At 41.5% G+C, this 144,179-nt stretch overlaps 1 protein-coding gene across 3 annotated transcripts; it reads right to left on the bottom strand.

The window, feature by feature from the left end:
* Nucleotides 1-22,569: 22,569 nt before the first annotated feature.
* On the bottom strand, nt 22,570-132,353 carry LOC119655077. Of its 3 annotated transcripts, none has more exons than XM_038060776.1 (3): nt 132,138-132,329; nt 117,191-117,296; nt 22,570-22,612 (listed from the first exon to the last, which is right to left on the bottom strand). In XM_038060776.1, the coding sequence occupies exons 1-3, from the start codon at nt 132,311-132,313 to the stop codon at nt 22,607-22,609; spliced, it is 288 nt and encodes a 95-aa protein (XP_037916704.1). In that variant the 5' UTR covers nt 132,314-132,329; the 3' UTR covers nt 22,570-22,606. The 3 variants fall into 3 exon arrangements, with proteins under 3 accessions (XP_037916704.1, XP_037916703.1, XP_037916702.1); XM_038060775.1 differs by lacking the exons at nt 22,570-22,612; nt 117,191-117,296 and adding an exon at nt 110,435-110,677 and having other exon boundaries at nt 132,138-132,254; nt 132,320-132,353; XM_038060774.1 differs by lacking the exons at nt 22,570-22,612; nt 117,191-117,296 and adding an exon at nt 110,435-110,677.
* Between the last annotated feature and the right edge of the window lie 11,826 nt (nt 132,354-144,179).

The raw sequence follows: 144,179 nt of genomic DNA, 5'->3' as shown, positions 1-144,179 counted from the left end.
CTCCAATATGCCCATTCTGTCGGAAATCAGATTTCCCTCTTTGTCTCGGCAGGATGAACAACGAGGTGTGTAAGGCTTCATCCTGCTGACTTGTTGGTAAAACTTCCGCATCGCGTGCGGTTGCTTTCTGTACTTTTCGAGTTTACAAACTCGTTCGTTCTCCCAGGTTTCCTTTTTCCGTCTATGAAGTCGCTTCTTCTCTCACCGGAGTTCGTTATAAACCGCCCGCATACCCGCGTCTTTTGAGAATGCAACATTATTTGGTATACAGCATTTTTCCGATCCGTTGCTAGCTTACATTCTTCGCCGAACTGCTGAATCAAGTCTAAGTGATGGCACGTGGTCAATTTGGTTGCAGATGGTCCCGCCTGGAGAGGCCCACGTTTGTTTGTGGACCGCTTTCCGCGCAAAACCAGATACTTCCAATAACCGTTTCGTGTCACATTGCTAATTGAATAATCTGCATTTCGTTATCATTTATATTTTGATGTAAACTATGGGAGCCTATGTATCGCCTGAATAAGGGTTCCGTCCTTACTTGACGTTTAAAATTCCAAGCATGATTTTGATATCATATTTGGGACAGGCTTCGAAGGTTTGTTCTACTGCCTCGTAGAAAGTGTTCTTTATCGTCCACGTATCAATGGTTCTGGTTGGTTCTGAGTATTGGCCGATTGTAAAAGATATCGTACGTCGTCTTGCGGTAATAAACACCAAGATGTTGCTTTGGACTAGTGGCGTAGCCTGCTTTGATCACAAACGAGGATATTCGCGATCGATCTGGGGTTGCACCGAGTGTGGAAAATGGTTAGAGAGACGTGTTCGGTAGGATGGTCACATAATTTGCGCTAACGAAAATTCACTTCCCAAAATTGATCTGAACATCTTAGTCGATGGTAAGCGACCAAAAGACCGGCTGAAACAAAGATGGCTTGATACGCTGGATGGGGTTTTAAAAGTCTCGCTACTGCATGTAGATTAGGCGTTTGACAGAACAAAGTGGGGCAACCAACCCTGCTTGTGAACCAGACAAAGGCTAAAGAAAAACGAGAACGAGAATCACTGCGAACGAAACAGGTCGCACGATTTGGATATAAATTGTGTAAAATATATAAGTAAACTTATTTGACTTTTAGCCAATTATCGTGGTAGGAAATTGCTAGCTAGATTTTTTTATTTTATAGTACCTATGGAACTCGAAAATCCGAAGCTAACAAACATAAAGATTGATAGCTCGAAATTCTAATTTGGTAGAGTACTAGTAAATCAGGATAAATCATAGTGAAAAGGTTCAAATGGGAATTCGATTGCATCATTTCTTTGTCGACACTAAAATTTGGTTATTAAAGCAGGAAGTCATGGCAAGATACAAAGACATCGAGAACGGAAATGATGCAAACCATGTAATCAACTTCTGCCTTCCTCGTTTTTCAGGACGACGTATCTCGTCCTAATCAGAACTTCCTCCTACTACAAACGAGCGCATTTGGTCATTATGTGCGATAGTTACGTTAACATGATACTCCTCTTGGCAACATTCTGTCCTGAGTGAAACATAATCTTATTGCAAAAACTTTTCATGACTCACAAGGGATGGCAGCGATGCACTACCCTCGATATTATTGCAACCATCTAATCACAAAGAATGTGGACAGCCTGATTGGATATACCAATGAAATTAGTATAGAAAAAGTTTTATATGACGCTCTGAGATAAGGACACTTCCGAGGAGATAATTGGCAATGACAACCACATATGCTGCATCAATTTGGAGGGTTCGGCAGTTCGGATGCTTAATTCAACCCCAATTTTGCTGAAGGATCATCTGGAAGAGATGTTGAAGTTGTTTTATTGCTTTTCAAAGTAGCTGCAGATTTCTCCAAGAATAAGGTTGGTATCCTAGAGTTCTATTCTTTCTAGATTCCAATTTTTCCTTATGGAAAATATATTCTGATGGAATAAGAAAGATATTCTTTCCGGATAGCAATGCGTTGGTAATGTAAGTATTGAGATTTGCGATATTTAATTTTTTTAATAGTTGCGAGAGATGCGTAAGATGATGATAGATGCATCTGTTCTGACGGCTATTTACTGAAAAACAGGTTAAAATCTGATTTTTTGATAATTTGCATGACTGAATAGTGCATTAAAGTGGTGCAATTAACATTTTGAACAAAGCAGAGTTTCGGAATTCGATTTCTTCCTGGTAATTTTTTTCTAGTAGAACAAGCAAAGGCCTAATGCTGTCATATTCTACGGATTTTTGCTAGTCATCTGAGTAAGTAGTTTTTCCCTGTCCCCCTAATTATGGTAGTAAAGAATTCCAGAAACGATACATAAAACACAACAGCATAGCAATCTAAGTTTTTCTTTTGATGAGGCAAAGGTGCTGTCGCCTTAAGCACCCGTTTTCAGCGTTATCTTGTGATTCCAAATAGTGCCACTGCGGGCGGTGAAAGGTAACTCTTGGGGATGCTGGCTTTTGGTATATCCAGAATCTCGCTTTGGACAGAAAGACTGGTTGAGGGACTGGTTCTCCTTGCATCTCGATGACATAGCGCTTGGCGTGCATGCACCTTTAGATATTATGCGAACTTGTACATGGCGGAGTTAACGGGGGTTTGATTGAGGGCACTGTTTTGAAGACATGTGTGCACGTCTCGATGCGTGGATGGAAGAAATGTCTTGAAGTTGTGTTGTTTGTCGTCGGGACCAAAAGCCTGAAAGTGTTACCAAAGAAAAGTTGTGATGGTGATGCCTTCTGTGCCAGCCCCTGATGAGCCCATTTACCTTCGGATAGTACAGTGTCGTTAATATTATCGTCAATCGTATTCCCTGCTAGAAACATCTTTTTCCCTGCCATAGTTATTGCGCTTAAAGAATTTCTGGCTTGGATCATCCTTATCCATACGGATTAAGAGACTTGCCTACGCAGCCTATTGAGCTGGGTTTTAACCACAATTAACCAGTCGTGCTATCGCACGTAAATATCTCGGCTGTATAGGTTATGGAACCATTTTTCATCTTTATGAAGAGGGGTAAAAAGTTCCTCCTTCTCCCGTACGCGGTTAAGATTTGGCGATTTTTCTTGCTAAGAACCCAACTCTCCGAAAAATACATGACGACTGTCAAGATCATTGTTTGTGATTTGGGCAGCATCACGGATTACTTTTCCTGAGCCAAGTTGAAGAGGATGCACGGTAAAGCATACCCAAGTCTTAGAGGTTCTGCTGCTTTGATCTGGTTGGTTGGGATACCGCCTGAAGTGAAGTATGAAGCCTCTTTCGTATGGATCGATGATGTTCTGGGCATATGGTACTATCCAGCCCAGCGAGATAGCGGAAAATATCTCATAGAGTGTACTTTGCAATGTGATATCTTTACAATTGCAGCACTGCGTGATTCCTCCTTTTTAAGGTTTTGTGTAAACACAAAACCTTATTAAAATCGGTTTACTGTCTGTCTGTCCGTCTGTCTGTCTGTCTGTCTGTCTGTCTGTCTGCCTGTCCGTCACACGCAAGCGATTGACATCAAATTTGGTGGAAAGCTGGGAACTGTGAACGCTAACGCATACAGTGAGTTACATCCTTTAATGATGAATTGATGAATTTCAGGGGGGTCCCCATACATGCAAAAGGGGGGTGTAAATTTTTTTTTCATCAAATATAGTCATGTGGGGTATCAAATTAAAGGTCTTGGTTAGTACTTTTCGAAGACGGTCTTAGTTTTGACATTTGTTGAAAAGGTGGGGAAGGCGGGGGGTTGAAAGTGACCATTCCTTTACGGAGGCTATTCTCAGAAACTACCAAACCGAAAAATCTGAAAAAAATCAAGAGGCTGCCACTATATGGTGCCTGGGCTCCGAAATACCTTCCACACTGATATCTGCACAAATAAAGTTAATAATAGTATATTCCTACAATTTTTTGTAATTGGTTAGAAACCCCCCTTAAGTTCATACTAGAACTACGAAATTTCGGAACAATATAGGATACAACATAGAGCATGATCTTACCAAGTTTGGTGGAAACCGCACTATTACTAACAAATTTGACGTCGGATACCAGTCGACTCAGGTGTGAATGAGTACCTGAGTCAAATCGGGGTAATAATCTCGGGCGAGCACAATGCTGACAACATTGCCTCCTACAGGGTACCCTAATCCTGTAGTGTACCGTTAAGGTCTTGAATGAAGTGCTCTAACATACTTCAAGGCCCTGATTCAATATGGATTGTTGCGCTAACGATTATTGTTATTATAATATATGCATATATATTACGTGCTAGGTGCTAATGGGACCAATATCCACTCAAATTATTATATAAAAGAAATACACAAAACCTCTCATACCTGATGCATCCAACTCGGGTTTCCAGATTTATTTATAAATTCACACACACGAAACTTTTCTGGCTTGGGTGAAAAAAATGCCTAAAACAAAACTTGATGTTAGCTTTTTGTTCGAAATTCATTTTTCGTTCGTTTTTTTGTAGGGAGGTGAAGTGCATGTACGCACAAATAGCCGGACGCCTGTCTCCGACAGAGTACCGGCTAAAATACGCCCCTGGAGCATCTAGGACTCTAACACGGAACCGTTACACACATTACCTCAAGCCAGGCCAATTCAGTATAGGTGGATCCAGGGAGCCCTAGCTTCCTTGGCATCTCTCCTATCCATCTGCTTCTTTTTCACCTTAAGAATGCCTGGAGTGTAACGCGCCACTAGGCTCCAGATGTCCTCGTTCTGCAACATGGCCTCAATTATGATATTTGGGGATGCAAGACACCCTTCCGCTTACGCTTCCACCTTTTGTAGCAGAGAAAGGTGTGTCAGGGAGCATCCACCACATTATCATCATCAACGGCGCAACAACCGGTATCCAGTCTAGGCCTGCCTTAATAAGGAACTCCAGACATCCCGGTTTTGCGCCGAGGTCCACCGATTCCATATCCCTAAAAGCTGTCTGGCGTCCTGACCTACGCCATCGTTCCATCTTAGGCAGGGTCGGCTCGTCTTCTTTTTCTACCATAGATATTGCCCTTATAGACTTTCCGGGTGGGAGCATCCTCATCCATACGGATTAAGTGACCTCGCTCACCGTAACCTATTGAGCCGGATTTTATCCACGGTTGCGGTGTCGTTAATATATTTCATCGTTATGTAGGCCACGGAATCGTCCATCCTTATATAGGGGTCAAAAATTCTTCGGAGGATTCTTCTCTCGAACGCGACCAAGAGTTAGCAATTCTTCTTACTAAGAACCCAAATCTCCGAGGAATACATGAGGACTGGCAAGATCATTGTCTTGTACAGTAAGAGCTTTGACCCTATGGTGAGACGTTTCGAGCGGAACAGTTTTTGTAAGCTGAAATAGGCTCTGTTGGTTGACAACCGAATTTCCTCATCGTAACTGTTATCGGTTGTGATTTTCGACCCTAGATAGGAGAAATTATCTACGGTCTCAAAGTTGTATTCTCCTTATTCTCTCTGTTTGACCAGTACGGTTTGATATTGTTGTTTGGTTGGTTTTCGATGCTGACGATGCTTCGATGCTGTTGCCACCATATACTTTGTCTTGTCTTCAATGATATGCAGCCGAATATCTAGCCCCAAAGGCCGCCTGCTCGATCTGGATGAAGGCAGTTTGTACGTCTCGGGTCGTTCTTCCCATTCTGTCGATATCGTCAGCATAGGCCAGTTGTTGGGTGGATTTAAACAGGATCGTACCTCTCGCATTTACCTCAGCATCACGGCATGCGGCTATCCGGCCTAGCAAGATAACAGAGAATATCTTATAGATGGTACTCAGCAACGTGGTACCTCTATAATTGCTGCACTATGTGATATCTCCCTTTTTATGTATGAGACAGATAATGCCTCGTTGGCAATCGTCAGGCATTGATTCGCTGTTCCATACCTTAAGCACAAGTTGATGAACCATTTGGTGTAACTGGTCGCCTCCATATTTAACTAATTCGGCTATAATTCCATCGGCTCCTGGCGACTTATGATTTTTAAGCCGATGAATTGCACAGACTGTTTCTCCTAAACTTGGTGGTGGCAGTATTTGTCCGTCGTCTTCAGTTGGTGTACAGGTAGCGAACGTTCCATGAAAAAATGCGCAAATCGGTAATCCTTTGTCGTTGCCGTGTTCGTCGTTGTAAGATCCATCCTGTTCGAGGCTCCTTTCGTGGCGTCGTTAGTCCTACCCAACCCTCAACCTAGAGGACCAGTTGGTACGTTTGGTCCCGTTTTTAGGCGAGGGACACTCGCCTTCATCCTTCTCGACTGCAGTTTTTCATAAAGAAAGAACTCCCAGCGATGACCACCTGGAGGTGGAGATAGGGTTTGGTAGCAGAGCTGTTGGAGTTGGTTCGGCAGGTGTTTCCCTGGTTTTATGTTCCATCGTGGGTACCAATCCACGTTTCGCCCTGGGACCTATACTACCCTTTGACCACCTTCACATCCTTGCTGTAAATGAAGTCGGGCAACCGTGGTTTCCCGGTTGTGCAGGTAAGTTTGAAAATGCCCTGTCCGCTGAGCAGCAAGGTTAGTAATTGTAAACCTCAAAATGCTTTCGATTGAACCACGGCCTCATGTTTTTTAGATGCGGCACCCATCTACCTAACGATTCTCTTTCCTATGGTTATTGCCACGCGCTGAGAGTACGGGCCACATCACAAGCGACATCTTTCTGATTTATCTCACCTTTCCTAAGGTATATAAGCCTCATCCCAGCAGCATGGAGAGCCATCGGAATAACTCCCCCTATCACCATTACCGCTGCCTCCGAGACGGTACGATAGGTGGACGCAACTCGCAGAAACAATCGTCTTTGAACTAGCGTTAGGCGCTTACGGTATATTTCCTTACTGAGGGAGTCAGCATATATTTTGGAACTTTAAAGGAGGACTGACTAACCCGGGCTCACCAGGAAATGACGCCTGCTGGATAAGGGACCAGATACTATTCATCAGACATCTCAAGTCAATAAGGGTCAATCTCTAAGGTGTCCTAGATGTGCGCTTAATTTCGCGCTGACCTTCCCGTGTCTCGCAGAATAGGGCACGTTCCTTTAAATAGTCCCTTAGTATCCGCAGTAGGTAGCCTGGACAATGGAAACGATTTCTCAGTACCTTATATGACACCACCTCGCAAATTTGAAAGCGTTTCTTACTTCAAGAGTTTGGGAGCACCAAGCTTCAGGGAAAGCTGTTTCTTTCCAACTCTTTATCCTGTCAAAAGATAGTGTGGGTGTAAATAGAGGCTTTGAAAAGTCTCTTTTCCGCTTGGGATCCTATTGTGGGTGTGTGTATGGTTTTCGCAGTTCTGACATTTGATTTCAACTTCTTTCATGTGTCCTAACCCAGGCAGAAGCGTTCCCATTGCACATTTGCTCTAGGCTATGTAAAAAGTCAATTAGTTGTAAGATAACCATATACCAAAAAATTATTAAAAAGAATAAAGGTGATGACTAGATCCTAAAAGTGGTACTCCACCAATATGAGGAATTTAGTATGGGAACGTCTTAAATATTCGCGCACTTTTAGGTTAAGATGGCAGTCAGCACCGCAAATATTGATTAATAACTATTTGATTGAACCAGTTCCAGAAGAATTGGTCTTAAGTTAGGAAGTGGTTGATTTCAAAAGAACCCTTGCTTAAGAATCAATCTTCAGAGATCAGCTTTTTCATATCTGATAAAAATTGATTTTCTGAACTATATATGATAAAGTAAACTACAACTCTGTTGATGTAAATGTTACTTTGTTTCTCAGAAGAGGTGTTTCCACTATTATGACCAAGTAAATTCAAGGCTTTCTGTAAATTAAAAATTGCATGTTGACATGATAACACACGCTAACATTACTTCCCGTAATAAAGCAATTAGGATTCCCCCAACGTCATTTATAGCTTTAATCAAATCTAAGCAGAAATCATATCCCTAATAGTCCTTCCTTTAAATTAGTAATATTCTCATTGATTCAGTTCCTACCAGATCACGTTCTACCCACAAAAGGTGTCGCAATCTTTGAACCGGAACAAAAGGTACGATCTATCGTATCCTGATTTCAAATTGGAAATTGGCCTTTTACGTAACCCTCCACTTAGATTACATAACCTGATTTCTTCACGCTACAGTAACGAGTGGTGTTGAGTTCCTTTGTAATCACTATTTCGCGATTCGATACATATCCTGCCTTTTATAGCAAACCGTACATTCAAACGTATTTTATTTCACCTCGTCAAAGGACGAAGGCTATTATTAGTGTTTTGACTTCCTGCTCATTTCATTTGATATATCGACATCGGGGTGAGACTTTACACTTTCCATTTCCAGAAAAATAGTCCACAGACTTTCAATGGGGTTCACGTTGAGTTGAATGGTAAGTAATTACAGGGACGGGATACTTAAGTTATGATAGAAGGGGTTGCATGCCTTGGTTTGGAAAAGAAAAGAGGAATTTACAACTTCCGCTGGATTAGCAGCTACCAATTCGTTCGCAAGCGGCGATGATTAGGCATATCCCCGTAGAATGCTGTGTTTTTTTTTAATTTTTGCACCGAAATGCTAGGAGGTTCCTAAACTGGAGGAGGTGGGGTGTTTTAATTGCCATAAAACAGCATGTCCCTGTTGTCCCTATCATCTTGTTAGGCACCCCACCCTATCAATGCTGGCAATTCACCTACGAACTGCCTTCCATTCATTGTTTTCTGTGGTTATTTTAAACTTTCTTGTCTAGCTTCTCTAGTAGAAAAATTTTTTGATACACTGGTGGATGATCTTTCAACTGAATGTCGATCTCGATCCGCAGACACTCGAAAACTAGGGGATCGGGATGTGATTGACATCTTCTTGGGAATTTCACCACGTGTCTGGCCATCACAGCATCGATGCGTGGCGTATGGGAGGAATCATAGAGTACTTTGATATTTACTTCTTACCATCGTCCTTTTTAAATATGCCAGTATAGTAGCGAAGAATTTGTCATTCTTTGAGGCGTAGCATCTCCATATGTCTAGGGGAGATATTAGTCCAGGAGACGAATCCGAAAGTGATTAAAGGTCTAATTAACTGTTTATAGCAGAAAATTTTGACCTTTCGTGGAGTAGGTTTATTAAATCAAAGGATGGGTTATATAGATTTGAAGGGGCCGTTTACACGGTTTAATGCGTTATTAACGTGAGAGATATTGGATAAGTTGAAGTGATGGTGATGCCTAGATAGACGACTTGTTGAACAGTAGGAGTGGGAATTGGAATGATATTGAGAGACAGCAGAATACATTTTCACAGTCAACCTCATTCTATTCCCGCGAAAGAAGATTGTTTGACACTTTTGAGGGTGGAAGGCTAGTTTCCACTTGGTAAAGTGTCGGTAAAGCTCGTCCAAATATGAATTCAGGCGAGCTTGCCCGCAGACTATGACTTTCGTAGACGTGTAAATTATGAAGTAATTGACATATTGTAGGATCTTGACAGGATCGTGATAAGAAGCGGGTTTGCGAATGTCTCTTGTGAAGAACGAGGAGAGGGTTGCGAAAAATACAGAACCTTATGGGATTTCAGTAGGACTGGTCTAGGATGAACAGAATTACTGCTGAACTTTGGCTTTGGGCTGCCGACCACCTAGGAAGCTAAAGAATAGCTTACAGAGATGAGGATGGAAATTACGGTTGTTGCTGGGCTTTTAGACTACTCCGTATTGCCATCGCGGAGCCGAAACTTTCTATATATCCTGGAGGCAGACCATTGTGGGTGCTTTGCTGTTAATTCCGAGCAAGATCTTGGTTTTGAGAATTAAGAGGGCTTATTCAACCGAATGGCCAGTTCGGTTGGCGAACTGGAAATCTGGGATAGTATTGTTCTTATTACGGTGCTCATCGATTATTAATTTGATGGTATCCTCGAAGATTTTAGTGGAAGTTGAAAGGATGGAGATTGGCCTGTAGCCACCAGGGAGAACGAATTTTCATTTTCGAATGATTTGAGCACACTTCTAGTGCGCGGGAAAGTGGGCGTTCAGCAAGCAGCGGTTAATCAAAGAAGCCAGGGAGGGATCGATGGTTACAGAGCATTTTTTGATTTTTATTCTGCCGCGTGGACATTGCGACCGTTTCGGGTTTAACGAAGTTAATTGGTGTGATAAAGCTAGTGAGTCTGAGCGCGAAAAGTGAATGCTGGAATAGACCAGATTCGTTGCTTGTTAAGTTGTTTAAGAGAACTTCGGTTTCGAAGCAGTGAAGTATGAAATTGTGGGCTTTGAGGAAGTGGTTTGCAAGGCCGTTTGCTTTATCAGGAGAGGAAATGTTTTGTCGCAGGATGTCATTGCAACTGGCAGCTTTACCAAGTCGTGGGAAGATCTTTTGGAGTTTCCCGTAAGTATTTGGATTGAGTTCAATATTGGACAGACATTCTGGAGGTGGTTGGTATACAGGGTAAGGATCCTATCACGGAAAGAAAAACCGAGATCGGAGATCTCGTTCTTCAGAAAGGAATACTGCGGAGAATACATCTTGAAGGATGTCCTCCGGGGGGGGGGGGGGCGGGGACATCCTTCAAGATGTATTCTCTGTAGTTAAGTGTGCGGCTGTCATAAGTTCGTCGCATACTTCCTGAATAGCCTCAGTGTACTGACAAACCATGCTATCAATGATATCATTTGAGACTCGGTTGTTTTGAGGAAGTTGGATTTGGGACAGCTTGTATCTAAGGAATTCTTTAATGAGTCGCCAGTTGGCGTTATAGTCGCTGAGCGCATAGCTCTCCCATTTTAGCCCGACACTCCCCAGGCTAAAATGGAAGTTGCTACGTGCAGCAGTATGTGATGTCAGCCAGCGGTGAAACTGACGAACATTGTTGCTTATATAGGAGTCAAAGAGGAAGTACGCCTGGGGTTTAAGTCACCTCTCAATGCTAGAGACACGATTTTCCGGTTGAGCAAGGTTGGTTCTCCCAGAAGGATTTGATGGTGGAGAGATCATTCGGATGAAATGACTATAAAAGACAATGAACGGCATCTTAGGGTAATGGAGGCGAAGATGTTACGTTGGACCAGTGGCGTGACACGTTTTGATCACATCCGAAATGAGGATATCCGCGATCGTTATGGGGTTGCATCGATCGTGGAAAAGTTGCGAGAGAGGCGTCTTCATACTACGCGATTCATGCTAAAGAGAATTCATTTGCCAAGATTGGCCTGAACAGCGAAGTCAATGGTAAGCGACCAAAAGGCCGGCCGAAAGAAGGCTTGATACGCTGCATGCTGATTTAAAAGCCTCGCGATTACATCCAGATCAGGCATTCGATAGAGCCAAATGGCGCAACCGATCACGATGAGCTGACCCCGCTTGTGAATGGGGCAAAGGATTAAGAAAAAGAAGAAGATCATTCGGTTAAAAGAGCTGGTTGGGACAGTATAGGGATACGATGTATACAAAGCTGGACGTGGTTTCTATTGAAGTGATAGTTACCTCGAATGGGCGTTCTAGGGCAGAAGCGTGGCTAGGAATTTGAGAGCGACTAGCACTGCGGTGCTTCCGACAGGTTGTGTGATTGATTAGCTAGGATGGTGTTTGTCTGTCCAGAAAAGATTAAAATTGAGAAAAGATAGTTTATAACTTTAGTGCAGACTGATTTCACACACTACTACTAACTACTATTTGTGGATTGGTTCACCGAGGAACAGTTCGAGCTCGTCTCTATGGGTTTGGCTGGCTACAGAATTGATTTTCAATGCTATGATTTTAATATCCATGTTTAGATATCAGAAGTTTGATCATTGTGTTGAACATCACCATGAACAGCTGCAATACCTCCGTGAACTGACGGAGGTCTGGAGTAACTTGGTTTGGTGGCGCTTATGGAGGTAGGGGAATTGCGAAGCACATCAGGAAATGAGATGGGCAAGTGATAGATGACGTCCAGATGACGCGATATTTGTCCGGTAGTTGGCGGAGTGGTCACTTGCCCCGTAGTTCACGCACTTGGGTCTTTCATCCGTCATCGTGGGACACTCAGCTGGCCTGTGTGCGGTGTCAGATGTGGCGCAGCGATATTGGGGCGCAGAATGGGTGACTCGCTGGCAATGTTGCAATGCAATATTCGTTCATGATCCGCTCAAGGCGAATGAAAGTGCAGTTTATCGCCTTAATTGTGGTGAAATTATTCATCTCGAACTCTATGTGTAAAGTGACTAGTCATAGGCTCATTCTACGGGCCTCTACCTTCGCTTTCGTTATGACGAAGGGTTTAACGGGATGGGGGGGGGGGGCACGATGGATATACCTTAGGCCTCCAGGTGCAGAATGATCTCCTGTGCGGAATAAATGTGATCTACGCCCGAATAACGAGAGATGTGGTTTTCTACTCGGGGAGATTGAGACATAAATCCTCTGGCGGTTCAACGATAACGATTGCAGGAATTTTGGTGGTCATCTGTTTCGTCCGAGGCGGCTACGGTGGTTATTGTTTCGGTTTAAATGACGCTGGAACCTGCTGTTTGTTGGCAGATTTGGTTGGAGCAGTGACATTGGGCATTTTTTTCTGTTAAGCTATTGTCGGGGCAGTTGGTCGGCTTGGAACTAGGTGAACACCATCACCTTCTTCAAGTCGACTTTCATACAACAAACACGAACGTCTTTAAAATTTAACATCCGCAGGGCGGACTTCCTTCCCATAAATAAGTTTTTTTCTTCAATTGATTGGACCGTAGCCCTCTTTAATTTATCTTTAAAGCAACTTGATGCTTGCCTTGTTTCCATAAGTTTCGAAAATACCAGATTTGTTTGGAAGGAATTTGTAGTGCCTTATCTGTGACATAACAGTCTTGACTAAAATTTCATCACACAGGCGGTGCTGTTGACCTAGCAAACTTCAAAGGCCTAGGTTCGACAACAATAATTAGGAACGCTCGTTCCAAACATCTGTCAAATATTTAAAGTTTTCTCGAGCGATACCAATTCAAGCCTTTCTCGTCTTATGTTCGTCTCTCATAATTCTGCATGTGAGTTTCTTAAAAATTATTTTTTATCTAGTCTTACATCAACCCTCTATTCTATCCCAATCAGTGTTGATATTAACGCCGGTTGTGATCCGGGTGTTTTTGTAATTTCATTTAACTACTTAAATTTGATCAAGAGAAGTTCATCTTGTCCTAGGGAAGTAGAAGGAAGCACGTTCAATCCCACTTCATAGAAAAGGCGCTGCTTTATTGGTCGAAAACTACCAGCCTATATCACTCTTTTGCTTTATGTCATGAATTCTAGAGAAATGAGCCACGTTTTGTCTTGAAGGAAAAGCATGGATTTTTAAACGAACATTTGACCGTAATTAATTGATTGGAGTTTACAAACAAATGCCTCATTGATAGGGAAAATGTGCATAAAATCTCCTCTCATTTTACTTTCATTTTGACTCGTTGACCACACCCAACTCCTCAACAAGTTTGGTTGGGCTCGTACTTAGGTGGTGGAGTAAGTAGGGCTTTTTCCAGTACTTGTTTCTCTATTCTTTTCGTCTCAATCTGCCTATTAGGTCTCCATTCTTGGTTCTTTCCTTTTTCTTCTTCATTAATGATCTTGACACGTTGTCTCGTTGTTGCGCACAGAATACATTGGCGCTTAATGTTAGCAAATACTATGCGTTAGTTTTCTCCCTGAAATCGGCTCCTTGATAGAATCCCAGCCTCTTTCAGATATTCCCTCTAATTAAGATCTTAGTGTAACATTCGAGAGCAAACGGCGGTTTATTCTTCACTGTGTTCCGAGCTGCCAGACTTCGTCCTTCGCTCATCTTGCCAGTTTCAGGATATTCATTTATCAGTCATTCTGTTTAACTCCTTTGTCTATAATATCCTCGATCATGCTTTGATAGTATGGTGACTTTATCATGACTCCAACCGTCATACAATTAAGTCGAAACAGAGCAAGTTTACTTGCTTGCTTTCGTTCTTCCCTATTGGTCTTATCTTGAAATTGGTAGAAAGGTTGGAGCTGTGAATACATGCGATGAATTGCATTGTTCTATGTTAAACTTAAGGGGGGTCCCCAGACACGTAAAAGAGGGATGAAACATTTTTTTCACCGAATGTAAAATGAATGTCAAATGAACTGTGTCAATTTGCAGTTTTTGTGGTAAATGTTAGTTTTGACTCCGGTTGCAAAGGAGAGAAGTGTAAGGTTGGAAAAAATCAGTGACTTTAAGAACCCGTCCCTTCCTAACTAAGCAAAAAACTCGAAAAAATATGGTGGTCCATGCGTATGGTATATAGTCTTCAAAAATATCTCCAATGCAATATCTGTTCAGATAAAGTCAATCATAGTAGATTATTACATTTTGTGCTGCGACCCCCATTAAATTTATCCTAGATTTGCAATAACATAGGTTTTGCAATGATACCAAAATCATACCAATCATACCAAGAATTTTGGTGCAAATCTTATCTTCATTAACAAAGTTATAGTAAGCCGCTCTCCCATCAAATTACTACTAGCTTCCGGTTTCCGATTTGTTTCGTGATGAGACTAGAATCCTAGTGTAAATTTCCAGATGGACTCCATTTTAATTGTTGCAATATTCCTGGATACACATGCTTTATTTGGTCTAGTAGTTCCGCAGCAACTGCATTTCGATTGGTTGGTAAAGATGGTCGCATTAGGTCTACCCTTAACATAATTGGTACACATAGAATTAGAGGAATTAGAGTTTATCGTAGTCGGAGATTTGAGAAAGATAGTTGGATTTAGAGAGGGAGAGAATTTCGAAACAAGGTAGTTTAAACAAATGAACAGTAACGCAGCAAAGGGGCGGAACTCAATAGACAATTTGAAAACTTTTCCACCGCAAACTGCAAAAGCATTCTCTGAGCAACATATAATAAAGACCAACCTAGTAAGGCACATTGACCCGTCTACTGATAAATTTAGGTCACTTTGAAACTATTTTAAGCAATTTAACTTTTTCATTCTTTTCTAATCAGAATATACTTGAAATGAGAACGATTTTATCTCCGCTGCATAGTAGAATACACATATGTGGAATAGTTGGAACAAACTTCCTTTCCTGGATTCCATAAAAATGTCCTGCATTTATGTATATATTTCTCGAGTCTGGTATTTCCTGTGAGTGAACTGTCCTGCTGCTCCGCATTCAAGTTATTTTTACAAGTGCAGGTATTTATGTTTGGACTTCTACAGGACATGTGATGTGGAAAAGCATCTGAAAATTGTTTCAAAGAATCTATCTGTTCATGTAAGAGGATACGTACTATATAACATATGTGTGTGTGTGCACTGGTTTTAGAATGTTTCCATGGTAAAGACTGGGGCACTGGTTAAGTTGATATTATTTCCTACTGCTATTTTTCTTTTTAATATACAACAATTTTATTATGGATACGACCTTCTCATGTCCTATGTCAATTAATTGGACAGCGTTTTTCTGTCAGAAAACATTTGTGTTTATATTGTGTGGCTGGCAGTATCCTAACGGAAAAACCCAGATGGGGTGCTTCTCACAGCAATTTCAGTGCATCAATGCCAAAAATATGATGCTTGATTCATCCAAAGGAAATACTCAGAGCATTTCGCTTTATGGTTAAAAAATAGAATAGCATCATGAGTACGTGGTCATGGACTGCAAGGATAAATATATCATTTGATTTGCTTACTTCTTCCAGTACACAAAGTAAGTCGGTAATTTTTGCAAATATACTTAGGCGGAACCATGTCTGCAACCCCGAAGTTCTCCAACTTACCATCTGGTATGAAATATTCTCCCAGGTGCCTGAACCTACTTTGCAGACGTGTCGGGCACTGTCGCAAAAAATGTATAGAGGGTTCATTCCTTTCCTCACAGAATTTACTGATCCGCAGTCCGCAGATATCCCTAGCTTTCCCATTTGATAATTTAGCCTACAGTGACCAATGCCCACTATGATTCGAAGGCTCGTCTTTGTGAGGTTTAAACAACCTTTCGAGTGCTTCAGTTCATATCCGCCTATGAGCACCCTGGACTGTTCTATTCTTGGTAAGTTCGCCCAGTTAAGTTTCCTCAGTAGTTGCCGCTGCTTTATTGCCTTCTAACTCAATGTCGTCTGGAACCTAGAGTATCCGGACCTTATTGAGCGAGCCGAGCGTGTTCAGAATGTTAAGGCATCCTCATATCAATTTGGAATTTACCTGTTAGGACCTAAGTGACTTAATAGCTGCTTGACTAGAATAGTGATGTTCCGCCCGCTACTTTTTTTTCGAGGTTGAAGGAGGCACATCATCTATCAATGGTCCCTAATTCACTATATTTCTGAACTACGGGGGCCCAAAAGTAAATATGTGTATATGTACTGAAAGATCGAACTGCCAATATGAAACTAGAATGGAAATGCTGTGATCTTGTCGGCTTTAGGATACCTGAGGGCACGGAAAGACAGTTTAGAGAAGTTAGAACTAACTAGTAGAGTACTGTGTTGTATCACTGCTGTGAGCTTACCACTTACAGCCTTAAATGTAAAAATGTAATGATAATGAAACTGAAATACAGTTCCTTTGGAAAATCTAGAGGCTTCAAGTAGAAAAGGCTTGTATTTCCCTATGAGAGGAATGATTAGTGCATGACAGTTCCGTGTATACATAGTAAAAAATTCGATTGTCTCTTCTTTTTAAAAAGCTATTTACACAAATAATCTGATCTGGAAAGCACTGTATTAATAATAGTCTCCCTCATACGCTTCGAACCAGACGCTCAATATTATTAACCTGAAAAAGCTAACCTACAACAGATAAAAACAAGAGCTGGGGAGAAGTCGATTTTTCATGAATCGGTTTTTAATATTTCATTCGAATGTTTATTGCATGGCTTAAAATGCGGTAAATTTGCGCGAAATTGCCAAGTTTGAACTGCTATAACTTTGACACTGATAGCCTGATTTTCAAGAAACTTGTTGTGCGTATGCGGGATACTGTCCTCTGTTCTGCAAGTAGGATGAAGTTAAGGGGGATGTTCAGTCAATTTCTAAAAGTTGGTAATATAGTAAGTTTATTTGAGCAGATTTCGGAATGGGACATATTTTGCACTGACCTAGATTTCATTAAAGCGCACCACCCTGATTTTTCCAGATTTTTGCGTTGGGTAGTTTTCGAAAATGACTCCTCTTGCACTTTAAGGGTGCGGATTTTGATACTTCACTTCCGCACTTCACAATTCGTGTCGATACTAATATCAGTTTCAGAAAGTACTGATCGAGACCTTTCATTTGATACCCCACATGGCCATATTTGGTGATAAAATGTGTACATCTCCCATTTGAATGGGGAGCCTCCTATCATTCAAAGTTTTGAATTTGCACAGAAAGGGCAACGACGATCTATTATAGCTTTGTTAGTGGTAGTCCGATTTCTACCAAATTTGTAGGATCATGCTCTATGTAATAACTTAGTATGCTAGCCCCAAGCCTAGGTAAAAGAGGAGGGTTTGAGGCAACGTACTCTGTACTATCCTCAGTAAAACAAAAATAAAATGCTGAGATCAGGAAAAGAGATAAATAGAGTATAGTTGGAGTTATTCCACTATGCTAAATCCTACCTGATCTCTTGCTGGCAGGTCCTGCGACAGGCCGTCCAAGGAAATGCATACAATGTCGTTACAAACATGATGATCGGATTGAGTCACAAGCCTCGAAGAAATGCTTGGGCGTCCACCTCAATCGACGCGGCAGAACGGGCTCCGGTCCTGTCGGGAAATGGGCACCGTTGATTGCCGTCCTGCGAATTAAGCCGCCGATAAAAGATGTCACTCACACGATCACCGACCATTACGAATGTGGAAAAATTGTGGAACCAAATGAAAGACACGATCCACAAAGCGGCCTCTCCAACCGCCGGGGTCACCAAGCCGACTAAGCGGTACATCAACCGGGATACTTGGCTTTGGAATGATGATGTTGAAATAAAGGTCCGTGAAAAGAAATGCCTGTACCACAAATTTCTCGACGATTAAACACTTGATAATTGGCAAATTTATAAGAATGCCAACCGGGAACCAAAGAAAGCGGTCGCTGTTACCCGAGCGAACCATTACAAAAATCTGTATGCTAAACTGGACACTCGGGATGGCGAGAGAGATCTGTATCGACTTGCTAAAAGCCGTAACGAACGTATACACAGGATATCGAACACTTCTGTTGCGTTAATGACAAGGACGGTACTTTACTTACCAACCGTCGAGCCGCAAACAATAGATGACGAGAATACTTCTAGCAGACTTCAACTGAAGGATTTGCTCATCCTCCACTTCCACAAACATTGCCGACATTTGAAGCAGCTCCATCTGTCAGCGCAACTGAAGTCGAGGAGGCAATAAAACAAATGAAATCGAGGAAAGCAACAGGACCTGACGACATTGCATCTGAACTTTAGAAAGCGAAGAGCAGGGCCCGAACACAGTGGCTCAGTGAATTCTTTAATCGGGTTATTTAGGAAGGAAGAACACCACCTGACTGGTAAGAAAGCACCACTGTTCCAATATGAAAAAGAAAGGGAGTCAGCAGAATGTTCAAATTACCGTCTGATCCGATTACTTTCCAATACCATGAAGATTTTTGAACGCATTCTTGACAACCGTATTCGCGAAATCGGTGAAATAGCCCTGAATCAAGTCGGATTTGTCAAGAACTGCGGAACTGCTGACACAATACGCGCTGCGCGGTTACTGATGGAGAAACACCGTGAGAAGCATCGCCCTCCTTACATTTCTGGATCTAGAGAAAGCGTTTGACCGTGTGCCACACGAACTCATCTGGTATGCTTTAAGGGGGCTTTACACGCAACGATAACTCGTAACAATTCATTGAACGATTTATCGCTCCAACAAATCGAAAGAGTAGAGCACTGTTTACACGCTACGCTAAATTGTAACGATTTCTTGTCAAATGTCACCCTACATCGACCCCCCAGTCTTTATAAAAGCTTTAACCATGGAGGAAGTAGTGTTGCTGTCGCTGTACATCGGTTGTTTGGTGAGAAAGGTGAAGAAGTCGCGAAAACCAAGAACACAGTGGAGCCGTCGTTACGATTCCCAGAAATTGATGCCGGCCGGCATCAACCATCCACTCCAACTCCAATCCCAATAAATCGCTACAATCTCCCGTTTACACACAACGATAAATTGTAACAATCTGATCGTTACGATAAATTGCTACAACGTATCGTTGCGTGTAAAGCCCCCTTTACGACAACACTCAGTGTCAGAAAAACTCATGCGCTGCGTTCAATTGCTCTACCATGATCCAAAAAGTAAAGTTCGAAGTATAGCGTTTGTTACGAAACCGTTCGGTGTCTCTGTTGGTGTTCATCAAGGAAACGTCCTCTCACCACTCCTCTTTGTTCTTAATATGGACACCGTTACACGGGATATCCAACGTCCAGCGCCCTACACACTGCTTTATGCAGATGGTGTTTTCCTAGCATCTGATAGCAAAAATGATCTCGAGCAACTTGTTAAAAATGGAATGATCGCCTCATGCAACACGGTCTCAGATTGAATCTAAACCAAACTGAATTTTTGACCACCGATCCCCATGAAACAGGCAAAACCACTGTCAGCGGCAGTTACCTGCCCAGAACTGAGTGATTTAAATACCTAGGATCAACGCTATCAGCCAATGGAGAACTGCGTTATGAAATTGCTTCATGCATTAACGCAACCTGATGAAGTGGCATTCCACAACTGGTGTTCCTTGTGATCGACGTATCAACAAACGTCTCAAATCTAAAATTTGTCGCAATATTGTCTGTCTTGTTGTTCTCTGTGTTCTAAGTGTTAGCCGATTATAAAAGACAATGAACGGCGTCTTGCGGTAATGAAGACGAAGATGTTGCGTTGGACTAGTGGCGTAACGCGTTTTGATCACATCCGAAATGAGGATCTCCGCGATCGCTATGGTGTTGCACCGATCGTGGAACGGTTGCGAGAGAGGCGTCTTCGATGGTGTGGTCACGCAATTCGTGCTAACGAGAATCCACTTGCCAAGATTGGTCTGGATATCGAAGTCGATGGTAAACTACCAAAATGGTAATATGCTATTATTAACTTTATTTGAACGGCTATCGGTATGAAGGGCATTTCGGAGCCTAGGAACCATATAGTGGCAGGTTCTTGGTTTTTTTTTCAAATTTTTCAAAGTTTCTAAGAATGGGTCCGCGAAAGAAATGCTCATTTTCGATATGTATGTGATGAAAAAAAATGCCACCTACTTTTTGCATGTATGGGGACTCTTTCTTAAATTCGACGTAGAATGGTGCAACTGTATGAGTAAGTGTTCACAGTGCCCAGCTTTCCATCAAATTTGGTGTCAATCGCTATAACAGTTTCCGAGAAAACTAGACAGGCAGACGGACAGATAGTAAACCGATTTTAGTATGGTTTTGTTATACACAAAATCTTAAAAAGTGCTGCTTGTGCAAAATTAAGAACCCCAGGAATAAACTTAAAGGGGTTTTTCAGCCAATTTCTAAAAGTTCGTATATACTATCAGTAAGTTTTTATGAACTGATATAAGTGGATATAATAGATTACATATAAGTGCACCACCCAAATTTTTTTTCAAATTTTTGGATTGGATAGTTTTCAAAAATGAGACCTGCTCCACTTTAAGTTTGTACATTTTGTCTCCTTACTCGCCCACTTTACAATTCGCGACAAAGCTAATGTCAGTTTCGGAAGGTACTAACCGGGACATTACGTTTGATACCGCATATGACTATATTCGGTGAAAGGATTTTTTACATCTCTTCTTTGCATGTATGGGAATCCCCTTTTAAACTCGACGTAAATTTATGCCATTCAGTGCATACCTGGGATTTCACAGCTCCCATATGTCCACCAAATTTGGTTCGGATCAGTTTATCGCTTTTACAGGAAAGTGCGTATGACAGACAGATAGACAGTAAGGCAAGCAAGCAGACAGTGAATCGATTTTAATAACGTTTTTGTTTTCCACGAAACCTTCAAAAGAGACTATGTGTATATCCTATACTCCTCTTAACACTGAATGGGAAACACTAAACGGCTGTACCATATTTGCAACCATCTAAAGCAAATATAATATTTTTTTAGTGAAAGCACCTTCACGGTGACATTGATCACTATCTCAGATTCTAAGTTCGAGTCGTTAGTAATTATCCATGTGCCCAGTTGAATATATTCAACGTGTCTATTTATATATATTTATATTGATGGTAGATATGTTTGTCAAAGTACATATACTATTTAGGATGCATAAATAACCCTTAAGCGATTCGAGGAAAACCTTAAATGAACTGTTAAATTTCAAACGATTTCTATGCCAATTACATTTTGGCTACACTCTTATTTATTGGAAAATGCATAAAAGCCATTAACTGAAAAGAATTTCACTCAAACTTTTATTCAAAAGCAATTTGCCAGACAACCGAAAATCTATTCGATGCTTGCCATGAAAAATATTTGCAAATAAAAAGGTACCCATCTGCTGGTGGGATTTATTCAAATTTCAATCCTTGTCGAATACAAATGCACATTAGCTTTCGCAATATTCTCCCCGAATCCAGACGTTGCTCTCTGGATTTCAATGTGGGTTTATGACATGCAATGCGCTCAGACTCCGCATGCACCCTTCTTAGCTTCACCGCCACCTCGCCCCCTTGCATGCTGCTCCTATGAAACGCACTACATACTCTACAGCCCCCATTTACCGACCGTGAACATGCACTGTAGAATGCTAGTGCTTTCAATTTTCCTCCCATTTCCACCAATTTTCTATTATTTATAGGTTTACGTCCTAGTTTTATGACGCACTGAAGAATGGCAGTATCAAGCGAACGAATGTTTACGCTAGCAACACGTAAGCTGCACTCTATTTCGAATGTAATTTTGCTGAGATGATCTGACTCGTAAAATTCACCATTTTATATCCTTTGACGAATTGTACACTTCACACACAATGGAGAGCGTCTAACATGAAATCGAATTCCTCCGTAATCGAGATCGATAAAGCTTAAAATTGAATTCTTGATATGTTGTTGTTTCTGAAGATTGTTTCCATTGTTAGGTGCAGGTTCTCCCGGAATTCCTCGCTACGAAAATATTGAGGAGACCTAGACGAAATTGTCGTTTTCAGGACGAATTTTCTGCTACGACACTGAGTTATTTTTGTGCTCCCTAGGTCATATGTGGATTTCAGTTTAGTTTTAAATTCTTTGGAAAGCACTTAGAAATCGGCGAACAATTACTTTGTTGCTCTATTCAGTGCGGTGTCGGATTCCAAAGAAAAGATGGCTCACGCTGTTTCTTTCAAAGAAACTAGTCGACCAATAGATGAATTAAGGTAGTATGTAGTACAGTGTGACGCTCGAAATTTTAACGATGATTCATAATATTTTTGAATAAGAAAATAATACACGATTGTTTTCAAAGTTTAATATAATTTTGATGGAAGCTTAAAATATTACAATAAAATTGTTTCTTACTCAACTTGGCATTAATCAATGTATATTTTTATGTCCAAACTAGACCTTGAAAAAAAGTAGTCTCACTCGGGGATGCCCTTAGTCTTAGTAATAAATTTCTTTCTACTTCTTCTCAAATATGCAAAAAAAAAAAAAAAATTAAAATTACAAAATGGTAAATTCTTGAAAAAAAAATTGAAAATCGGATTTGGTATGTTAAAATGTTTAAAAAAAATATTCTTAGAAAATTAAATTTTTTAGAGATTCCGCATATTGGTATAGGTGTCAAGAGGAAGAGGTTAAAATTTCAGATAAATCGGGTAAGTAGTTTTTTGTGAGTGCTTCCCCGAAAATATTTGAAATTAAAGGGCAAACCACATTAGAAGCAACTTTGTTTTATTACATAGATCGTTAACATAGCTATCCCAGAATATAATGCAAAATTTCAGATCGAAATTCGAGTTTATTTAGATTTTATGATGGTAGAACCCAGCGATTATCGAACGCTCAGGAGATTGGCCGCTTTATGTCCTTATGTAATTTTATGTCGCTAGTATATTTATAATGACGTGGCGTTAGTCCTTTGTATTTGTAGTTGTTGTAATTGTATTTTGTTTGTAATTAAGAGTGATAAATGACCTCATATCCGAAAAGAGATTTTTCAAACAGTTTTTTTTTCGAAGGTGATTTTCTGCAAACGACGTTCTTCACATTTGCGGGAATTCTAACTCAAAAAGTAATAAAGCAATTATTATGAATATGAACCATAATTTGGGACAATATCGTATTTTTTAGGGTACTTTTTTTGCATTACTTTAAAGGAAAGTGGTGAAAATTCAAAATGGTTTTCAACAGCTGCCAAACTCTTGATTTTGATTATTTTCACCCGCATTAGGGTTCATTTTCTTGAGAAATAAGTTTGTAATATAAAATTAAAAGCCTTTTGGCTTCACATAAAAATGGGAGTCGCTGCACATCCCGCAGTTGCAGAACTTTAGCTACGTCCTTCATTGGAATAATGTCGCGTATCTTTTTTATTTTCGACTTAAATAATAAAAAAAAAATCTCAAAAGTTCTTCAGAAGACGAGTAATATAATGTTTAAATTTGATTGAATTCCAAAAATTTTTGGCACTAAAAAAAATTCTAAAAAGCACGTAAAAACAGAGTTTGCAGTTTTCTTGGCTAAGAACCCAGGTTTCCGAGGAATACATAAGGACTGGGAAGATCATTGTCTTGTACGGTAAAAGCTTTTACCCTATAGAGAGACGTTTCGAGCGGAACAGTTTTTGTAAGCTGAAATAGGTTCTTCATCGTCATAGCTGTTATCGGTTGTGTTTTTTGACCCTAGATAGGAGAAATTTGCAACGCTCTCAACGTTGTAGTCTAATATCATCATTGTTTTCGTTTGACCAGAGCAATTCGATGTAGTTCGTTCTTTCGGTTTTGGTTTTGGCGCTGGCGTTGCCACCATGTACTTCGCCTTGCCTTCATTAATGTGCAGCCCAAAATCTCCCGCCTCCTGTTCGATCTGGGCAAAGGTAGACTGTACATCTTGGGTTGTTATTCCAATGATGTCAATATCGTCAGCGTAGGCCAGTAGTTGGGTGGGCTTCAAGAGGATGATACCTCTCGCATTTACATCGGCGTCGCGAATCAAGGGCTAGGTTAAAGAAGACGCATGATAGGGTATCCCCTTGTCATAGACCGTTGTTGCTGTCAAATGGCCTTGAGAATTATCCTGCTGCTTTTATTTGGCCTCGCATATTGGTCAGGGTCAGTCTAGTTAGTCTTGGCCGTGTACAGTTTTACCCTGGCGGCTTTATAGTCGATGAAAATATGCTACAACTGATGTCCATATTCCAACAGTTTCTCGTCGTTTGCTACATAGAGAAAATTCACACTTTGAGCATCAGTTGATGAACCGCTTGGCGTAATTGGTCGCCCCCATATTTAAGCAATTCGTTCGTAATTCCATTGGATCCTGGCGACATATGGTTTTCGAGCCGATGAATTGCATGGACTGTTTCTTCCATGCTTGGTGGTGGCAGCCTTTGTCCATCGCCTTCAGTTGGCGGGACTCTCCGATATTTTGGTTGTTGTGTAGGTCATTACTCGGTATGCGGCATTCTTTCCTTCCATTGCTAGCTTACATTCATCGTCAAACCAGCCGTTCCGACTCTTTTTGCGCCTGGGGCCAAGTATCTTTGTGGCCGTATCAATGATAACACCCTTCAAGTGGTTGTGCAGATCATTTGTTGATTCTTCATTTCCAGGACATCTGTTGACTGCGGTTATTGCGGCATCCATTTCCCTTTTATAGATGTTGCGGAGCACTGTGTTGTGGATGGCTTGAGTATTCACTCTCACCTGTTTGTCAGAGCGGATTGTAGGTGGTGTCCTAATTCGAGCCCGGAGCACTATGCTAACGAGATAGTTGTCCGAGTAAATATCGGCCTCTCTTTATGTTCTTACATTTATTAAGGCTGAGAGGTGGCGGCGTTCAATCAGCACGTGGTCAATTTGGTTGAAAGTGGTCCCGTCTGGAGAGGTCCACGAATGTTTGTGGACCGCTTTCCCCGTAAACCAGGCACTTCCAACAACCATTTCGTGCGATACTAATTAATGCTAACTGAATAATCCGCAGTCCTTTATCATTGGTATTCCTATGTAAGCTATGGGAGCCGACATATCGCCTGAATACGGGCTCCGCCCCTACTTGACTATTGAAATCTCCAAGTATGATTTCGATATCATACTTGGTACAAGCTTCGAGGGTCCGCTCAACTGCTTAGTGGAAGCTATCCTTCTCCGACTCTGCAGTCTCCTCTGAAGGGGCGTAAACGTTAATGAGGCTTATATTTCTAAACTTGCCTCGCAAGCCTAGAGTGCATAGCATTTCGCTTATATTTTCAAAGCCGATAACAGCAGGTTTCATTTTTTGGCTGACTAAGAAACCTACTCCGAGTACATGGTTTACTGGATGGCCACTATAATATATGGTGTAGTGGCTGTTCTACAGGAAACCGGTCCCTGTCCAGCGCATCTCTGGCAACGCTGTTACATCAGCCCTATATTGGGACAGAGTATCGGCTAGCTACTCAGCAGCTTCATCTCTGTACAGGGAGCGACCTAATCATTTGAAAGTTTTGGCGAAGATGGAGGTGTACTTTGCCTCCTTGCAATTATATAACCTACAACTGGAGTGTACCTTTTAGTGGAATTCCTGTTCTTAAGATATTTCCAGCTAGTAAATTAGAACTAGAAGAATGACTACAATACTTCTGCAAGTATCCCTGCTTCCCGGCAGAATAGACTTTCTTCTAATTCTTTGTGGCCCTTACGTCTGTTGTTTCCTCCTTGATCTGAAGAAATTAGACTATGAGATACTTTTATGGTAGTGCTCTGAATATATAAATCAAAAAGTTGAAAATCGAGTAGTGCATCTAGAACTGCGCTGGATGCTTGCAAATTGCACTGGTGATACCAATACATACAGTTCCTTGCAGTGAGGCGATTATAGTGAAAACTCTTTTACGTTGAGATTAAGGAGGTTCATGCAAAAGGGGATTGTACAATTTTTTCACTGAATATAGTTATTTTGGGTGTCAAATGAAAGGTCTTGATTAGTGCTTTTCGATATCGGTCTTAGTTTTGGACATTTGTTGGAAAGGCGGGGGACGGGAGGGGTCGAAAGTGATGATTTCTTTAACGGACCCACTCTCAAAAACCGAAAAATCTGAAAAAAAATCATAAAGCTACCTCTATATGGTGTTCAGGCCTCAAAATACTCTTTATATCGATATCTGCTCAAATTACGTTAATAATAGTATTATATATAACCATATTTTTGGGGAAATTAAGTAAAAACCCCACCTCCCCCCCTCTTAAGTTTATCCTAGAATTATAAAAATTTGTAGTAATACAGATTATAGTAGGAAGCATGTTATCCCCAGGTTTGATCAAAATGATAATATTACTAACAAAGTTACAGTAGCTCAAAGTTGACTTTACGGTGTAAATTTACTGCAACTAATTATCAATATCACACAAAAGTGAGTAGTCTGACATGCTTAGTGCATATACATACGGGGCTACGTGCAAATCGGATAGTTCTGCACTCAAATATACTCACAGAAGAAACAAACAAAACCTTCCATACCTGAAACACTGAGCGGACTTGTTTAAATAATACTGTCCCAGTTTTACATCGATTTATTGGTCACAATGTTGTGTTTCTACACTTCATTAAGCGGTCAAGTCATCGGAGTAAATTTCACAGTTCACATAGCAGTGGTTGGATCACTATACTATAAACAGCTCTAGCACACCCCCTTTGCGGCTGTCATCTGGAGAAATAAAGCCATAATGCCAGAAATTAGCACTCTCGCCTTTCAAGCATGCATATACCGATCTGTCTGGGGAGAACATAAATTCAGTGAAGCTTATAAAATCCACGTTTCAGGGGTGGCTTGATTGCTCAAGCGCGTCGCGAGTGGATACAAAAGCTGGCTTCTTACCATTTGGTGAGTATATCGGTAGTTTACATGTTAATATTTTGGACACTTTTATTGTAGTCGTTAACTACTACGAGCCCTTTCCTTTACCGATCTGTTGGCAGATTCTGAATCCGTGTTACCGTATCGATATAACTATATTCAGAAAGAAGGGAATCGGGAAGGTGTTGATTGCGATGATTTTATTTTCCTCGAATAGCGCAGTTTTCATGACAAGATACAGAAGAAGGAACATCCCGAGATGTTCAAACTGTCTTAATTCAAGTGTGTAGGCAGTATAAGAGGGGGACATTAAAGAAGGTAACATGAAGTAAATAGTGGCAGTGTAAGCACCAAAAACCAAGTCGGGAAACCGGATGCTGGGGGGTCAAGTATGAAAGGTTTTGTTGATCTTTCATGTGTTCGGCTACGCGATGGTTTCATTTATACGTAGCTCGTAGTGTACACATATACGTTGAACGTGTCCGATATTCAATTCTATGTGATACTGACATTTTATCTCTGTGTCTGGGAATGGACCCTCAATTTAAATCACCCTTTTATGACCTCATCACTCCTTCGTTTCGCAATTGGTTTCAAAATTAAGACCTAATTTGGAAAGTACGAATCGAGACTTTCCATTTGTTTATTTTCAGCAAAATCATGAGAAGGAAACAACAAAATATTTGTCATATCACAGATTATTTGAAAACAGTGAAGATAGAACATTTTACATTTTTTTAATCCTATAATACTTACGGAAGAAATTTATCAGTGATATTGCGGCCGTTTCGTTGTGGTTTAAATCTGGTAGAATTGAATGCTGTACGTGGGTCGTCGAATCCGCATAGATGAAAATGATTTAGTCTCCAAAGTCTACATGGGCCATATCTATGGCAGAAGAAAAAGACAGACAGGTCCTGTTTCAGATAAGGTATGGACGTACGTCGGGACGCTAGGTAGTTACTAGATATATCGAATGGGGGATCTCAAGACAAAACTGATATGTTTGGAATTACTCAAATGGGAGGCTTAGATCAGACACAAGCTGTTGCACGATTTAAGATTATGATGAACCGTTTAGCAAAAGTAATTAGTACTGGGATTTTGAGCCTCTGTGCAGCTAGTTTACTCATTTTTTAATTGGGTTTTGTGTCTTTTCCTTGGCCACTTTGATTTATGTACGAGAGATATATAAACACGTAAAGTACATTCGCGATTTGGAGTAGCCCTTGATGGGGATTTCCCGATTATCTCTATTTTACACGCGTTTTATTCAGAAAGTGTAATTTGATGACAATGCGAGGATTGTGTTGAAAATTTTGAAACTATAAATCTTCATGCTTCGGATTAACAATGGCCAATCACGACGGTCACTTAGACCATCAACCAAGATTAACTATGAGGGCTGAGCTATCTCAAAACTTAAAGGAAAAGTTTCCAATCGACGTAAGCTTGGGGGAATTTGGCAGTTCACATTGTACTTTGTGAATCACTATACCATAACCAGCTCTGGTACACCCCCTTCTCGGCTGTCAGTCTTTTCAGGTTCACAGTGTTCAGTCCGCTTCGCATATCGGCATCAGATCAGTTGTGACATCATCATCCTTCCGCTTGTGTACATGTGCTAGCCACGTTCTGGAATATGGAAGGGTTCTTTTGACACTTTAGCTCTTCACAAGTCACTTACGAGGTTTGCCGAAACTTGCCAATTTCGCTGAATAGCTAGATGATGCGATTGAGAGGATACTTTCTTTAATTGCGTGTTTTTATTATAGCTAGATCCCTTAGTTTGTATTTTATTTTCAAATTACGTTAAATTTTGTTAATGACATAATGGAAACTGAGTTTCAGAAAGATCCCCCCATATTCCTGGCTGACGTGCGCTACGTGCGAGGCGATCTTTACGGTCGATTGGCAATTATTCTTAGATTGTGAGATAGCTGAGCTTTTGTGGTTGATTGTAGCTAACGCATATGATCATTTGGCCATATCCAATTCATAGAGCCATTTCATTTTTTTCCATAACATTATCAAGTGAACATTATAATACTCATTCTGATAAGCTACGAAAATAAAAACATTTTAAAAAATCTTAATGAAGCTCCTATAAAGAGGTTTTAAAATACAGCTTATCCCGATATCTATAAAAATAAAGCGCAAAATACTGTAAAGGAAGTTTACTGGAATCCTCGTCCTAAGTTTAGTAGTAATAATAAAGATAATAATGATATCGAGGGAAGTTGAACCACGTCCTGAAAGTACGTCTATCTCCTTAGAAGTTATAGTGTATCTATTAGGCACAGTATGTTGATCAAGCCTATAACAGCATTTTGAGAAGTTTCCCACTTCAACGTGTTTTAGCCTGGCATGGCATTACGTATTCTTAAAAGTGACTTAACCTACCTTGTACAAGTATGATATGATGATGGTAGTTAATCCTTTAACCCGTAATTATTCGTACTATGACCCTATGATTCTTCTTGGTGGCTTTTAAATAATCCTGTGAGCGTTTGGGTTCGCATTCTGAACTGCTCCATTCCCGATTCGTCCAGTGTAGGTTCTTCAAACGTTCGTCTTCTTCAGCTATGTATATTTAATTTATTAAGGCATTACCATTCCAGTTTGGAGTTCACTTGGTAGGATCTAAGTACCTTGATAGCCCCTGGTTTCAGTGAGCATCGTTATAGTTCCTTTGGAGGTTAAAGTGGACATATTTTTCAATTACGTTTTCCTTGAATCAATAACCAGTGCACTCACTCCCTCTGTCATCTCTTTCGATTTAGGCAGCTATTCGCATCACTAATCCCTTGCAGACAATCTGAAGACTGCTTTCCTTGTCTACATCTACATGTTAAGATGAAGGGAAGCCAATTCCAAGAGGACCTTCAGGGATACCGATAAGAATGTTCTAATTACCCAGTGAATCATAGAAGTTAGTGTAGGTAACAGCTATCCGCTCAAGTAATCATTGACTTTACTGTTGTAGTGTATATGCAGCTCAGTATTTTCGTTGTGCATCATTATCTATTTCCTCCTGTGGACAGATAGATCATCGAATTGCATGTAGTTTTCCGACATATGTTACTATATCTGTTAGCTGATAGTAGTTTCGGGGAGGGGAGGGAGTCGGGAAGTTAGTTCTAATTTAGTTGTCCAGCATTTTGCACTAGTTTTCGTCTGGAAAATTTAGGGCAAAAAGGATCCTTTTTACCCGGCCAGATCTTTGTTGTGTCTTCCTTACCACCCTTAAAAGAGATCCTAAAATTATTTCTAGGTACGGAGTGTTGGGAGAATGCCATCTACTTCGGGGAATTTCAGTGGTTAAAAAGTTTCCACTGCCACAGAGGAGTAAAGATTGTTGCAAAAATTCAAGGCATCCTTATGGTCGGAACAGTGAAAATGCAAACCCGTCTATTATTCAACGCGTTTTACATTTAAATTTATTGCGATATAATTTCAAAATCACATTAAAGTGAATAGGCCCGACATAATAGAGTCCAGTACGCTGCGCCAAAGGGATTCTAAAAAGTATTTGAAATGCGTTCCCTGTGAGTTAATAATAATAATCGTTGGCGAAACAATCCATATTGGATAAGGCCCTTGAGGTGTGTTAGAACATTTCATTCAAGACCATAACAGTACACTATAGCACACTGTAGGAGGCAATGTGGTCAGCACTGCGCTCGGCCGAGATTATTACCCTGATTTGACTAAGGGTACTCATTCACAGCTGAGTCGACTGGTATCCGACTTCACATCACGAAACAAATCTCACTGCCACCAGATTCGAATCACTATTTTCCATATGACAGCCTCCCTGTGAGTTGGGACTTAAAAATATGCGGAAGGTCTTTCCTGCTTGCCGTAAAAGGCCACTTAAAAGTAGAAATTTCTCGGCGGGCAAATTGCAAATTTTGAAATTTTATTGCAACTGAAACATTAACAAAGCCTCGGATAGAGGCTAACCCCACGTCCTAGACCATTGGTTATCGAAGACGGACTGTGATTTTTTTATGAAATGTCTGCACACTTTTTGACAACGGTATCGACGGTTCCGAAATACTCTCTTTCTCCAACCCAAGCAAGAATTCGGAAGTAGCATGGTGGGACTCAGGGGAGTACTCCTCTTTCCCTTGCGGAAAATTTATTTTTGTACTCTAGAAACCGAGTGAGAGCAGACGCGGATCCGGTGTGGGATTGTTACTGGCGACTACCAGAAGGTGTGCCTCTTGATCTGGCAGTTGACATCACATCACAATTGTACAATCCAATGTATCAACGAATGCTCCCGATATAGTGGAGAAGGATATTTTCAATGAGCAATTGGGTTCAGTTCAAGAAGGGTTTCTTAAAGGTGATATTGGGATCGTGTTGGGTGATAGGTAGGGTCTGACAACACCTTACTCGGAAATGTGGTGGGGTAACACAGCCTTGGCGACCGAAACGATAATGGTGTCAGGTTTCTGAATTTTAGCAGCCTTCATCGCCGCGTCTTCGTTACTTCGTTGGTGAGCTGCAACCCCAAGTTCAACATGGACTGCTTACATGATTCAGCTGTCGCTCGGTAGAGAGATCTACTTTATCGATCGGACGGCAGACACTTTGAATGATCCGCCTGAGAATATCGGTGAACGTTGTACTGCATTTAAATATAATCTTTTCTCGGAAGCTAGTCATTGATCCCATTTCGAAGAGGCGACATGGTTGTTCGCTGAATCGTGGAAACGGATCGATGAAGGGAATAGATTAAAGGCGTTATTGGTCACTGCTAGTAATGGCGAACGAGACACGTTCAATCTCTGTTATTGTATGAAATCTCAGGGAGTTCAATGTAGTGTACGCCGCGACAGAATGGAATTCGTTATTGCGCTAGTGCGAGATGTGGAAGCAGCTGCAGATAGTAATGATTTCCGGACTGTATAGCCCACCATGAAAGAACTTGTATGTGGTTGTAAATTATCCACTTGTCCTGGGGGAGATGGTAACGGCCGACTTCACATTTAAGGTGACATGCAACAGCGGAGGTGCAAGGAACACTTCACCATCTTGCTCAATTGTATCACATTCGGCAAACTTCCGCCTCTTCTGAACCAAATAGCTAGTCACCGTATTATGCAGATACGGTCTGCTCTTCCAAATAGAAGAGGAAACATCTCGGCCATCAATGCACTCAAATGAGATAAAGCCACTGGACTCGACGGAGTTATTTCTCGCCGCATCTGCAGTTTATGCAGATCCGTTACTTTCATTCTGGGAACTCCAGACCTTTTCAACAGAGTGAAGGAAGGTGCGCGAAATTTGTTTAGCCGCTGTAATTTACAAGAAGGAAAGGGTAAAACGCCAACGCCGAATGGTGATTTTAAGAGAAACTAGACTTTCAAACTATGAAATGGGTGGCTGAATCAATAGATCGGAGGAAGTGATACCAAATTCTTCTAAATTGAGAGACAAATATGACTTTTCACTTCACATTTGCAGGAGGAATGAAGGTTCACCGCTGAAAAATCAATATTTTTTAGGGAAAGCCACTGAACACAGGTTAAACGGGTCACAAATCGTGTTAAAATTGCAACTTAAAAAACATCGAGTGCATTAGATTTAAAGCGCGGGTAGAAATGTGAAATAGAAAAAAAAGGCCAACAACCCCAGCATATATCTTCTCACCAAACTATCAGATTCATCATCATCATCAACGGCGCAACAACCGGTATCCGGTCCCGGTAGGGAGCCCAAAATTCTTCGGAGGATTCTTCTCTCGAACGCGGCCAAGAGTTCGCAATGTTTTTTGCTAAGAACTCAAGTCTCCGAGGAATACATGAGGGCGGGCAAGATCATTGTCTTGTACAGCAACAGCTTTGACCCTATGGTGAGACGTTTCGAGCCAAACAGTTTTTGTAAGCTGAAACAGGCTCTGTTGGTTGACAACAACCGTGCGCGGATTTCATCATCGTACCTGTTATCGGTTGTGATTTTCCACCCTAGATAGGAGAAATTATCAACGGTCTGAAAGTTTATATCTTTATATTTCCCGTTTGAGCAGTGCGGTTTGATGTTGTTGGTTGGTTGGTTTTCGGTGCTGACGTTGCCACCATATATTTTGTCTTGCCTTCATTGATGTGTTGCCTTCATTGTCTTGCGCCGCCTGCTCGATCTGGATGAAAGCAATTTGTACGTCTCGGGTGGTTCTTCCCATGATGTCGATATCGTCAGCGTAGGGCAGTAGTAGGGTGGACTTAAAGAGGATCGTACCTCTTGCATTTACATCAGCATCACGGATCACTTTCTCGAGGGCCAGGTTAAAGAGGACGCATGATAGGGCATCCCCTTGCCGTAGACCGTTGTTGATGCCGAATGGTTTTGAGAGTGATCCTGCTGCTTTTATCTGGCCTCGTACATTGGTCAGGGTCAGCCTAGTCAGTCTTTCGTCGGGATACCGAATTCTCTCATGGCTGTGTACAATTTCACCCTGGCTATGCTATCATAGGCGGCTTTAAAGTCGATGAATAGATGGTGCAACTGATGTCCATATTTCAACAGTTTTTCCATCGCTTGTCGCAGAGAGAAAATCTGATCTGTTGCTGATTTGCCTGGAGTGAAGCCTCTTTGATTTGGGACAATGATGTTCTGGGCGTATGGGGAGAATTGCTGCACTGTGTGATATCTCTCTTTTTATGTATGAGACAGATAATACCTCTTTACCAGTTGTCAGGCATTGATACCCTGTCCCACACCTCCAGTACAAGTTGATGAACCACTTGGTGTAATTGGTCGCTTGGATATTTAACCAATTCCATCGGCTCCTGGGGACTTATGATTTTTAAGCCTGGTTCTCCTGTACTTGGAGGTGGTAACTCGCCGATGTTCTGGTTCTTGAGCAGTACATCTATCCATTGTTCCAATATGCCCATTCTGTAGGAAATCAGATTTCCCTCTTTGTCTCGGCAGGATAAATATCGAGGTGTGTAAGGCTTCATCCTGCTGGCTTGGTTGGTAAAACTTACCCACTTGGTTTGGTTGCTTCAGTGTTAATTCTCACCTGATTGTTAGAAAGGGATGCTGGGCGGTGTTGTGGTTCGAGTTCGAAGCACCATGCTAACGAGATAATGATTCGAGTCTATATTGTGTTCTGACATTCATCAAGGGTGAGAGGTGGCGGCGTTCGATCAATACGTGGTCAATTTGGTCGAAAGTGGTCCCGTTTGGATGTATGGATGTATGTTTGTGGACCACTTTCTGTGCAAACCGGGTACTTCCAACAACCATTTCGCATGATACTGTTAATTGAATAATATGCAGTCCGTTATCGTTTGTATTTTGAATTAAGCTATGAGAGCCAACGTATCGCCTGAATACGGGCTCCATCCCTACTTGGCTGTTAAAATTCCCAAGTATGGTTGTGATATAATATCTGGGGCAGGATTCGAGGATTCATTCAACTGCCTCGTAGAAGGTATTCTCCGACTCTGCAATCTCCTCTGTAGGGGCGGGAATGTTAATGAGGCGGTTTCATTTTTTGACTGACTAAGAAACCTACTCCGACCACATGGTTTACTGGATGGCCGCTATAATATATGGTGTACCGACTCTCTAGGAAACCAGTCCCTGTCCAACGCATCTTCTGTAACGGTGTTACATCAGCCCGATATTGGGACAGGAGCCCACGTTCCATGAGAAAATGCGCAAATCGTTATTCCTTTGTCATTGCCGGGTTCGTCGTTGTAAAATCCATCCCGTCCTCGGCTCCTGTTGTGGCTTCGTAACTTCGGTTTTCCGTGTAGGGTTGTCAGTCCTACCCAAACCCCAACCTGGAGGACCACTTGGTACAATTTGTCCCGCTTTTAGGCGCGGGAGACTCGCCTTCATCCTTCCCCGTCTGCAGCTTTTCGACGGACGTAGTTGCTATTGACAGGATCTTGGTGCAAACGATCCCTCAAGACTGAACTGCAACTTAGAGGTGCGTCCATCATGATATGCGAAGTACATTCTTATTAAATAATAGTGTAGAAGTGAGAAAATGGCGGTATTCATATAGCATGTCAAAAGAAAATTTTGGTCTCGTTCAATATTATTTTTTGACTGGAAAGCAAGAAATTTGGGTCGTAATCCAACTGCAATGTTTGGGGCAATTTAGCAGTGTTAGTGTGTATGCAAATGGTCGACAGTATCTAGTAATAACCGACTTAAAACTCGGAAGGTTGAAAATCGGATTGGGTAAATTTCATTTATTTGCCTAGAGCGGGAAATTCCGGTTACTCTTGCTTCATTGAACAAGTTCAAAAACAAAATATCTTAGAGCTACACGTACTACATGTAAGCATTCAGATACGTTAGAACTGCAATATACTTATATATCCTGAATATTCACTGCAAGCTGCTAAAGAGGGCTATTAAATTAGAGTATTTGCTGTTAGTGGACATTGGATTATCCCCCATTTTCCCACAACTGGAAAATTGAATGATCGATTACACACTCCGAAAGGATTAAAGATGCACGCTAACAGCCGTTTATTGTGTACAAATACAGCATCAATCACCCGTTCATGTTTGCCGATTGAATCATCATGGACATTTTAAACCACCACCATTCACCCTGGCAGTCGATTTTCCGGACACGAAATCGTAGAGCCAAACAAAACTAAATGATTGATTGCCGCCAACACTCGGTTTCAATTGGTGGCTGCGGAAAATTGCTCCCAAAACATTTGCATGGGAACGTAACGAACGGTCCTGGAACGCGTTAATTGATTTCGAGTACTTAAAAATATCCGACGCCCCGAGCGAAGGACGCAAACCCAATAATTGAAAGTGTGAAAATTGCCTGAATTCCTGCCGCTTGAATTTCCTCCCCCAAAAATTTGCAGAAATGCTGTTTTTAGATAATCCCATGTTAGGTCAAATTGAATTACTTGTCGAAATAGGAATAAGACATCAGACAGAATAAAGGCCTACCGAGGAGCGAAGGGAATAGGAAAAACTCCTAGAGCATGTTTAATAATCTGTTTTGCTCCTGGGCAAATTGACTATTCCTTGAGGATATTTGGTTTTCCTTTTGTCGCATGAGCCCTATATGTGGGTGTAGATAGGTGGTACCATTTCGACGATTCGAGTTCGCAAAAGGTTATCAGGAGGCATCTACTTTCGTAAAACTTGTCAATCCAATAAGCACCCTCTCTGGCTTCATTTGGATAAGGTCACAACTCGTCCGAACGTCACGATTGAGGGGTGGCAGCTCTGCTCTTCGACTTTTGTCTGAAGGATGGCCAAAAGTTCAAAGGTTACACAGTACATTGTTTGTCATCAGAATCAATATTTGCTTCCTGCGTGATATTCGTCTAATAAAAAATCAATTGGATTACGTTCGTCTGGACCGTATGCTTTCCTCCTTCGTCGACTTTCAGGTCAAAACAGAAAAGCACCTCATACGCCTCCCCCGCTTGGATAGCACCGCCATAGAGCTATGATCGCCTCCGTTCTCACCGCATTTAGACCTTCCAATAAAATATAGTTCGACTCGATATCTGGAGGTAACTTTAGAATGCCGTAATTAAATTTGTCAACATGCCCGTGATGACGCTGCTCCATTGTTGCGGAACGGCCTGGCTAACCACTCTATCCAAGTTCTAATTTAATTATCAAGAATGGAAAGTTTGACCAAAATACAATGTAGTGGGACGAGAAAGTAATCGAAGTTGATTAAAGACTATGGAGGTGAATTTGTTTATTTGTTCTGCCGTTTGGTCGGATTCCAAATCGGTTTTCATTAAGAGAAAATTAATTTAATAGGAAGTGGTTAGATGGAGGAGTGGATTGCGGGAATCTTGTCCAGCAGATACTGAATGGAGATAAACGTACTTACTATTAGGCGATAGACTGTTATATAAGGAAGACTGTATGTTAAATATGGATGTCTACGTAGCGAATTGATTTGTTATGCCCTTCAAGTATGAAGGGGTTTGAAGATTTTTTATCTAAGAATAAGAAAAAAACAATCAGGAGATGGGTGTCGACCATCGGCACATTGCAGGCAGCAGCAGGTGCGCGAAACACATTGCAACCCAGAACGGAAATCGTAGATCAGATTGATATAAAGCAACATCAACCACTGCCAGGTGCCGCAGGACCTACTCTCGGAAACCATCCGCGATGTGGCTATAATTAGTGATCCATATGGAAATCGCTGTGGTCGCATTTGGGTCAAAGACCAAACGGGGCAAGCATCGCTAAGGTTTATGGAGAACAAACCTTCCAGGAAATAGTGATGCATCTGAAGGATGAATTCTTCAGAGCCAAAGTGTGTAAGCAACCCAACTATTGGTAGAACAATGGAATTGCAAGTTTGTGAGCCGCATGCTTCCGAAAGGCTTACCCAGAGGATTAAGGGAAAGCTGGGTACCACTGGTAAAAAGGAGCAAACAGCTGCGGAGCGGCTTAGAAAGGCCAGGAGGAGTAAAAAGAACTGCTTCAAACAGAATCTAAATAAAAGACAGTTGATTTCTTCCTAAAACGGGATAGCTTATTTATTTGTAAATATGTACAGTACCTGATCTGGTGAGGAAGGGCACAACTTGTGCCCGAGATACGCAGTTGCAAAGAAATAACATATCCCGTTTTAGGAAAAACTCAACAGATATTCTATTTAGATTTTATCATAAAACGAGGATAAAAGCGACAAAATTGAAATTGATGATTCAAACAGTTGTACGGCATGACGGTATAAACCCTTGGGGTGGGCCTTACATGGCGATGATGAAAAAACTGTCAAGATCCATAATAGGAGGAGCCGCGGAAAATATGTGGTATGATCGTTGACACCAAGGCTTCAGGTTTGGGTCGTATACCTAACAGAGCTTTCAAGCTGGCAGTGAAGACTAGTCCTAAATTTTTCACTAACATCCTCGATCCATGGCTAAAAAAGGAATATTTCTTGCTCAGTGCAGCAAAAGTTGGCATTGGTTCCTAAAATTAATAAACCAGGTGAATATCGAGCATCATATCGTTCGACCAGCTTGCAGGATGCAATGGGGAAGATGCTGCAGGGAGTCATTCACTGCAAACTGCCATCATCGAAAGCAGCAATGGTTTGTCAGGGCGCTGGTTTGGACTTTGGCTGACATAGGTGTTCCTGGTTGGGGGCATGTTCCTGGATATTTGGCAAAATTGTTCCTCTGGTACGGGACGTATCATCATCATTATCAACGGTGCAACAACCGGTATCCGGTCTAGGCCTGCCTTGATAAGGAACTCCAGACATCCCGGTTTTGCACCGAGGTCCACCAATTCGACATCCTCAACAACTGTCTGGCGTCCTGGCTGACGCCATCGCTCCATCTTAGGCAGGGTCTGCCTCCTCTTCTTTTTCTACCATAGACAGTGCCCTTATAGACTTTCCGGGTGGGGTCATCCTCATCCATACGGATTAAGTGACCCGCCCACCGTAACCTATTGAGACGGATTTTATCCACAACCGGACGGTCATGGTATCGCTCATAGATTTCGTCATTGTGTAGGCTACGGAATCGTCCATCCTCATGTAGGGGGCCAAAAATTCTTTGGAGGATTCTTCTCTTGAACGCTGTCAAGAGTTCGCAATTTTTTTTGCTAAGAACCTAAGTTTCCGAGGAATACATAAGGACTGACAAGATCATTGTCTTGTACAGTAAGAGCTTTGAGCCTATGGTGAGACGTTTCGAGCGGAACAGTTTTTGTAAGCTGAAATCTGTTGGCTGACAACAACCGTGCTTGGATTTCATCATCGTAGCTGTATCGGTTGTGATTTTCGATCCTAGATAGAAGAAATTGTCAACGGTCTCAAAGTTGTATTCTCCTATCTTTATTCTTCCCGTTTGACCAGTGGGGTTTGATGTTGTTGGTTGGTTGGTTTTCGGTACTGACGTTGCCATCATATATTTTGTTTTGCCTTCATTGATGTGTAGCCCAAGGTCTTGCGCCGCCTGCTCGATCTGGATGAAAGCAGTTTGTACGTCTCGGGTGGTTCTTCCCATGATGTCGATATCGTCAGCGTAGGGCAGTAGTAGGGTGGACTTAAAGAGGATCGTACCTCTTGCATTTACATCAGCATCACGGATTACTTTCTCGAGGGCCAGGTTAAAGAGGACGCATGATAGGGCATCCCCTTGCCGTAGACCGTTGTTGATGCCGAATAGTCTTGAGAGTGATCCTGCTGCTTTTATCTGGCCTCGCACATTGGTCAGGGTCAGCCTAGTCAGTGTTATTAATTTCGTCGATATACCGAATTCTCTCATGGCCGTGTACAGTTTTACCCTGGCTATGCTCAACTGTTGTCCATATTCCAACAGTTTTTCCATCGCTTGCCGCAGAGAGAAAATCTGATCTGTTGATGATTTGCCTGGAGTCAAGCCTCTTTGGTATGGGTCAATGATGTTGTGGGCGTATGGGGCTATCCGGTCTAGCAAGATAGCGGAGAATATCTTATAGATGGTACTCAGCAACGTGGTACCTCTATAATTGCTGCACTGTGTGAAATCTTCCTTTTTATGTATGAGACAGATAATGCCTCGTTGCCAATCGTCAGGCATTGATTCGCTGTCCCATACCTTGAGCACAAGTTGATGAACCACTTGGTGTAACTGGTCGCCTCCATATTTAACCAATTCGGCTGTAATTGGATCGGCGACTTATGATTTTTTAGCCGATGAATTGCATGGACTGTTTCACCTAAACTGGGTATTTGTCCGTCGTTTTCAGTTGGCGGGACTTCCAACTCGCCGTTCTGGTTGTTCAGTAGCTCATCAAAGTACTCAACCCATCGCTCGAATATGTCCATTCTGTCGGAAATCAGATTTCCCACTTTGATGAGCATCGAGGTGTGTAAAGCTTCCTGCTGACTTGTTGGTAAAATTGGCGCGCCTGGTGCGGTTGCTCTCTGTACTTTTCTAGTTCACAGATCTGTTGGTTCTGTTTTCCGTCTGTGAAGTCGCTTTTCCGCTCGACGGAGTTCGCGATAAGTCGCTGGGCGTGCCCGCGTTCTTTGGGAATGCGACATTACTCGGTATGCGGCATTCTTCCGTTCCATAGCTAGCTTACATTCATCGTCAAACCAGCCGTTCCGACTCCTTTTGCGACTGGGGCCAAGTATGTTTGTGGCCGTATCCATGATAACGTTCTTCAGGTGGTTGTGAAGATCATTTGTTGATGCTTCATCTTCAGGTCCTCTGTTGAATGCGGTTAGTGCGGCATCCATTTCCCTCTGTCGCTGATGGCTATGCTGTGGATGGCTTCGGTGCTAACTCTCACCTGATTGTCAGAGGGGATTATAGGTGGTGGTGTTGTTCGACCTCGGAGCCAACCAACCAGCCATACCAACTAGGTAGTGATCCGAGTCTATGTTGGCCGCCTATATGTTCTGACATTCATCAAGGCTGAGAAGTGGCGGCGTTCGATCAACACGTGGTCAATTTGGTTGAAAGTGGTCCTGTCTGGAGGGGCCCATGTATGTTTGACCGCTTTCCGCGCAAACCAGTTACTTCCAACAACCATTTCGTGTGACACTGCTAATTGAATAATCCGCAGTCCGTTATCGTTTGTATTTTTGTGTAAGCTATAGGAGCCAACGTATCGCCTGAATACGGGCCGCTTCCCTACTTGACATTTAAAATACCCAAGTATGATTTTGATATCATATCTGGGACAGGCTTCGAGGGGAGGGGGGGGGGAACTTGTGCGGGCCCCAAAAAGTACATCGACGCAGTACTGGGTCTTTTGTAGAATGTCGTGTATAATGAGGTGCTTAGTCTTCCCATTTTGGAAAAGGCTACAATTTTTGGCTCTGCAGATGACCTGGATGTAGTTGCTACGGTAGAGTACCCAGTGGGAGTGGTAAAGTAGCTGCTGGAAAGAGCTAGGCTGACCTTGGAGATGGATAAAATGGAAACGGTCTTAAAAACAGACCGTAGAAGGAGAAATACTGTGAAAGTGGAGATCGGTGGATGTACCGGTTATAAGCCGACCGTATATCTACCTACGGGAATTGCAAGTCAAAAAGTAGCTAGTGACATGGTGCACTTGCACATGTCCTTCCGAATATTGGCAGTTCTAAACACTGTTGAAGGTTGCTTCAAGCCGGATCCATTCTGCTTTGTGCACCACATGTATGGTTAGAGGCGCTTGCAAACTCCCAGAGAGGAATGCAGGTGAATTCGGTTTACTGGTTGATGGCTCAGAGGGTTTGTAATGCTTTTAGAACCACATCAGGTGAGGCAGTGCTGATGGTGGTGGGCGTGACGGTTTGGGGAAAGAAATGAATATCCTGTGTAATGCAAGTCGTATGGAGGCACACGGAGTGTAGGAATGTGACAAAGTCAAAGTCATATGATCTTTGACAAAATAGATGGAACGGGTTCACGAAGCGTTGCTCGACTCACAATCTAATTTGCAACAACAGCGTTGAGACCAGCTACCACAATATCTAGTTACTCGCGGGAGACGGTGGTTGCTGCAGACAGCATTTTTACCGCTGGTTGGGTGATTTGCCGAATTGTCCTAGATGCAGTGGCCTAGTGAAGGGTTTAGAACCACTAGGAGGGAGCGCAAGCCAAGAGAATATTGTTGCGGAGATCCTGAGGTCAAAGGGGAACTGGATTGCGGCTTCTTTGACAGTCGGAAAAATACAGAAGGTTTTGGTGGAGGAGGAAAAAGGGAAGAAAACAAAGGAATAGAAATACGAGTGCCTCAAGACAAACCCACTGCGCGAAGTAATACCTAAATAGTGGTCCTACGGGGCTGGGCCTGGAGAAACTGAGTGTTATTTTTGGTGATTGCCACACGCGCTCACTTTAGCTCATACGCTCATCTTCCTAAGGTTTTCCAACTCCGTATACATACAAAAAAGACATTTCTATATATAAGTATATTAAATGAAGTAAATTCACACGAAAAGATTACTTTTACCTATTATAATTTTATAAATAGTGGCAGGATTTACTCTAAACTTTTCACTATTATAAAAATAATAATAATTTTATGCATCCTAGGAGCATACAATTATTTTAATTTTTATAATAGTGACTGGCATTTCTAATTAATTTGAAATATAATAGAAATCGATGTGACTAGTATTTTGAGGTCTGGATGTCACACATGGTCGTCATTATGATTGTTGCAAACTTTTTTGGCTGAGAGTAGGTCCCTTTTCTAGCTCCCTTACTTCCCCACATTGCGGCATATGTCGGAACTAAAACCTGGTCTAAAATCTAAGGTGTTATTCATGAAAGTTTAAACAGGCCATGAGAGTTAGCAATTCTGATTGGCTAATATCCGGCAAGCCAAAGAGGCAAGCATAATGAAGACTTGAACATAATCAAGGCTAATATTCAACTTTGTGTAGCATGACCAACATTTTATTCTTCGTTTCAAGCGACCATGTTTTCCAATTTCGCTGCTTTCCTTGTCAAGTTCCGTCTACATCCTTTTGTTCCGGAACACTCTGTGCGAGAATTTTCTGCAAACTTCATAATCGTCTTTTCTTCTTTTTGAGTAAGACCATGGACAGTACAAAGGGGCGGAAGAGAGAATTGTCCAACTTAACTCCATATTCGTTAAAAGATAGTGGCAGACCGTAGTAACTTCGTTCTGCCGTCGAGAAACCCACTTCTCAGCACCGGAATCAACATGTGGAAACAATTAGATTCATTCTGCTTTTGTATATAATATCGCACCGAGATAGTGGTAAACACTTGAGTTTGGGGTTCGGAATTCACTCCAAGTATTCTCAGCTTGCTTGTAAAAGGAATAAAAGTTTCTAGGTTAGCATAGCAACCTGTAGATTTTCATTCTTTTTCTTAGTATCGAAATATTTGATTCGTCTCGGAGAGGGACAGACTTATTGCCCAAGTCCTTCGGCTGTCAAAATTTGGGGAAATGCATCGTATTCTGCTCCATGGCAAAAATAAATTTATCATTGCGTTGGTCATTTTTCGGTAGTTCTGTCAAGGACGTTGCTGTCAGGTTATAATAATGAACGCCTTCAAGTATCTTAGAGTACTTCATTCAAGACCATAACGGTACACAACAGTACATTGTAGAAGGCAATGTGGTCAACATTGCGCTCATCATCATCATCAACGGCGCAAGAACCGGTATCCGGTCTAGGTCTGCCTTAATAAGGAACTCCAGACATCCCGGTTTTGCGCCGAGGTCAATTCGACATCGCTAAAAGCTGTCTGTGTTCGTCATCGCTTCATTTCAGGCAGTGTCTGCCTCGTCTTCTTTTTCTACCATAGATAATGCCCTTATAGACTTTTCGGCCTGGATCGTCCTCATCTATACGGATTAGTTGATCCGCCCACAGCCACCGTTTTAATAATAATCGCTGGCGCAACAATCCAAATTGAATCAGGGCCTTGAAGTGTGTTAGAGCACTTCATTCAAGACTTATGTAGGCTACGGAATCATCCACCCTCACGTAGGCAGCCAAACATTTTCCGGAGGATTCTTCTTTCGAACGCGGCCAAGAGTTCGCAATTTTTTGCTAGGAACCCAGGTCTCCGAGGAATACATAAGGTCTAGACCAGTAGCTTTCTGCAAACTACAATTTTTATTTTCCAATGTAGATATATATTTCGGGAGCAACTTACCCCGTCCATCAGTACAAAGCTACTAAAACAATTGCGATTATACGGTTCTTTTATACTTAATCGCTAATTACTTAAATTACTTTAACATTGCTAATTGCTTGTCAATTACCGCGGCGAGTCTTATTAATTTTGAAGGGCCATTCCCTAAATCTGTGTTCAATAACCGCGTCCTGTCTTCTCTCAAAATTTCTAGACTATCCCAAGGGTCCAAGGTTGTCGTTCGGTTTATATGACGCCAGAGCTCAAGATTTTCCCGTTGAATGGTATGGGCTCCTTCGACTATGTGTGCTGCACTGATGATGTTATACCATTCAAAGGAAAAATCTTGAGCTCTTGCGTCGTATAAATCGAACGACAACCTTGCACACCAATAAAACCATGGTTCACGCCCTGGCGGGCTGTCATTTTCTTCTTGGAAAGATATTGAAAGCATTGATCAGTTTATTTGGCGTTTTTTTCATCGACGATGGCACCGAACATTATAACTCAAAAGCTTCTAGTGTCCCTTACGTGTCACCCGCGTGCTTCGGCACGCATTTGAAACGACATCGTTTCAAATGGACGTGGACGTGAAATATTTGGAAAGGTGAATATTTCCGCGGTCCGAGAATGGCCGACCAGTGGGTCACTCCGAAATCAAACGGTGCAGGACAGAGCAATGCAAATTTCTCGAGAAGTCATAAAGAGAGCTTAATCACATCTCAGTAGATCGACATCGATGGCATATAAGGCTAAGTGGCAACTACGAATATTGACCTTCCTTCGCAAGAGTTCGCAAGAGATCAACCGAAATATTAATTACATTTTTTCGTATTGTTGATCATCAATCAAATGTCCATCTTTTGTTCTGTTAGTCAAAGCTCGGCTATTATTTGCTACGTTTGAGCCCTGATGGGTTCGTATCAATTGAAGGTTGCCCCGTTCTAAAACCGTATTTTTTGTTTTAGTGAAATTATCGAACAATTTGCTTGTTGCTTCCAAATTGCAATTCGGGATTACCTTCGCCTTTGGGATGAACATAAGCTGATAAAGCACCAGTCTCACAGCCTTACACTGAGATGAAAAAACGCACACTGCTAAGCATATAGTAGCGTTAAATAGCAATGCCAGCTTATGCCCACTAAGACGTTTCAGTACTTAGCTGGGAATGCCATCGAGTCTTAGCGCCAGATGGTCAAAAGGTTGAGTTGTTTACAATACTTTCTTCCGTGTAAATACCCGGTTGGGATAAATAAGAAAAAGTGTTATACAATTTTCTGCACCCTAGCGGCGTCATTGGAACAGGCTCATTGTTGAGCTCTAAATGTTTGGGTGACCGGGACTCCATGGGTTCCAGTCAACGTCGTTCATTAGCCAGCAGTGCGATTTTTGCTTATTGACTTCGTAAGGAAGGTCATTCTTTGCCGTTCTGAATTCTGCCGATCTAGGGCTTTGGTCTTGGTTTCTCATATGATTTGCGATCTGCGGAAGCCAAAAGTAATTCCTTTGCAAATTGGTAATTTCTGCAGTCGCGACCACCGGGGTCTCCTTTTGGGCGATGCATTATTGTTGTAAGTTGATGTGACAGGACTCATCTTTGAGTCTTGCAGTGATTTAATTTCTAAATCCTTAGTTTATCGAAGTAAATTTTTCCAACTTTCCACCGACTACATATTGGCTTGATGTGAAGACATTTAAAATAGACTTCCACCAGTGTATAACCTTTCGGGACCCTCTATCGTTGACTGGAGGCACGAAAGATTCCATAGCAAAGGTCATGTTGAGAAATAGTACGGAAATTTAAGACAATGAATTCGGTCCAGACGGCTATGTTTAAGACTTCTATTCCTCAAAAGTCTAGTTGAGTCCCACTCCTTTTAAATAAGGCTTTAAAGTTATCTCCAAATAGGATTTTCCCACCCGAATTTTGAATCATAAAAAAATCTTTAAAAAAAGACTTAGGGTCGTGTGTGGTAAATGCTGGCTTTGTAGTGTGGGAATAACCTCTACGCAACAAAGCCAGAAGCATCCATCTCCCGGCTGTATCTCCATACTCATCAATTTAGGGCATCTCGAATCGGGATAGTAGCAGTGTTAGATGTGTCTGAATACCGAGATACTCCTTCTCTCAATGCTGTTCGTTGAAAGTAACAATATAACTATTCTTTCTCCCATTAGTTTGTGAAAAGCCACGACACACTGCTTGGCTTTTAAGTTCGACTGCTTTTGTCAGATAGATTCCTCCTTTCAAGGGTAAGTGCCGATTTCAGACAGAAAACAACCGTTTTCGTGCCCAAGGCGTTCTTGACTACTTTGCAGGTCGAGACCTGATCATTGGAGTCAAGTTGAAAGTGTAAAGCTATCGGAAAGTAATATAGTGAAGGTAACCACCACAATCTCCCAGAACTTCTCAATGCCTTTTGATGACACTTCAGCTAACCAAGAGTCAGGCTACACAAGTTGCCTTTTCCGTCTGGTAGTGAAGTCCTAGAGGCATAAAGGATCCGCTTATGAAACTAAATTAATAATATGAGCTTGAATTATTGAATTAAGATAAGTTATTGGTCTTTCTTCTTCACCCGGTCTCATTAAGTGTCCTGATTCGCGCTGTTCTAGCGAAAGCGGTACCTGGTAAACAATTTAGCGTGATGTAGCCCGTGAACACGAGCTTTTGGTTCCATCCACAAATTAAAATTGACGGCAGCTACGTATGGGATTTCCAGAACTCTGGAAAGTCTGCCTACTCTTCCCGTTTATTTTCCATCGACCAATAAATCTCTTGTGTTTGATAAAGGGGTTTAATATTCAAACGGGATTTGCTCGTATAAAGTATGTCAGTATAAATGCATGTACATACATATATGCTTGCCTGTGGTGTGAACATTTCATTTCTATGGGGAAAATGCAATAGCATTAGATAAATTTAAAAAAACTAATAGTCATAGCATACATATTTGAAGGAAAACCGGGCCGAAAACCTACCCGCAAACACCGCGTCCCGGCTAAACCTTCCTTCCCTTCTATCAAATATTTTGCAGTAAAATTCAGGACATGTACTTCGCACTAAATTCATTTGGGAAATTCAATTTATTTTCATGAGTGCTTTTCGCCGGTTGCAGACACATAGAGCACGATGAACTGTACACAAAAGTAAATCAAAAAGGGGAGAGGTCTCCAGGACTCTGTGTCGTAGGTTTTTAACTTTGAGGGTATTCGGGGAGACAGAATAATATCCCAATACCAAAATTCAAACCAATTGCGACCGAGCGGAAACGGTAGTCGGAAGTGGAATCTCTTCTTGCATATCTAATAAGGACATTATTCCTATGAGTCCTTTCGAGAGGATGCCGTTGTAGTGCGATCCGGGTGAGGATATCGAGAGGAGAGATTTCTATCTCTCCGTCAACTATAATGAACATAAAGTGAATGAAATGAAATGAATCAATGAATGGCTCACATCAAGTTCTCTTGAGATCGGTTTGGCTGCAAACATCGGTTCCAATGGATACTTTTTAAAGGCTTTTGCATTTTATCCGAGTAGTCGCCTGATGGGATTTTCAATTTAGTTGATTAAGGAGTATTGTTTCTACGGGAAAGACAGACAAGTGGAAATTTGTCATTGTTTGTTGTATATCAGTTGCTGCTCAGCTGCCTAGGAACAATGAAGCCAGAGAATACACAATCCTAAGCTTGAAATCTCATTGATAATAAACTCCCTGATGAAGTTATCATCAATCATGCGGATAATATGCAATAGTGGCAGTTGATTCTCAGAAATCATATTTTGTTTCATGAATATTCTTGAAAGTGCTTAATTTTTTTATACAGATTTAAATAAATTTATTTTATTCTTTTGGGAAGGCGATGTTTCCGGGAATTGAGCTGCTGTTAACTTTTCATTCAAGGTTTCAGGTTGAACTTTTTTCTGGTTTACAGATAGTTAGAGTTCTCATATAAGGTGACATAAAAATACTTGCACTTTGATTTATTGTGTCCTTTGGCGCGAATCAGCATTTAAACAAACGATTAAACACCTGCTTAGATACAGTAAAATAACTACTACGGGGGGTTTAATCTGCTTATAAATTATAATATGGATTTCCACTAGCGGTGAGGTCTCCATTTCATTAGATTGCTCCTCTCAGACCAGAGGTGAGACCGTGTTTGGTGAATTGCCTTTGTCCTGGACGAAACCGCACATTTTTAAAAATTGAGTGCTAGTCCAAAGCCGAGGAGTTCATAGGCCAAAACTATGGATGGAACTTTCTCCCCAGTATGTAAGTTAGAATCCCTCAAACCCTAACCAAAAAATCTGTATTGTATTATCATTGATTTCTGCCCATGCTGTACTACTGAAGGAGCATGAACTGTTTTACTCGGTTTAAAGGCTAATAGTCTGAAGAACGCAAACTCGGGTGGAAGTGTCATTAAAGATGGAAGGTGCTAGTCCCTTCCCTTCAGATCAAAACCTTATCAAAATTGACTCAACGTTTGTCACTCTGTCAGTCCGTCTATTTGTCTATCTGCATGCTTATTTGTAACATGCACTTTGCTCAGAAACGGCGGTATCTAGACGAAATTTAGTAAAAAAGTTGAAACTGTGAATGCCATGTGATAATACTTTACGTTTACTCCCATAGAACAATTAATAATACTGGTAAAGGCAGGAATGATCTCAGTTGATATCCTGAAGGAAGAAATGAATGTGCTGCATCATGAAGGATGTACGATTTTTGGCAATGCAGATGAGGCGAGTCTACAAAGGATCGCTGGACGCACAGGCTCATTCCCAATATTAGGGTGTGACTTGAGCGGAAATACGAGGAGCCCAGCATTTTCTCACACGACACAGTGAATGCTACAAACAGTACCTGCACCGCTTTGGATTGGATGAATCGCAGAATTATCCTGAAAGCGGTGACAGAGCGAAGGATATGGGTCACGTGATGCTTCACTGTCCAAGATTCGCGATAAGAGGGCGAACTCCGCCAATATACCATAGTTGAGGAGATGCTGAGGTAAAAAAAGAACTACCTTACGATTTCCTCGGCAATATTAAAATTACAAAAAGAATTGGAAGGAGAAAAGGAGGATCGTGAAGTAATACCTAAATGGTGGTCCCACAAGGCTGGAACTGGAGAGACTGGGGGTGCGAATCTCACACACGCCCACTCAAGTTCCGGCGTTTGTGCCGCTGAATCCGGGTGGACGTACTTTGCTAAGATTGTTACATTTCCGTCTACGAACACAAAAAAAAAAACCTGTAAGTTTAAGAGTGTCGTTAATTTTTTGTTTCGACGAATATAGTCAACTGGAATATCAAATGAAAGCTCTTGATTAGTACTTAGTAGACCAATTTTAATTAAGGAAAGTAAATGGAGTTATTCGAAGGGGAAAATTCCCCTTCGAATAAGTGCTACTTCATACAGTTACTTAACCCGAAAATTAAAAAAAAAATTATGGAGGTATCCATAAAACGCGTCCGACTTCTTTTGTGGCTGGGGCCAAATATGTTTGCGGTCATATCAGTGATAACGCCCTTCAGGTGGTTGTGAAGATAATTTGTTGATGTTTCATCTCCAGGACACCTGTTAGCTGCGGTCATTGCGTTATAGGCGTTATGCAGGGCTATGTTGTGAATGACTTCAGTGTTCACTCTAAACTGATTGACAGAAGGAATTGTAGGTGGTGTTATAATTCGAGCCCGGAGCACTATGCCAGCGAGATAGTGATCCGAGTCTATATTGTCCCCCTTATATCTTCTGATATTCATCAAAACTGAGAGTTGGTGGCTTTCAATCAGCACATGGTCAATTTGGTTGAAAATGGTCCTATCTGGGGAAGCCCACTTATGTTTGCGGACCGCTTTCCGCGCAAACCAGGTAATTCCAACAACCATTTCGTGTGATACTACTAACTGAATAATCCGCAGTCTGTATCATTGGTATCCATATGTAAGCTATGGGAGCCGACGTATCGCCTGAATACGGGCTATGTTGCTACTTGACTGTTGAAATCTTCAAGTATGATTTTGATATCATACTTGGGAACTGCCTCATAGAAGGTTCCTTCGCCGACTCCGTAGTCTCCTCTGTAGGGGCGTGAACATTTATGAGGCTTATATTTCTAAAGTTGCCTCGCAAACGAAGCCTTTCGCATATATTTTGAAAGCCGATAACATCGGGTTTCATTTTTTGGCTGACTGAGAAATTTACTCCGAGCACATGGTTTACTGGATGGCCACTATAATATATGGTGTAGAGACTCTTCTCCATTTGTACATGGAACATATGAGCATGTTCGGTTTCATCTTTGCAGCATCATTCAATGCTTTGTTCGAAATACCATCAACCGCGCAATAACTGGTATCCGGTCTAAGCCTGCCTTAGTAAGGAACCCCAGACATTCCGGTTTTGCCCCGAATTCTACCAAATCGATATCCTCAAAAGCTGTATGGCCTCTTGGCCTATGCCATCGCTTCATCTGAGGCAGGGTCTACCATAAAAATTGGCATTATAGACTCTCCGGGTTGATCATTCCCACCCATACGGATTAGGTGACTCGCCCACCGCAACCTGTTGAGCCGTATTTAATCCTCAATCAGACGGTCATGGTAATTTCATCGTTATAGAGGCTACGCAATAGTCGTATTCGGCGCTTTTTTTTCACCTACTTTCTTGCATATTTTGAGCAACTTATCTTCTACAATACGGGGTACCTCGTTCCATTTTTGCGGGAGCAGTGCTTTACTGATTGCGATTTTTTCTTTATTTTATATATTACGACTCAGTGGCCACTGTCAAAGCGGTTTACGTTAGCGTAGGTAGGTGGGTAGCTATAAGTGGCCACTCCAAGAAGCATTAACAAGAGAAAGGACCTCTCCCACTCTGAGGCCCTCGAAGTTTATCTAGTGTCCATAATCTGGCTCTAGCTAGTGCTGGGAAGTAGCAATGAAAGTGCCGGAGGATTCCTTCGTCTTCTTCGCAGCTTCGGCAATGCGAATTGTAGATTATGCTAAGCCTGATGGCATGGTCCCCCATAGGGCTCAGATCATGCCCCAGCCAACGACAGGCCTCCAGTGTCGCCACTACTTCCGCTTGGAATACAATGGCGAATCCTGAAACAGCGCGACGCTCCTATTCACTGTGTGTATCCGAGAAAACTTCCGCACCGAATCCTCACAGCATATGTGATCCGTGGGTGAATAATAATGTATTATAGCCTTGCAGAATGCCACCGGTTTTCCACTCCGCCTAGTTAAAATGTCCACAGCAAAGTTTCTGGTGAAGTTCGGATGAATGTTCCTTTGGCCAACATCCGGACTCATGCAATCTGACAGCGTGAGGCGCTACAGTGCATTTAATGTGGGGGTCTAGGGGAGGAGGTATTGGAGTACATTGAGAGAATATGTCGCGCAGAACTGCTGAGCCCTCGTAGCACTTGCAAACGCGATTCTCTGAATCCTATTAAGCTTCGTTCTATTGTACTTTTTGCTCAATGCTTACCACCACACAATAGAAAAGTACGTTAGTATGGGACATACCATGGCTGTGCACATCCGGTTAGTAAGATGATATCAAAGACCTCCTCCCAACAAAAATCAAAGAATGACTCGCCTTTTCCATTGATTTTCGAGTTGCCCTCTTCCGCGAAAGCCGTGGAAATAAACATGTTCTACGCAATTGTCTGCTCCAGTCTGACCATGATATAGTTGCAGAAACTCAGTTTCTTTTGTCATGGAATAAATTATAAGGCTTACTTTGGAAACACTTGATATTTACGCCGATCCAGGGCTCTTGCATTAATGTGGCGTCGACGACTTCTTCTACGAGAAAGACCAGTAGATTGCCTGAGGCGCACACCGAGTACTGCGAGATCTGCACTACTCTGAACATGATCTGTTAACATAGGGCGTTAGTCGGTCGCCGTCGGACCGTCGATCTTCCACTCATCCGACAGCTCGTTAGCAGCGTCAACTGGATCCAGGTCATCGCTCGCTTTTACGGCGGGGAATACTTTAACCTTTGCGTTCCTGGCTCCGACCCCATTTTGTGATCCGCCTTACCCGGTACCGTCAGGCATATATATAGTATGTGTGCGTGTGTCTGTGGTGGAGGAGAAGAACAGTGTCGAAATACTCAGAGCGGGGTGGCCCATTGTATTCGACTCTTCCGCCTAATGGAATATCCCTGATTCGTTTATGTATCGTAGGATTTCTTTTAGTGGATGTGATGCTACCCGTGCACTTGAAGTACGTCAGCATCGAATATCTTATGTCTAATACGTCCTTAGGCGGATCACTCACTTAAAAAATGCCCCGGTGTCTTCAGGCAGTCTCCGTTAATACGGAATAGGAAAGACTGGCTATTCGCCAAGGATTTCGGCCTACTTGATAACTATCCGGTCGGGCATCGGAATCCTGAGGTCATGGAAGCGCGGGAATTTGATAAACTTGTCCATATTCATGCCGATTTTTGGCGACTAGATGCAAGTGGCCGGTCTTCTGGAGACCTCGACATACAGGATAGTTTTTAGCTTTATGCCAGGCGTCGCTTTCTCGAACCGAGAAAGTCCCTGAAGAATTGGTCCTTGCATGCTATGAAGTGATACCCACGGATCACCTAGGATGAATTAAAGCAGGGAATGAAGGGAATGAATCCCTCATGCTTGCTTTGCTTGATGACCATCCCCTACACCCTGGCTTCAACACAGTCCGCACCTTTGCTAGTTTGCCGCTAACAGTATTACCATCCGCCATCGCCACAACCCAGGCCAAAGGAGAATCGGAGTTAGACTATTGTTAGACATCATGTTATACGGGCCACCCCATCTTCATTGATTATTTTGGTTAAATAATAAAACAGAAATAAAATTTGAAGATTTTATAATTGCGAGAACCATGGGTAGAAGATTATTAATTAAATTTGGATTGACATCTTCTGACCGGTTTTTTTAATTGAAATTTTACTGGGGCCTATAAATATTAATATTTGTCTTAAATAAGTATTTAAAGGAAACATAAATTAAAAGAAAGTAATTGCTAACACTGACTCTTGATTAGAACTTCAGTGGACCTCCGGTGATCGACATTCTTGTTAGGCTTTACTTTTGAGAGGGCCCCCGAAGTTAACGATTGCGGGTTGGGAGTACTATGGCTGGTACTTGCAACACCCAGGTCGACGACAGGGGATTTCAAGCTGAAAACCATCAGTCTGTTCGCCGCCTCGCTCCCAGAGATACCAATTATTGGCGTTGGCGGTTCTACGGCTGGCAAATGTCTCCTAGCTGGAAGCCAGCAGCTCGCTCTCCAATGGTACGCCTGGTATCACCACTTCTTCTTAGTCCGGAAAAAAGGCCAACACGAGAAGAGTCTAATTTAAAACTGCAGGTGTCTAAGATATTCAGAGTACGCGTCCATTGCAGGAAGGACGGTCCTTGGGCTGTTGCATCAGCTCATCCGCCGCCACATCCACTTACCCCTAACACATGATCAGTCGGCAAACGTATCCTCGTTAGTTGGATGAGCCTTCTTCCAGCCCGGCTCTGAACACACTTGGCTCGTCCGAAGACAGTTTCCCGTGGTAGGTAGGGGTCGCGTAAGGACGACAGATTATGCAACCTTAAGCTGAAATTAGACCACGCCGCCTTAAGTTAGCATTCGACTCAGCTGTGAATGAGTACCTGTGTCAAATCAGGGTAAAAATCTTGGCCGAGTGCAATGCTGGCCATATTTACTCCTACAGTATACCGTAGTGTACCGTTACGGTCTGGAATGAAGTGCTCTAACAAACGTCAAGGCCCTGATCCAAAATGGATTGTTGCGGTTTGTTGATGAGAATGACTTCCGCTCGTGTTAGTGTAATGTTATCTCCTGCAACTGGAGTAATCTGATGTTAGATGCATCCATAGAGAGGAAACACTCATGAAATTTTCCGTAGATTTCTCTTTTTCATTACGGGGTTCTAATAAAATTGCATCTCTGAACACATATCCAGGTAGTAAGTTATGGTCGGTCAGAATTCTTAAAATACTTCCGCATATCTTCTTGCTTTTTACTGGTGTCGCTGTAATTGACTCAATAAACTGTTCTTTGATTTGCCTTTGGCGGATCCTTTCCAAACGATTGTGGCAGTGCACTTCCCATATTGGTCCCATGTACAAACTTTAATATTGATTTTCCAGATATGCTTCAATATGCTAGCATTACTCCGAAGTCAACTGCGGGCAACTTACGTAATTATCTCAACTTAATCAAATTTGTAAGAGGGAAGAACGTTTGAATTAAGGACTTCTGTGTCGTTGATGATGATTGACGTCACTTACCCCGTCAATCTTATTGTTCGCCGAAGTCCCTTGCAGCGGCAAGTTAAATATACAAAGCTTCACCCTGACGCAAAAATCTGAAGCTGTAAAGAACAAAAAAGCTGGATATCAACTCGTCCAGCTCTTTGGCTAACTTTACACGATCAGTATTTGATCAGTTTGACGTCAATCATGACAAAATTAGGGTCTAAGGTATTTTTACGGCAATGACTGATGGGTGATGAATATTTAAATTTTTAACAAACTCGGTCATGCAACAAAGATTCTAGTCTTTATCATCTTGTTTGTACTGACTCCATCAATTTTTCGTCAGTCCATTGTTGATGGATCGAATTATGGCAGACTAATGAAAAACTGATCGTGTAAGGTCAGCCATAGACCGATATCAAACAATTTCGCAGTCAATGCAAACCACATTTTATGCACTTTTATGAAACCATCCCAATAAACACATACAATGTGGCAGGTTTCTCCGACTAGCTTCCTTAAATTGTTCAAGGTTACCACCGCCTAGTTTCGCATATGTCGTGTTTATCTGCTCCCCGCTATTCAACAGCATAAACATTTTTCCCTTTTAACATTGCTCCTCTTTTATTAACCGTTTCATGGTGAGCAATATCTCTTTCACTTCTAACTCGAAAACCCTTCGGTTTCGTAGTTTTTGGTGTAAGTGCCGTCATCTTAGATGCTCATTGCTCATTGTGGGTAATGGCGCCTGATTTTAGGAATGGCTCTCCGTGTCAATATTTGCCCACGAGAGAAAATTAACACCGAGGAATCGAAACTTAATTTTGGTGTTATAGCTACTCTTTCAGATGGGCAAAGAGGACAAAGGACATGGAAAAGAGGACATGTAGGACCATATCAGTTTTGGTCCTACAAGATTTTCAGGAGGGTATATGCCGGAGAAGGTAATAGCTATTGTCGTGGCGACATATGGCACTATGAAAATAACCGGAATAGCGAAGGCGTCGACCAATTTGCACCTATATCTAGGAAGCGCTGATTCTGCCGACGGCGGCATTGAACTGGATTTCGCTGATGTAATAGCTTTACAATGAATATTGATTGTGACAAGATTCCTACCATGAACTAGTCATTCGGTAAAAATGGTGCTTGGTGTAAATTTTTTAGTCAGTCCATTCATGGCCCCGCAGAAGAGAATCGAAAAAAGACGCCTTCTGCTAAGTTGTGTGGATCTCTCCAACAGGGACCAGTTTCAACCATATCGACCACATGGTAATTAAACGTCAGCATGTGGAAACTTAACTGGCTATATGGAAAAAGTCACTAACCCCACTCAAGCAAGACTCGTCCTGGATCAGAGTAGAAACTAAACAAGTGGGAATGTCGGAAGCTAGGGCTTCGGGTATAAAGGTTTTATGTTCATCTTAGATGAGCAACTTTCTATGTTCATGCATACCTATACGAACGATTCGACATAGTGCCAAAGATAGATTAATATGGTCATTCCACTTTTGAATAAACTGTTCCAGACCAACCTTGCTATGAAACACTAAGAAAAGTCATTTGCATGAAGAATATAGTGCGCTGGACGTTGGATGTCCTATGTGAGAGTGTTCATAACAAGAGGAAAGAGGAGTGGTGGGAGGACACCTCCTTGATAAACATCGATAGCGGTTATAATATACTCGACACCCTTCGAACCATACTTTTCGGGCCATGGTAGATCAATTTATCTTTAGATTCAGAAATACAATGTAAGTGGGGCGACGCTTCTCACGATGTTTCCATGAATAACCGCGCAAATCCCTTCGGACACGATCTTGTCATGGTTCGCGAGCCTGTGGTAGTTTACTACACACTAATAATAATAATAATAATCGTTGGCGCAACAATGGATCAGGGCCTTGAAATGTGTTAGAGCACTTCATTCAAGACCGTAACGGTACACTAGGAGACAATGTGGTCAGCATTGCACTCGACCGAGATTATTACCCTGATTTGACTCAGGTACTCATTCACAGCTGAGTCGACTGGTGTCCGATGTCAAATTACGATACAAATTCCGCTGCCACCAGTGAGATTTGAACCGTGACCTTCCGTACGACAGCCTTGCGCTCTAACCACTCAGCTATCCGGACACTACTACAACACTAAGGGTCTCCAAAAGAAGTCACAGACTTCCACCCTCGGATTTGAGAAGTCAGGTCGTGGTCGAGGTACAGATTTTGGAGGCCCCACCACATTCACACTCACATTCATGCAAAAAATAGGGTCTCCATCTGAGTAGAAAACCGGCACCCGGTGTCTACGGCACGGTCAGCTATTATAGAAAGGATAGTAAAGCAATTCCCTTTATTAGAGGAACTGGAAACCTGACTATGCGCAGCCCGTCGGCAACATTGTTGCCTAACTCTTCCAGAAAATGGGCAGAAGGAAAAATGAAAGAAAGGGAATCTGGTGATTTGGATGCAACCGGTTTAATTGCAGAATGTGGAAGCAAATCTATGTAGCTCGGGCACCGTAAACCTAGGAGGGCCCCCAACCGACGACAATGGAAGATACTGCGAAAGAAGGAGAAATTTCTTGAGAATGAGGACATGGGCGTTGCAATACCACCAACAAGAAAATGGAACTTTCTGGCAAAGTTGCAAGACTGTACTTATATATTTCTGGTCGAGGAGCCATGGGTTCGTTTTAACAAGATCTGTGGTATTGTTCCGATGAGAGATCGTTGTCAACTTACAAGAACAGGTCAATAGTAAAAGGGGAGGCGCCATAGTTCCCTCTGCTTACTTACCATATGATTTTTTATGTCCTCCGCCGACGCAAGAACCTAGGGATCTGGTAGCTTATGCCGAATCAAGTAGCCTTGAACTCTTAATAGGTTGTGATGCAATGTTCAGCATATTTGTTGGGGCAGTAGCAAGTGCAATTCTGGAGGGAAAGCTGGTTGATTTTATTACTTCACCTGGTCTGACGACCGCGAAGGTAGGGTGTGCTAAGAAGGGGGGCTAAGAAGAAGTGAAGTAATTGGAACGACTTTGATCAATCAAATAGACGATTTCTAAACCGTGCATACTGTCCTCCTTTAGAGCATACTGGAAAGAACTGCAAGGTGAAAAGGAGACTTCTAGGCTATGCAGTGTCCCTAATAACGATGAGTCGGTTAAGTTGGACTCTCTGAGAAAACCGCGCGAACTCCTGAGTTGGGACTATATATACAGACTATTTTGGAAGTACGTCATCTGGTGGTCTGGCGATTTCGGCAGTGGTGGGAGACAATTGGCGAAATCTTCAAACCTTTCAACATGACGGTATTGCGAGGGGGCACTGCGAGAACGGTTTTTACCAATCAAAAGGCAAGAGCTGCTATACTATCCTTTGAACACTTTAAAGCACTGCTAAAGGAGAGTATAGAGCAAATTTTAAAAATTATTTTTTGTGGATGACTCGCTTTGGTCTACGTGTCTACTTCTTGGCAGAAGGGTAAGGTGGTCTTTATACCTAAGCCTGGGAAAGATGACTATTCTAATCCAAAGAACTTCAGACAAATCAGATTAAAATTATTTTCACTTAAATGTCTGGAGAAACTGGTTGAGAATCGCATTCGCGGGAAGACGCAAAGGTTGCCCCCACTAAGTGAAAACCAACAAGCATGCCAACGTGAAAACTCCTATGAGTTTGCTCTCCACTTCCAATCCGAAAGACAGGTACGCGATGGGGGTGTCTGTGCACTTTGAAGTGGCGTTCCAAAGTGCTTGCTTCCAAAAGCTATGTGATGCAGCCGGACAGCATGGTGTTGATCAAACTTAAATGAAGTGGATCTATGCTATGCTAACGCAGAGATTGCTGTATGCTGAAGTTGGTGTTGATGCATTGATTCGCTGTTCCACCTCTTGAACTTTATCTGATTAACCACTTGGTGTAGTCGGTCGTCTCTATATTTATTTATTATTTAATTCTATCGGCTCCTGGCGACTTATTATTTTTAAGCCGTTTAACTGCACAGACTCTTTCTTCTCTACTTGGCGATGGCATCATTTATCCGTCGTCTTCAGTTGGCGGGACCTCCGATTCGCCGATGTTCTGGGTGTTGGGCAGTTCATCAAAATCCTCAATCCCCGTTCCAATATGCCCAGTCCGTCGCAAATCTGATTTCCCTCTTTGTCTCGACAGGATAAACATCGAGGTGTATAAGGCTTTATCCTGCTGACGTGTCTGGTGCGGTTCTTCCCTGTAATTATATTTGCTTATATTTCTTAATTTGCCTCCTAAGCTCCCAGCGATCACCACGTGGAGGTTGAGATAGGATTTGGTAGTAGAGCTGTTGGCGTTGATTTAGGAGGTGTTTGCCAAGTTTTATGCTCCATCGTGGGTACCAATCCACGTTCCGCCCTGGGAGACCTTACAATTGTGCGTAGAAATGCACAATGCGCGTTGATTTGATTAACAGTTGCTGCCTCCGATATAAACTTTCAGTAAATGCCAATAAAACCACAATAGTGTTTATTGGAACAAAAATAAGGAAACTTGACCGACTTTGCCTTCTAGAAATGAGAGGTGCAACCCTTCAACTCTCCAAAGAATTTCACTTCTTCTCTGGGAGTTATTCTAGACAAGAAACTTCTTTGGAACAAACGTGTAGGAGAAAAGATGAAACAACCCATCACAGCTTATGGAATGTGAAGACAGACTTTGTCTCGATATGAGGACTTAGGCCTCAGGCAGTAATATACAATATGTCGCCATAATTAGGCCGATGTTCGTTCAGTTATGCATCCGCAATATGGTGGGTTAAGGTGAATCGAATGAGTTTTCACTAGGTATTACCGGTGCTTCGAGCACAATATACGGCGCAACTCTAAATGCATTACTCAGTTTGCAGTCCTTGGATTTGTTTATTCAGAGCACCGCAATAAGAGCAACTCATAAATTAATTCGTTTAGATCTATGGAGAAACAATGGACGTGGCGGCATAGAGGATTGAAAGAGTTATTAGGAGAACTGAATCCTGTTTTCGCAACGCCTTCTGATTCTCGGATTCCCATACATCTGCTTGATAGAAGACATGAAGGTATCTTGAAACAAAGAGAAAAGTGTAAGGAATCAGGAGAATGCGTGCCAGGATATATTGATGACTTCTACGTCGATGGCTCAAAAACAGAACAGGGTTCTGGAGAAAGAGTCTACCTTTCGAATAAAAACGAAAGGTTCCCAAGTTTCCAATATACAACGGCCTTTGAGGCTGAAGTGTATGAGATCTTGAGGGCGGCATCATTGAGGACGTAGAGTAGTCCTTTGATCACCTCGAAAATCGTTCCGGACTGCAGAAACTCTTTGAACTTCATCTCTAGATTTAATGCGGTGGAACTAATCTGGGTAACCGGTCATTGCGGTGTAGAGGGAAATGGAATCTCAGATGCTTTAGCAAAATAGGGTTGTTTTTCTCACACCTGGGCAGTAACCAGCAATTGGGTTGCTAGTAGCATTGGCTAACGCTGCTATTAAAAACTGGGGACAACCCTCCCATAATGCCTTAATGCAGCTAAACACACGAAAATTTTCCTATCAGAACCAAACGTACATACGTCAAATTTTACCCTGTCAAGAAGTAGGAAGATTATGGATATTCTTTTAGGTGCTGATGAGCTCCAACTGCACGGAAATCCTGCGATACAGAAATGATTCTGGAATATTCCGTTGGGCGAGGGAATTGAGTAAATGGACTACTAAGATCTGAGTGCTCACCGGCTTTGCCCTTCCCCCACCTCAAGACAGTACTTCTGTAACTCTTGACAAACCAAACTCTTGCCTAACTCATTACGTGCTTCAAACCCTTTTCCTCCTTAGCTTCTATTGCCGCCTGTCTTTTCACCCACATGACCATAAAAATCGTCCGCAAGGACGATATATCAGCTGTCACGTTACAGATCTTTGTATCGAGAAGTTGCCAGAAGACATCTGTCTCGGCATCAGGTCGACTTGGCTGTGGTGCCTATGCGATTAATCGTGCGATCAGTTAACATCAGCTGGTCATGAAATCGTTCAAACTCTTACATGACACCAAGGAAACCCTCAGAGATGTCAATGACAACACTATGTATATTGACTTTTTGTCAGCCTTACGCGGAACCTACTTCTCTCCCTGATTTCAGCATTTTGCATTTGTTTTACTGAGAATGCAACAAAGTACGTTGCACAAAACCATGTTTTTTCTGGGCCTGGACCAGTATAATATGTAAACAGCATGGGGAAGTTCACAGAAAAATATTGAATTTGGAAAATTTGGTGGTAATCCTAAGAAGGTTGTTAAAAACTTTTCAGTACGATATTATTTCACTCTAGAAAAATATGGTCAGAAATTATGCTAAATATGGCTTTGTTTTCCCACATGATTCCTAGTTCCCACAAATGAATTCCCAACAGATTTAAATTTGCTGGTGGGAACGAATAACCTGACTGAAATGATTTCGAACGATTAAATTCTTTCCTCTTTGTTTTCAATGCTGTGAATGGCCCTGGAATAAAACGTGAAAAGTACCAGCTCCTGCAGGTGAAATTCTTTTAAACTATCCACTTATTTGTTCCAGGTTTGTAAGATTAAAAGTTTCACACAACCATTTTCACGTGCTACCTATGCAGAAGGATTAAACGTATAGAAGCTCCTCGATGACTTGAATTCGAAGCGAATCCCAGGATGCACTATCGATTGGTCAAAGAAATTTATCACAAAATGCGATTCCGTTGCAGATCTGAACCACTTCACAGATGTCGTTATCGAAAGATACCACTTTTCCTGGAAATTCTCAAGTTTTAATTCACATGCTTGTGTTATAGTTTATGTTAGTGGTTTGGAGAGAGTTGAGAGAGTGCTGGCTGAATTGCTTTCAGAAACGGTAACTTTGTTCTACAAAAATTCTAGTGAGTGCTTGAGAGTTTCAACAGCTGTAAAATATATTTGGTGTATGGGCTGCAATTTGAATTTAGGTTTTCGCAGAGGTTAGTTACTAGGAGAGATAATAAATTTCACCTGTGGTTGATGACAAAGCAGAATCTTATTGTATTGGCTTACTTGGGTATGATTTTTATCATTCGATGGCTAAGTTGTCAATGATTTTGATTCAAAGTTGACAACACTTACGTCAGAGGTTTGCACTGAGATCTATTCTCCTACACGGTGAGTTGATTAAGTCAAATTGAACTTTGATTTGGATCTAATACCTTTGCCATGGGATTCTACCTCACAATGGTTCAATAAGATTAATGGGAGAATCTTGCCAGTAGTCAGCATTGAATTTAAATTGCTTGAAATAAAAGCTTGCAAATATGTGAATCAAATTTATCTAGTCATGTTTTTCAAATAACTGACTGATGAAGCTTAGCCTAGCATTGTCAAGGTCTGATTGAACTAGTTGAATTTAGAGGTTGTTCCTATGAAATATTTCGTGGCTGCGAAGGTCAACATGATCGCAGTGTTTTTTTCCAAAGTCTTGTATTTGCATAAAAGATGATAATTAGAACAACAAATTAATTAATATTGTATTCGTATTACTGCTTACGACCTTATCCCTTCTTTCAATCAATTTGCTGATCCCGTTCGGCCAAAAATCTTTCGAGCCAGCATCTCCATCTCCCAATCCACTGTACCCTTTCGGTTCCACCAAACGCAAATCATAGTCTTCGGGAGTTTCTGCTTGAATCTCGGCTTCGCAACTTCTCCTGGAGCCACTCATCCTTTTCTTTAGCCTACATTGAAGTATAGGCATCATTTGCGGTTTGGTGTAAAGGACCATCTTCATGTTTGGCAAACTTTAAGAAACAGTTGCAAATGTTAACCCCTGGATAAGGTTTTTGACTAGGTTTCTGTAGATTTGCTAGCACTTGTAGGCGATCTCGCGTTCCCAGATACTTGCCAAACATCAACAAACCATCGTAAAGGCAAACATGTGGGTAGGGTATTTGGCTTGGTATACGTTGGTTCACTAGCGCTTGCTGCCGTCTGGTGGAGGGTCGGTTTTTTGACACAAATCAAGGGGAATTTGCCGCCAGTACTTGCGACGCAACTACACGTTATTGAGCACTTTGCCTAGTTTGTGCACTGGCGGCGATCGCCAGTGCGTGTTTTTTAGTGAAATGCGTGATTGATCCAGTGAGGATGTACTAGCCTTCCTGGAATGTGTTTGCGACATGAAGGAGCGGTGTAAAATGAAGTTTGTGAACGATCCTTGTCGAATTGCAAACGAGCTCATTTTGTACGTTTGACTAGGTTTGCAGATTGTGGCAAAGTGTGAAGCCTACATAACGCGTAACTACAGACGTGACGTACTTACCCCTTACAACAGATGTGATATCTGTCAAACGTCTATTTATTTTCCTTGAGTAGGGCGACTTTAGAAGATAATCTAAAAATAATGAAACAAACAACGAAGAATATGTGGCGAACTTTATTTATTTTAGAATGCTGCGAAATAAATTGAGAAAACATACTTCAACAAAAATTAAATAAAAGCCCAACTCTTTATTCCAAAGGAAATAAATATTTTTGAAGAACGCAACAATATACTAAAGAAGTGAATGTTTAGTGTAAGATATTTTAGCGAAAAACTTATTTTTCGGGCAACATCACAAACTCATTTTCGAAAGATACTTTTTCAAGTGGAACACTCTTTGCATATTTTTCTGGTGCAATCGCGATTTATACGAAGATTCTTTAATCTTTGTTCTAACTCAGGCTTAATCAATTGGATGCCTAGCTTTTTAATTTAGTTGTATCTTATTAATTTATCATAGCATTATCCCGGAAGGACTGATGAACAATAAAAGAGTTTACTAGGCCAGACGGTGCCTTTTTCATCGATTGAGTCAACTCCCACTATTATCTCCGGCTTCTTAGTATCAACATCGAAACATGCGTGAATGACACCAAAATGACAGCTCTGTTTTTTTTTTGGAACATGAGAAGACATATAAAGAAGAGTCACTCTCTCTCGACTTATTCGGCAAAAACTTCGTAAGGATTTGTTTTTTGTGTTTTTGTAGGGTTGCAACATAAGTCAGCTTTTCATTTTTCAGTGCGTTTACTAGTTCAATTGAGGAAAACCAATCAATGTTGCTGTGATATTTCTATTTGCTCCAAAGATTGGTTTCGCAAAACGCATTACTGTCTGGGCAGGTTTCGAATATTTTAGGTATTCTTGCGGCAATAGATGTACAGATTATAAAGGTATCCCGTCCTAGCATCAGTCATTGCCATAACCTTCTAGCCATACTTACATGATTTCTTAAGCATATACATTTTAAATTTACAGCATCCACGAAATGACACTAGCATTTCATTGATGCATGCATAGGCTTCAATTGAATATACTGATTGACAATTTGCAATGAATTTTTGGAATATCTGAGAAACAGGTGGCGGGACTGGGTTACTGACTTTCTTTCTGCTCTACTTTCTGGATCGTTAAAGCATAAACAAAGGAGAAAAATCCAAAATCTATTTGAATTTGTAACACATCGAAAAATATCTCGCCCAGAACCATAGAATGTAGGATCTTGAACGCTTGCAATTCGATCATGTCTAAATCACAAAGGTCACTCCTACTTTCCTTTCTAAAACGTCTTCTCAGTTTGGCGATATTGGTATGGAGCAAAACAATTTCCAAAATATCATTACGAAACAAGACGCTCCAAGTATCTGTAGGCTTCCAACTTGCTTCTACCGTATTCTTGAGTGTCGGACATTTCCCTTCATTTGACGGCTGGATTCAAGCATCAGTTGAATCGATTTTTCCCATAATTGATCCTTGTATTGGTTTCTTTGTTCACGGATCTGACTTATTTTCTTTTTGTAATATCTCATTTTCATTGTCTTCTTCTTCAATGTCAGAATTACTCCCATGTTCGCTCAGTATGTACTCTCCATCAGATTCACTTTCATGGTATCGGCTTTTCTCTTCCGTCCATTTTAGCAGAGTTTCTTCAAAATTAGGGTCGCAATATCTCATCCTCTTTACCATTATAAAAGCTTAAAAATTGTAGTTTACCACTGTTGCCTACAAACACAAAATAATAACATTTCTGCAGTCCTGACGTTTCACAGACACCTTGAGATGTTTAGAATTTTGCATTCAGGCCAAAGTATGACTAAACGATAGGTTTCAGGGTGCTAAAAATGGGGAGAAACCATAAAATTGAATTGAGACGAAGTCTCACGGACGTCACGTTTGTAGTTACAGGTTAAGAAACGTTACTTGTCCACACATGTCGTTCAGTCACGGACAAGATATTGTCATATGAAATATATCAACGTCCCCAAGCATAGCCTTCACGGTGTCCCTGTCAAACCGTTCCCTGTAGCTATTGCAGTCTTTACAGAGGTGACACTCCCATTGATCAATGAATCTTGGTTATTTGCAATATTTCTTAATGAGCAGAAGAAGGGATGATAGCTAGAAAACCGAAAAATGCTTGCCGCATGAAGAAGGACTAATTACGCGTTGTTGCCGCCGCAAAGATAGTAACTAAAATTATCCTGGAACGTATCAAAGAACACCTCCAAAGTGGTCTACAGAAATTAGACTGGATTCCACTCTGGAGGTTGCGTAGTTGTGGAGTAAGCAGAGTTTAGATCCCTGCTGAACCTTCTTCTCATAGATTCCGAAAGTTTTCGACAGCGCGAGCAAAGAGTATATCTGCCATATCACAGGCAAGGGGCTTTCCGAAGAAAATAACAGCAACTATCAGAGTGACTTATAATGGCATAAAATTACGTGTTACATTGAACAGAATTTGACATACAAGGCGGGGCCCGACAAGGTATAGTACTGTCGCTGAAATTATTTTTTCTTGGTATCGGCTCGTCCCTCATGTTGCTTGTCCCAAGAACGTAGAAGACTTCAGTGGACCATGATATCTTCCACAAATATCTCGATTGCGCTGACGTCATCTGCTTGATTTCTCACTCATTTACGGGTTTTGGGCAAGTTGCTCTAGATTTAGGGAAGGAGGCGAGTAGACGCTGAACATTGTAAGCGTCAATCAATTTGTCTATAATAGCAGCGTTTTTCCTGTTGCCGATGATGTGCTGTGCCATTTTTTTTCTCTGTGATATAGAAGCAACATACGGAAAATGTCGTGTGTCTCGGAAGTTTCAATCTTCTTCTTTTTGTTCAGCCTTTGTCCCGTTGACAAGTTGGGTCGGCTAGTCGTGATCGATTTCGCCATTTGGCTCTATCGAATGGCTGATCTGGGTGCAACCTCGAAGCTCCAATCCTTAGTGAAGAATTGTCTACGCTCTGTCGTGGGTGAATTTCTGCAAGACTCGATATTGAAAGTAGAACTACAACTACTACACCATACAGACCAGATATCGATGGAGCCGCTGATTGGAAGGCGGACGTGGCAGTGGAAAGGTCATAGGTCAAGAAAGGGCGATGCTTTTCTTACTGGTTATTTCATACAATGGAATCTACTATCCCAGTATGGTCGACAAGCGAATCGTTCTAGAAGCAATGGAAAGGCTTGAAGAGAGCTAAACTGCCTCTCGACCGACGAACCGGCAACTATATTGTGTAATCGTGCTTGTGTAACAATCATGGGCTTAATTATGAAAAATTTATAAATATTACGTATTAACTGCGGGGGAACGTGGTCTTGGTGCAAAGCAAATTGACTTAGGTATGGTAATTCTAATCAGTACCAAGTCTGGAAACCGGAAGCAGAACGCTTCAGGTTTTGTGTGTATCTTATATAAAAAATATGTAGGGAACATTTGATCCATTTGTATCTAGCACGTAATGCACGGTATAGTGGCAGTTACGCGATTTTTCGGTTGGGTAAATTCTTAGAATGGATCCATGAGAGAAATGACCACTTTCCAGGCCCCGCCCTACCCCTTTTTGCAATAAATGTCATGAATTGAAAACTATTAATCAAGACCTTTTATTTGAAACCCCACAACTTTTGTCAGCTTTGCGGGTTTGTAAATTTAAAGTACCGATACAATATCGCACTGTGAAATGTGGATGAACAACTTTATTTAGTTTCTGAAAATAGTATCAAATATGGAATTGATGATTTGAATGATTTACATTGTGAAAAATTGTGACTTTTTTAAGCAGGTCAAGCGTCTGGACACTTCCTATGAAAAACACTATGACTCTTTAACGATAAAAGATAGAGTGGATATTCCATGAAACAATTTTCTTCAAACGAGTGGTACTATTCCCCATTAAAATTTCATCCATCGTGAATGGGACAACGTGCATTGTAAAAATTTGGCAGCTCTGTATTTTTTTTTTCATTTTGCCAAAAAAAATGCGATGCAACCATAATACTCGCTTTCAATTTGGTTTGCACTTGAAAACGCTGATAGGCATGTTTTTGTATTGAGTTTAGAGAGTGAAGAGTGGAGGCTCTTTATACGTACGAAAGAAGAAAGCAGTCTGGGCGTCTAATATACTCGTATACCGACTTGATACCTACTGAAATAATCGTTGGCGCAACAATCCATGTTGGATCAGGGCCTTGAAGTGTGTTAGAGCACTTCATTCAAGACCGTAACGGTACACTAGGAAGCAATGTGGTCAGCATTGCGCTCGCCCGAGATTATTACCCTGATTTGACTCAGGTACTCATTCACAGCTGAGTCGACTGGTATCCGACGTCAAATCACGATGTAAATTCCACTGCCACCAGTGAGATTTGAACCGCGACCTTCCGTACGATAGCCTTGTGCTCTAACCACTCAGCTATCCAGACACTTTAATAATAAATAGTGTTTAATATATTTTAGAAATTTATTAGAAAAAAATCTTTTGAGTGCTGGATTTCTAAAACTTCGAACTGAACACATCCCTGCCGTCGCAAAACTGGCCTGGAAACGTCTGACCGCCCTCTCGTCTTCGGGAACTATCAAGTCAAAGAATTCTTTTATCAACGGGACGGGACAGGAAAAAGGAAATTTTCAGTTTAAAAAACCCCCTGGGACTAGATGCCTTATGCCGGTCGAGATCAATCTTCTTCACAGAAGGAATAATACGAAACTAGTGTACACCACAGTTTTCTCTGTTAACGCTCTTCTGCATCTCCCTGAAAATTTTGTTTGGAAAGATTGAATCTGCCTGACAATCTTGGCTAGAAATGTTGTCTGCATAAAGTTACTACCTAATCCTGTCCCACCTTCCACAAAGGTGTGGTTGGCGTGGGTCATACCTCTATTGCAATGTTTTCGATTCAGCCAAGGACTAAAATTGTCGCGCAGTATATTTGACTCTTGACTCATTTTGCCAAGGGAGTTTCCACTCATTTAGTGTACCTTGACGTTCTTCACGAGTAATCTTTTCCCTTGAGTCTTCCCCCTTTGCACCTGTAAATGGCTTTACGTTCCTTACCCCATACCTCTGCGTTGTACAGCAGAACGGACTGGGATGTACTCATAAGGAGACGTCTCTTGGTAGATGTAGGGCCCCCAGCATTTGCCACTAGCCGATATAAAGCTGAAGACTTGTCCGTTGCTGCTTTAATTTCCTCCAAAATGTTCATCTTCGAGCCGAGTGTTAACCCAAGGTACTCAAGTGTAGGTTTTAAGTTGATTATGCAGGTTCAGGATTCTCTTTTTAGTCAGAATGACTACTTTGCATTTTTGCAGCGGTCGCATTCATATGTTAAGTCTGGTTTGCTCCTGCTTGTCAATCTGTGCCATAATCGTCCGCATAATCGATCAAGAGTGACTCTTTTGGAGTCTTAGCAGATTATTGGTCGGCTTTTGCTATTGGATGCGATCCCCATGCTCCTCTGGCCTTCTAGCATCTGGTAGATCGAGGAGCGGTCTCTCAGAAATTCCCTTAATATTTGTGAGAGATAGCTGAGCACGTGAAATAAATTTTCTAGTGTGTCTAGCATATCTGCCCATTGTGCGGAATTAAAGATATTTCTGACATCAATTGTTAAGAAGAGCAGGCCTTAGCGAGTTTTCTTCTGATAAGCTTTTCGAATACTTTCGCGACTGATTCAAGCATAGATATTGGTCGGTATGCAAGCGCAGCTCAGGATCTCTTTTCCCTTTGTTGATCATCGTGAGCCTCTCTATCTCACATGCCCTTTTTCATGCAAAGCTTGACTGACTACCGAGCGGTATATCCTGCTGACGGCGGAACACCAGTTTTTAGACGTCTACCGGGATGCCATTAGGACCTAGCGCCTTCTTATCTTTCATGGTGAGAACTACCCCATCAAAATCTTTCTTAGTCCTCAACGTTTGTTGTTGCTGTTGTTGCCATTACCCAGTATGGGATTTTTAGACAATAATCCCCGTACATTGCAGTGCATTTGGTTGGTACTAATTTTCTGGGTGACAAGCTTATAACCAAGTTCTTAGAAATCCTCCGTTTCTTTGACTAGGTTATACCAGCAGCGAATTTTGCATTTGTTTATCGTGCTTCTGGGTTTCCTATGATGCGCTTAAACGTTGCGCTAAACGATACGATGTATTGGTGGTCACTTTCCGAGAAGTTTACCAGAACTCGCCATCCGTTTACCGATTACGCCAGTGATTCTTACGCAAAGGTTACGTCAGGGACTGGTGATCTAGTGTTTGGAACTATTAAAACCATTTCAAAGATCCATTTCCGAGGGAAATAAATGCCGGAAATGGCGGCGAGAACAAGACTCGTAGTTTTAAACACCGAATCTATCCCAACGTTCCGGCGGCCAGGCTGCGAGAGAAGCATTCCCGACTCGGTCACTGGAATCACCGGTGTCGCTAGTAGACGAGTGGCGAATTCTGGAAGACTTCTTGGCAAGCGACCTTGAATGCATTGCCTTCGAAGTGGATGACACAAACTCTCGGCGTACGTCATCCAGTTACCCTTTCTTTGCTGCGAAGGTGGACACCAGAAAGTTTCTCGAAACTCTTGGGGCAGGCGGAGCCACGCTGGAAAGTATACCTAGGGGTAGTGGCGTGGCAGCTGATAAATTCAGTTATGAGCGTGATAACGAAATAGAGGAGGGCACCGAGACGTGGCAATCATTCTATGTAGCAGTTTCAACGTCTAAATAATGACGGAGTGCAGATTAACCAAAAGGAGGCTCCGTAGCGCAATAAACAGGAGCAAATCCGCTGTTTGCAGGAACTGACCAACAAAGTGAATGGGGACCTGGGTAACCCGAAAAATCGGGGATTTGCGGAAACTCTATTCACTTAAGGCCGAGCAGATAGACTGCATCGCATGGGCACTGTTTTCTGCGCATCCCATATTGGATAATGACGACAGCGCGGAAAGCGCCAAGGACTGATCACTTTTCACTATAAAAGAGTTGGAAGAGGCAGTCCTCTCTATGAAAAACAAGGACGCGCCAGGATCCGATGGTATTGGCGCACTCAAGGATTACCTAGAAGGGGGCATTTTGCCGTCTCATTGAAAGGTGGCGAGGCTTGCGTTGATTAATGAGGCGAAAGGCGACCCTCAGTTGCCATCTTTATACCGACAATTTTGCATGCTTGGCATTATGGGGAAAGAACTCGAAAGCTCATCAGAAGTAGACACCCTGATGCTTATCCTCACGGCAGCCCCGCTTTAGAGCTCACATGCAAGTTGTTAATAACATTCATTGAGCGAGGTACACAACCGCCGACCTTAACCGGTGTTTCTGCACGTAATGCTCAACATCAAAAGGCATAGTAGACAATACTTTCCACTTGCCGAGCTATCCCTTATAGTGGTGTTTTGCGCTTACGATGCACTTCCTTTACAAGAACGTCTGAACTGGTTGTGATGGTGATCGCGGGAGTGATCCCCGTTGTTTCTCTTTAAGGAGCATAAAGCCATATAGAAGCAGAAGGGAGATGAGCCAAGTGAGGTGGTTGCTTGTGAAGATTGGCAACGTATAGTAGATGAGTGTAGACTGTCTTGGCAAAATGAGACAAGAGGCAGATGGACTGCGCCGCTCATTGCAAACTTAGCTGCGTGGCTGAATCAGAAGCATGGTGAGACTGACTATTTTCTTACCCAGTTCCTAAGAAGCATGGAGGTCTTACCTACCCAAGATTGGGAAGGTAATTGTGTGCTTTTGCATTGGGATAATGGGCGGCACCCATCGCACCTTTCTTTCTTGTGAAAAGTGAGATGGGGTTCGTCATCAACTTTATATAGACAAAGGGGCTCTCCCTCCAGTCAACATTACCGACGAGATAATGAGAAGCGCTGACAAGTGGAACCGTGTTGCGAATTACTTCCGTGTTGCGCATTACTCTTTTTGTTGTAAAGAAGGTAGAGCTGGACCAGTTAGCATGGGGTTCCTTCAATTACCAGTTCTCTTCTTCTTCCTCCCCCCCGGTTGTGAAAGAAAATCCCTGAATTGATGGATCTTCAAGTCGGGGAAGGTTAGCAGCTAACCCGAAGTAATGTGATAATTGGTTCCAGGCTAGCTCTCTGACGATGGGAGGTGTTGGTATTTCGACGGCGTATCTTTCCGGGAGTCCAACAAGTAAACACATCGACCTACCCTACAAATAAAATAAAGTAAAAACTTATTCGAACAATTAGTCTTTTTCGACGGGGGCCAAATATCTTTGTGACCATAACAATGATAACGTTGTTAAGGTAGTTTTGAATATAGTTGTCAATCCTTCATCTTAAGGGCATCTGCTGGAACATTTCCCATCTTATATGTTTTACAGAGGAATTTATTATGAATAGCTTCAATACTTACTCTCATGTGATTGTCAGCGGGGTTTGAGGTGAATTTATAAATCGAGTTTGTAGTAACATAACAACGAGATGGTGATGCCATTTTTTCTGGTTCTCCTATGTGTTTTGAAATGCATCAAGATTGAGAGATGGGAGTGGTTGGTCCCGCCTGGGGAGACTCATATTTGTGGATCTATTTTTTTGCGAACAGATACTCCAGACGATGAGTCAACACTATCTGGGCTTTGGTCACTGGTACATTTATGCAAGATACAAGTGAGGATGTATTGTATGAATACTGAAGACGTTCCTGCTTGAGAGTATGATTTTGATATTATACTTGGGGTGGATTTCGATGGTTTATTCCAATGTCTAGTAAGAGGTTCCTCTTTTCGACTCTACATTTTCTTTTGTAGGAGAAAATTTGATTTACTTTCGTAGCTTTGCTCAGGTAATTTCTGTGGATTGGGTTGTTAACTTTACACCGACGACTAAACTCGAGGACAAGATGGTATATTTTCTGCTGACATTTACATCTAGAAAACCTGGGTTTACTTTTTCCCTTGTAATACCAAACGAGAAACTCAAGAATTCATTCCACAGTACATAATTTGTATCAGTTTGATCAGTCAGCGCTGTACAAATTCATCTTCAAACACACATACATGACTCAGGTCTGCCCTGGGAGCGGCGGGACCGATCCGGTCCAACATCGAGTGGATGTGAACTTAGGATCCCTCATATTCCAAACAACACATGCATATGTTTCCAAGCGGTCTCCACTAAAGATGTTCAATCACGCTTCAATTTGTTTATGTTTCAGTTTATTTTTGTGGAGAGCACAGCTTTGCTGAATCTTCCACCCCTATTTGACAGTTCCTAGACAAATATTGGCCGTATGCTGATTCAAGATGCCCCAGCTATATCGAATTTTTCAAGCCTATCCTATACTGACTCAAACGAATTTTAAGCGATTTTCTGGTTGTGTTTCGAAATACACCTGTACAACTTTGAAATTTTAATTTCTGCAAATATGTAAAAATATTAACCTTCGCGTGCTGCTATCATTTCCCTGGATGCTAAATAAGGAAAATTTAGCACCCTTCCTCATGGTCGCAATAATCCTTCTATATTTGCTATAATCATTGAAACGCCACCAAAATATAAAAATTGAAGAATTTATGTGTTTTTTACGAGGGAACACACGAGATCCTGCCAAATATCCTGCAATGCCCTGTTGAATATAAATTGAGTTAAAAGGCTTTACAGGTATTTCCACGCCGTTCTGTTATGGCATGTAAAAGCATCCATTTGCATGGAATGACGAGCGTTGCATTGCAATAGCCCTCCTTTATGATAAGAATAAAGTACCCTCTGACACAATGAGAGATTTAAAGTCCCCCGTGGTGAACCATCTTTAAAAATTTGCTCGCGGTCGATATTCGGGACATACGTACATATAAATAAGAGCAGCTTTTCGGGATCTGCTTCCTGGAACTTTAAAGGGAAATAGAGCAGAAGTTTTGCATAAATTTCAGGTTAATATTATTTTCTGATAAAGGTGGAAGGATAATAAATTCTCTGCTTTTGAATGTACGCAGAAGGCAGGAAAATGGAATCCTGGGGTGGAAATATATTATTCTGGAAAGATGTGCAGCTGGTCTATGTATGAAGACTGCGGTCTATTGTCGGTGTATTTATCATGCATGTAGAAAGCAAGTAAGCAGATGATAGAAGGGAAAGCTGATAATAGTGCATGAGTTGCTTAACTACACAGAATGATTGTGAGGATAGGCGATTACGGAAGACAACATTTAGTTTACATTAAAGCTAGTCAAGTTGAGGAGGATTCAATTGTTCAGATCACAAGTTGTATGAGGCATACATTTTAGCATCCTAAACTGTATTGAAGGTTTCCCTTACACTTGCTTCCTTTTCATCCTTGCACAGTGGCAACAATATGTACATACATTTGTGCCTACAAGACTCACTAAGTAAACCTATTATGACTTCCTCTCCAGAATACCAAGTGATATTCTTGTGAGCTTTGCGTGCAGGAAACAAGAAAACGCAGAAAACTAAAATCATCCAAACATGAATGGGAAAGCTCTACTTCCGCCTTAATTTGCATGGAGGATGTTGTGTTTAGTAGATAGTCATGGTACTGTGCCAAGGATATTAACCCGTCGTACCAATGCATGCTTATATTCTTCTCAGCAATCTACCGTCGTTGCAGGGCAAGGCAAAAGGGACATTGAGGGGATATGGAATATAAGGATAAATTTACTGGTGGGTTTCTGATAGCCACTTTCCTGAAAATTGCTTGTCAGGATGAGAATGTCAAGGTAAGGGAAATGACTATCATCCTGGATGGGTAGAAGTAGCATTGTATATAGATTTGAAGAGAGATACTAAGAAATTCAAAAATTACTCAATTCACACTGAAAACTGAAAGAGAAACTAGAATATAGAGTGAATTTAAGGAACTTTTAGACGTTTATTTTTAGAAATGTTATTCGAATAAAAAGGATTGATGTTATGTAGTTGCCTAGGACTTGTTGGACAGGTGTTCCTCAAAGTGGCACTCTACACCTTATGAGCATTAACACACGCTTTGCCAGGTTTCTACAGTGATTTTCAACTCTTCTGGATTGCGGGAGATACTGATAAGTTCCTTGGTTTCATCTGTTTAATTCCTTCGCCATCGATGACGGTCTTTAGATTTGTATGTCCTAAGGATTGGCCTTGCTCGCTGGTGCGCCATCAACCGATGTTGGTTCTTGTCTAACATACCTTATAGGAGGCACTGTGACATTTTCAACTAAGCATACTGGTCCCATGCTAGTTCGAACTTCCACACCAAATCGGCGCCAAGATATAAGTGCTTCATTAATGATGGGTTGAGAGGAACGTCCGACAATCAGTGACCTTTTGCCTACTACCGAATAGATAGTCCCGTGGACTGTCCTGAGATCTTCACTTGTCTCTTTTCACTTGCCACGACCATGCAAATTTCGAAGCTAAACTTTTTACGGTGACACCAGTAGTGAAGCTCACTGTTCTAAAATTGTCATATCCGCATGAGTAGACTCGTGAGGACAACAAAGTCGTAGAGGCGTTAGTTATGCTTATTTACCGCCAATATTGATTATTTAATAAGAGTAGTGAGCGTTTCAATAAATCGATAACTTAAAATTCGAGTTTTTCCTTTTTACTCTACTACCATTTCTTTTTTTGCAAATGCGTAAATCCCTTCAAATACTTATTCTCTATTTGAAAATTCCGCCATGTTATTCACATAGTACCGCTGGCCCCAAGCCCAGGTAAACGAGTAGGGTTTGAGAAAGTCACTTTCTACTATCCACAGCAAAATAAAAATAAAAAGCTGAGTTCAGGGAAAAATATAAATAAGGTTTAGCTAGAGTAATTCCACTATACTTAATTCTACTTGATCTCTCTTGGTGACAGGCCTCGCGTCAGGTCGACGGAAAAAATGCATTTTATGTCATTAAAAACAATATGGTTGCGTGGCGTTATAAGCCTCGGAGAAATGGTAGGACGTTCAACTCAGTCGACGTGGCAGGATGGGTCATGACCATGTCGAGGAATGGACAAGGATTCCCGACGCATGGGCTGCATCAGGACTTAAGTAAATTAGTCCAGCACGTGTCTGCACGATAAATAATGTCACCCCGACTGAAAATACCGAGAAGCTCGCAAGAGCCCTTCGAAAAAGACGCGTTGATATTTGCACTCTACAAGAAACCCGATGCTCTGGTGCCAAAAACTGCGACAATTTAACGCGAACACGGTGAAAATGACAATAAGCTTTTCTATTTTGGTAGGCCGCACACTCATCATAGTGTTGTCATTGCCAGCTCGAAGGATTCTATGATGTCATTAAAGAAGTCGAACGTTTTGATGACCGGCTGATGAAGCTCACCATTGTATTAGCTGAACGCACTATTCATTCCTTTACCGCATGCGGACCACAAATAGGCCGACCTAACGACGAGAAAGATGCCATCTATCAACTTCTCGATGCAAAAACTTGTAAAGTGCTTGCTGATAAACATATCATCATTGCAGGCGACCTTAATAATCATGTGGATGAAAATGCAGACGGCAATAGGTGCCACGGGGGAGAAGGATTTTCAGAACGCAATGACAGTGCGAGCATATATGTAGTTAATTTTGCGGACACACATGACTCTGCAATTATGAACAAATCATCATCATCAACGGCGCAACAACCGGTATCCGGTCTAGGCCTGCCTTAATAAGGAACTCCAGACATCCCGGTTTTGCGCCGAGGTCTACCAATTCGATATCCCTAAAAGCTGTCTGGCGTCCTGGCCCACGCCATCGCTCCATCTTAGGCAGGGTCTGCCTCGTCTTCTTTTCCTACCATAGATATTGCCCTTATAGACTTTCCGGGTGGGATCATCTTCATCCATACGGATTAAGTGACCCGCCCACCGTAACCTATTGAGCCGGATTTTATCCACAACCGTACGGTCATGGTATCGCTCATAGATTTCGTCATTGTGTAGGCTACGGAATCGTCCATCCTCATGTAGGGGGCCAAAAATTCAAACAAACAAACAAATGGTTCATCAAATAATTGTATCATCTTCCAACAGTAAAACGGAAATCACTTTATTTTCATAAGATGTCGACAATTCACCACCGCCACTGGCTGCAAAGCCGTTCCCTATCAGACCGTCGCACCGCGACCTCAGCCAATGATTGCATTCTTGTAAATCAAAGTACCGATAAAACAGCAAGAGGGACGCACTGGCCCACCGTGCATTAAATGGTAGCGAAATGATCTCACTGAAGCGATTACCAACCATTCATGTAAAAGAAACGTTGATCCCGATTAAATCCACGGTCCGAAAAGATGCTTATGCAAACCTCGTTGTGACCAATCCAAGTAAGTGGATTATTTGGTTTTGGAATGATAATATCCAAATGCAGATCCGTTAAAAAAAGCCTCTACCATAAGTTTCCCGGCGTTAAAACAATTACAGTTTACAAGAATCTTAACCGAGACGCAAAGAAAACGATCACCGTCACCCGAGCGGCCTTTTACAAAGATCTATATGATAAACTGGACATTGGGGATAGTCAGAGCGATCTTTATCAACTTGACAAAAGTCGACACGACACACAAGATATCGGAACACTTTTGAGTTGTCAATGACAAGAATGGTACTTTGCTTACCGATCGACGAGCCACGACGGATAGATGGCGAGAATCTTTCGCGCAGATTTGAATCGAAGAATTTATCCATTCTCCTCTTCTATAATTATTGCCGACATTTAGAGCAATTCCACCTGTCAGCGCCATTGAAGTCGCTGAAGCAGTCAAATGGATGAAATTTGAGCTCGGGAGAGCCGTGCCTCAGTGAATTCTTCAATCGGGTTATTCAGGAAGATAAAATACCATCTGACTGGCAAGAAAGCATCACAGTTCCAATATGGAAAAAGAAAGATAGTTCACCAGAATGTTCAAACTAACGGCCAATGCGGTTGCTGTGCCATACCATGAAGATTTTTGATCGCATTCTTGATAACCGTATTCTCGAAATCATTAAATTAACCGTGAATCAAGCCAGGTGTGTCAAGAACTGAGGAACTACTAACGCAATATACGTTGCGCGTTTAATCATAGTGATACACCGTGAGAAGCATCACTCCCCAAATTTGAAATTTATCCCAATATCACCCGCTCTGTCGCCGTCTATGGTTCTGAGTGTTGGCCGACTATAAAAGACAATGAACAACGTCTTGCAAGATGAAGATGATGCGTTGGGCTATTTGAGTGACACACCTGGATCACATCTGTAATGAGAATATCGGCGTTCGAAATGAAAATTGGGAGAGGAGTGTCTTCTTGATCACGTAATTTGCGGTAACGAGAATTCATTTGCCAAGATTGGTCTGAACATCGAAGGAGATGGTAAACGGCCATAAGGCCGGACGAAAGAATGGTGGCTTGATGCGCTGGATGGTGATCTGAAAGCCTGACGATTACGTGTTTGATAGATCAAAATGACGCTACCGAACATAAGGCACCAACTCCACTGACGAACGAGAAAAAAACTAACGAAAAAGGAGACTTAACGTCTACTTTAGTCCGAAAGGTTGTCCGAGCGGTTCAAGTGATTAGAGCGCTGGGAAGTTGCAGCGGAGGTCGCGGTTCAAATCTCACTGGTGGCAGAGGGATTTATTATTGTGACTGGATGTTGGATACCACTCGACTCAGCTGTGAATGAGTACCTGAGTCAATCATCAATAATAATCTTGGGCGAGCGCAATGCTGACCACATTGCCTTCTGCAGTGTACTGTAGTATACCATTACGGTCTTGAATGAAGTACTCTAAGACACTTCAAGACCCTGATCCAATATGGATTGTTACGCCAACGATTATTATTATATTAGTGCGAACGGAAGAATAGCGAAGTATAGATTGCGGCGGTTGTAATAGTAGCATTTCAGCAGAACTTGCCAGCACGGGTGTTTCGCAACGGAATTTCCAAAATATAATAATATACTGCTTTTAACTTTATCTGAGCAAATATTGTAATGGAGAGTATTTGGAGGCTAGTTACCCTGTGCACCAGACTACAATTCCTTTTTCAGATTTCAGGGCTGGGTAGGCTCTGAAAACGAATCCTTGAAGTAGTAGATTCCTTCCGGACTCCCGCATTCCTCCCCTTGGCAACCAATGTCAGAACTAATACCTGCTTCAGAAAAGACCAACCCAGGCCTTTCATTTGATACTCCACAATTGCTATATTCAGTTAATATGGACGTTCAGCAATGGAATTTACGGGGTACGTGGAGAATCGCAGTTCCAACTTTTACACCGAAATCCGAGAGAGAGAAATCAAACCGATTTTAATAAGGTTTTATTTTCAACAACACCCTCAATAAATGAAGAGTACGAACAGTTGCTTCATAAATATGCAAAATGTTATTCAGATTTGGATCTGACGCGGTTATTTACAAAATTCAATTCGATGCATACTAACTTGAGGAAAGAATTAAACTGAATAGTGGAAAAGTGGAGCTGGGACAGACGATATAATAGAACCAAATATAAGAAGGTATAACTAATGCTACATCCACATAATTTGCTCTCTTCTCTTCATTCCATATGCTTACTGCGCAAGTATCATCCTCGAACTAATTTGTTGAACAATAATATTGCATCATGTGGGTTGACCAAGTAATACTATTGTGCAAAACATCGTGCAATATATTAACGTATATAATGATCGGTCTAGGGGCCACTTTACGTGCACGAAAGAATGGAAAGCATCGGTTTGCTTATAGTTATTGATATGTCGTGGTATCAGATCCTTCCTTGCCATAGTTGGAAGGGCAGATCACTTCAGCACAGCAACTTCCAACGATATTATGAAAGTCGTTATCGCAATATCCTTACAGTAGCGTGTGGCCGAAACAGGAACGCTCTAATAATTGAAATGGGCTCTGAAATGCGAACGTGTTTCATAACCTAAAATCGTAGCAGAAGGATCAATGTTTTCCCAAACAGTCACAAATCAAAGAAACCAAATCAAACCACGAATTTTGATCCTCATATTGGGAATTTCATACTCATCTAGAAGGAAAGCGACGTAGATTTTGTAAAAGAGGATCCGACTAATGAGACAAGTTTATGCACCCACAATCAACAGCAATCAAAGAAGTTGAACTAAAATTTAAATACCGAAAAGACAATTTGAAAAATCAAAGGTAATATGAAAAGAGTGAGAATAAGGCAACAAAAACGACAATCAACAGAAAACGTTGAATTTGATAAAAATAAATTGGCTGAAATAAATGAATTAATAATAATAACCGCCGAAGCCGGTCCCAAGCCCGGTTGTGAAAGGAGGAGGGATGGATAGCTTCAGTCTGAATGGCTGTACGCCACCGCAGCGTCTCAGGGGGTAGGTGAGGAAAGTGCAGGAACTTTGCAGTCTTGCAGATTACTCACTAAGGAAGCTATCTCAACACCTGGCAGCTAGGGATAAAATGCACCACCAAAACTGAGAAGAAGGAGAAATTTGAGGTCCGGTGCGGATAACCGGCGGGAGTCGTCTGACTTGGTGACTTGGTCGGGCTCTCGTAATGGACAGCACGGCGTCGAAACCGCTAGTCGTGGGGCGGTTCGACGTCTAGGCGCCACGACGACCAGGAGCACAGCTCCGCCTGCTGCAGCTGTTTCGCCACAATCTGTGGCGACCACTTCAGCAGGTTCGCGTAGGAAGCGGATGAATTGGACTGAAGAAATGAACCTCTTCATCATCCGCTCCTACTACGAAATAACGGCGGGGGCGGGTACAACATCTTACCGCCCCTTGTTGCACCAGAGATTCGTCGAGCGTTTCCCGCAATTCGCGCACGTGACTCTGCAGCGAGTCGCAGACTAGTTCCGCTTTATTACTCGCAGCGACTCAATCCCGGCCACCATCAGGGAGCGTGTTCGACTTGAAGTCATCGGGGAAACTGGTGATCGAGAGTCGATAGGGGCAGGGCGGCGGCGTCAACAACACCAACAGCACTGCAGGCAACAGGTTCAGTACTCGCGGAAGAACTCTTCTCCACCGTCCAGCTGAGGTTTCGCTGAGGTTCGGGACGAACTCCAAAGAGCGTGTATAGAATTCTCGGATATGGATCCTTTGCATAGACCAGGTATTCCCAGGCTCTATGCATCTCCAGCAACTCCGGGAATTCTATCTCAAATCAATGATGAGATTGCATCTCGACTGTGTGCTGATATGTCGCTGTTGCAACTACAATCACTTGTGTATTGTGGTGCAGTTGCGGCTATCAGATTGCACGGTCAGAAGATTCGCTTTCGTGTTATTGGTTTGAGTGACAAAAGAGATCCATCATGGAAAATTCGTCTGGAACGTCGGCGGGACTCACTAAGGCAGGACATTGCTAGACTGATTCAGATCAGCACTGGCAATGCCAGCCGACGGGTGAGAAATAAAGTGCATAGGGTTTACCGGAACTATGCCATCCCCTGTGAGACACCCGTTGTTGAAATTCTGGACACACTAAAACAGAAACTTTCTGTCATATGCAGTCGGTTACGACGGTATGGCGAAAGTTATTCCAGACGTGTCCAGACACATACGCGAGGAACCAGCTGAGCTTTTTCAGATCTCTCAACGAATCCCAACAGAGTATTGGGGTGGACTTTGGGGGTTACCTGCCCAGCATGCTGAGCATGCTGAGTGGATCACCGCCGAAGGCACCCGCCATGCCAGTACACCTGGCATGAATTTCGCGGATGTTAGCGAAGAGGAAGTTCGACGAGCCATAAACAGCTCGAAGAACTGGAGGGGCCCAGGTCTGGATCGGGTGCAGAATTTCTGGTATAAGAAATTTACCAGCATACACAGTCGGTTGGCACGCAGTATAAATGAGGTCATGAGTCGGCCGGAGGAATTTCCACCTTTCCTCACTGCGGGGATTACCTACCTTATCCCTAAGAAGGACACGGTGCAGGACCCCGCAGACACAAGACCGATCACTTGCTTACCAACCCTCTACAAATTCATCACGTCCATTATTAGTGGAAGGATCAATGCGCACCTCTAGACCAACAACATTCTGTCCGAGGAGCAGAAGGGCTGCCGAGTTGGGTCAAGGGGTTGCAAAGAGCAACTCATTATCGACTTGGTAGTTGTAGGACAAGCAACTAGAGGCCAAAGAAACCTCTTCAGTTGCTATATCGATTATGGCAAGGCTTTTGATAGCGTTCCGCACACCTGGCTAATCGACATCCTATATCTGTATCGCATTGATCCGAAACTAATAAAGTTTTTGGCGACAGTCATGGAAGGGTGGCATACCACCTTATCAGTCCGTACATCTGAGGGTGCTAATACCTCAGAGCCCATCGGTATACGGAGGGGCATCTTCCAGGGGGATTCGTTGAGTCCCCTTTGGTTTTGTATGGCGCTGAACCCCCTTTCATGGCTACTCAATGATGCTGGAGAGCATGGTTTTGCAATAAAGTACGGCCTACGTGCTAAGTGCGAACTGACACAGTTGATGTACCTAGATGACATCAAGCTGTATGCTGGTACTGACAACCATCTTAGAAGTCTGTTGCGAATAATAGACATGTTTAGCCGTGATATTCGGATGGAGTTTGGATTAGACAAGTTTCAAATCCAAGCCATCCGCAAAGGTCATCACGAGCTGCATGCCGGACATAGCATTGGTGACCTCCACATCGAAGCTATGACCGAGACAGCCTTCTACAAGTACCTAGGAATTCTGGAAGGAACCCATGCTCGAGTTGGTGATCTGAAGGAAGCTCTGCTGTCCGAATTCCTGCGACGTGTAAAGCTAGTGCTGAAATCGCATCTCTCGGGGAAGAATAAAATGAGCGCGTTGAATGTATTCGCTATCCCTTCACTGGCTTATGCATTTGGAATATTGCCGTGGACGAAGACCGACCTGGAAAACGTCAAGCGGCGGATACGGACAACTATGTCCAAATTCCGAATGCATCATCAAAAGTCTGCCGTGGAGCGGATCAACCTGCCTCGTGACATCGGAGGTAGGGGTGTGGTTGACGTGGCGGCACAACATCATCGCCAAGTCGACTCGCTGCGCGCTTATTTTTACAGCAAAGAGCAGGCGAGCCCCTTGCATGCGGCTGTCTGTAAAGCAGACTGTGGACTGACTCCACTTAACTTGAAGGATCGATCTTTCAATCCTCTGAGTGGGGGGAAGTCGGACCAAGAGCGGATCGATGAATGGAAGTCGAAGGCAATGCACGGTAAACACGTGAATTGTCTTTGGCAGCCATTTGTCGATTTGCATCTTTCGAACAGATGGCTGTGTGCTGGGGAGCTCTTTGCTGAGACGGAGGGGTTCATTTGTGCCATTCAAGATGGCGTGGTCGCCACCCGAGCTTATAAAAAGCTCATCATGAAAGAACGGGTGGAGAGCGACCAGTGCAGAATGTGTGACTTGGCGTTAGAGACGTTGGATCATCTCATTTCTGGCTGTACTGTTATGGCACCGGTGCAATACATCACCAGGCATGATGCTGTATGTAAGGTTATCCATCAAAACCTTGCATATAAGCATGGGCTGATCACGGGGACATGTCCGGTTTACCGATATGAGCCGCAAGCAGTACTTGATAGCTTACAGTATGTATTGGGACCGGCAAGTTCTGACTGATCGCCATACCGCACACAACAAGCCTGACGTACTGTTAGTTGACAAGACGGGTCGCTCCGCGTATATTATTGATGTCGCTATCCCCCATAATAGCAACATTGAACGGAAATACGTGGAGAAGAAGGTGAACTATGAGCCATTGGCTCGGGAAATCAAAGAAATTTGGCGTCTCGAGCGGGTGGTTGTAGTTCCCATAATATTGTCAGCTACAGGTATTGTACCTAAATCCCTCACGGCTTCCCTTTATGTCCTGGGACTTTCGCACAGTCTGGTTCAAGCCATGCAGAAGTACACCATTCTGCATACGTGCTCGATGTTGCGGGGAGTTCTCAACGGACTCTCCCATTAACCTACCACCGGCCACCACCACCGTCCGAGCCTAAATGCTTAGCACTTACTGCTAATATTATTTAAAATCCGGCATCTGCCGAGATTGTGATAACTCGGAAATAATAATAATCGTTGGCACAACAATCCATATTGGATCAGGGTCTTGAAGTGTGTTAGAGAACTTCATTTAGGACCGTAACGGTACCCTGTAGGAGACAATGTGGTCTGCATTGCGCTCGAACGAGATTATTACCCTGATTTGACTCAGGTACTTATTCACAGCGGAGTCGACTGGTATCCGACGTCAAGTCATGATACAAATCCCACTGTCGCCAGTGAGATTTAAACCGCGACCTTCCGTATGACAGCCTAGTGCTCTAACCACTCAGCTTTCTGGAATTAATAGGTAAAAACAAAGTCGTTAATGATGTAAAAAATAATGAAAAATTAAGCAGTTATTTTCATGGATGAGACTTGCGGCCACCTATCTCTCAAATTTTCAACTAAATGAAACAGTTTATTTAGTAAGTATTAACTTAGGTGGGGGAAATTATTGTATCCAGTGCATTCTCAGAAAACAAAACATAAGCTAAATTGCTACTCGCTAAAAAATAAAAGGCAAGCCAAACAAAAAAGGAATTGCTCGTTCGCAACCGGAGGAGAACAGGAGAAAAAATCATTGTGTAGAGAATAGATACAGCATGACCCGAATGCCTCCGCTTTCCTTCAAAGTTTCATTCCATCTGTCACTTCACTCGAGTCCTGGTATTGACTCAAGCTCCCAAGAAGAAGAAAATGCTTAATTCACATTGACTTGCCGATTGTGTTGCAGTAGACGAATGCTGCGAGATCTAATTAGGGCGATCAGACCCGAGTTCGCACGGAAACTAATCTGAAGTGGCTCCGGCAATGAAGTCTCTATAGAGGACAATTATGACCATGGGAACCTGGATAGCCTTTCGAGGGCATATGTCTCAGGGGAATTCTTGAGGGACATGTTCTTGGCCCAATTATTTGCGGCTAGTCCTTTGGTGGGAGTTTCACGGTGGTTGTTCCCATATCGCGGAGCTCATTGTGGAGTCAAGCGTAGAGATTTGAGGTAAGCCTCGCACCCACCGGTATAAATGTTGAGCCTGCACTTACTATAAATCAGTACGCTGTGCCAGTCATAGGGTACTCTAATTGGTGTGGTGTCTGAAAAGGATCTTGGGGTTATGCCGACTTGGCGGGTATTCACATATAACCACCAGAACTTAACTATCACTTTCCTCAATGAAGAAGAAAGGATGTAATACTTATCAAGTAATCGGATGAAGAGGTTCATATTTCACATATAGCTATGGAAAAAAAACTCCCCAGAAGCTTGCATAGTAATTTCTTTAAACATATAGTTGCAAGAGCAAGTAAATGCAAAGGATTCTGGAACAAACTCAAGAGGTACGTAATCGAACAAATGAGAAGGAAAACTCTTCTCCCCAAGATGGAGCGGGCTTCAGAACAAAATTTAGAAAATTTAGACGACTGCACGTGGAGCCTAGCCGAGAATAAAGTTGAGAAACTTTATTCGAAGTTGAAGGATGGAAAAGGTTAGTGTTCACAGGGTCACTTAGTATTAATCTACCGACAAAACAAAATCGACTGCTTGAATAATTTTCGTTAAAAGTTGGTTAAATATTTGTGACTGTCTTTCCTGGAAATTTGTTCCACCATTCATCTATCGACACAGTTCCGACACCAGGAGCCAAAGTTAAGCATTTCTGCATTCTACAATAACCTATTTTATATGTGTTAATTTAGAAAATAAATGAATGAGTAGCTCAAAATGTCACAAAATAAGCGGTAATGAAGAAAATTTGCCTGATAGAGGAGTTTGCAACGTCATCCAAGCCCCCATCTTCATACGACCAACTATTTGCATCTTAACAATCTACATCCAAGGCAGAGGCGCCTATTTGAAGCACCGGAAATATCAACATGGAATTTGAGGGGGATATAGGTAAAAATTGAAACAATGGTATTTGTCCTGACGCAGGCCCGTTAAATTTCGTTACACAATGTAAAAAACATAAAAAAGGTTACTACCCTTAGAAAGCAGACCTCTTTGTTGTAATTCTAAGCAACAATTAAAATAAGAATACCGAAAATCATTGTATACAATACAAATATAGCGTCATTTTTAAAAACCCTCAAAGAAAATTGCTTAAAGCGTCACAAAAACTTATGTTTTTGCTGAGTTCATTGAAGATCACACCGAAATTTTTGTCCTTAATCAGGCCTTAATGCCTCAACAAACATCCTACCAACCTTAAGGACTCAGTCTCCACACCCTTAATGTTATCCTTTCGGATATAGCTAATTAGCACGGCCAATTTAAACTGCGGCCCCAAGGATCTACGGAAGGAAATCCTTCGCTCCCAATAAAGTCCCAAAAAAGCCCATCTCCGGAATTTAAAAAGGTTTTTAAAGTGAAAAAAAGCAGCCCGTGATGCAGATGTTAAAAAATCCGGTGGTTCTGACGCCCGAGGGTTTTTGCTCCTTCTTCTAGTGCCTTCGAAAATTCGGTTAGTTAAATAACCAGCAGCGACAGTTCATTAAGACTGACTAGGTTGACCCTGACCAATGTGCGGGGTCAAATAAAAGCAGCAGGATCACTCTCAAGACCATTCGACATCAACAACGGTCTCCGACAAGGGTATGCGCTATCATGCGTCCTCTTTAACCTGGCTCTCGAGAAAGTCATCCGTGATGCTAAGGTTAATGCAAGAGATACGATCCTCATTAAGTCCACCCAACTACTCGCCTATGCTGATGATATTGACATCATGGGAAGAACCACCCGAGACGTGTAAACTGCATTCATCCAGATCAAGCAGGTGGCACGAGAACTTGGGCTGCACATCAATGAAGACAAGACAAAGTATATGATGGCAACGTCAGCACTGAAAACCAACCAACCTACAATATCAAACCGCACTGGTCAAACAGGAAGAATAAGGATAGGAGAATACAATTTTGAGACCGTTGACAATTTCTCCTATTTAGGGTCGAAAATCACAACCGATAACAGCTACGATGATGAAATCGGCGCACGGTTGCTGTCAGCCAACAGAGCCTATTTCAGCTTACAAAAACTATTCCGCTCGAAACGTGTTACTTTTTTTTTCAGATTTTTCGGTTAAGTAGCTTCTGAGAATGGGTTCGTTAAAGAAATTATCACTTTCAACCCCCCGTACTCCCCACCTTTCTAACAAATCTAAAAACTAAGTCCGGCTCGAAAAGTACTAATCGAGACCTTTCATTTGATGACTATATTTGGTGAAAAAAAAAATTGACATCCCCCTTTTGCGTGTGACAGATAGACAGACAGACAGACAGTAAACCAATTTTAATAAGGTTTTGTGTTTACACAAAACCTTAAAAAGAAGACGGGGCAGACCCTGTTTAAGATGGAGCGATGGCGTAAGTCAGGACGCCGGACAGCTTTTAGGGATATCGAATTGGTTGACCTCGGCGCAAAACCGCCGTTGATGATGAAGATGATAGTTCATTGCTATCAAAGCATCATTAATTTATGAGGTTGAATACTATGATCTCACACCCCCAACGAGACTTCAACTGCGTTTTATGGATTCGTCGAACTCGACTCGTGAACATCACTGAATATAACACTACCCGGCGTCACCTTACTAATCGGGCCTTTCAATCACAACAGAAAATGCAAAATTTGTTTTTCTGTCATTGTCGGGAAATACGCTTGTGGGAAAATCAGTAATGAAATCATTTACATAGTTAATAGTTAGGCCTTGTATCTCTACGAAGCTGGAAAGCCCTAATTCCACCATAAATTCAATAAAGTATGCTTGATTAGCTGAACTATTATTGAGTACTAACTAAGTTATTGTCGTTTACTTCCAATATCTCAGCTATCTCTCTCGCTTAAGTCCATTACCTTCGATTTTCTATATTACCTCTCATGGTATGCGCTGGGTTACGTTGTGCTCAGATCACTGAATTAAATGGGAATTAATTATGGGCTGGGAATATACAGCTTTTTTGTCAAATTAAATTTTTTTGTTACTAAATAGATTTGCGTTACTATAGTATTAAGTAAATCACATCTATTTTACGAAAATTATGAATAGTGTAAAAAACTGGAAGTATTTAAGTAACCAAGCAACGCCAAACAATTTAAAGGAAGTCTATGGAAGTCTTCCTGGCATAATAGTAACAGTTCGCCTGATATGAGACTGCTTTAAGGTGCAATAATTTTACGCGAAAGTGCCAGCTTCGATCTATTGTAACTTGACCAAACTTCCTAAACCTTAAAAATGAAATTTGAGTTTATCCCAACACTAAGTGCTGCCCGCATGACAAGTTTGTTTATATCCTCGGCAGCTTCGGGCGGGCCAAGAAAGTGCACAGCTACGTTGTAAGTAGGCTCATCCAATAGAAGAGGATCTGTTTGTTCCTGGTTAAATTTTAGTGGCAAGTGGATTTGGTGGGGAATGAGTAACATCTTCTCTGCATTTGCGGAGGCACTAATGGGACACCAAGTCAAAGTCAAACAGCATAGGCCGAGAGGGAGTTTGGTGTCTAGACTACGTATTCTGAATACCTTAGGTACTATCAGATTCAGTTATCTCATCCTGATGGTGACTACCCAGGCAGGGAAACATGCACTACGAAACCCTTCAGCCATGTGGCTAGGAGTCGCTTCCGTGCGACGGGGACGGATAGTAACTCCGTCAGAGCAAACTGGTGCCGGGGGTGTGACCTGCGTTAAGACAAAATGCCAGAAATGATTATCGAGCATCTCTTGGACGGCAAAGGGAACAGGGGGTGTACACCCCACTTTTATCCCTCCCAGTGGTCCCAGATTTCCACGTTATAATATGGTAGGAATAATTCTCTTGGAACTTGTTCGTGTCGTGCGTAGCGTCCTATACGGCAAGAATTCCCGGAGATCGGTTTTTAAAATTTGGTTGCCGAAAATCTGCTTGGACAAGGACAAGCTGGTCCAAAATCTGGATCTTTGAAACACCAAGATCGCCATGGATGACATGGTGGTGGTCAAGGAGGTTTCTCCTTCCCTATAATTGCGATATGGAGTCAGGAATGCAAAGGTGAAACCTAATGACCACCTGAACCGCGTCGACCACTCCAACGAGCTGTGGGATGAGACGAAAATCAACTATCCGGCGGGGACTGCGATCCCCCTAGGTAAACAGCACAGATTAATATGCAGGACGCAACTCTAGTCTTTCTGTCTCGAATTGATACAGAAGCCATTGATCGGAGGAGGCTGAATTATAAAAGGACTCGAAAGTGGATATTACAGTTTGTTCCACAGTTCAAGGACCACTGATCATGACATACTTAGAGCATGGTTCGTCGTTAAACTGGAACAGGCGGGAGCGAGGAACGTGTATATCTCCACGACTTACGGAGATCACAATCGATCAACTTCGCCAATCTAAAATTCGCCAATCATCGCAAGCTGGTCATCAAGGCTGTAAGAATGCGGTCCAGGACATCGGAAGCACCAATGAATCTGTGAAACTCAATAAGATTTCGGCCAGGGAATATAGGGGCCCACCCGTTGGTAAAAATCGGAAGGCTCCTGAATGGAACGCGGACCGACGAGGACTGTGAGTTAAAGCCTCGCTTGCAAGGTATGCCGCACCAGTATTGTGGGTTGTCAAATAAGTAATTACCGAGGACAACATCAGTTGGGCTATAAACAGCTCCTCCGCATATTAAATCTCCGGGCCGAAATGACATAATGCATTGGTTTCATATCGAAAGCGGGTAGGTGTAGCCATGCATCCGCGAAGGACTTTCGACCAATCCGCCTCATTTCTTTCTTATTGAAGCCTCTAGGGCGCGTTTTGGACATCCACTTAAGGACGATCGTGCGGAGAATCTCCTTTTGCAAGTCTCAGCTTATCACCCCCAAAAACAACTTTACAGAAACCATTCTTCATAATATAATTAGTACAATTGAGTGGTTGCTATGGTAAACGACCAAAAGGCAGACCTAAGCAACGGTGGCTTGATACGCTGGATGGGGATTTGAAAGCCTCGAGATTGCACCCAGATCAGGCATTCGATAGAGCCAAATGGCGAAGCCGATCACGACGAGCCGACCCCGCTTGTGAACGGGACAAAGGTTGAAGAAAAAGAAGAAGAATTGAGTGGTTGCTACACTACAAGGGGGAGCATTCAACAACGTAAGTACCGAAGCTATGCAGGAGGCTTTAACCAGAATAGAAATGGAGGGGTGTCTTACGATTTAAATAGTATCCCTGCTAAGAACCAGAATAATCCCATCTAATCTCAGCAATGCTATGAGTAGAAGAATGCTCCAGAATGGCGCCATCTCTTCAGTAGTCTGGTTGATAGTTAAGGAGCCGGGCGACGAGTTGATGATATTGGATTCATAGATATTTCCCCCCGTTCCGAGTGAAATCGTGGAGGATGGAGGAAGTGGTGTGGGCCACACTGCCATATGCGGACTTGACATAAGTCTAATCCAGACGACTAACCAAGAATTCCTCCTTATGTGGCTACATGAACAAAGAAGAGTGTTCGGGCGGGGCTACTGTACAATTTGCATTGCTGCAGTTGTGGAGAGGAGTGAAAAGTCTTCAGCATTTCCTTTGCGATTGCCCAGTTGTAGCTAAAGCCAGATTGCGCACACCAAGGGGAGCTGGATCTGACGAATGGATCTGCTACCCTTGCTCGTCCGATAGAAGTCGACAAGTCAAGTTAGAAGTTTGTGATATGAAAACTACGGATCACAGTGCTAATTGAGTTTCTCGGAGCGGCTACCTACCTTACCCACCTACAATAATAATTTTTCAGTTCAGATTCCGAGAAGGGCGATAACATTCAAAGATTTTGAATTCGTGAAGAACGATAGACGAAACTGTGATGGGGAGGTGGCGTCGAAATACTTGTGGGTCGCCATCATCGATTCAGGCATATTAATAGCCTAGAGGAGGAAATTTATACATTCTGCCAGTCCATGCAGTGGGAAAGAATCGAGCCAAAGACAAGGAGGAATTCCATTCTCTGTTTACGATACTCGAACTGAACAGGCTGCATTATTATTATATTATAGTCAACGACTACCTTGTGGCTAAACGCCACAAACAATCCCAGAGCGGTATTCCTCAAATCTTGGATAGAGCAATAACAGATAGAGAATAAATGCGAATTATACGGATCAGATAGTCCAACCTGGTACAGGGTAAATTCCAATCTGGATTTGTGCATTGCTGACGCGCGCCTCAATGTTCATTTTAGGAATCCTCAACGGAAAGTACGTACTCTTCCTTACGATAGCGACCATAACGCTATTCTTATTAAAGTTCTGTTTGATGGATGAAGAGTTCGCCTTCTGCCGAAGGACGCCATTCCACAGGCTGAACTTTAAACAAACAGATTGGAAGAAATTCCCAGAGAGGTTTATTCGGGGATATCGAGAAGAATGCCCATCTTTTGATGGGGAAAACGATAGTACGATTGTGCGAGCTGACAGCAACTTGAGCAACGAGGAAATACTTAGTATTGGATACTGAGAACTTGAAGCTGAATACAATTGAACAAGTCGAGTAACTGGGCCGAGAATCAAAGTTAGTGGTAGCGAGATACAACATCTCATTGACTCAGGTATAGAGACCAATAGTGTAACTGCTGAAACGCAAGGTGATTACATCGTTATGAATGATGTTCTGAAACTCGAACTTATAGAGGAGCACTTTGAACCTGGTATGGATGGCATTCCCAACGTGGTCCTCAGGCATTGATCAGACATTACCATTCGTAATTATTGCATCTTGTTCAATACTTTATTGTACAATTCCTTCTTTCAAGGACAATGGAAAAAGCCCGAGTGTATCCGATCTTAAGGAGAGGAAAGGATTTATTCAGTCCTAAAAGCTACCACCCAATCAGTTTGCTGCCTAATATTAGCAAGCTGTTTGAGGTTTTGGTTTTGAAAGACTTGAACGGGCATATTAAGAGGAAGGAATTATTGTTGAATGCGCAATTCGGGTTCTGATCTACACATTCGACAATACGTGCAACAACGAGGGTAATGTCTGATATTTGCTAGTGGATTAACAATGGTGAGCGCATAGGCGCTTGCCGTATAGACATGGAGAAGGCCCTTGATACCGTCTGGTTGGATGGACTGATCTTCAGGCTCTTGGAGAACGAGCTTCCCAGTCATCTCGTAGCGATGATGTGTAGCATGCTGTATGGCAAGTGCTTTGTCATCATTTACGGAAATCTCACTACTAGTAGAGAATTTCATGTTCTGAATGGATTACAGCAAGGGACAGTGATTGCGCCTACACTTTTCGCAGTATTTGCCGACGAATTACTCAACCTGTTCGAGTTTAATAAATCTGCTAAAAGGTCGTTGGTTGCCTTTGCTGGCGACCTGATAGCCTACGCGGCACACAAGAAGGTAACTGAGGTGGAAGTTGAACTTCAGAAGATGTTCAATGATATTAAGTTGGATGAAAATTAATGTGCAAAAGTGTGAAACGATTCTGTTTCAAAATTCCTTGGCGTACGTCAGTAGGAACTTCAAAAGAAATTAGAAAGATTTCCATATTATTACGGGCGAGGATGGTTCTGAGCACATTCTTCAAAAAGAAGTGCTTTAGATACCTGGATGTGCGTCTTGACGAGCATCTCCAATTTAATGAACACGTTAAAGTCGTGCTAGAAAGCGCTCGCAGGGCATTTATGTCTCTTCGTAGACTCTTTTATGCTCCACATCTTAGCGGGAAGGTTAAGATTATTTGCTATTTTATTTTGATTAGACCGCTGCTCACCTACGGGTGTCCTATCTGGTTTAATTTGAGTGCTAGCCAAATGGAGAACATAAGAATCTACATGAGGGTGGACGATTCCGTAACCTATACAATGACGAAATCTATGAGCGATACCATGACCGTCCGATTGTGGCTAAAATCCGGCTCAATAGCTTACGGTGGGCGGGTCATTTAATACGTATGGATGAGGATGATCCAACCCGGAAAGTCTATAAGGGTAATATCTATGGTAGAAAAAGAAAATGAGGCAGACCCTGCCTAAGATGGCGCGATGGCGTAGGTCAGAACGCCAGACAGCTTTGAGGGATATCGAATTGGTGGACCTCGGCGCAAAACCGGGATATCTGTAGTTCCTTATTAAGGCAGGCCTAGACCGGATAACGGTTGTTGCGCCGTTGATGATGATGATGAAGAATCTTTGAAAGGAAATGTCTGCGTGCTTGCACGGGGCTTAATAGGACTGCTTCGTCAAACTGTGAGCATTATGTTACTAATGAAGTGATGTATGCAGTTGCCGCTTTGCCGAAAATCGACGCAGTTATCGTCAGATTGATTCAGAATCATATAGTGGATCTGTTTCACATGGCAAGAACCTTTGGGTTTCGCAGCCGTTCTACCCAAATGATGGGTATTTTGAGAAAATTCTCACGACAACGCTCCGAAACGTTCGTGTATCTTGACATGAATGGTTTAATCCTTGATTCTGCCGGTGATCTGATTATGTATCATATACATAGGTGGGCCACGGACAAAAGGATAGAATATCACCCGAACTTGACTTGAAATCGTTATCCAAAAATTTTGAGAGCCGAGAGTGGCCATTAGATTTAAGTTATTTTTGTTAGTTTAAAAGATTGTTTGTTTTATTCATTTTTCCAATCTATATATTATATTATTGTCAACTATTTCTTAAAAATAAAAAATGATCTTAAAAACTGAAAAACTGATAAAGTTAATGACAATATGTTCATATTTTGAAAATTTACCGCAAACCCCTTTTAATAATAATTATAATAATCGTTGCCGCGACAATTCAATCGGATCAGGGCCTTGAAGTGCTTGAGTGCACTTCATTCAAGACCGTACACTATAGAATTACGGTATCCTATAGGAGGCAATGTGGTCCGCATTGCGCTCGCTCGAGATTATTACCCTGATTTGACGCAGGTACTCATTCACAGCTGAGTCGACTAGTATCCCACGTCAAATCACGGTACAAATCTCACTGCCATCAGTGAGATGTGAACCGCAATCTTCTGTACGGCACTCAGCTGTCTGGGTTCAAAAAGCTCCTCTGAAGTCAATCTTAAATTCGTAGAATTAGCACCAATATAGGTGTCAGTGTGTGCCAGGATACTGGAAAGTTTGGTGGACAAGCTACTTGTTCTTTTTTCTTCTTTTTCCCTGGCCTTTGTCCTGTTCTGCCGTGATCGGTTCCGCCATTTTGTTCTATCAAAGGACTGATCTGGATACACCCGCGAGGCTTTTAAACTCAATCCGGCGTACCAAGCCACCGTCGCTTCGGCGGGCGTTTTGGTTGCTTATCGACGACTTCGATGTTCAGACCAATCTTGGCAAGTAAATTATCAATAGGGCAAATTACATGACCATACCATCGAAAACGCCTTTCAAGATATTTTTCCCAACATCGGTGCAATTTGAAGTCGTGTCATGCCACTAGTCCAAAGCAATATCTTCGTCTCCATTCCCGGAAGGCGCCGCACATAGTTTCTCACAGTCAGTCAAGACTGAGAACCATAGAGGGACGGACGACATTACGGTAAATTTTAAATTTGGGACTGTCGTTGATACCTCGATCTCAAAGAACAGTTGGTGAATGCCACTTCATTCGGGTTGCGCTAATGCGTGAGCCATTTCAAAACGTAGTACTCCATTGGCTGATAGCATTGACCCGAGATATTATTTAAATCGCTCAGTTCATTGACAGAAAAAGTACCTGTTTTGTGGCCATTGTTAGTGAAAAATTCAGGTTTATGCGGATTGAATTTGAGACCATGTTGCATGAAGCGATCATTCCATTTTGAGATAATTTTTGCTATTAGACGCTTGGAAAATATCATCTGCACAAAGCATGTAGAGCGCGCTGGGCGTTGGATGTCTCGTGTGTTATGAACATTGTAGTGAGAACAAAGAACATTGGGCATTGGGTTTTGTCGTAGGGTATATCAGATGAATTCGTTTGGTGTACAGTAACGTAACGTAACGCTTTCTCCAGATCCAGAAATGCAATGTAAAGAGGGCCATACTTCTCACGGCATTTCTCCATGAGTAACCGTCCAGCGTGTATTGCGTCAGTAAGTCCGCAGTTTTTGGCAAACCAAACTTGATTCACGGCTATTTCAAAGATTTCGCGAATACGGTTGTTAAGAATGCGTTCAAAAATTGTCATGGTATGGGACAGCAACCGGATCGGACAATAATTTAAACATTCTACTAAACTATCGTTCTTATTCCATAATGGAACTGTGGTACTTTTTTGCCAGTCACATGGTGTTCTAACTCCTGAGCTAGATTGATGGGTCCCCAACGGCTTTGCAATCAGTGACGGTGCTAAACTATCGGCGAGAATATAGTCGGTTTGCGTTTTACTGTTCTCATTATAGAATATAGCAAGAAGAGAAAATCGTTTGATGAACCATGTTATCAATCTTTAACGTTCCGACACGTATTTGATTTGTTCGGACTGATTTAATTAAGTTCTACTGCCGTCCATACGTCAAGAACCCTTGCCCATTTCTCGACAAAATCGGGGCTTGTCCTGCTGAGTCGACTGAGATGAAGGCCCGTTTTGTTTTTAACGAAATTAAATGCATTTTCTTGGTCGGCCTGTCATCAAAAGAAGTGAGGTAGGGTTTAGCATAGTGGAATAACTCGAATTATACTTTAATTATTTCGTTTCCTGGTCTCAGCATTTTGTTTTTGTTTTACTGAGTATAGTACAAAATACATTGAATCAAACCCTCCTCCTTGACCTGGGCCTGGGACCAGTATGCTATGTAAATAAGATCGTGTACTAAAATATTCTTACATACATATTTTTACACACGCATCGTTTTTCTGTTTATTATTTCCGGGAATTCCTCCTTAGGCCTCTTAATCCCTTCTTTTCGGAAGTTCCGTTCCCAAGGTTATCTCCGTGACGTCTTGCCGTTGGCCTTGCTCAGACTGAATTCTCCTGTTATTCTTCCGGCCACAAAATATAGCGCCTTACTTTACTCGTTACTACCATCTTCAGGTATACTCGACTCGCTCTCTTCCATAATATTTAGATATGGATTTCAAATAATATGATTTTTATCCTGATTTTCATTATATTTCATTCGAGGTGGCGCTTTTCGAAATCAATGCTTTACGTTAAATTCTTTTCCACATGTGACACATAGAATTTATTTGTTTCAATGCCTTCAAATCTGATGCAGCATTGTATATTAACTGTTATAATCCTAAAGAACCTTTCCAATTAATTACTCCCACAAGACCATTTGCTTTATTTATGGTGCCATTGGAATATATCTTATTACAAAAACACACGCAATAACCAGCTCAAGACGTTCCTGAATGCATTGAAATGTATTTAACTGCATAATTCGTCTTGCCTTGCATTGGAGGAACAAAGTATGCCCTTATTTAGGGAGCAGGAAAATAACGCTGTTATTTAAAAATATCAACTTTCAATTGCACTTCAATGAGGGAGCATTCACAGAACTCTTCCACAATCGATGTCGGCGAGGAGGCAAAGGCAAGAAGTGCTTGGCAACTCGTACAATGGCGTCTTCCAAAAATAGAGAGAAAGTACTGCCACTATCATTGCATTGCTAGGCAGCTCGAAGGCTCCTTGGTCTTATCGATTACAATTTTCGTTCTGGTACTTATGAAGCGTACCCTCGTCTAGCATTCGGGGTCATTAAAGTTGCATTGTTTGAATTGCATAGTGAAAGAGGTGTAATTGATCTCAACTCTAATTTTAGGCTATTAAAGACTGGAATGGATCAAATTCCAGGCGGTTGTGTACACTGGGAACTGTACTGGGAACGCAGACGGGACGAAATGTGTTCATTGTGGGAGCAATGTATCAATTCCAAATTATTTGCTCTTCACTTCGTATTATTAACAGTATGATGTGTGTAAATCGAGGGAAGTACCCATTAATTCACCATGAGTAATGGCTCAGTCCGCGCTGATTATTTTGACTTTACTCTAGATTTACATAAATAACATGTATTTTTATTTTTGAAGTTTTTCAGGGTAAATTGATTTACAATTTTGAGGCTAGAATTCTACCCTATAGTGAATGAGGTGGTTGTGAGGTGATAAAAAACCCCACTTGAAATAAATCATGGGCTTGCATGTAAGCCCATTTTGCCTATCCCTAAAAATCCTAGTTCGGTTGCGGGAAAATTTACTCAAAAGCCAGTCAGTTGATGAAATTTATTAAAATATAATTTACCATAGTTTAGAATTGCAAGAAAAAAATAAAATAATAAATAAAATAAAATTCTATGGAAATTCTAATTCCTATTACTTGTGAGGCAATAAAAAACCATGCCTATTTTAGATTACAATTTTAGATCCTCAAACGGCCGTGAAATGGGGTGTCATTCCAAATGGCGTGTTATTTAAATGGAATAATAAAGTAAACTTCAAATCTTTGTACACAGATTAATTCCCTAACGGAGACTACCCACTGAATTCTACAGATTGCCAGAAAACGCATGATTATTGAAAACAAAGGAGACTAGAAATCTGGTCTGCAATAGTGAAATGTAATCAGTAAAATAGGTGAAACCTTGATTTCTTTTAGTTCTACCAGATCAGTTTTACCTAGATTAGTTTTTAGATAGTGATTCGATGTTCGGGATTTGTAGCAAATAGATATTCTGCAAATTAATCGAATATTCGTCAAGGGTCTGTTTTTAAAATTTTGTATGAAACAAAATCTTATTGAAATCAATTCAACATCTGTCTGACCGCGTGTCCGTATGTCACATGAAATTAACTCTGAAACGACTTGAGTTACCATTACCAAATTTGGTGTGAACACAACCTAAACGACCATGAAATTCTGGCCCACAACCTAAACAAGCATGCTTGGCCGATCGGCCGAATCATTTTTCATTCGATCAACGCCGCTTGAGAGTTCAAACTGGCAAGCCAGCCACAACTCATTATCGTTCCGGCTGCCGGTCAAATGCGGACTGTTGAGGCGTATCCGACAGGCCGAACTGAACCTGGATGGAGGCCTTTAGCTATGTAAGGATCGAAAAACATGCATTGAAATATGAGTGTAATAACGCGGTATTTCTAGCAATTAAATTATTTGAAATAATAAAAACTTGGTCTCCCTATTCGCTAGTGTTGATTTATTTATAATTTCTATATAATAAAATTTATAAGCACTAATGAAGGCAACAACTGGTTCCCGAAATTTCGAAAAAAAAACAGGTTTTTATTATTTCAAATGCATAGAAGGTTCCTATATAAAATGAACACAAAATATTTACACCCGAAGCGCCTGATTTCTGATACTCCTGATTTAATATGGATAACTTATCCATTTTCCATAAAAAAATCACATTAAACAACAAATAAGTATATAAAATATAAGCAACATTTTCTTTTCTTTTGTTTAAAATTTAATCTATACCTAAAAAAGCCCACGGACCCTCTTCCCGCCCAACCGGACCGAGGGGCGACCAACCTAAGGATGGGATGAAGGCAACATCCAAAGGCCCGCATCACAGCGATGATGCGTTTTAACGCAAAGTGTGTGCGACCATGCGAAAATGTATTACTACATCCCGATTGTCGCAAACACTTCAGCCAATGACGCGGAGGTTCTACACTACAGAGACATGGATCTTATATCGAAGACAGTGCGGATCAAGACTGAAACCCATTAGGTCAGATTGTTACCGAACAGGACTCTTCGGACTATAGCACAGGTTGCAAGGATAACCGCTTTTTGCATCTCCATGTATAGTCCAGCCCTAAGATCGAGCGTTTTCAGCGCTTTATGTAAGTTTTGCGGGACCAATCTCCAGGTCTGCTTCATATCGTCTGCCAAGGGGCCGTAGTTCCGGATTTTTTCGTGCTGTTTTTCAACAGTGTTCCGGTCCAACGGTACGGCTACATCGATTATAAAGCACGCTCGTTCTTCCTTCAGAAGCAGAACTAGATCGGGTCTGTTATGATTAACACTGTGGTCGGTGGCAATAGTGTGGTCCCACAGTAGTTTGACCCGATAATTTTCCAAGATTCTCTGCGAAGTATACTTATAGTAAGGATGGTAGGTTGCCACTAAGTTATACTTCAACGCACGGTTTTGATGGAGAATCTTGCAGACGGAGTTATGACGATTGGTGTACTCGGTACCGCTCAACATCCTGCACGCAGATGTTATGTGCTGGATGGTCTCCTCTTCACAGTTGCATAACCTACAACTGGAGTTGGTGATTGAGGAGTCGTGAAGAATGTACCGTTTATAATTTTTTGTTGGGAGCGAAGCATCCTGAATTGAAGTTAGGAATGCTTCGGTCTCATAGAAAAGTACACCATTTGTCAACCATTTGTTGGAGGCTTCGATGTCAATGCCTGACAACAACAAATTTTTTATATGACCTCCGTGAATGGCTTTCTCTTTCCACATGTCGATCTTCTGTTGGACTGAAGTAACATTCGACATGGGATCCCATTCTCTGCTTCTCAAGTTCAAAGGAGATAATTTATTATCTGCCATGACGGTAGCCTGATGTATTTGGCTAGAGGATTGTTTCTCATAGAAAAACTCACGAAGAGAATGCACTTGATTGTAGTGCAACGTTTTTAAATCAAGTACCTCCCTTCCTCCCTGATGACGTGGGATAGTGATCCTCAATTTTTCGGCAACTCTATTGTGCATGTTGTTGTTTGCAAGAACTACCCTTACCCGTCTATTGACAGATTCTAAATCAGTATTACTCCACTGTATCACACCGAAAGTGTATAGAAGGACGGGAATGGCAAAGGTGTTCATTGCCATGATTTTATTTTTCCCGTACAGCTCAGTTTTAAGGACAAAATCCAGACGCCGTTCAAATTCCCCCAGCAACTTAGATTTGATTATTGCTACAGCAGGTGTTGCTGCTTGCTATATGCCGAGGTATTTGTAGACGTCGTCCGAATCCATGACCTCAATTCGGATGTTATTTTGGCTGTGTCCTTCGTTGTCGGTGTGTTTTCCCCGAACAATCGTTTTTATGCGACATTTTTCCAAACCCAACTGCATGCCGATATCCCTGCTGAACTGGATGGTGATGTCCAGCAAGGAGCGAAGTTGGTTCTCGTCTTTGGCATACAATTTGATGTCGTCAATGTACATTAAATGGCTTAATGTACATTTCGACAATATGCCATGCTTGACTTGGAACCCATATTTGCTTTCATGCAAAAGATGGGATAGCGGATTCAAAGCCAAACAAAACCACAGTGGGCTTAGAGAGTCGCCTTGGAAAATACCACGCCTGATTGGTATCTCTCCTGATGTTTGTGAGGATACTGATAGCTTCGTGCTCCAATTCTTCATTACTGTTCTCAGAAGAAGAACGACATTCGGGTTGATTTTATACAAGCGTAACACTTGTAGTAACCACGAATGTGATATGGAGTCAAAGGCTGATTTATAATCGATGTAGGCTGTCGAGATATTTCGTTTTTGGTGGACAGCCTGCTTTACAGCTACCGTATCGATTATAAGCTGTTCTTTGCAGCCTCGGGAGCCTTTTGCGCATCCTTTTTGCTCCTCAGCTATCAATTTATGAACATCAAGATGTTTTGAGATGTTCGCGCACAGAACTGAAATGAAGACCTTGTAGATGGTAGGAAGACAAGTAATTGGTCGACATTTTGAAGGGCAAGAGGCACCCTGTTCCTTGGGGATGAGGAAAGTTATCCCCTTGGTGAAAAATGGTGGAACTAAATCAGGATCGGCAATCATCTGATTAAATTGATTTGCCAATATCCTGTGAGTGCTCTTGAACCGCTTCAGCCAGAAGTTGTGAATCTTGTCAACTCCTGGCGCCTTCCAGTTAGCTGCCTTGTCAAGGGCTGCTTTAACGTCGACTTCAGTTACGTCAGACATGGTCATTTCGGGGAGGCCCTCGCATGAAGGCATAAGGTGTGGGAGCCACGCTGCTTCTAAATTGCAACGGCTGGATTCGCTCCAAACACTTCTCCAGAAGTCTTCTGCCTGATCCAGATTGAGGTTACTTTCCCTATCTGAGCTGGTGAGATTTTTGTAGAATCCCCGTTGGTTCTGGAAGAACAAGGTGTTGTCTGTCCTTTGCTGAAAGCTTTTCTGATACCTACGGATGCGATTGGAGCATACCGCAAGTTTCTGCTTCAGCACCTAGAGGATTTCTTCGATTGGCATATCATTGTACAGATGGTAGTTTCCAATGATGTTCGCAACGCATCTGTGCACTCTTGGTGATGGATTTCCAAGGAGTGCTTGCGTCACACGACCAATCTCCTTTCTCAATTTTTCGACTCTTTTGTTGAGTCGAAACACCCAGAACGGTAAAGTCCTTCTGCGCATACCTCTGTTATTCGCTCTAAGATGTTGATTATGGAGACGAATAACCGTGGCAGCTGCAACGTAGATCAGGCTGCTAGCCAAACGATCAGCCAAAATTCTGTCAACGGCAGCAATGATGTTAGTAGTTGCCGAAGTAAACTTCAGTTTTGGGATCTTTGGCCTAGCGTCTGGGAGAATCTCAGCATACTCTGTGAATGCGACCTGGAATGCGGTCAAAGCCTCATTATAAATTGGGTCAACATCCCCAGTTACTAAGCTTCTCCTGACTACTGGATTCATGGAGTGCCTTACAGGTGGAGTACTTGTGTTACTCCTTTGACTAGTCCGGTAATTTGATGACTCCAGCCCGAGCTCAAGTGAAACCTCTTGGAAGATTTGTTGCCTAGTTGGCAAGGCAACTCGGTTGTTATTCACGATCACTCGGTACTGGTTGACGACGTTCTGTTCCGGAACATGACTTAGCTCCGGAAATCGGGTTATGAACGCGTCATGTAGTCGATGTCTGTACCCTGATGGATTCCGTTCCAAATCCGTGACACGGTAATAGGCGCGGACGATAAATTCGTTGAGTTGGTTCGTCCAACCGATACGACGCCTAGGTCTCCCGTCCCTGGTGGTTGACGGCATAACCGCCAAAACATCCAAGGGCGAAGAGCCGCTCTGATGTTGTTGAACGACCCTTAACCGTGTTGGGTACTGTCTTCGTGTCCCTGGGGTCCCATTAAGAGAATTTAAATTGTTTTCCCCAATTTTATTCCCACGAGTAATGGGGAACCAGTCAGCCCTGCAACAGAGCCCCAATGTTGCAATGCCCCATGGTTACCTCCAAAGGTAGGAAAGGTATTTGGAGGGGAGCGGCTGAAATACAGTGTAACGTCACTGCAATTCATCCGATAGGCGCGTCGATCCCTTCACCCCGGATTACGGATTTATTAAGGAGGTTTACTCCCCCTGAACGGGAAGAATCGGTAAGGGAGGACGAACACAAAAGGAAACGTTCTGCTTGTCCGCGGCTACTTATTCACAAGATTAACTTGCGATATTCGTAGCTGACCCGGTGGGTCATGTCATTATCCGCAACCCATGACACGCGCCTGGTCGCATGCAGCTCTGCGTTTGCAACTCAGGTGAGGATAAACCTGGTACGCCAGGTATATATATATATACCCCCCACCCAGACGTACCAGGGTTACAACGTACGTAGGTATCAGAAAAGCTTTCAGCGAAGGACAGACAACACCTTGTTCTTCCAGAACCAACGGGGATTCTACAAAAATCTCACCAGCTCAGATAGGGAAAGTAACCTCGATCTGGATCAGGCAGAAAACTTCTGGAGAAGTGTTTGGAGCGAATCCAGCCGTTGCAATTTAGAAGCACCTTATGCGTTCATGCGAGGGCCTCCCCAAAATGACCGTGTCTGACGCGCCAGGAGTTGACAAGATTCACAACTTCTGGCTGAAGCGGTTTAAGAGCACTCACAGGATATTGGCAAATCAATTTAATCAGATGATTGCCGATCCTGATTTAGTTCCACCATTTTTCACCAAGGGGATAACTTTCCTCATCCCCAAGGAACAGGGTGCCTCTTGCCCTTCAAAATGTCGACCAATTACTTGTCTTCCTACCATCTACAAGGTCTTCATTTCAGTTCTGTGCGCGAACATCTCAAAACATCTTGATGTTCATAAATTGATAGCTGAGGAGCAAAAAGGATGCGCAAAAGGCTCCCGAGGCTGCAAAGAACAGCTTATAATCGATACATTAGCTGTAAAGCAGGCTGTCCACCAAAAACGAAATATCTCGACAGCCTACATCGATTATAAATCAGCCTTTGACTCCATATCACATTCGTGGTTACTACAAGTGTTACGCTTGTATAAAATCAACCTGAATGTCGTTCTTCTTCTGAGAACAGTAATGAAGAATTGGAGCACGAAGCTACCGGTATCCTCACAAACATCAGGAGAGATACCAATCAGGCGTGGCATTTTCCAAGGCGACTCTCTAAGCCCACTGTGGTTTTGTTTGGCTTTGAATCCGCTATCCCATCCTTTGCATGAAAGCAAATACGGGTTCCAAATCAAGCATGGCATATTGTCGAAATGTACATTAAGCCATTTAATGTACATTGACGACATCAAATTGTATGCCAAAGACGAGAACCAACTTCGCTCCTTGCTGGACATCACCATCCAGTTCAGCAGGGATATCGGCATGCAGTTGGGTTTGGAGAAATGTCGCATAAAAACAATTGTTCGGGGAAAACACACCGACAACGAAGGACACAGCCAAAATAACATCCGAATTGAGGTCATGGATTCGGACGACGTCTACAAATACCTCGGCATATTGCAAGCAGCAACACCTGCTGTAGCAATAATCAAATCTAAGTTGCTGGGGGAATTTGAACGGCGTCTGGATTTTGTCCTTAAAACTGAGCTGTACGGGAAAAATAAAATCATGGCAATCAACACCTTTGCCATTCCCGTCCTTCTATACACTTTCGGTGTGATACAATGGAGTAATACTGATTTAGAATCTGTCAATAGACGGGTAAGGGTAGTTCTTGCAAACAACAACATGCACAATAGAGTTGCCGAAAAATTGAGGATCACTATCCCACGTCATCAGGGAGGAAGGGAGGTACTTGATTTAAAAACGTTGCACCACAATCAAGTGCATTCTCTTCGTGAGTTTTTCTATGAGAAACAATCCTCTAGCCAAATACATCAGGCTACCGTCATGGCAGATAATAAATTATCTCCTTTGAACTTGAGAAGCAGAGAATGGGATCCCATGTCGAATGTTACTTCAGTCCAACAGAAGATCGACATGTGGAAAGAGAAAGCCATTCACGGAGGTCATATAAAAAATTTGTTGTTGTCAGGCATTGACATCGAAGCCTCCAACAAATGGTTGACAAATGGTGTACTTTTCTATGAGACCGAAGCATTCCTAACTTCAATTCAGGATGCTTCGCTCCCAACAAAAAATTATAAACGGTACATTCTTCACGACTCCTCAATCACCAACTCCAGTTGTAGGTTATGCAACTGTGAAGAGGAGACCATCCAGCACATAACATCTGCGTGCAGGATGTTGAGCGGTACCGAGTACACCAATCGTCATAACTCCGTCTGCAAGATTCTCCATCAAAACCTTGCGTTGAAGTATAACTTAGTGGCAACCTACCATCCTTACTATAAGTATACTCCGCAGAGAATCTTGGAAAATTATCGGGTCAAACTACTGTGGGATCACACTATTGCCACCGACCACAGTGTTAATCATAACAGACCCGATCTAGTTCTGCTTCTGAAGGAAGAACGAGCGTGCTTTATAATCGATGTAGCCGTACCGTTGGACCGGCACACTGTTGAAAAACAGCACGAAAAAATCCGGAACTACGGCCCCTTGGCAGATGATATGAAGCAGACTTGGAGACTACAAAAGATCCAAGTAGTCCCAGTAATAATTTCAGCGACGGGATTAGTCCCGCTGAACTTACATAAAGCGCTGAAAACGCTCGATCTTAGGGCTGGACTATACATGGAGATGCAAAAAGCAGTTATCCTTGCAACCTGTGCTATAGTCCGAAGAGTCCTGTTCGGTAACAATCTGACCTAATGGGTTTCAGTCTTGATCCGCACTGTCTTCAATATAAGATCCATATCTCTGTAGTGTAGGACCTCCGCGTCATTGGCTGAAGTGTTTGCGACAAGCGGGATGTAGTAATACATTTTCGCATGGTCGCACACACTTTGCGTTAAAACGCATAATCGCTGTGATGCGGGCCTTTGGATGTTGCCTTCAGCCCATCCTTAGGTTGGTCGCCCCTCGGTCCGGTTGGGCGGGAAGAGGGTCCGTGGGCTTTTTGAACTATATATGCTGGCTATTCACCCTCGTGGTGTATAGTGCATAAACTACGCCTATGCACCACTGTTCACGCTGAAATGCGCGTCAACTCCTTTAGCATTTTTCGAGAAGCACGCACTCTTGCCTACCCTACTACCACCGACCAAATTCCTTGATTGAAATAGTACTAGGGCTGTGTACTCCTATGGTTCCCCCAGGCAGTTGTTCACCAAAGGTTAGAGCTTTTAAGTGATAGTGGAGGTCACTTTCCATACGCTACTCTCATATAGCAACACCGAAAAGAATGAAAGGATAACCGCCTTTACAGATTTTAGAGAAGGAAACAAAAGTACATCTAGCGCTACTAACGCGTCGGGCAACATCCGGTTTGGTACCACCGTCGGTAGAAACCACGCTTCCTGGATATATAAATTAATTGACGCCTTGCGTTGCTCTCCCTAATAATGTAGTTAGGGAGAATGCTATGACCCGTCAGACTGAGGGCATTGATTTTATTATCTTGCGCCCAATTATACTTGGCTCCCTTTTCAAATCCAGAGCACAAGAAGGACAAGCAAATGTCATTAGAATAGTCGAGGTATTTGAAGAGAGATGTCATAGTCCACTGAACTCTCCCATGTCATATAGACAGGATTGCATGAAGCATTTCACCGATGACAAGAAGAGATAATACCAGCAACAAGGTGTAATTCTGGCAAACTCCACTTTCCACCTCGAATTCCTCCGAGATTTTACCTTGATGTTGCACATTTTGCGCCTTCCTGTCATTCTGATAATAGCTGTTAGTTTCCCAGGATGCCCCTTGTGCGTAGAGTATGCTCCTTATTCATGCTGTAGAAACCTTCCTCGAAATTGATGATGAACAGTTGAAGCGAAGTTCTAAACTCCATGCACTGCTCCAAAACGATCTATAAGGAGGATCTGGAACGGAATCCAGCTCGCTCCCTTTTGATTAAGCCTTTGAGATGCTCTTTGATGCCTTCCAGGATTATTTTACTTATTATCTTTGCAACGGCAAGGAGATGCAAATACTCATCCAGTTGTCACACTAAAAGCAGGTGCCCTTCTTTGGAATCTTAACGGTCATCCCCTTTTTCCACTCTCTGAGAAGGTCTCGGGTTTGTAAGATTTTCGTACGAGGGGAAAAACTGCAGGTGCAGTTATAAATAACTCCGTAAGAAGAACATCTAGCCCGGCCATTCTACCCCATGGTTTAGATGCCACAGAAGAGCCTGGAAAAATGTTCGAAATGCTTTGGGAGAAATTTCCGGAGACTAAGTTTGTCTTCATGCCAAGACCCAGCACCAGGAAGTTTTGTGCTGGAGAAGCGAATTTTTCAGCATGCTTCGCGCAGCAACAAAACATTGAAGATTTTCAATTGCATTACGGTTTTGTACTGTGTAAAGTGTGAAAAAAGCTACACAGGAGGCGATAAAAAAAGATTTTCTTCATGGGCATCCTACATTCAGGGTAAAGGTCAAGAGGCAACAGGCTCCAAGGTTCATCCAATAGGTAACCGCATCCCCGTTAATGACAACTCTAAAACTCCTCCAGCGCCAATTGTCTCAGAAAGTTTTCTAGCGGTGGTAGTCCGACAGAGGAGAGGAGGGGAGGGAGCGCTAAAGGTCCTAGAAAGATACAAACAGTGGCGTCATAAAAATACTAGACACGTCCGAAAGCATAAAAACGGGTACATTTACACAGCACATACACCAAAACATAGCATGCCAAAACGGCGTCATTGCATTGTCTCCGGATCCTTACGGATCATATTGGAATTAGGATTGGATATTCTGCATACTCATGGCGTAACTTCCAGATGACCATTCCTTTAATCTTGAGCAGATATAGTGTGTGTTGCATTCCCCTTTTGCAGATGAACACGATGTCCACAGGCTGAAATTTAAACAAGTCGGAATACCGGAAGCTTGCGCTTCGGGTATAAAGGTTTTGTGTTCATCTTATGTGAGAAACTTCAACGCACATTTTTCTGTCCGTATATAGCTACAAATCCAACATAATCCTTCATATTTTTCCAAACTACGAGACATATGTACATATTACAGCCATAGATATCACGCTCACCCTAAACAAACAAACTGCCTATTTCCGAATACTGTACACATATATGCACGTCTATAAATTGATAATACCCATATTTCCGATTTACTTCTTATATCTATTTGAATTAGGCACTACCCGCAAAGTTCATTAGCACGCATATATTATATACCTACATACACACATGTCTGGCTGACAAATAACTTAAAAACTAAAACAAAATAATTCTCTGCAACCCAATTCATAAGAACTCATTTCGTTGTGGTATTGACTAATTGATATCTGGTGATGACGTCATACAGGTTGTAGAGTGCACGAAATTCACAAAAAATTGTAAAGTTTGACCCCCTATAACTTTGTTAATAATAATTGGATTTTCTTCAAACTTGACCAAACTGTGCATTATGTTCTTCATTACACGGATGCCAAATTTTGTACTTCTGGGATGAACATAAGGTGGGGTGCCGGGAAAATTTCTAAAATGTGGAAATATACTATTATTAACTTTATTTGTGCAGATATCGGAACCGGATATATTTTGAGGCCTAGATTTCGTAGAGATGCACCACTGTGATTTTTTTCAGATTTTTCGGTTGGATAGGTTCTGAGAACGAGACCTGTTACACTTTTTGTGGGTCATATTTTGAACCCTCACTCCCCTATGTTTCATCTAATATCAAATATTGAGCCAGATTCGAAAAGTACTAATTGAGGCCTTTCATTTGATACCCTACATGGCTACATTCTGTAAAAAAAAAATTTGCACCCTCCATTCACATGTATGGGGAGCCCCCCCTTAAACTTAACACAAGATGGCGTCACTTACTGCATGTAAAGGGATCACCAGATTACATACTTTCACCAATTTTCGTGGCAATCGGTCTAGTCGTTTCCGAATAAATCGGGTGTGACAGACAGACAGACAGACAGACAGACAGACAGACAGATAGACAGACAGACGGACAGACGGACAGACAGACACCGTCTCGATTCTAATAAGGTTTTGTTTCACACAAAACCTTAAAAAACGGATTGGAAAGAATTCCGATAAAGATTTTTTTCCGGAAATTCAAAACGAATGCCCACCTCCTGATCGGTGTTGACAGAATCTACCGGAGATATGCCCCGCATGGGTTGAGTCCACATAGCCACCTAAAGCTACACGCAATAACAGTCGCCAAAATGCTATCAACGAAAGGTAAACAAAAGTTAAAGGGTATGCAAGCAGTTCTCACCATGGTGGCTAGGCCCTGATGAAGTTCTATGTTTTCAAACTGGTGTTCTGAAAGTGACCAGATTCGTTGCTCGAAGTGTTCAACTCATACCTGAAGGAGAGTTCGGGTTCAGAATAGTGCTGCACCTGACGCTTAATGTTAGAAATGCTTTTAATTTCACAAGATCGATAGATATTCTAGGCATATTAGAAAACACAATTTCGCAACTTGGATGAAGTGGCGTTCCATGACTAGTGTTCTTTTTAATCAACGTATCAATGAACGTATGGTCACGTAATTCGCGCTAACGGGAATCCACTTGCCAAGATTGGTCTGAACATCGAAGTCGATGGTAAGCGACCAAAAGGTAGGCCGAAACGGCTTCATATGCTGGATGCGGATTTAAAAGTCTCGCGATCGCGTCCAGATCAGGCATTTGATCGACCACAAAGAACGCCACTTCATGCAGGTTGCGCTAATGCGTGACGAAATTTTATAACACAGTTTGCCATTGGATTGATCCAATATATTTAGTCGCTCAGGTCTGAGTAGGTTGCCGCAACTGGCAGTGATAGTGCCTGTTTCATGGGGATGGATTGTTAAAAATACTGTTTTATTCAGATTCAATCGCGCTTTTTTTATGCCCAACGACGTAGGTACGATTGGCTTGGGACATTATACAATAACCATTCTCGTGCCGAGAAGGAAGTGTACTTGGGGTTGTTGTTTTGTAGCAAATTAACATACAGCACAGTAGAGTTCATCTCTTTTTATGTTCAAGTCAACCCTAACTGTTTTAAGCTCCGTATTTGCTTTCCCATACCCTTGCCGAACCACGGAACTAAATACCGAAGGTCAAAGAATTTCATAGCACAAAGCCAAATTGTTTTCTCTGTTATTTTCGGAGATGAAGCTAGCTACCAATAACACTGCGTACATCATCCATTGTTGTGGTGCTTTTGAACCGCCTTTAATATAAATTACAAAGGATGACTCGTTTTTTTCGAACTGCCAGCTTTCATAGTGGGTCAGCTTAATTGATACTGTTTATGACGTGAATATATTCAACGATACTATTAGTTTACTTTTGCGCATTTACGGAGACTTTGACCTATTTCGTTCCTATTTCAATTTTTCGGTCACTCAGTCACACGGCAAAACGTGATAATGCCAAATATTAATTTCATTTCGGTTTGGTTTGAATCTAATGGTTTCTGTACCGAAAAGAACTTATTTAATAACAAGTTGGGAAACCGGAAGGTGGACGCTTCAGGTATGAAAGGTTTTGTGTATTTCTTTTATAAACACATTTGAGTGTGCATTTTTCCCCTTAATACCTAGCACGTAATGTATGCATATGTTAAGTGGGAATATCCATATTCAGTATTGAATTTCAAACAACTTTGACCTATTATAAATTGGTAGGATCATGCTCCATGCTATTGCTACATAATTACTAAAAATTATAAACTTTATTTAAACAGAAATCGGTATGCAGGGTATTTCGGATCCTAGGCACCATATAATGGCAGCCTCTTGATTTTTTTTCAGATTTTTCGGTTGAGTAGTTTCTGAGAATGGGTCCGTTAAAGAAATGATCTCATTTTCGACCCCCCGTACTCCCCGCTTTTCCAACAAATGTCAAAACTAAGACCGGCTTCAGCAAATACTAACCGAGACCTTGCGTGAGCGTTCACAGTTTCCGCCTTTTCACCAAATTTAGTGTGAATCAGTAAAACCGCCTCCGAGAAAAATGCCTGTGATAGACAGACAGACCGACCGACAGATAGACAGACAGACATACAGACAGTAAACCAATTTTAATAAGGTTTTGTTTTACACAGAACCTTAAAAAAGTACTGAAAAATGAGAAAAAGTAAATAGGTACGGGTAAACTTCAAAAGGTACCCAAATGGGCAACACAGGTTGATTATAGAAACAAGATAAGTGGTTAAATACCGCGGCTTAATGTCCGACTCAAAGATTAGCTTCTTTGAACAAGTCAAAGCAACAGCGGATAAGGATTCAGCTTGAGTTTCGGTTTTAAGTCGGCTAATGACGAACATTGGGACCTTATATCTACCTCGAGACGTGTTCCTCCTCCTCCTATGAAAGGTAGGATGGGTTTTGTCAACAATCGTACGTAGACACAGGAGAGCTATCTCCAAACGATGCTGTCACAGAGAGTAGGGCTAGCAGATATAGTTATGTTGCGTATTACGTTCGAGCTTTTCTTGTTGCGAATAAGATTGAGCTCGACCGATCGAGATCGTCAATCTGGCAACTGCGTAAGATAATTTGCAATTACTTGAGGTTGAGCTTGAAGCGCAGTTTCCTGCTTTTGTGCAGACGATTTTGACGAGGGTTATAGTTACCTGCACCCTTATCTGGGAGCCATTTTAGGAGCTGCTACTATTGCGAGAAGCTGTGAAGCGTAATGGGTAGACATGACTGACACCCAGTGCCTTATATGCAATTAGGAATAATGTTCCACTCATCGTTATCGGTCACCCCCGTTTGCCTAGGGGAAGGCAAGGTTCTATCGCGTATTTATGCACAGTTAAATGAGGTCTTCCACCTATTGCTTGTCATGGACATTGGCATGACCCATGGGCTCAAGCTTATCTAAAGTAAATAAGTAGCCGTGAGATTTTAGAACGTATCTACACTGGGAGGAGTACGAAATTTCGCTTCGTTTACAACCAGTCGATGAAATGAAGATTAGATTCGAATGGTTACAAAAAAAAAAACGCAAGTACCTCTAATGGCTCTAACGGATGCAGTGTAGAAGTTCTCATTATGAAGAACAGTTATCTGCCCTACCATATGCAGTGGTATTGCCTTCTATGAAATGAACGGTTAATTACGTGTGTTTCAGTCATTTAAAAGGGGTTTTCTTCAATTCTTTGTGTAGACATCTTGACATTCACAAATTGATAGCTCATAAGTTAAAGAGATGCGGGAGGGGCCGCAATGGTTAGAGAAGGGGACTTAGGGTTTAATCGATATGGCAGCTGGAAGATATGCTGTCCATCAAATTTAAAGACTTTGACAGCCACTTATTGCCAGCTTTTGATTCCATATAGCATGAGCAAAAACAGCACAAATTAATCCGAATGTGATAGTTCCCGTGGTAAGTGCGTTGACAAAGTAAGTAACGAAGCTATCATTGCTTCATTGTCATGCATATTCTTCAGCAAAATCTCACACTTAATTATATTATTATTGGCAAGTGATCACGGGGTACTCTAGAGAAAAGGAGGGAGAAGAACTTACCGTAATGACATTTGGAATCTACAGGTTGTAACTGCTAAATCATTCCTTTAAGGCGAAATGGCAGTAATGTATCCCATTGAAGATCAGCTGACTTAATCCCTGCTGCTCTGCTGCTTTGCAGTTCAAAGTGTAAAACGCACAAAAGCATATTTTACATATTTCTTTCTATTTCTATTATCTCTAAAAAGTTTTGATTTTTCTACATAAGTTAATAACCATAACCATCTTCTCAAAAATTTTCGCACAATATGAAATCAATAAAGTATTAAAGATGCGAACATAATATAACTTGATATACATAGTCACCCTAAATTCTGTACCAAATTTTCCACTATTCATTAGCTACTGTTAGTGAACATCTATCGACCACCATTCTTCCTAATGTTATATATTCTTACAACTTATAACTATTTGAATTTCAGAATATAAAGTACACAATAGAAACGCGCTAAATTGATTCCGTTTACCCGAATCGATTTTCACAGAACATTTCAATCGGTACAAGCACTTATACATAATTAAAACATTAGTGGAATATAATCATCTTACGATTGGTATTCGTATAAGGACTTCGCAGAAAAAAATTCTTTCATGGCATCCATTGAGGAAAGTCTAAGAGGCTTAATCGTTTCGTTAATTAGAAAGAGGCTTTCTGAGAGGGCGAGGCAAATGATTTCTCTAAGTGGGTTTCCATGTCTGCAATTCAATAAAATGGAGAAAAAATATATTTGCTTATTGGAAAGGCCCAAATCATTCGTAATTAAAGAGAGAAATAATTGCAATTGATGTGCAAATACAAAACTTTTGGATAATTTTATTACAAAATTTGGCGAATATTTGTGGTTTTGAGGACAGTGTTATAGGCAAAACTGTCGTAAACTGCCAGCACAAAATGAAGTTGTTTTCCTTTTTTTCTTAACTAGATGAACTTGAATAAATGTTGAGCTTCATTTCTTCGTAAAACCGACATTTTCTTGAGACTCCAATACTTTTTAAGGATCGAAATAACAGTCTGGTTTAAATCGGTTTACTATTTCACTTTGTCTAATTCAAGCAGAGGACCCTAACAACAACCTTGGATGTAAACAATGCACAGGATTCGGTAAATGGAAGTCTCATGTTCCTGGCAACGATGGGTGGCCCTAGTTGCTTGCTGCAATAGTTTTCGATGGGAAGCTTTTGCTACAGCGCTTAAGACATGAATAGAATGCATTGTCTTTGCAGATATATCGCACGTTGGTGTATAAACATTATACCTTCTGTATAAAATGTACCAGGAAACGGCAATTTAAAATAACCACTCAAAAAGAGTCGGCAACATTTTTTCCCGTAAGTTGGTACACCTTTTCTTAATTGTCAAAAAAAAATTAGCGCGATCTGTCAGCTTGTGTATTTATCATACAAAAGCTGTCAGTGTCAGTTTACTTCAAAAGTATTCTGCGAATTTTACTGTGGATAAAATAGTTGAACAAAGAATTTGCTTTACATTGTTGTTGTACGGTGTTGCAAATAAAATTTCTTTTGCTGATTCTTTGAAAATGTTGAGCAAAGCCTTCGGTAACTTATCTCTGTCGAGAACAGGAGCATATGAGTGGCACAAATCGGTCAAAGAAGAGCGTGAAGTCGTGAAAGATTTGTTTCGTTCCAAAAGGCCTTCAACCTCTATCACTGACGATACATTGACAAAATAAAGAAATTAGTGATTTTAGTGTTACACTGTTGGTTCGTTAGTTGAGCAGTAATAAAATGACTGCTCATGGAACGTTTTGAGTTTTTTGCAAGATTGGTTCCTAAAGAGTTCAATTTTTTGCAAAGAGAGTATCGGAAAAAGGTCGCTGAATGCATTATTTCTCGTGAACCAGACTTCTTCCAACGCATCATTACAGGAGATGAGAACTAGGTGTATGAATACGACACGTTAAAGAGCCAACAATTAACTTCCAAAATTAGTCGAAACTCTGAAAAAGCCGCTCGAAAATTGATGTGTTGCTCACTGTTTTTTGTTTTTGATTAGCGTGTTGTAGTGCACTCGGAATTTCTTCCGGAGGTACAAATAGTGAGTAAGGAATATTATTTGAATGTTTTCAAGCGTTTGTGTGAAAATGTCCGACAGAAGAGACCAGTTTTAAGGAAGGATAATTCGTGGATACTGCATGAAGATAATGCGGCATCTCATAGAACGATTGTGAACGAATAAAAAGCCTAAAACTCAATTGATACCCACCGTATTCACCTGATCTAGCTCCACTTCCCCAAACTGAAATTGCCGCTCCATGCATCCCGTTTTGAGTCAATTGAAGACATTAAACAAAATTCGCAGCGTGAATTGAAGACCATACCTTCTTCGATCTAAGCAAAATTTAAGGAAGATAGGGTTAGCCGTTGTCACAATTTGATTGCACACAATTGAGACTATGATCAAATTTAAGTGTATGTGCTTTTTTAATCAATTCGCGGTACTTTTTATACAGAAGGTGTAATGCATAGCTGGAATTAAATAAATTATTTTTGTGACTTTGGAAAATGCACCACGTAAGTATATACCAATGATTTCCGCCATATAGTTTTCCAAGGGCAATCCACCTTCCATAACTGCACCATTGTTGCAAATAATTAAGTCTATAATCCCAGTCTGCTGACAAATCATATAAACAACATATAAGGGGATCCGAATGAACCTTTATGACCGTATCATTGGGCGTCTTTCCACGCGCTAGTGGTATCAAGCTTATATACGTTGTTTCTTGCTTTCGGTCTCCTCCAAATGAAAGATTAAGAATGGCACTCGAAGGGAGGTATGCAAAATTGTTTTTGATAGTATTAAAAGTGCGTGAAACAGTGTTATGGCTTCCGTATCGACTTCAAATAGGTTCCCAGCAGCAATTCTGGGCACCTGTCTTGAAGGTAGACCCTAAATGTAAAGTAGCATCTATGACGTTTCCAATTTTCGCGCGACAGACAAGTTTTATTTTTTAAAATCATTTTTATTTTTAAGAAATAGGTAGCAATAATGTATAGATTGGAAAAATGAACAAAGAATATTTTAAACTAAGAAAAATAACAAATTAAAATGGCCACTGTGGGCTGCCAAAATTTTCGCATAATGGGTTACAGACCGTGAAGAGAAACAGTAAGAAATAAAAATTCAATTTTACAAGCTATCAGAAAATGGTCGAAAACCCGACAGAATTCTCTTAGCCTTAGTGGCAAATAAAAAAATATAAAACTAATAATAAATGTTTAATCACTTCAAAAGATAGTTTTAACTTAAATTGTTGTTCTTGAAACTATTATAATTAAAACTATTTACTTCTCGGGCTCTCGCAATAACATCCATAGGAAGAAAACGTAATAATAACAGTTGCAATATTAACAAAGAGACAAAGAATAATAACATATGTATGTATAAGATACAACTGGAGGCAAAGCAGCACTCGTTTACTATGTACATATTTACAAATCCCCACCAAGAAACAAATGACAGAACTGAGCACGGCCCCCGCTAACCGGCATCCCTCAGCCACCAGTACCAGAATTTCTCTTTTTCATCCCGCTTAATATCAATTGCTCTCGCTCTGGAGTATCTCCAGTCGAATTCCGGAGCCTCCACAGTAAAGTTCGTGGGGTATTCTATCCTTTTGTCCGTGACCCAAGCCCAAAGGTTCTCGCCGTGTTAAACAGATCGCACTATATGATTTCGAATCAATCTGACGATAACTGTGTCGATTGTCGGCACAGCAACAGCTACATACATCACTTCATTAGTCCCATAATGTTCATAATTTGACCAAGCAGTCCTATTAAGCCCCTTGCAAGCACACATAAATTTTCTTTCAAAGATCATTATGTTCTCCATTTGGCTAGCACTCAAATTAAACCAGATAGGAGACTCGTAGGTGAGCACTGATCATCACAAAATAAAATAGCAATTACATAATCTTAACCTTCCGGCTAAAATGTGGAACATAAAAGAGCCTTTGAAGAGACATAAAAGTCTTGCGAGCGCCTTCTTGCACGACTTTAACGTGTTCGTTAAATTGGAAACGCTCGTTAACACGCACATCCAGGTATCTAATGCACTTCTTATGAGGAATGCGCACAGAACCAACCTCGCTCGCAACAATTTGGAAATCTATCCAATTCTTTTTCAAGTTCCTACTGGCATACGCCAAGGAATTTCGAAATAGAATCGTTTTACACTTTTGCGCATTGATTTTCATCCGCCAACTATCATTGAACATCTTCTGAAGTTCAACTTCCACCTCAATTACCTTCTTGTGTGCCGTGTAGGCTATCAGATCGTCAGCCAAGGCAACCAACGACCTTTTAGGAGATTTATTAAAATCGAAAGAGTTGAGTAATTCGCCGGCAAATACCCCAAAAAGTGTAGGCGCAATCACTGTCCCTTGCTGTAATCCATTCAGAACATGAAATTCTCTGCTAGTGGTGAAATTTCCGTCCGTAATGACAAAGCACTTGCCATACAGCATACTAAACATCATCGCTACGAGGTGGCCGGGAAACTGATTCAATCAGTCCATCCAACCAGACGGTATCAAAGACCTTCTCCACGTCTATAAGGCAAGCGCCTACGCACTCACCATTGTTTATGCGCCAGCAAATATCAGACGTTTCTTTCGTTATTGCATGTATTGTGGAATGTTCAGATCGAAACCCGAATTGTGCATTCGTCAATAATTTTTTTCTATTGATATGCCCGTTCAAGGCTTTCAATACCAAAACCTCAAACACCTTGCTGATGTTAGGCAGCAAACTGATTGGGCGATAACTGTTAATATTGGATCAATCCTTTCCTCTCTTTCCTCTCTTTAAGCTCGGGTACATTTGGGCTTTTTTCCATTGATGATCCGGAGATCGTTCAGAGGTATCGCTGTGACTGCAGACCTAACAGTGGGCATCCTGTTTTTGTAGATATTCTGTTATGCTGTTTATTTTTGTATTGTGTAAATGTAGCGTATGCTGCATGTTTTCACACATGGTTAATATTTTATTGAGGATGGTGTTCATCCCACCACTTGCTGGGGCTTCTTAGCTTCCCTTGTCGGACTGCTTCTGCAAACGGGATCCCCAGGAAAATTGGTCCAAAAGGGACGTTAACACTCAACGCCGCTTACATCTTCGTCCTTTGGGCCGATCTTGGCGTGTGCTACCTTGTTACTCTAACATTGCGGTATGCTTGACATCCATGGTACGAAGCCAGATGTTCTCCGCTTCTGCAGTTGACAAAAAAGGTTTTTCCCTTGCTTCTGCTTCAGTCAGCGAACATTCGGCTGAGGTCTGGCCTTTCCCGCACTTAACACATCGCAAGGTCATTTGAAAGTTTACTGCCGAGTGACTATAACGCCACCGCCGGCTCCCCAGCTCTCCGATCTTATTTGCACGAGGAAGTGCGGCAGACTTCGTTTTCCCAAAACGGATCTCCTCGTACTAAAATGCGACACTGAGAGAAACTTGAGTATTTTGAGCACCTCATCGTGCAATTTTTCCGCATCCAAGCCTTTCAGAAGGAAGGTTTGCACGTTCTCTTCCTCGAGGTGAGGAGTCTTCACTCGCTCGAGGGCCCCCCGGGCTTTCTTGTAATCCGCAATTTTTTTACATTTGATGTGAACTCTGTCATTCTCTGTCTTTTGATAATAAAATTCGAGAGCCCCGAGCTCCCATCAAGTAGAGTGGCTAAAACTCTACCACTTGATTCATGTACATTCCCTTTTCTTTATTTTGGATGCTACTTGTTGCCTCGGTTGGACTATTTTTAAGGTTTTGTGTAAAACAAAACCTTATTAAAATCGATTCAATGTCTGTCTGTCTGCCTGTCTGTCACACGCATTTTTCTGCAAAACGACTAAACCGATCCGAACGAAATTCGGTGGACAGATGGGAACTATGAAATCCCACACATACAGCGAGTGGTTCAGAAATTTACTGAAAACCCCCCTTAAATTCATTCTAGAACTTCCGAATTTTGCACCAGCATAGAGGGTAATATTTTCTATATACGTGCTGAATTTCTGGCCATTAATGCCAAAGTTGTAGCTGTTCAAACTTAGCACTTTCGCGCGAACTAACTGCTTCCAAAGCCATGCAAATAAGATGCTGACGTCATAGTTAACCGGAATAATTGACGTTTGCTTGAAATATTTAATATTAATATTTAATTAACGAGAATAATTGATATTCGAGTGAAATATTAAAATTTCATTCAAGAAGAATCTAATTCTCCCCAGCCTTTTTTATATTTGATGTAGGTTACATTCTTGGTATTTGCTAATAATATTAAACTCAGAGTGTGAAGCGTATGAGGTTGGCTGTTATCAATACAGGGGTTTCCATCATCCATCCGCTTTTTAAAAAATAGAGGGCATTGAATTTTTTAGTCATGTGACACGGAGCTGTCGTACACTCATCGCTCCTCACATTTTTTTCTTTTTTTTCAGCCTTTGTCCTGTTCACAAGCGGGGTCGGCTCGTTGTGATCGGTTTCCTCATTTTATTTTATCAAATGCCTGATCAGGATGTAATCGCCAGGCCTTTAAATCCCCATCCAGCGTATCAAGCCACCGTTGTTTCGACCTGCTTTTTGGTTGCTTACCATTGACTTCGATATTCATAGCAATCTTGGTAAGTGAATTCTCGTTAGCGTGAATTACGTGACCACACCATCGAAAACGCCTCTCTCGCAGTTTTTCCACGGTCGGTGCAAACCCACATCCACCGCGGATATTCTCATTCCAGACGTGATCAAAACGTGTCACGTCACCAGTGCAATGCAACATCTTCGTCCTCATTACCGCAAGACGACGTTCTTTATCTTTATAGTCGGCTAATACTCAGATCTATAGAGAGCGGCAGACGGACGACATTGCAGTAAATTTCAGATTTGGGATGTGCGCTGATACGTCGATCACAAAGAACACCAGTTGTGGAATGCCACTTCATTCAGGTTGCGTCAATGCGTGAAGCAATTTCATTATGCATTTCTCCATTGGCTGATAGCATTGACTCGAGATATTTAAATCACTGAGTCAATGGAAAACCACGTTGTGCTCCTCACATAGGGAAACACAAAACCTTTTATACCTGAAGCGTCAAGCTTCCGGTTTCCCGACTTGTTTAAATTTCATCAGTTGATATTTTTTCTTGATTTTTGTTTGTTTTTTTTATTTTGTTGATACGTAGAGCAAAAACTCACCCAGTCTTCCCTCTTCAGGTCTATCATTTCTGCCCTTGTTACTACTGCAACCAGCCTGGTTACCACTCTCGAATTTTTTGACAGAATTTTTCCGGGAAAAAGTAACCTAAATAACAAATTAAAAGTAAGCTAATTCAAAGTAAGTTTTAAATTAAATTGTATTAATTAAGTAATATAAATATTTTTTTATATTAAGCATAAAATTTAATTTAATTTAATTTAAATTTTGATTTCTTTTTATTAATAAAATTAATTTTTAGACAGGTCCGTTCTGTGCAAATGTCAGCCTACTCTGGCGCTAGGGACAATTCTAGCCATAATAGAGAGCTGGAAAATAACGATTTCAACATGAAGTTGATGTCGATCGGTTGGAGAACACTTTTGAAAACATTGCTTGATTACGAGAAGGTATGTAACCGCCTTACTAACAAGAAAGTAGACTTCTTCACACACCGCAGAGCAGAATAATGCCCTGTACGAATAATACTTTCCGGTTTTTACAACATGAAATGTGAGGAGCTGAAAAAGATTTTACAAGAATAGAATAGCATGGCTTGTCTCGACAATCAAAAAAAAACAAAGCTGGAAGAGTTTATACGGCCACGGTTTTCTCATCGTCACCTATCAGCCAGGTGTCTTATTTGCAGTGGTCATCACAGCTGCAGTCAATGCTCCGTCAAAGGGAACCAACCGGATGGAATTAAATGTGCAATCTGTGGTCAAGGACATTTCTACAACGACCTCGATTGGTCAAAGAGAATAGACTATTTAAAAGTAATAGAGAAATTGCCTGGAAGCAATCAACACAAAAGAACCAGCATAATTTCCTCCCGTTAAATATTATGGAGAACGCGATAGCTTCTGTTAGCAGAGAACTTATTGTTCTATATTGAAAAGCACAGTCAGTATGCCCCCTGCGGCTTGAAACCATCAAGGTCTGCTTTCTTCGAGCGAACTGATCAACATTACAACGGAATTAGCCGAAAAATTTGGCTGATCGTAAAAGAAGAAGAGAAGTTTGCTGTTACGGAATGGAAATAAAATGGCATCTTTGTGATCACTGAAACTTGGTTAAAACCTAAAGACAAATTTTTTTTTCTCAATTATAAAATTTATACGAATGACAAAGAAGCCGTTAGGGGAGAAATCGTTGCAATATGCGTGCGAAACAACATCCGTAGCTGAGTTTTACCGGTTGATAACAAGTGCAACCATTCCTATTCAGGAAATACCTAAACGAAATCACGGAACTAAATTGCTTAAATTTGGATAGAGTCCGTGAATCTCACGTAATCGATACTATGTTATCAACGTTTATCAGTAACATTTGGAATGCAATAAAATTCAGTACTCCACTGATTACTAAAACTTCGGACTATTCATTCCTAATCTTGGATAATGAAATGTAAGAAATGATTCGACAAAGAAATTCGATAAGACGAAAATGGCAGCGTTGCGCTGCTCTTGCCTTCGTCTGAAACTGAACCATCCAGCGTAAATTACTCTTATTGCGAAATTCGAGATGGAATGCTTTGTAAGGCTAGGAAAGCACCCGGAAATTTCAGTTTTTGTTTTAAAAAACTTGCCAAGAAAAGCAATTGTCCTTCTGGCCTTCATTTTTAACTCCTGTTTCCAACTTCCGTACGAATGGTACCTTCCAGCAGGTGTGCCACAAGGCTTTTGCTTAAGTCCGATTCTGATCAACATATTTAGAACTGACATCCCGGAATCACCATCATGTCAACTGGCAGTTTTCTCTAACGATACCTGTATTTATTCCGTCAGGCCAGATGCGCAATTGAAACTAGAAAATTTGGATCAATCAGTCATCAATATTTCTTTCGATGATGTAATAAGATCAATGCTTCTAATACCAAATCAATTTTTTTCGCAAGAAAAATCAAAAAAATAAACTTGCCAGGGAAGAGTTTGACTTTCATCGGTACAAGCATTCCCTAGAGTTCTTCGATCGACAACTTAAACTTCACTCTTGACAAACTTTTCGTTGTCTTACTTTTGTTAATGTTCGTTTATTTGCTCGATCGATACGCGACCGACCGAAAAGTATATTCAGAGAAAGTTGACTTTGACTTGCTCGCAGCGCATTTCAGTTTCTTGTTAGTTATTGAAAATATCACACAGTAATCGTACTGAGGTGCAGGTTAGACTGCGTTCTCAAAGAACTATTGACCTGAGTGAAAATTACACTTACCACCACCAAATGAAGGAAGCGATAACCAAAGTCGCGCCGGGACTTATGAGGAAGAGACACTCTCGTCAGCTCTAAAAGATGGTCACACCCCGAAGATGCAAGATGTAACTGAGCAATATGATTTTAAAATGCTTCGGCAGCGTTTCCTCTATAACGAAGATAAACTGCGGGTGGGACTGGTAAATTTTGACCAACTCATCATGACGCCGAATCAGGAGACTTAACTTGAAACAAAAGGAAACTCAAGACATCGGTAGTTTTTTCGGCAGTAAGAGGGAAGGGGGGCTTACGAACGGTTTTTGTTCCCGAGGTTTCTGAGGAGATAAGAAGTCTCCAGGATTGGACGATGTTCCGAACAAAGTCCTCAAGCTCTTCAGAGGCTTATTTGAAATGCACTCGGAGTAAAAATTGTTTCCCATATGGCGGGAATGGCAAACATTTTTTTTGGTCCCGAAGGCTACCTGCGTGTCTCCTTCATATCGTTTAATCTATCGAATAGATTATTTTTGTTATAGCAAAAATGTTGGAGAGGGTTATATATAATAAGCTGTTAATAATCGTTGAGTTTACGGGTGGTCTACCAGAGCGAAAGTATGGATTTCGGGGAAACTATTCTTAGAGAACAATGGTTATTGATTAGGCCGTTGGTGACGTTAAAAGTTAAGAATATTTTTAATTCCGTCAAATGGGGTTGAATTAAGGACCCTTTGCCTAAATTAGGTACCCCTGGCTACTTACGTCGTTTCTCCCATAAGGCGGTTTTCAGAATTGAATTATTGGATAGATGGTTAACCTTGTTACCTCAGAATACGCTGCAGAAATTTCAGACCAAAATCCACACTCCTTCAAATTTAATGAACTTAGTATCGAGGCATCATCGCGCTCAGGTTCGAGAGGCTAGGAGGTAGTCTCTTCTGGTCCACTTAATCTTATAAAGCTAATGAAATAACATGTTTGTAAACACTTGGCGTCAGTCCCTTATAAGAATGCATTCGTATTTGTTCGGAATAATAGTTTGTAATTAAGAGTAAAAAATGTCTTCACATCTAAAAGAGGACTTTCCAACAACTTTTTTTAAACGCTTGTTTCTCACAATAACTTTTTCCACATTTTCCGGAATTTTAATTCTAAAACTAATGAACCGATCATTATGAAATCTGTTGCTGTGATTCTCAATAAAGTTACCCAGACTATGAATCAATATGATATTATCTTCTTAAAGGTGCTTTTTTTCCCATAGGTAGTGAAAAAACAAGTCAAGAAGCCGGAAGCTCGGCGCTTCAGGTATGAGAGGTTTTATTTATTTCTTCTGTGAGTATATTTGAACGCAGAACTATCCCATAGCCCGTTATGTGTATGCATTTAGCGTGTCAGACTGATCATTTTAGTGTGATATTGATATTTAAAATATTTATAATAGTTGCAGTAAATTTACATGGTAAAGTCAATTTTGAACTACTGCAAATTTTGACAGTAATAGTATGACTGATCAAACTTGGGGATAACATGCTCCATGTTATGTTCTATACTATTACAAACTTTTATAATTCTAGGAAAAACTTAAGGAGTGTTTTTACTTAATTTCCCCAAAAATATGGTGATATATTATTATTTACTTAATTTGAACAGATATCAATATGGAGATTATTTTGAGGTCTAGACACGATATAGAAGCAGTTTAATGATTTTTTTCAGATTTTTTGGTTGGGTATTTTCTGAGAATGGGTCCTCCTCGCCTTTCTAACAGATGTCAAAACTAAGCCGGTTTCAAAAAGTACTAATCGAGGCCTTTCATTTGATACCCGACATGACTATATTCGGGGGAAAAAATTGTATACCTCTCTTTTGCATGTATGGGAACCAACCTTACCTTGGACCAGGCTTAATTGTCAAGAGTTTGGGCACACCAAATCTTACTTTGCACTTCCAAGTATATGCGGCGACCTCCATCCTTCAGTTAAATGCCAAATAAGACGAAGAAGATTACTCTGCCAAAACATATGGTAGCTGTGGGAACAACCACATTGCTAATTGCAGGGGATGCCCGATGTACATTGAAGTGAGTCAAAGATCTCGACCACTAACAAAAAACACCATTAAAACTCTCTTGCAAAAAATGAGCTCTGCTACAATCTTTCACTGGAGTGCGGATTGTATTAGCAAACTTAGAATGGAATTACAAGCATTCCTCGTTCCCCTAATATCAGAGACTCATCTCACCAACAAATATAATTTTATTCCATCCTAACAGAAAAGGCTATGGAGGTTCAGAGATCCTCATTAAAAATCGTGTAAAGCATATGTAAGCCACATCTACATGTGTAGTAGAATGGGCGGATTCGGTTACAATTTCCGCTGTGTAATGCCCTCGGAGATTTACCATTTCTGCAGAACAGTTTGTAAGCTTCTTCAACTCGTTTGGTAGAAGATTTATTGTAGCTGGAGAATTCAATGCCAAACGCACGTATTGGGGCTCGAGACTGATCTCGCCAAGAGGCAAAACTGTCCGGGCTGGCAGATCGACGAACTGTAGACTCGATGCGACGATCCAACTTACTACTGATCTAGGTTCCCATCATTCATTCATAGGTTCTCACAACTTTTTCAAAACTCCAACCAATCCCAACCGAGTCTACCAAACTGGCTACAAAGAAAACTGATTTGTAAGTATCGGAAGCAACAAGTGTGTCCTTGAAAACAAACTTCGAACTAGACCTGGCTGTCCATTATTTCACTGGACTATTTACATCAGCTTCTCTGCATGCAACATCGAAGTTCTAATGTGCGGTTTCAGACCATATAAAGTGTTCAAAAATAGTAGACCAGCTTATAAGAATAGTGATAGAATAAGAAGCATTGAAAAATGGGATAAGTCTGAAGAACTTTCTAATCTATCTAACAGTTTTTCCGGCTACAAAAGCTCAATAGGCCAATTCTGTGCAAATCACAGGAGTGATGCCGATAAAGGTTCAATAGTTGCTCAATACTTGATAGGCGTTTTCCAACCAAACCCACGTAAAACGGAGAAACGATTATCATTTTCGATTCCCCAAGGGGCACACCAACCGATTCGTTTCAAAGCACATTGATCGCAAAAAAACGCTCCTGGTTTCGACCTCATTACGGACACATGATCCAAGAACTGCCAACATCTGCATTCATTCAATTGACATATATATTAATCGGTGTATTACATTTTGCTTGCTTTCCGAAATGCTGGAAATTGTCGCAAATAACAATACTCCCGAAGGAAGGTAAAGATCCTACGCTCGTCATGCCCTATATATCAATAAGCCTGCTTCCCCCGCAATCAAAGCTATTCGAGAAACTCCTTCTATCCAAGATATTAGGTTGTTGCAAATGGCCGTTTTTGTACTAAAATTTGAAACGACTGTAAAGCTTACAAAAATTTATTTATTTAATCAAAATAGGTGCCAGTCGATTCAAAACACTTCCCCCAGCGAAAGTCAAGAGCATTTATGCCAGTTTCGTAGAAGTCCAACTGTCGGGTGTTGATAAATTCTTCGAAGACAATTTTGACAACCTCTTCGTTCCTAAATTGTTTTTCCGCCAAAAAATGATCCAAATGTTTAAACAAGTCGGAATACCGGAAGCTCGCGCTTCGGTTATAAAGGTTTTGTGTTCATCTTATGTGAGAAACTTCAACGCACATTTTTCTATCCGTATATAGCTACAAATCCAACATAATCCTTCATATTTTTCCAAACTACGAGACATACGTACATATTACAGCCATAGATATGACGCTCACCCTAAACAAACAAACTGCCTATTTCCGAATACTGTACACATATATGCACATATATAAATTGATTGTACCTATATTTCCGATTTACTTCTTATATCTATCTGAATTAGGCTCTACCCGCAAAGTTCATTAGCACGCATACAGTATGTCAAGTAATTCTTTGCAAACGGAAAATAACTAGAAATATTTCTGTTTGACAGATGGTAAAAAGCAAAATAATACATTTTTTGGTAATTTCTTAAAGTGTAATGTTTTATTGGAATATTAGCTAATACTTTACAAATAAAAGAACATAAAACTTGTTTCGAGTAAAGATTGAAAGCGTTACAAATAAAAAACTACATTTCTTTCAGTGTCAAATAATTTTTTGCAAAATACATTATTGAATAAAAAAGTGAATAAAAAAGTAATTAAATTAATATTTTTCATTCTTAATATTTAGTATGGAAACCCTTAGCATCAAGCACAGCCTGCAGTCTCCTTTTCATAGAGGATATCAATTTTTTGACATCGTATTCGTTTGGTATATTTTCCCATTCCTCCTGAATAAAGGCTTTTAACTGCTCTTTTGACTTCGGACTTCTCCTTGCAACTCTTTTTTTAAGATGAGCCCACAAATTTTCGATTGGGTTCAAGTCCGGGCTGTATGCTGGTGTATCGATAACTTTCGCACAATTATAAAGCGCCCAAAATCTACACAAATACGACTTATGTTTAGGGTCGTTGTCTTGGTATAGTTTGAAATTTAATTTATTACGATTACTAGGATCGATAAAACCAAATTTTGTGGCACTTTGAACCAATTCTGTTTTCAGAATATCTAAATAATACTCTTTATCCATTGTTTCGTCAATAAATCTTAATATGCCTATTCCTTTTGATGAAATGCATCCCCAAACCGTGACCGACAATTTCCCGAATTTTACTGTTGGTATAATATTTTTATAACATAAAGCTTCAAGAGGCTTCCTCCAGACTCTATTTGGGCCCTCATTGTAATAGAGCATAATTTTAGTCTCATCGCAAAAAATAACGTCATCCCAGTATTCGATGGGGTATAAAACATGCTCTTTTGCAAATGAAAATCTTTTATTTATATTAAATGTTGATAACAGCGGTTTTTTCCTGGCTACTCTCGAAGAATATTTATGTTCTAAGAGTACTTTTCTCACTGTTTCATGTGAGATTTGAACTCCACAATCCTTTTCTAGTTCAACAGCCAACGATCTTGTGGAAGTGTAAGGATTTTCATCGATTTTTCTTATGATTTTTCTTACCTCTCTAGGAGTAAGCTTATTCGGCCTTGCTTGTGAGCAACGTAAATGTATCCTATCTTCTTTTTCAGCGCGATTTATTATATTGTAAACGGTTCTCAATTTAACTGAAAACATTTCCGCAAGCTCCTTTGCAGTTTTTCCTTTACAATAATGAAAATACACTAACTGAATAATATTGTCGAGTGTTCTGCTTCCAGGCATTTTGACTTTAAAAAATTTTCAATGAACAATCAAACAAAATCCAACCGATTGCAAACGGATTTCACTTTGAATGCAGCAACATAAACATATCAATGCGATACCGAATAGTACCATCTAGAATTCTAGCGAATTCTGTCGCTATATGCATGCGTGTTCGTATTAAAGTGTGTTTTGCAAAGAATTTTTTGACAGTGGAAAATGTGATCACGATTACTTTTGGCGTATTTACATTGCCTTTTGAAATGAAGTATATGTGTTTATTGTGTAAGTAGGTGATTGCCAAACTAACCAACAATTTCCCTTTTTTAAACTTCAAGAATTTTACCATTTATTCATTTTATTTCATATCGAAGTGAAATCTATATAACTGTTTTTTCTTTGCAAAGATTTTCTTGACATACTGTATATTATATACCTACATACACACATGTCTGGCTGACAAATAACTAAAAAACTAAAACAAAATAATTCTCTGCGACCCAATTCATAAGAAGTCATTTCGTTGTGGTATTGACGAATTGATATGTGATGATGACGTCATGCAGGTTATAGAGTGCACGAAATTCACAAAAAATTGTAAAGTTTCACCCCATATAACTTTGTTAATAATAGTTCGATTTTCTTCAAACTTGACCAAACTGTGCATTATGTTCTTCGTTACACGCATGCCAAATTTTGTACTTCTGGGATGAACATAAGGGGGGTACTGGGTAAATTTCTAAAATGTGGAAATATACTATTATTAACTTTATTTGTGCAGATATCGGAACCGGATATATTTTGAGGCCTAGATTTCGTAGGGATGCACCACTGTGATTTTTTTCAGATTTTTCGGTTGGATAGGTTCTGAGAACGAGACCTGTTACACTTTTTGTGGGTCATATTTTGAACCCTCACTCCCCTATGTTTCATCTAATATCAAATATTGAACCAGATTCGAAAAGTACTAATTGTGACCTTTCATTTGATACCCAGCATGGCTACATTCTGTGAAAAAAAAATTTGCACCCTCCATTCACATGTATGGGGAGCCCCCCTTAAACTTAACACAAGATGGCGCCACTTACTGCATGTAAAGGGATCACCAGATTACATACTCTCACCAATTTTCGTGACAATCCGTCTAGCCGTTTCCGAATAAATCAGGTGTGACAGACAGACAGACAGACAGACAGACAGACGGACAGACAGACACCGTCTCGATTCTAATAAGGTTTTGTTTCACACAAAACCTTAAAAACGTGGAACCATTGAACAAACTCATTGACTAGGCTCCGAGGTAAGCTGTGCTTCGAAAAGTAGAAAGTACTGTTTGGCCGTATTCATTTACGTTGCATAAGCACAAAATTAAGGAAAAAAGTACCTACGAATACGCGTAAAATTCTGGGGTCATAGTTGATTGGCCTATTTACTTATACCTTCGCTGACGAAACGACTCTACACACATTCTAATCCCAATGACGCATCTAGAGACCTCGAGAATTATATCAAAAAGGTTGAACAATGGTTGGTCCGCTGGAGAATCAAAGTAAATGAAAAAAAATTTAGCCATGTCGCTTTCACATTAAAGATGTGAGCATGGCCCTTAGTTAAGTTTAACGGCGTATCGATTCCTTAGTCTAGGGATCTAGCGAAGAGTTTAATGGACAAGAGAAGGTAGGTAAGCGACACATCTAGTGCAGACAACAGAATCAGAGTAAATGCTACAGTAATCGCGATTCAAAGGAAACTTCAGGAGGTTAGATTTTCGTCTGCTGCTTGTAGTCCAGCTTAAAATTAATAGATAAGGGGTAGCTTTCTTCAAACTACAATTTTTGATTCTAAACGTAAATATATATTTCCCAGTAGACCAAAACCCTTCCAACGAAGCTATGCTTCACCATGGTAATGCGGAGACATGGGTCGAATTGTAGGTGAGGTTTCAGTAGGTGAAAATTTTGCCGCAGCATGACGTGAGAGCGTTCTTATTTAATAGGTGTTGATTAGAAAATATTTAGAGGGCTTGGTTTCTTACCAATGGATGGAACACCATCCACCCTTGTGCACCTTTCGATTGAAGTGGAAACAGAAATTGTTATTAGCAAACACTGGTCAATTGCTGGCCAATACTTGGGAGGAAAATTTTCAAGATTCCCTTCTTGTAAATAAAACTTTTAAATACGTAAAATTATCAAAGGAGAACTACAAAGAAGGCTTTACAAATAAGACAACTGTGGGTGCTTTAAGAATCGAGCTACATATATTCCATTAATCATTAATCAATGCAAATCGATGTGGACGACTCCGAATACCTTACCTTGTATCATTTAGATCAAACCTTTTTTGGGCTTGTGTATATCATATATAAGTCCTGTGACTTTAAATGGAGTTCATCTAATACTTTTCCATCAATGGACATAAACCCTTAGATGCGTGGATGTGTTTCTAAATAGATTTTTCCTATTGGAAATGTCATAGCTTGCCGTTGCTGCTGACAAATATTTGACAAAAAAGATGAAATCGCGAAAGAAAAATCCTATTTTAACGACGGAATAGGAAGGAAAATTATACAAACAATCTTTTCTCTCAAGATGGATTTTCTACAAAGTCTGCAGAGTAGTCAAAGTATTAAAGAAGTTACATAGCCTGGAAGGAAAGATTTCATTTTATTTTATATTATAAACTGCTCTGCTGCGTGAAATGTCTTTATTCTTTGGGGATACAATTCTATTCATGAGATTTATGTCAATGAAGCAAATTTTTGAAGAATGGCGATGAGATGGGAATGGAAGAGAAATTGGAGCGACTTCGAAATCTATTGAAAGCGGCAAACGTGGGATTCACTAATATTTGATCGAAATTTGATTGACTGTCAAAATAGAAGATATTCTGGGGAGTTTCCATTTCGATAGTGATATACATATATATGTGCATGTGTATACTGGTAATGAGGTAACATCAATGGGCACAAGAATTCCGTGTTTGGTGTTTCGAAAGAACATTAAATGTCTCCACTTCCCTCGTACACGCAAGTACGATAGGAGTTCCCTTACCTGCTTTATTTTGAAACTTATGTAAACTAAACTATTTTAGTGACAGTTTATAAAATACAGAATCTACAGAATGGGTATAAGCGAATCTTCATCTGCTGAAGTTTTAATTTAATTACCTAAAGGCAGTGGTGGTGCTTTAGAATGTACTAGTTTTTGAGAAAGTTTTGTATGACGAAATTTCAGCACAACTTCGGAATATGTTGTATTGCTGTCTCATATAATGCCACATATCCTCAGTGCAAAACAAAACCTTATTAAAATCGATTGAATGTCTGTCTGTCTGTCTGTCACACGCATTTTTCTCAGAAACGGCTTTATCCATTGACACGAAATTTGATGAGAAGGTGGGAACTGTAGACGCCCAGACATGCAGTGAGTGATATCCTTCAACGTTGAGATTTAGGGGGGGGGGGGGGGTCTCCATACATGTAAAAGGGGGGTGTAAACATTTTTTTCACTGAATATAGCCATGTGGGGTATCAAATGAAAAAATCTATTAGTACTTTCCGAAGCCGGTCTTAGTTTTGTGATTTGTTAGAGAGGCGGGGAGTGGGAGGGGTGGAAAGTGATGATTTGTTTAACGGATCCATTCTCAGAAACTACCCAACCGAAAAGTGTGAAAAAATTCATGAAGCTGCTTCTATATGGTGCCCAGGCCTCAAAATACTCTCCATATCAATATCCGGTCAAATTAAGTTAATAATAGCATATTACCATATTTTTGGGAAAATTATTCCAGAGTTGTAAAAGTTGGGAGTAGTATCAAATATAATATGAAGCATATTATTCCGGTTACTTTCCCATACCATGAAGATTTTTGAACGCATTCTTGACAACCGTATTCGCGAAATCGTTGAAATAACCGTGAATCAAGCCGGATTTGTCAAGAACTGCGGAACTACTGACGCAATACACACTGCGCGGTTACTCATGGAGAAACACCGTGAGAAGCATCGCCCTCTTTACATTGCCTTTCTGGATCTTGAGAAAGCGTTTGACCGTGTGCCACACGAACTCATCTGGTATGCTTTACGACAACACTTCGTGCCAGAAGAACTCGTGCGCTGGGTTCAATTGCTCTACCACGATCCGAAAAGTAAAGTTCGAAGTATGGCGGGTGTATCAAAACCGCTTCGTGTCGCTGTTGGAGTTCATCAAGGAAGTGCCCTCTCACCACTCCTCTTTGTCCTTGTTATGGACACCGTCACACGGGATATCCAACGTCCAGCGCCCTACACACTGCTTTATGCAGATGATGTTTTCCTAGCATCTAATAGCAAAAATGATCTCGAGCAACTTGTTCAAAAATGGAATGATCGCCTCATGCAACACGGTCTCAGATTGAATTTAAACAAAACTGAATTTTTGACGACCGATCCCCATGAAACAGGCACAATCACTGTCAGCGGCAGTGATCTGCCCAGAACTGAGCGATTAAAATACCTCGGGTCAACGTTATCAGCCAATGGAGAGCTGCGTTATGAAATTGCTTCACGCATTAACGCAACCTGGATGAAGTGGCGTTCCATAACTGGTGTCCTTTGTGATCGACGTATCAACGAACGTCTCAAATCTAAAATTTACCGCAATGTCGTCCGTCCAGTCGCTCTCTATGGTTCTGAGTGTTGGCCGACCATAAAAGACAATGAACGGCGTCTTGCGGTAATGGAGACGAAGATGCTACGTTGGACTAGTGGCGTCACACATTTAGATCACATCCGAAATGAGGATATCCGCGATCGTTATGGGGTTGCACCGATCGTGGAAAAGTTGCGAGAGAGGCGTCTTCGATGGTATGGTCACGCAATTCGTGCAAACGAGAGTTCACTTGCAAAGATTGGTCTGAACATCGAAGTCGATGGTAAACGACCAAAAGGCAGACCTAAGCAACGGTGGCTTGATACGCTGGACGGGGATTTGAAAGCCTCGAGATTGCACCCAGATCAGGCATTCGATAGAGCCAAATGGCGAAGCCGATCACGACGAGCCGACCCCGCTTGTGAACGGGACAAAGGCTGAAGAAAAAGAAGATTATTCCCAAGTTTGATCAAAATCATACTATTGCTGACAAAGTTACAATAGCTCAAATTTGTCTTTACCGTGTAAATTTACAACCCGAAGTACTAAATCTAACATGCTAAATGCATATACATAACAGGCTACGTACAAATGGGATAGTTCTGCAATCAAATATACTCACAGAAGAAGCAAACAAAACCTTTCATACCTGAAGCGCCCAGCTTCCGGTTTCCCGACTTGTTTTCGTCTGAATTGTGTTTGGAGCTCCTCTTCAGCGACAAATTCTCTAAGCCAGTTCTTTTCTGCATCTTTCATAACTCGACGCCAGATAGCTGAATATGAAGGTGTTAAGTTTTGAAGAATTTTCGATGCTTTTCTTGTTGACACCCCCCCCCCCCCCCCCTTTCGATACCTGCTGAGGTGGCGATTTTGTAGAATTACACTTTCGTTTCATCGGAGTATACTCTTCTGCATCAACGTAATCAGTACTGCTATTATCTTCTCCAGTACTATCATTTGCAAAGTATGGTTTTTGGCTTAATTGGCCTGATTTTCTTCTTCATTTTGAGGGACGAATTGTGTTCACTAACACGGCTTTTTAAGGTTTTGTGTAAGGGCACGTATGATTTTGCAGATTTCCTATTTAGAACATATATCAAGCTAGTAAATTTACTAAGTAAGTAAGTTTCCCGGCTTTCGACGGAATAAACTTTGTAGTGTCTTTGTTCGATTCTGGTGGTGTGTCTAAAAGTATTATGGTTCCGTCACCTGTCATTATAATAGTTTGTTTGGTTGCAGCATCAATCAATGCCATTGACCCTAAAATTCTGGTTCCCGCCCCGGAAATTAAACCCTCTTTTGCAAAGGTATCCCAGATTTCTTTTTCCTCTACATCATAGTCATCAGGTACCAAGAGTAGCTCCACCGTATTAAATCTCCAAGTAAAGTTCAATGGATTGCTACATTCCTGAACCATTCCTAAGGTAATCAAAGGACACTGCATTAGTAAGGCAACTTCAAATACTGACTTGCGTGAGTAACAGTGGGGCCATGAGAAGTTGTCCAACGACTTCTTAGAGGGCCTCCTGGAATTGACTCCTCTCCATCTACACATACAGATACAGGGAAAGAGGGCGATCTTCAGAATACGCCAGATTATCAGTGAAATTCGGGAGAATTTACACTGACGGATTCCTTATAGCAGAGGGAGCAGTCGCAGGGATCAGTAGTCCAAGAAAAAAGCACTTTGAACCAATGGATAAGCGGAAGCATATTTTAGGTGGAAATATACACCATGGACAGATGTGCCTTCTTTAAGCTTGACAGGAGCTATAGGAGGCAGAATATTGCCATTCTAACCAACAGCCAGGAGGCTATAAATGCACTTTGATACTACCAGGTAGATTCCAAACTGGAATGGGAATGTCTTAACAAATTGAACATGCTCAACTCGTGCAAAAAAGTCTGGATACTCGAGGTACCAGGCCACTTAGGGACAAAAAGTAATGAAGCAGCGGACGAGCTGGTCAGGAAAAGCGCAGCCACGCCGCTATACGGGCCAGAGTCATTCTGTGGAGTCGGAAATAGGTTCATGACCATGATATACAAAAATGAAGAGGTACAGGGCTCGAAATATTCTTCAAATCTGACCAAAAAGAATCTAGTCACTGCAGGCTACATTATCACGTGGAAAGGCTAGGGATATTTACGGCCTGATGATAGCAAGAAATATCCATATTGCCGCATGCGACCTGAATCCCTTTGTCGGGGGAAATACCTACTTGCACCGTCCATAAGCTGTGAGAGTTCCTTCCGTCCTTAAATGAAGATATTTGTTCCAAAGAAGCTTCTTATCTAGAAAAAATTGCAGATATTTTACTTCTTCGAAAAGTTAAACAATTGTACCTCTTAGTCAATTTTCTCCTTTCTATAGATCTTTATACTGAAAGCCATGCCTGAGGCACTGGAAAGAACCATGAAATCAGCGGTCCGTTATGTATTTCTACATACCGTTCCGAGATCTTGATCAGCAGCAAGATCAGCACGTTATGCATATAAGCTTGGCAGATTTTGCAGTTCCGATAGTAGTTAGCCGATCAGCATTTTTCACAGAAGTGGCGAAAGCATCCTTTCGTTTGTTCTTTTGTGAAGTAGCGATCAGCAACCATCTTTGGATACAGCAGTCTCTACGTTGGCACAGCATACATACACTTAATTATAGTATCATTAACATGCTGCTTTCTGGCCGTATCACAAAGTATTGGGCGCGGCGCACAGTCAAAAACGCCTTTACTGTTCAAAAACCCCCCATCGCCTAATCTTCCTAAATTTTTGTATGAAGATTATCACACCCTTCTGCCAAGAAGTAGGAACGTAGCCCAGAACAAGCCATGCTAGAAAAATATTTGTTAGAAGTCACACTCAGTTCTCCACTTACCCCTTTAGCTTCGCTGGATAAATGGCATCCACACCAGGTGTTTTGAAGTGCTCTATACACTCTCTTGGCTTCTCTGAATAGATGTCATTCATGCCAGGTATCTTGAAGTCCTCTTTCCTGTTGAAGAATTTTAGATTGAATTTTCTCTGCCCCATTTTTATCATCCGTTCTTGCATATATACTTCCAAGAGATTCCGCTTTGACTCATCAGTTGACAGTTGGTGAAAGTTTCTTCTAGTTTTGTAAGAGAGTCATACTCGGCCTACTCATTCTTTTTAAAGACTCTGCACAGGTTTGAAGTCTCCCTTTTCGTTTTCAGTTCATCGTAGTATGTTTTAAAGGAGTCTCGCTTCGGGTATTTTACGAGCTTCTTATATTCACGGCATGAGTACTAGAAGTTTAATCAGTCTGTCAGAAACTGAATTGTAGGTAACGGTGGTCTGAAAGTAAGACTTCGTCTAGCACACGTCAGTCTCTAATGAATTTTGACATCTCTCAAATGCAGATTGTTAGGTCAATTAATTCACTTTTCTTGGTCGTGATCTCGGTGTGATCGATCTGATTAAATATTGGTAGCTAGGCAGTCAAAACCCAAATGACCTTGTGGCAGGGCTTGTAGGCTAACAGTGTACCCAATATGAAAAGTGCAGAGAAACTTTTCACCGTTGGTATTACGATCGCCAAGCCAATGTCTCGCTATCAAATATCTACGCAAGGTGTTGTCAGAGCATAATTTGGTGTCCGAAACACTCATTAGGAACCCTCTGTGGGAATGGATGTAATTACTGATAGAGAGTGCTCTTTTCAGTATATGGTAGAAAGTTCCATTGGTGAGCAGCCCTGCACAATTGTGTTCTTCAATTTGGACCGTGATGTTGCACTAAAATACCCGACCAGAAACCGGCTTCCAGGTTGTGAAAGTGCGCTTTGCGGTATTTGTCAGTTGAAGCCGAATTCGGGTTAGCAAAAGCAAGATTTCCACATTGCTACGGGAAGGAGAAGAGTAATCTCCAGGGTCCGGCTATCTCATTACACTTAGGTCCAGAATGATCTGCATATATCGCCGGAATTCTTGCTGAAGTTAGAGGAGGCGAACATTTTGCTGATACCATTGTCGAGGAGGGACACGTATTCCAAAACCAATATCGAATGTTGTAATCGACCCATACGTACTTATTCGAGGCGTGGATAGATTTCGTTAGCAAGAAAGTTTCAAAATTTGTAAAATATCTATCTTTCACTCGTTGTAGAACTGCAGCATCTATGTAACAGGTTTAATTCAAGCCATTTTAAAAGTTCCACAAATATCTCCTTTTACGACTATTAACTTTGAATGAATATGTATGCGTATTGATAACCTGCCTCCAACAGATGGAAGATAGGAAACGTTGAGAGGAATCCTCATTTCAAGACTAAACTAACGTTTTATCTTAAATGAATCGGTACGGTATGTCCCAATGTAGAACACCTAATAGGGAAACAGATGCAAGTACTTCCTAACAAGTAATGTGTGGTTTCACTTGGAAATGTTCCACCATGCTTACGTCCTTGATTAATTGCCATGAGTTAAAACAGTTCCTTGTCAAGATTTCGCAAATGTAAATCTAGTAGAAAGGTGTGCATTTTACAAATTACTCGAAGTTAATCATTCCTTGCATGTTCCGTTGGGGTTGAAAAATGAGAATAGACGCCTTTCTTGCATGGTGAATGCCGGACCATTTGTAAGAAGAGCATCTGTTGCAAACAGCGTAATCAGTTCGGATGCATATGTGTAAAGTCACAAGAATGATTAAATCAGAATGCCATTAAAAAATTAGAATTGAATTTGTTGTTTACGGTATTCTTTGTAATTATTGAAGCTAAAAGTAGCAAAGCTAAGCGGCATTAATCCCCTGAATTTCATACTCCAATTGTGGACCCGGACCCGAAAAAAAACCAACTTTTAAATTATTAACCTCTGGTATTTTATAAAAATATAAACCTGAAACCAGGTGAAGATAATGGGAATTAAAAATTTTGCAGCTGATAGAAAAAAATATTTCAATATTCACCATTTTTAAGATTTTGTGTAAAACAAAGCCCACTAAAACCACCTCTCCTCACTCGTTATGCCTTACGGAACTATCGAGAGACATTACACCGTGGGGCGGGTTAAGGCTCTCCAGCAGCAGCGGACAGGGCTGCAGCTGGAATCGCGGCATTTGGTCGGCTAATGGCGAATATCGGGTGGCCTATATCAACTAGGAGACGTCTCATCATGGGAGCAACGTAGTCGATTCTTCTCTATGGTGTGGAGGTATGGGCTGATGCCCTTGACAAGGAGGTGCATCGTAAACGCGAGTGGCGTCTGTTTATCGCACCGTCTCTGAACCGGCTATGATGGTGATTGCGGGAGTGATTCCCGTTGCCCTCCTTGCTAAGGAGCGCAAAGCTATCTATCGCAATAAGGGCGAAAACTTAAGAGAAGTGGTTACCCGTGAAGAACGTCAACGCACCCTTAGCGAGTGGAAACTTTCTTGGCAAAATGAGCCAAGGGGCAAGTGGACTGAGCAGAACGCACGGTGAGATTGATTACTTCCTTACACAACTTCTAAGTGGGCATGGAGGCTTTCAGTCTTACCTGCACAGGATTGGGAAGGCGCGATCTCCTGATTGTGTGTTCTGCAATGGAGTAGCGGACGAAGCTGAACACACCTTTTTCTCTTGCTAGAGGTGGGACGGCCTCCGCCAGCAGCTTTATGCAGACGAAGGAAGCTCTCTCCAGACAACATTGTCAGAGAGATGCTGAAGAGCGCTAGCAGCTGAAATCGTATTGTGCATTATGTTCGGGCTCTTCTTATTGCGAAGAAGATTGAACTCGACCGGCGGAGGGATCGGATGGTAAGGGGTTCTCAGAACTAGCAACAACTCCCTTCCTCCCCTCCCCGCTCGTTGGTGAAAGGAATTCCCTGACTTGAAGGCTCCCAAAGCCGGGAGAGCGGGAGGGCTGGCACGAAGTAATGTGTGAAACGGTTCCAGGCTTGTTCTCTGATGACAGGGAGGTGTTTAGTTGGTAGTCCGCCAGCGTGCTGTTGCGGGAGTCCAACACTCTGTGCGTAAACGCATTCACATACCCTACTCCCAAAACAGAAAAAAAACAAAAGGCCCTCCTGGCTTACTCGTGCGGTAAGAATTATTTCCTCCCTGTCGCTTTTTCGAAAGGACTCTAATCTTCGAAGCTTCTCCAGGATACAGCCTATGGTGCCAATAACAGCATTCCACATTTCTTGGGATTCACGCATTTGCGGAATGATCGTTTCTACTTGTGTGGGTCTCGTCATGAGAAGCTCAAGCTGTTCCCTCCCATTTGCAAATCCTGAACACACGAAAAGTATGTGGTAAGGGTCCCCGTATCCGTTTATACATTCAGAGTAGAAGGGGGAATCGTCATGTCCAAAACAATGTAAATACATACGGTATCCACCATGCCCAGTCTGAAACTGATTCAAGTGATAGTTTACATCTTCATGTTTGTATAATACATAATCTAAAGCCGAATATGTGGAATCAGCCTGTGAGTCCATCTCCCCTTGTTGCAATTATCCCAATGTGCTTGCTACACCCTGATGGTGCGCGTTCTCTCTTCCCGTCGTTGACCTACGGTATTATGGTCACTACGCATTTTCCAGGTGTATAATCTTTCTTTCTTCTCAGCTGAAATATCAATGGGCATCATTGCTGCGACCAAGAAAGCTGCTTCGTTTGATGTTGTTCGGAATGCGCTAGCGAGTCTTAACGCGTTCAGACTATATACAGAAGATAATTTTCTCCTATACGCCTGAACATTCAGGGTTTTTGTCCAAACTGGTGCTGGGTGCAGGAAAATCGATGAATACACTCTGGCTAACAACAGCCTCCTTGATGATTTGAGTCCTCCAATTTTGGGCCTCATGCTTTCTCGCCAGCGCAGTTCAAGTGAGGAATTTGATGAAAGGTTTTAACTCCATCACATGCTGTCCCACACGAAACTGTAGAATTTCTTTCATTTTGCTTTTGCTGACCAATACAGACTCAGTTTTTGGTTCCGTCAACTGTTATCCATGTGATACCGACCTCTCATCCATGCTCAGTCTAACGGATGTCTCACATGTCCAGACAACATCCTACAGATGTACCAAATGCAGTCATGTGGGATATTAAATGGAAGTTCTCGACCAGTACTTTTCTGATATTTAACGCAAAAGGAGGAGAGCCTTGCCGGAAACTCATCATTTGTCTGACGGTCCCATTCCTAAAACTTACGTAGCCGAAAAATCTGAAAAAAAGTACGAAGTTGCCATTATACGGTGCCTAGGCGACATCTGTTTAAATAAAATTAATAATACAATTTTTAGTAATTGAGTGCAAAACCCCCCTTAAGGGAGAAGTCATTCCATTTTCAGAATCGACTTTTCTATTGGATAGATCGTTAATTTAGCTACCCCAGAATACGCTGCATAAATTGTGCCTTATGTAAATAATGTATTTATAAATACTTGGCGGCAGTCCCTTGTATGAGTGCTTTTGTATTTGTTGTAACTGTACACCAATGTGATGTTTGTCATATTTTTTGGCTGGACAGGTTCAAAAAAGGAGACCTGTTACACTTTTTGAGACGTACTGTTGAGTCCTTACTCCCCTTTTTTGCACCCAGTATCAGAAATAAGACTACCAAAATGACCAAAATGATCATATTGCGTGAAAAAAATTTATACCCCTTCCCTCCTTCCGCATATATGAGGAGCCCCTTTTAGGTTTTACATAAAAATGGTTAGGGAGAAGTAAATTCTTCATAAAGGGAACTTCATTTCACTTCAATGTCAATTATTTTCGTAGCTATGCCGTCAGCAAATGTGATAAATTCACGGGAAATTGGTAAGCTTGAACTGCTATAACTTCTGATTTCCAAGAAGCTGGCAGTATTATGTGCGATACTGCAAAATTTAATACTCCTACAATAAATCTGAGAATGAGGTGAATACACTTAGGGGGTCCCCTTTCGCTTTGTGGATCAGCGCAAGCCTCGCCACCTTCCAACGAGCAGGGAAAGTGCCCTCTGTCTGGCCGGTGCTGGAATATCAGTTTGTATACCTCTGCTGGAATACCATCTGGTCTTGGCGCCTTCTTGTTTTTCATAGAGAGGACTGCCTGTTCCAACTCTTTTATAGAGAGTCCTCCTCGCTCTCCGCCCCGACGTCATCATCCCATACGGGGTGCGCAGGGAATAGTGCTCTTACAAAGCAGTTCATCTGCTCGGCCTTAAGTGAACAGGGTTTCCGCTGAACCTACATTTTTCGGGTTACCAGTTTGTAACCGAGTCCCCACGGGTCTCATTTACCTCGTTGACCAGATCTTGCCAGCAGGACCTTTGCTCTTATTTATTGCGCTGCGGAGTCTCCTTTTGGCTGATTTATACTCCATCATTATGGTACATGCCTCCTCCCGGTCGCTTAGATGTTGTGTTAAACGGCGGAGCCTGTGACACTCCTTCCGCAGCTCTGCGATTTCCACTGTCCACCAATACATAGAAGATCACTCTCCATCTGCACGTCCCGATGTCTCGTCGGGTATTTCAGTCCTTGTCGCGTCTTTCGCTGGGCGCTGGGGCGAGCGGCGCATTTTCCTGTTGCGGATAAACGCAGCTAGCTCACTCTCCACTTTCACTATCCCCTCGTTTGGTTTGGTTTTATTCGCCACTTAAATTGTTTACCAGCGCATCATGTGCAAGGAAGTGGGCTGCAATAGTCAGGAACGGGTATGCCCTCGGAGATAAAGCCCCTACCCCAGCTTCCTGAGGCCTAGCATACGATTAGCTTATCCCGGAACCCACGGACGGATGAGCGCTCGCTCGGGGCAATGCGGTCTACTAATACCGGTTCAATGCACACTACCCGACCAGGGTTCCGAACGGGTTGGCTCCTGATACACGCCACAACTACCACCTTGGCAGAGCTAGGATCACATATCCCATCGATGTCGACAAGGAGTTGCCGACGGCTACGGGGACTCCCAGTGTGTCCCGGCGTGTATCGGTCATTAGCAGTTCGGCCTTCTCCGAGAAACTTTCTCGAGGTTACTACCTAGGACGCAGGCATTATGAAAACAAGGAGGTCAGAACTACTTGCTCGGGCCCCTCGGGGACGCCACTCCCCGTATCCCAAGTGATCCGTTAAGGATCGTTGACGATCGCTGAGGTCATGGCCTTATCCTGCAAAAAAATGTGCACCCCCTGTTGCATGTATATGCAACGCAATCAACGCAAAGTGACGCTAGCCTTGTACACCGTTCACAGACTGCACCGTGTAACTATAGGTTCAGTATTTCCAAATAAACGAGTTGACGATTGTGTGCGATCCAAACAACCACTAATTTTTTCAGGTCGGTTCCTCGTTGCTCATGCCCCAAAGGGAGATCAAAATGAATTAATAAAGGACAATTTTCATAGCCTTCGAGGGTGGGCCAATGATTGCTTCCTCCATCACAGTGTTCAAATATTACTTGCAGATTTGAATGACAATATTAAATATGATGTTATATAGGGGAAAATTGCAACCTTCATGATGGAGTCCTTGATAATGACGAGCGTGTTATTAATTTTGCTTAGGCAAAGATCGCTACAACACATGTCCCTTTAGAACATAGCGCACTTTTATTTCTCAGACAACCGAATATATAGCCAGCTCATTCAAAGTGCAAAAACACCCATAAATATGACCTATCTGACACCGTATTCATGTTGATGATCAATTGAAACCAGTTTCGCTGATGTCGCTGTTATTTGTACCGGCGACAGAACAAGAGTCTAGTTATGAGTTTTGGACTAATAATTAAGTTAGTGGTAAAATAGTCAAAGGACGATTTAGAACGAAAGAATAAATTTCGTATGGTAAAACGACCGCTCCGTTTCAACTAATTGGCGCCCAACGTGGGGCAATTTCTTCAAAGTTAAAGTAAACAAAAGAAATTACTTCGTGTTGTCGTAGAAACCGCGTCGCGTAATAATTCGAATAGTTTTCATTAAATACGAAAGACTTCGTTCGCGAACAATTTGACAATTGACCGGCGAGGCCCCTTAGTAGTGCACACGGGAAGAAAAGGATTGGCTTTGCGAATGTGTAAAATATTATTTTCAGTGTTAAAATTTGTCTAGAAATAATTAAAGTTAATCAGTTAAATTTGTGAAGTAAATTTGCAAATTTATTAGAAACTTGTTTAATTTAAAAGAAAGTGGAAAGTTTATAGAATTCCTTGTGTAATTAACTTGGAGGTGTAAATTTTAGTGCTTACCTGGGATCAACAACTGTAAGTCAATTCATTTTTGATTTTTTGTTTGTGTTTTACTCAAATTTTAAGCAATACCAAATTTTGAAATTAAGCAATCTGAGCATTTTCAATCCCATTCCTATCTGAAAACATCAGTAGAAGCTGATTGGTTGATTATGAAGTCGCCAACGATGGCCCACTTACGTACTTAATTCCGTCGGAAATCCTCACAAAAATCCTATGAATTCTGTGAATTTGGTAGAGACGATCCTAATCCTCAACGGCGAGTCTCGCAGTATTGTAAATTCTATATTGAATCCCAGTGCAGATCGTTTCTAATATAATGGTTTCTAATATAATGAAAAACTCCGATCGTTTATAGTTCCTTCAGGACAATTCTTCCGGTGAAGGAGAAGCGGGGAACGTTTTCTAAGAATCTACGACCATTTCAAAAGAACCTCCAATTATTACGAAATGCCTAGTAATATTGGGGGAAAAAAATGATCGACCAAGGCAACGTGACACTAGATTTCTATAACACAATTATTCTGTCATCAGAGAGCGGGAGTATAATGCCGATAATTAAATTGTAATTATTGAACAAGACTAGAGATAGCTAAGATATTTATCTATTACTTGTAACAGGATGTCGTTGTCCTACCCGTGCGCACGTGTGAATCTGATACTCTTTAATTCCGTTGCTAGGTTGGTGGTGTCGAGGATTAAGGGATGCATTTTACCTTTGAAGCGACCATCATCAATGCTAATTTCAAAAATTCAAAGGTTGGTTCACTTCCATCTACTTCGAATTTATGTAAGTAAGTACCTCAAATGCTAGTTGGACTTTAAGAAAGTATACGGTTGCCATATACTTCACAAGCCATGCCTACGTGCTATCGTATACGGTCCACTAAAATGCGTCTTTACTCCTCCCAGGACTTCCCACTACGTCCGCACTCCTCTTATACTGTTCTACGCCAAGTGTTCTTGGGGCAACCTACTCTTAATTCTTTATTCCAAGTTTTGAATTATGTACATCATCATCACCAAAGGCGCAACAACCGGTATCGGGTGTAGGCCTACCTTAATAACACCAGACGTCGCCGTTTCAATCCGAGTATCGACCAATTCGATATCCCTCAAAGCTATCTCGCGTCCTGCTTTACACCCTCGCTCAATCTCAGGCTGTTCCTGGCTCGACTTCTTTTTCTACCATAGCTATCGCCCTTATAGAATTTCTAGGTTGGATCATCCTCATCCATACGGATTAAGTGATCTGCCCAACGAAACCTATTGACCCGGATTTTATCTACAACCAGACGATCATGGTATCGCTCATAGATTTCACCGTTATGTAGTCTACGGAATCGTCGATCCTCATGTAGGTGGCGAAAAAATCTTCGGCAGAATTTTCTTTCAAACGCGGCTAAGAGTTCGTAATTGTTCTTGCTAAGATGATTGTCTTGAACAATTTTTGTAAGGTGATATAGACTCTATTGGCTGCCAACAACCGTTAGCGGGTTTCATCGTCATAGCTGTTATCGGTTGTGATTTTCGACCCTAGATAGGAAAAGTTACCAACGGTCTTAAAATTATAGCCTCTTATATTTACTATTCTCATTTGACCAGTGTCACTTTGTAGTGTTCGGCTGGTCTTTGACGCAAAAGTTGCAACAGTATATTTCGTTTTGCCTTCATTGATATTCAGCCCAAGATTTCGCGCCGCCGGCTTGATCAGGATGAAGGCAGTTTGTACATTCCGAGTTATTCTCCCAAGATGTCGATATCGTCAGCAAAGGCCAGTAGTTGGGTGAAACTTAAAGAGGATGGTGCCTCTTGCGTTAATATCTGCATCACGGATGACTTTTAAGTCGATGAATTGCACGGATTGTTTCTTCTATACTTGGTGTTTTCGTCGTCTTCAGTTGGCGGCACCTCCAATTCGCCGAAGTTCTGGTTGTCCAGTAGTTAATCAAAGCACTCATGTTTCATCTCCAGGTCCTCTGTTGAAAGCGGTTATCCAGGCATTAATTTCCTTCTTGTAAGTGTTACAGAGGTATATGTTGTGGATGTCTTTAGTGTTAACTTTCACCTGATTGTCAGAGGGCATTCTGTTATTCGAGCCGTAGCGCCATGCTAACGAGATAATTATCCGAATCTATATTGGCCTCTATATGCGGCTTGATACGCTGGACGCTGGATGGGGATTTGAAAGCCTCGATATTGCAGATATAGAGCCAAATGGCGAAGCCGATCACGACGGGCCGACCCCGCTTCTGAACGGGACAAAGGCTGCAGAAAAAGAAGAAAATATATATATTCTGACATTCATCAAGACTGAAAGGCGGCGGCGTTTGGTCATCACGTGATTAATTTGATTGAAAGTGATTCCATCTGGAGAGGCCCACGTTTGTTTTTGGACTGGTTTCCGCGCAAGCCACTGCTAATTGAATAGTCCGCAGTTCGTTATCATTGGTATCTTTATGTAAGCTATGGGAAGTAACGTATGACCTAGATACGGGCCGGGCCTACTTGGTTGTTAAAATCCCCAAGTATGATTTTCATATCATACCTGAGACAGGCGTTCAGGGTCCATTTAACTGCCTCGTAGAAGGTGTCGTCCTCCGAATCCGATAATTGCAGGTTTAATTTTTTGGCTAACTAGGAAATCTACTCCGAGCACATGGTTTACTGGATAGCCACTATAACATCTGGTGTAGTGCGAAACGTCCACGCATTAATCTTTGGTAGCAATAAAAGATGCGATTAATCAATATGCATGAAGTACATGAAAATGTGTATATAACAACAACTATTACTCGATGCACGAAAACTGATGTGAGTAGCTTAGGTGAGCATGCAAACAATCGAAGCCAAACTGTACGGGAAATTTGTTCGCTGCCTATGGTGGCTCGCTTCGGGATAGTACGTACTCATTACTACATACCAAAAGTGTCTGAAGCTTTCGGCGGCGACTTTCCATATTGTAACACTTCCACATTTTCAGCTACTCGTCATCCTGGATGAAAAGTTGACTGTTAACATCCTTCACAGGACCATCGAAATGTGATTTCCTTTTTTTCACGGCACACACTACACTGCTATATGCCTGAAAGAGAGCTGCAAATTATTTTTCACCGAATAAGACCATGTGGGATATTAAATGAACCTCGATTAATACTTTTCCAAGCAGGCCATTGTTTTCACAGTTCCAAATGCGAGGAGTGCGGGGTTCCAAAAATCAACTACCTCAAGTACCCGTTCTCAGAATGTACCCAGCCGAAAAATCTAAAAAAAGTCTGGTAGTCGATGCACACTATATCTAGGCCATACTTTCCATTAGTATACCTACGTAAAATTAATAATAATACATTATTATATTTTGAAAACTTACTGCGACCTCCTCTTATATATATTCCCTAATATAGGTTTGAACCCATTAGTGCCTAAAAGCAACTACAGTTGTTTTAACTTTTCAGATTTTCTAAAAATTCAAAGATTGGGATATAATCAAGACCACGTTTTCTTATTGAAATACCACCTAGTCATCGCTACTGCTATACCTCTTTTTGTTGCTGAATAGTAGTGCCATTAATTTGCAACGCCATTGAAGATGCGTTTGGGCACTCAAGGAGTTATTTGCATATTTATGATGTAATTACTACACGTTTTTGACCACCAATTTTTAAGTGATCTTGTTTTTAAGGGCCTATTCTCAGCAACTATCCAACCGAAAAATCTGAAAAAAAATCAAGAGGCTGCCACCATATGGTGACTAGGCTCCGAAATACCGTCCATACCGATATCTGTTCAAATAAAGTCAATAATTGTACATTACTATAATTTTTAGTAATTGCCTGCAAAAATCCCCTTAAGTTCATCCTAGCACCATGAAAATTGTCGCTTTCTTTGCAAATGCAAGACTATGAATGTCAACATCACCCAAAAGTGATGTGAGTAATGGGACAAATATACACTCAAATGCTTTAAATATAAGAAATACACAAAACCTTTGATACCTTAAGCGTCCAGCTTCCGGTTTCCCGACTTGTTTGTTTTTATATTATTTTACTAAATTATACCTGTTAATGAGATAATTTTCTTCATCGCGGAAAAAAATTCTGAGTATCGTGAAATCATTGTAATCATTCCTCTACGAAAAGGGCCGGCCTGGAATCAGACGCGGATTCAGACGAATCTGACAATGCTGTGTCTGACGGTGCTGTACATTTGCCGCGAAGGATTTTGAATGTTGAGGGTGAAATAAATTCGCCGACCCACCATCAGCAAACCTACCTCCATCTCTCGTTGGGAGTGATTCGATGGCGGCACCTTCCAGCATGGAGGCAGTTTTGCCCTTGCGAAGGAGAAGAAAAAAAAAATTGTCATCAGATCTAGAAGCATCAAAAAGGAATAGAAGGATTGAAACTATGGTTCTCTGGAAAAAAAATCTAAAAATATTTAAAACTAATTTGCCACAATTTTCACCAAGAGAGTTGTAATCTGACCTACTAAAGGACAGTTCATCTTTGATTTTTTTAAACTATTTTTGTTCAAAGCAGTTAGTAGATTTATTGATTATACAAACACTTAGGTACGCTACTTCGAAGCGGAATCATAATTTTTCTATAAATGAAAACGAATTATATATCCTTATATGCTGTTCGGTAATTTAAAAATATCTGATCGTGTGGATTAGGTACTTCCCTGTAAGTCTACTAATCATTGTGAACCATTGGAGTGTCGTGGGGTAATGATAGA

Source organism: Hermetia illucens, chromosome 4 (genome assembly GCF_905115235.1).
Source record: "Hermetia illucens chromosome 4, iHerIll2.2.curated.20191125, whole genome shotgun sequence".
NCBI lineage: Eukaryota > Metazoa > Arthropoda > Insecta > Diptera > Stratiomyidae > Hermetia > Hermetia illucens.
Note: the sequence above shows the minus strand (reverse complement) of the source record. Positions and strands in the feature narration are given on the sequence as shown.

Bases quoted from the DNA above. Each gene is read 5' to 3' on its own strand.
- LOC119655077 (XM_038060774.1), bottom strand. From the start codon at position 132,313: ATGCAAGAACGGATGATAAAAATGGGGCAGAGAAAATTCAATCTAAAA. The intron at 110,678-132,137 runs GTAAGTGGAGAA...ATTGAATTGCAG, and splicing joins TATCCAGCGAAGCTAAAGGG to ACATGGAAACCCACTTAGAG.